Raw genomic sequence first — 138,392 nt, 5'->3', positions numbered from 1 at the left:
AGCGGGAAGCATCACGTTGCCTGTGAGATGTGACGGCAGCGAGGTTTGCAGAATTCCTTTGTTGTGGGCAGAGAGGAGGGGACGTGGAGCCGGCCCCGCCACCGGGCTCCCACCGCGGCCGCGCAGCCCCGGGGGGGCCTTTGGTGGACGCCCCCTCCCCGTTGGGGTGGCGGAGGCATCGTGGCGCTGGGAGGGAGGTGGGTGCTGTGGGGGGCTGGTGGCTCTGGTGGGGTTTGGTGCGGGGTGGGGGGGCGCAGGATCAGCCCTGCGGGGTGCCAGTGGTGGGGGGGACACGCTGGGTGGGTGGGCACTGAAATGCTGCGTGGGTGCTGGTGGCGCTGGGGACCGGAGTGACCCATGGGGACGGCAGAGGTCACAGGGTCTGCGCCGTGGCAGGGGGGCAGCTGGGGGCACCCCAAGGGCTGGGGCATCCCCAGGGTGGGGGGCACCCCTGTCCCGCTGCATCCAAGCTACCTGGGTGGGTGGGCAGTGCCCCCCCTCCCCTCCCACCAGTCCCAAGCCCGTGTCCCCCCACTGTCCCAAATGTCCCCTCTGCTCCGTGGGGACCCCGGGGTCCGCAGCCACCCCGGTCCCAGCCCATGGCTCGGGGCAGGCTGGGGCGAGGGGAGACCCCAAAACCGGCCGGGTCGTCCCGGCGCCCAATGGCCTGTGAGGAATTAAGCTATGTTTCAGCTGAAGCTAATCACCAGCCCCGGCTTTGCATATTCATGAGGCAGATGAATTATTCATGAAGTGACAGCTAGTGACAGATGTGAAAATGTTCACCCGGGTTGGGGGGGGGCGGCTTTGCACCGGCTTTATTTTAAATTTTTCTCATCTGCCATTCCCCCGGCTGGGGCTGGGCTGCTCCGGGGACGGGGACACGTTCCTTGTCCCCAAGGGGGCCCAGTCGTGTGGCACCGGGGACGTCGCTGTGCCCAGCGCCCGTGGCATCGCCCTGACTGCGGAGAGAGACCCCCCCCCGTGAAACTCAGCCCCCTGGGCTCATGGTGGCATAGCCAGTGCTGGCTCCCTGTGCCGCCCTTCTTGCCTTGCCGTCACCGCTGGGGATGGCGTGGTGATGCCCGGTGTGGCTGAGTCCGCGGCCCCTTCCATAGGGCCCCTGGCCGGATCCTGCCCCAGCGGGATGGGGCTGATGCTGCTTACCCCCGCTTGGCAGAGAGGCGGGTGGTGCTGAGCCATGCTGGCAGCAGCATCCCCCTGCCTGCAATGGGGAGCCAGGATCCGGCCAGGGCTGATACCGGTGGTGCCGCGGCATCGGCACTTGGCCATGCCAGCCCTGGGTTGCCTCGCCGGCGCTGCCGGGGCTGGATTGTGGGTTAGTGGATCAAGAGGAGGTGGGAGGGAGACGGTCTCAATAATTAATGAGGCGCCGAGGCAGGGAGGACGCTGCCTGGCTGCGGCTTCGGCAGCCCCCGGCGTGGCGCGGGGGTCCTCGTGCGGGGAACGCCGCGTGTGGTGGCTCCAGCACCGGCAGGGATGGAGGCTGCCATGCCGCTTGTCCTGACCTTGGGATAAACTTTTTGCTGGCTCAGCGCAGGGCTGGGCTCGGTGGTGGGGGCAACCGGGGGTCCGGTGAGGGGCTGGGGGAGCGGAGCATGGTGGGGACCTTTCTTTGTCTCCGTGGCTTGGAGCGGAACTGCGGTACCACCGGGGACGTGGTCTCCGAGGGCAGAGTTGCCAGCTGGGTGGCTCCAAGCGAGCGGCAGGCTGGGGCTCTGCGTCCTGTCCCTGGGGTGGGGAGAACCCGGGACCCCCCCCACCAGCGGTCTGGGGTCCCCGAGGAGGCAGCGGGTGCTGCCGGCGGGGCCGGCCCTTCCCACCGCGGCACCTTCCCTGCTGCGAAAGCAAAACCCGCAGAAACGCTGATGTCAGGGAAGGCGACGGCCGCAGTCCGAGCCACGCAGTCCTGCGGCCCCCGGCCCCTCACCGCCGGCAGCACCCACTCCCCCCAGGGCTGCCAGCCTGGGGTGCCCCTGGCGGGGTTGGGGACCACGGTCCCAATCCGTCCAGCCCCGGCACGGCGCGCGTCCGGCTCCGCAGCCGGCTGGGGTAGTGGTTGCAAATCCAAAGAGCAACTTTGCTGTTTAACATTTAAATAAACCCCGGGCTGTTTACCCAGCGGCGCTGCCCGGCGTTTGCTCAGCGAGGACCCGTCTCCAGAACAGCGGCTCTGGGTAAACAGCCGAGAGCTTAGAGGAGTATTTATGTGCTGGCACGTTAACGCGGCTCTTGGGGGTCTCTCGGGTCCCTTTGGCTCCTGCTCCATCCCACCACCCCAACATGGCCCTGGGCAGGGCACGGGGCCGGGACCCCGCGGTTTGGGGCTGGTGGCCCCGGGTTGTGGCTGGGAATGGGGGCTGCCTCGCTGGGAGCTGCGGCGGCCGTGGGCCAGGGAGGAGGAGGATGGAGAAGGGGAAGGTCTGAGGGATGCTGTGGAGAGGTGTCGGGGAGCGAGACCTGGTCGCTGCTGTCCTCCGTGGGAAACGGTCTTGTTTGTCCTTCAGATGGGAAAAGTCACCTGGAAGCTGCAGGGGGGAGTGTCGAGGGATGTGAAAAAGAAAACGGGTGAAAAGACCAAAAAAAAAGGACCATGGGTGATTTGAAGCTCCGGGATGGGTGCAAGCACAGTCCGGGGCACCCTTTTCCCCTGGTGCTGAGCGTCCTGGATGCCCCCATCCCGCACCCACCACCCCACCCTCGCCCAGCGGGTCCCGGGGACGTGGCTCGCCGAAGGACATGGGCTGGAGTGTGGGCAGGGACCACCCCATCCCATGCCCCAGAGCTGCCCCATCCCATGCCCCAGAGCCGCCCCATCCCACGCCCCGGCGCTGATGGTTTGTGCTGGGAGAGCTCCTGACACCCCAGAAAGTCAAAATTAGCATTTCAGTGGGGAGAAACTGGAATCTCCTGAGCCGGACTGTGCCAGGCAATTTATTTTTTCTGCTGTGGTGGGAAGACAGGGAAAAGTTTGGTGCTGCCAGGGCCGCGAGCCCGGGGGATTTCCTTCCCGGAGCATCTCCAAGTGGAGAAGGAGCCGCTGTTGGTGCCGTGGAGCAGCCCCGGGGCTGCTCTGGGGTTGTTCATCTCCCGGGGGGACGTGGCTGGGTGAAGGTGCAGTGAGCCGCAGCCTGCTCCCCGCTCCGCACCCCGGGAATTTCCCTCCGTGGCCGGAGTCAGGTCACCTCATCTTTTATCAGCAGCTGGGCTTGGAGGCAGAAAGCCCTGCGGAGCTGCTGCGGGAGGGAAGGGCCTGCAAATGCTTTTTTCTTTAGAAGAGATAAGATAAAACCCAATTTTGCACCCCCAAAAAGGCTCTTTTCCAGCACTGAACACGGGGGGTCTCCTTTTTTTCTCGCCATTTTGCTCTTTCTTTCTATTTTTGTCCCATAAAAGCAGAAGGGACAGAATGAGTAATCAAGGGCTGGAAAATGGAGCATCAGGGATGGGGGGAACCTGTGGGCTGAGCCGAAGCCTCGGCTCCGGGCAGCTGGGAGATGGATGGGGGGGGTCCTGGTGTACCCCCAAAGCTGGGTGCTCCCCTGCTCACTGTCCTCGCCGGGGGTCGGTGTCAGAGCCAAGGGACCCGCGTGGGGACCAGCAAACCCCACGCCGGATCTGCCAGCGCACGGGGGACCATGGGTCTGGTTTGAGCTTGCAGCCGCGTGGTGCTGAGCTCCAGCGTGGCCCCATTTGGGATTTGGGGGTGCTGGTTGCATCCCTGCTGCCTCTGCTTGGCCGGTTTGGCAGCACAGGGTGCCGGAGCCTGGTTAAAATCCCGAACAAAGCCTGAGCCGGGTGATGGTTGTGGTGGGAGCCGGGTGATGGTTGTGGTGGGAGCCGGGTGATGGTTGTGCCCGTGCCGGGTGGGCGATCTGCCGGACTTCCCTCCGAGCCCAGAGACCAAATGATTTAGAAAATACTAATTGTCGCTGCAGTCAAACAGATGGATGGGAGATTTTCGGCGAGTGACGGTGCCGGCTTTGTGCTCCGCACGCCGGCTCCGGCAGCCGGAAGCATCCACTGCATGTTAATGCTGGGGGCAGAGCGAGGGTCGGCTCCAGTGCCACCGGCTCTGCCGTGGCCGGGCTGGGGGGCTGCGGGACCCCCGGGTGTGCCTGCTGCCCCCACCACGGAGATGTGTGTCCCACCTCCAGAGGTGCAGCGGGTGGCTGGCGGGGTTGTCACTGTGGGTGGCACTGGTGGCAGGGGACACAGAGGGACACCGCGGCGGGGCGGCTGGGGGTTCGGTGGGTTGATGTGTGGCACCCCGTCCTCCATCCCGACCCCACACCGCCTTCGTGCCGAGAGTGAAATCAAACTCTCTCCAGGCTAATGGCATCTTGCTAAGTGGGGCTAATCCTGCTCTCCCCGCGGCTCCCGGGGGTTGGTGTCAGCGTGGCCCCGCGGTGATTTATGGCCCGCCGGCGTCGCCGAACAAGCAGGGAGCGGGCGAGCAGCGGCCCCCCACCCCCCCGCTCTCGTTGCAGGTCAAGGATGGTCCATGTGATGGGGGATGCCGGCTGCTGGCTCCTGCTCGGGCTCTCCCTCCTCCCCATCGCCGTCCTGGGTAAGTGCTGCCAGCGCTCCATAGCCGGGGCTAATTAGCCGATAATAAACTGGAAACAGCAGCAAATAATGAACTATCAGCCATAATAAATAGTGAGGGTGAATAATAACCACGGGAGGGCTCGGGCTGTGGCCCCCCATGCCTCCCTGCCCTGGGCTGTGGGGGATTAGTGAGGGAGAAGCCCCCCAGGCGACCATGGACACCCCCGTGCTGGGATCCCGGCACAGGCAAGACCTTAAATCCTTAATCCTGCTGGCAGCCCCCTCCCCGCCGCAGAGCTGAGCCCCCCCGGGGATTTGCCGTGTCTCTGAGCGGGAGAGCCCGTGTCCCCCCCATCCTGCATGGTGGGGGCATCACGGCATCATCCTGCTGCATGGGGAGGGGTCTGGGATCCCCCCGTGTGTCTCCCGGCGAGCAAAGGCCTTGGGGTGCCATGGAGGGTGGGGAGCTGGAGGGGGGGAAGGTGCCAGGCGGGGATTAGTGGCTGTCCCCGGTCCCCAGCCGGCTGGGCTCCGCGGGGAGCATCCCGCCGACCCTGCTGCGGGCAGGGAGAGTCGCGCCACAGGGGCTTCCGAGACTTGTGGGATTTGCGGTGGCGGAGCCGGGAGCCTGCACAGGCTGGGGCAGGATTAGTGCGGGAGGAGGAGGAGGTCACAATCGCTGCCACGCTTTATCCCAGCGTGGGGATGGCTTTCCCGCTGGTGCCACCAGTGATGAGTCCACCTCTGTGGGCAGGGACGGGGAGTACCGATATCCCCATGGGAGCGGTGTGGCACCCATGGGTGCCGAGCAGTGTCTACAGCCCGGCAGCACCCTGGGACTTGGCTGAGTCGGGGTTCAGCCCTGGAGAGGCAGATTTAATTGGCAAAGTTGGTCTGTAGCCACTAGACGAGGATGCTGCACATCATCCTGCTCCATGCTCTTCCTTGGGGGGTTCAGGGGTGCCCGGTACGGAGTCCCCAACCCCCTGCAATGCCCCCAGCTCTCCCCCACTACGAACAAGAGCCGTGCAGGAGCTCCCGCCGCCCGTCCCCGTGGTATCTGAGCGCCTCTCCCCGCAGGCTCCCAGGACGATGGGAAGGTGATCCACATCAATAGGGTGCAGCACCAGCCCGTACGTGTGGGGCTGGGGGAGCCCGTGGCCCTGCCCTGCCTCTTCCTGCTCCAGCCCTCCGCCTCGCTGGGGCCCAACGAGCCCCCCGACCCGCCCCGCGTCAAATGGAGCAAGGTGCGCTCGGCCACCGGCCAGAGGGAGGACGTCCCCATCCTGGTGGCCAAGGACAACGCGGTGAAGGTGGTGAAAGCCTACGAGGGGCGGGTGGCCCTGCCCGGCTACCCCCGCAACCGCTACAATGCCACGCTGCTGCTGCGCGCCGCCCGTGCCAGTGACGCGGGGCTGTACCGCTGCGAGGTGGTGGCCGGCATCGACGATGAGCAGGACCTGCTGCCCCTGGAGGTGACGGGTGAGCCGGGCGCTGCGCCGTGGGGCGGCATTGCCGGGAGAGCTGCGGGGGCATCGCGGGTACCGCAGCGGGTGGCATGGGTGCCTGCGTGGGTTGTGGACCCCGTGCAAGCTGTGCACCCTGTGTGGGCTGTGCACCCCATGGACTCCATGCACCCCGTGTGAGCCATGCACCCCATGCACCCTGCGCGCTCCATGCACCCCATGCAAGCCGTGCACCCCATGCAAGCCATGCACCCTGTGCAAGCTGTGCACCCTGTGTACCCCATGCAAGCCATGCACCCTGTGCAAGCCATGCATCCCAGGTACTTCATGCAGCCTGTGCGAGCTATGTGAGCCGGGCACCCTGGGCAAGCTGTGCACCCCATGCGAACCCTGCACCTTGTGCACTCCGTGTACCCCGTGCATGCTGTACAAGCCGTGCCAGCTCTGCACCCCAGCTCTGCCATGCGCTGCCCTTCCAGGTGTTGTCTTCCACTACCGCCCTGCGGGCGAGCGCTATGCACTGACCTTCGCTGCCGCCCGGCGCGCCTGCCTGGACAACTCGGCCGTCATCGCCTCACCCCAGCACCTCCAGGCCGCCTTCGAGGATGGCTATGACAACTGCGACGCGGGATGGCTGGCCGACCAGACCGTGCGGTAAGTGTGCGGCACGGGCTGCTGGCCGGGCACACCTTGCCGCGGGCAGCCGTGGAGCTAAGCACCCGCCGTGTCCCTCTTCCGCAGGTACCCCATCACGCTCTCCCGGCCTGGCTGCTACGGCGACCGCAACAGCCTCCCCGGTGTCCGCAGCTACGGCCGAAGGGAGCCCGGTGAAGAGTACGACGTCTACTGCTATGCCCGGGAGCTGCGAGGCAAGCGGTGTTGTGGTGGCTGGGTGTGTGCCGGGCCGGGAGGGCGAGTGCCCGGGGACATTGCTCCGGGGAGATGGCTGTGGCCGGGAACACAGGCATCTCCATGCATCTCTTGCCTGCCGCAGTTTGGCTGTGGGGATGGGTGCCGGTGCCGTGCCAGCGCTCGGTCTCACCCTTGGCACTGGTGCCGAGCGGCGCGGCATGGCTGTCGTGCTTGAGTCATGGAAACTTCCAAAAAACACCGCTTGGCTCCGAGCCGTCAGGACCATCACAGCTTTCCATCCCCGCATCCCCAACGGGCTCTGCTCTCTTGCAGGGACGGTGTTTTACGCCACGGTGCCGGGGCGGTTCACCTGGCAGGGGGCCCAGAGGCACTGCCGGAGCCGGGGGGCTTTGCTAGCCACCACGGGGCAGCTCTACCTGGCGTGGCGCGAGGGCCTGGACCAGTGCGACCCGGGCTGGCTGGCCGACGGCAGCGTCCGCTACCCCATCAGGCTTCCACGCAGGAAATGTGGCGGCGAGGCCTCGGGCGTCAGGACCCTCTACCAGTTCTCCAACCGCACCGGCTTCCCCCCCGCCGCCTCCAAATTTGACGCCTACTGCTATAAAGGTAAGGGGGACCGGCCACGATGCTGGCACCGCGTTCCCCCCAGGCCCGCCTCCAGCCCTGCCCCTTCTTCCCTTGGGAATTGGTGGGCATGGCCAGGAAAATTGCTGCAGATGAATATTTAATTGGGGAATTAATGAGATAAATGAGGAGAGCTGCGCTGGGAGGGAGCCCAGCTCCATGCATCACCCTGGCATGGTGCAAAGCTGAGGGATGTGGTGCCTGGCGCCGAGCCCTGGAGCAGGACGCGGGTCCCTACTTGTGCCCCGGGTGGCTGTCCTGCCCCTCGGTCCCGCTGCCGGCACAGCTGATGCTCGTGGTCTCACCGTAGTGCAAGTGGCCGTGGGGCAGAGGGAGCCGGAGAAGCCGGTGCCGCCCGTGCCCGACCCGCCGGGCAGCGACAATGTGCTGGTGGAGCACGGTGAGGACCTGGGCACGTCGGGGGATGCCCGGGACACCCTGCGTGACCGCTACAGCCTCCTGCCGCAGCCGGGGCCCGCGGGGCCGGGTGAGGACGAGGACGAGCAGTTGTGGCCGGCGAGCAGCAGCCCGGCGGCACAGCGCGGTGACCTCCCCAGGGCTGCACCATCGTGGGTACCAGCGGCTCGTGGCCTGGGGCTGGGTGATGGCACAACCCTGCCTCCCACCACGGCATCCTCGCCAGCATGGCCCCGCGAGGATGAAGCTCTCAACGTGGTGGACCAGGCACCAGTGAGCTTATGGCAGGATCTGGCCAGCACCAGCCCAGCACCGCTGACGCAAGAAGCCCCCGGCCCTGAGGAGCCGCCAGCCGCCCTCCTGCCGCAGTCCCAAAGCCCAGCCGGGGAGCATGTTACCAGCTCACCGCCGGCACCGCCTGGGCTGGGGACGGTCCCCGGCATGGCAGCGGAGACCCCCAGCACCCCACCAGCCAGCTCCCACACCCCGAGGCGGGGCAGCTACGCTGGGTTGAACGGGCGCTACTTCCAGCTGCAGCGGCAGAGCCGGGACCCCACGGTGGCGGCTGGGGACCCCACGGTGGCTGCGGACCCGGTGGGACCAGTCACCCAGGCCCCCGTCCTGGCCCTGGAGGTGAAGGGGGCTGCAGCCAACGCGGTGGAGACGTGGAGCATCCCCCATGCCAGCACTGAGAGCCTGCGGCAGGAGGGCACCTACTCACCCTCCAACGCGGTGGAGGAGGAGATTGGCCCCGGTAAGTGATGCCTGAAAGCGGCTGGGGGGGTCCTGGCGGGGACTGCGCCGGCTCGGGGACCCTACGGCTGTGCCATCTCTTGCAGAGCTGATGGCACCGGCCACCGCCCCGGTGGCCCCCTCGCCTCAGGCGCCTGCCCAGAGGGATTCACCATGGTGGAGCCGCCGCACGGCCCCCCACAATCCGGGGGGGCCCGCACAGACACCCCCTCTGCCATCCCCATCCCTGCCTGCCTCCACAGTTCCCCAGGATGCTCTCGGCCACTGGGACATCACCACGATCAGGGCTCAGCCCCGCATCCCTAGCGCCCGCGGGGACTCTCCCCGGCCACCCGCAGATGCCGCTGAGGACTTCTCCGGGGACACCCTCTCCCAGGAGGACGGCGGCGCAGTCCCGCTGCGGCCCCCACTGCCCCCAGCCCCGCTGGTGGCCAAGGGCCCCGAGATGGCCCCGCAGCCCAGCGGTGACGGCAATGGGGCCCCGGGTGATGGCTCGCTGGAGAGGCAGAGGAAAGCAGTGACCTTCTTCCACCCAGCTGGCCCCTCCATGGGGCACCCTGCCACCCCCGGCCCCACTGAGGTGGCTGCTCCCCAGCCCCGGGGAGGGCTGAGCCCCACGGCTCCCCATGGGCCGACGGAGCCGCTGGCTGAGCCGAGCCACGAACAGCCCTCCGGGTATGGGGATGCCGGGAAGGGCTCAGCTGAGCCGAGCGGTGAAGCAGCTGTGTCCCCCCCAGCGTGGGACGTCCCCTCGCCTTCACCTCCCCCTGCGGCCGGCGAGGTGACCCCGCGGGCCGGCACTGAGCGGCCGGTGGAGGCGGAGGCGCTGGAGCCGGCGGCCGAGGAGGGGTCCACGGGCTTTGCCTCCACAGCCCCACGGCCCACCAGCCACGCGGCACCGGAGCTGGGGGGAGCGGAGCATCTCCTCCTGCCCCACCCGGCCCCTCAGCAGCCCCCCGCCAGCCCCGGCCCCCCGGGCGACCGCGGCCACGAGGATGCACCAACAGCTCCCGGCAAGGAGGATGCCTCTGGGGAGGTGAAGAGGGGAGAGCCCCCTGCACCCCTTGGCTCGGCCACCCGCAGCCCCTGGCCTTCACCCACTGCCCCCCACCCATGGGAGCGGGAGGCGCCCGAGTCCCCGGGTGTGGGGCTGCTCTTTGAGCCCTCCATGGCGGCGGAGCTGGGGGGGCTGGGGGTGTCCCCACTGCTGGATGCCGACAGCGGGAGCGGCGAGGAGCCAGGGCTGGAGGAGCGGGAGCTGCTGGCCTGGGCGGGTGCCGACAACGCCAGCCGGCACGGTGAGCGCGGTGCTGCAGGGTCGGGGTGCTGTGGGCACCCGGAGCTGATGGGCAGAGGGAGAAACGGGCTGGGTGGCAGGGGGACTTCGAGGGTGACCCTCCCCAGGCTGGCACAGCATGGTGCTGACCCACGGGGTCGGTTTTAAGGCGGAGGTTTGGTGGGGTCTCTCCTTTTCCCCAAACCAATTTACTCACCGGGGAGTTGCCGCCAACCGTGGTGGGCTGGGAGCAGGTCCTGGGTTTTGCAAAGGGAGCCGAGCTATTAACGTGAGCTGGGAAAGCGTCCTCTTAAATATTTAATCATTGCAGTTGCTAATAATAATAGCTGGAGAGGCTGCTGCTGGCGGGGGACGCGCGGCACACGGAGCCCAACCGTGGCTGGCACAAAGTCAACAAATATATTTAAAGTGTAGAGGCACAGCCAGGCGGAAAAGGCACCGCGGTTAATGTGCGGCAGCGCCGGGGCAGGTCCAGGCCCTGCGTTCTGGTGGGGAGGAGCGGGTGCCGTGGTGTCCCCCCCCACCCCAGCTCATTGCACCCGCTCCCACCCCGCAGCGCTGGCTGACCCCTGCCAGAACAACCCCTGCCTGCACGGCGGGACCTGCCGCGCCAACGGCACCGTCTGTGGCTGCAGCTGCGTCCCGGGCTTCACCGGGGAGAACTGCGAGATCGGTGAGCAGCTGGAGCATCCCGCCATGCCGGGGCAGGATCCGGCTCTGCCCGCTTGTGCCTCCCCGGCACGGCATGGAGCAGTGGCCACGCTTGGAAGCGGGGAGGGGAATGGAGCTGCGGCTCCAAGTCCTGCTCGATCCCCCCATCCTCTGTCACCGCTGGCACCCGTGCTGGCAGAGGGGACGGTGGGCTGGGTGGGTGGTGGTGGGGGTCTCTGCACAGCCGCAGCTCCCGGCGTGTCCCCGCAGACATCGACGACTGCCTGTCCAGCCCCTGCCAGAACGGCGGCACCTGCATCGACGAGGTCAACTCCTTCGTCTGCCTCTGTCTGCCCAGCTACGGCGGCAGCCGCTGCGAGAAAGGTGGGGAGCACAGCCCCCCGTGTCCCCCCGGGTGTGCCACCATGGGGTGGGCGAGACCCCCATGGGGACACTGCCCAGCCCCTCTCCCTTTGGGGATGAGCGTGGGGAGCTGGGAAGGGGACGCAGGAGTCCTGTCCCCCACCACGATGTGGACCTGCTCCCTTCATCCCTCCTGGGATGCAGGAGCAGGTGGGGGGGCCAGACCCCCTCGCCGTCCCCACCGTCCCCGTCTCCCCGCAGACACGGAGGGCTGTGACCACAACTGGCACAAGTTCCAAGGACACTGCTACCGCTACTTCGCCCGCCGGCGCTCCTGGGAGGACGCGGAGCGGGACTGCCGCCGCCGCGCCGGCCACCTCACCAGCATCCACTCGCAGGAGGAGCACGGCTTCATCAACGGTGCGGGGTGGGGGGCTAACACCCTGTCCCGCAGCTCTCCAAGCATCGGCACCCCTGGGTGCTCTTCGCCTTCACCGTGCAAGCCGTGGGTGCCTCTCTCCGTAGGCTTCGGGCACGAGAACACCTGGATCGGGCTCAATGACAGGATCGTGGAGCAGGACTTCCAGTGGACCGACAACACCGGCTTGGTGAGACCCTTGAGGTGGCTCCTCCTGGGGCGCAGGGAGGGGGGCTCAGGGTGCGGGGGCTCTCACCCTCTCTCGCGTCCCACCAGCAATACGAGAACTGGCGAGAGAACCAACCCGACAACTTCTTTGCGGGCGGCGAGGACTGCGTGGTGCTGGTGTCCCACGAGATCGGCAAGTGGAACGACGTGCCCTGCAACTACAACCTGCCCTACATCTGCAAGAAAGGCACAGGTACTGCCTGCCCCGGCGTCCCCATCCCGCAGCCCCCGGCGTCCCCATCCCGCAGCCCCCGGCGTCCCCATCCCGCAGCCCCCTGGCACCTCCTCATCCTCAGGAGACCTCTCCCAGCCCCTCGTCCAGGAAAACTCGAGCAGTTCCCCTTAATCTCCATTTTTTTCCTTTTTTTTTTCCCCCCCCCCCACAGTCAATTCTTCCCTCTCCACTTTAATTTGTTTAATTTGCCACCATTAAAACTATTAAGTTCTCATTCCGTATCTTGAAAGTTGTATCAACCTCCAGCTGCTCGCGGCGAGCCGGAGGAGCGCGCCGCCCTCGCCCACCCGCCGCGTGTTAACGATGCGCTCGCCCCGCTAAGGCCATTAATTAACGAAGTAAATCCTGGGGAACACCTCACTGCCAACCTGTCCGAGGAGCCCCTATGTAAAGCCATCCACCACCGCTCCGGCTGGCGGAGAGAACCGGTGGCATTGGCGGGGTGTCCCCTTGTCCCCTCCCGGTGCCGGTGGGGTGACGGGGGTCTGTCCCCCCACCCCAGTGCTGTGCGGGCCCCCGCCGGAGGTGGCAAATGCCTTCACCGTGGGGAAGAAGAAGGAGAAGTACAGCATCCACTCCAGCGTGCGCTACCAGTGCGAGGAGGGCTTCACCCAGCGCCACGTGCCCACCGTCAAGTGCCACAGCACCGGCAAGTGGGACCGGCCCAAAATCCTCTGCACAAAACGTTAGTGGGGACGGGGGGGTCCCGGGGGGGGTGTGTGTGTGTCAAGGCACCGGCTCCCTCCCGGAGCCGTGGTTGCTGACCCCCCCGGGTCCCCTCCCTTGCCCCCGTTAGCCAGGCGGTCGCACCGAGCGCGGCGTCACCACCGCCACCGTCACAGCCACCCCCACCACCAGCACCACCACCACAAACCCCGCAAGGAGCGGCGAAAACACCGCAAGCACCTCCGGCTGGACTGGATGGAGGAGGGCCACTACTTCTAGAGCCGGGGGACGAGGAAGCACAAGGGTCCCCGACGGGATGTGGTGACGTTTCCCTCCCCCCTCCCACCCCCCCCCTCTTTTATAACCCCCCTTGGCTTTAGCTCCTAGGATGCCCGGCCCCGTAGGGAATAGGATCCGGAGGGGGCGGCTGCGTGTGCGTCCCCAGCCCTCCCTGCATGCCCCACGCTCAGCCCCCCCGCCCCGGGGTCGAGCCCCCAGCCCTGCCCGGGGACCCCCCATCCCTGCGTGGGGGCTGTTCCCCGGCCGGGCTCTGGCCCCCTCCCCAAAGGGGGGGATTAATCCACCAGTCCCCTCCATCTCCCACCTCGGCCGTCATGTCTCACTGGCTCAGGGTGGCTGCGGTTTTTTAGCAGCCCCCCCCCATCTTCCCGTCCCTGTGGCCGCCGTGGGGACCCTGCCCGGCGTGGTGGGGGGAACACGATGCCGCTGGGGCCGGCGTCCCGCTCTGCCGCCTGGTTTGGGGGTTGATTTTTATTTTCCCTTTCCGTTCGTCGTCGGGTCCCCGTTGGAGTTGGCGTGTGTGTGTGTACGGCGCTTTCTGATCTCTGCTGTTTGCGACGTGACTGCCGTGTCCCGAGCCCCCTCCCCATCCGTCCCCCCCCTCCACCCCGTGCCATTTCTGACTCTGCCTTTCTGTACTGCTGGACATTTTAATAAATTTTTTTAACAGTTGAGTGGCCCCGACCCTGCGCTTTCCTGGGGGCAGGGGGGGTGCAGGGACCCCAGGGACGGTCCCTCCGCCGCCCTTGCCTTGCCTTGGCCGGGGACTGCCTCGCCGGCGCTCTCCATCTGCCTCCTTTCACTGCCACTAAATTAATTTTAAGCAAACCTAATCCTTCTCCTCGGGCTCGTTGTGCCAGCCCCGCCGCCTGCTCGCGGCGCGAGCCGAGAGCTCATGAATCACGCCGGCGCTGGCTGCCACGTGCGCCGCCGGCGGTGAGCATGGCCACGGCTTTCCCTGCCGGCCCCCATAAGAGGCGGAGATGCTGATGAATTTATCAGGGTGCTGCCTGTGTTAACCGTGGGTCCAGGGGCTACGGCCCCCACGCCGGCTGCCATCCATCAGCGTGTGATGGCCACCACCCGGGGCTCCGGTGGCCCCTGGCACCCGCCGTCTCCTTTCCCCACCCGGGGGTCGCGGCGGCTGGGGGTATCACCTCCCAGCTGCTCTTTACTTTCATCGGCACTGGAAGTCAGTGAAGGCGATGGATGGGCTGCGCTCAGCTGCACTGGGCATGGAGGGAGCCCTGAGCCCCCTCCAGCATGGGGGACCTCGGGGTCCCCACCCCTGCCCTGCCATCCCTGCGGTGGCTCCCGGTTGCTGCCAGCACCGCGATGCACCGAGGCGGCTCTGCTGATGCTGCTCCCTTGGATCCGGCCCCGATAAATCCGAGGGGATGCTGTTGCGATGTCGCAGCTGGGATGCTCTGAACGTGCCCAGCTCCGGCTGGGGGCTTTGAATTCAGAGAATATAAGAGCTGCGAGGGGAGCAGTGCTGCGGCACAGGGCGGCCCAGGTCCCCTTGCACCCGAGATGCCCCTCAACGGCGGCACCGGTAAAGGAGACACGAGAGCCCGGCTCAGCTCTCAAAAGCGGCCGAAGCTTTTATTTCATCTACGTCCAGCTTGCAAGCGCCAGGGCCGCGGAAAGCCTCGAGCCGGTGCTCGGCCAGGCGGGCGCAGGGGACGGTGCCCACCCAGCACCTCCCCGCTGCCGCCATCGGCCGCTCCTGCACGAAGCCAAGCGCTAAGGAGCTGCCGCAGCCCCGGGCTCGTGGCGTGTGGCACTCGGCTCGCCCAGCAGTGGCCCCGTGGGGTGGCCAGTGGTGAGCGGGTGCTGGAGGGGCAGCGGGTGCCCCCCCAGGCTGCCCTCGTTGCACGAAGCCAAGCCCAGTGCCCCCAGTCCTTGCCCAGTGCCAAGATGGGATTTTGGGGACTGGGGGGAGCCTGTGGCACGTCAGCCCCCCCCTGCAGAGACCTGCCGGTCCCGTGATGCCGTGGCATCTCCTGGGGGCTTCAGTGCTGCGTGGCCCCAGGGACGGGGCGGTGCGGGGGACCCTGGGCATGAGGACGAGGACATCAGGGGCTGAAGCCTGCTTTGCTCCGGCTGGGCCTTTAGCACATGCAATATGCTGATTGATAAGCAAGAACTGCAATGAGCTGGGGAGCCGGCCCTGGATCTGCGCGCAGGCTCCTGGCTGGGCTACTGAAGTCGCTCCCCTCCCGCTGCCTCAGTTTCCCCAAGCATCACCGGGCTTTGCCCGCAGCCTGCGATGCAGCAGCCGCACCGGCGTCGCACGGGCACCTCTTTCCCAGTCCAACGCAGGGGCTGCCCGCAGCTCCCCGCGCCACCGCATCCCAGGAGGCAGCGATGCCGGGGAGCCCAGCACACGGAGGGCGTCCCCGGCCAAGTCTGGGGGTGCTCCTGGTGACCATGAGCCTCACACACGATTTGGGTGCCCCCCAGCCAGCTCCTTCTCCGGGGCAGCCTCGCCAGCCTTTTTGAAGCAATAAACCCCAAAAAGCTTGTACTTCTTGTCCGGGAAGCCCAGGTTGCGCACGCCGGGCTCCTGGCCCCCGCAGCGTGCCCGGGGGTTGACGATGGGGTAGCGGATGCTGCCGTCCTCCAGCCAGCCGGCCTCGCAGCGGTCCAGCAGCTGGATCTTCCAGGCGGCGTAGAGCTGGCCCACCTTGGCCACGGCCGCCCCGTTGTTCTTGCAGGCCTGCACCGCCTCGGCGTAGCTCAGCTTGCGGTACGTCTTCAAGAAGTAGACTTTGCCTGGAGAGGGGGGGGACACGGACACGACAAAGCGGGGGCTGTGAGGGACGGGGGACCCGGCTGCAGCATCCTGCATCCAGCGTGGCACCAGCACCCGGTGGGGTGGGATGGGGCAGGGAGGGGGCTGAGTGGTACAAGTCCCATGCCCCCCCCCAACACATTTTTGGGGGGGCCGGAGGAGGGAAGCAGCCAGGTGGGCTCTGGGGAGCCACCACCACAGCGCGGGCAGATTTATGGGGGCTGCACAGCGGCGGCCGGTGATGGCTCCTCGTGGCGATTACACCTGCTATTTATCCTGCCTGCCACCATTAAATAAACATCGGCAGAGCCCCCCCCGCACGGCCCTGCCAGCCGGGAGGAATTTACACAGCCCGGGAGCCCTCCCGGATCCCATCTGTCTTGTGTGGCCCCGGCCTCATCCATCACCTGGACCGTTGGCTGCTGCAATTACCTCCGTCCCCTGCTCCTGCCTGGGGGAGATGGGTCTGACTAAAACCGGGGGTGCCCCAGCCCCAAAGGTGATGGGGCCGGATCCTGGTCCTTGCTGGGGGTCCCCAGCACCGAACCCCCTCTTGATGTGCCAGGGAGCCCAGGGAAGGGACACACAGCCGCATCCTGCTCTCACCCAGGGCCAAGCATCTTCCTGGACCATCATGGGAACGCCCCCAACCCTGCCCAGCCAAAACAGGGAGCTGGGTGCTCTGTGCCTCAGTTTCCCCACCACCACCATTACCGTTGAGGTTGGAGGTGAAGCAGAAAGCGTCGTAGTGCTCGCTCTCCTTGTGCCGGTAGCCGTAGTTGCGTACCCCCACCGGCGTGTCCTTGCGGCCGCACTCCTCCCGCGGCCGGGAGATGGGGTACTGCACCGAGCCGTCCTCCAGCCAGCCGGCGTTGCACCAGTCCATGCCCTCCAGCCAGGCCTGGTGCAGCTGGTCGTGCGAGGCCAGGATGCCGTCCTGCTCCAGGCACGCCTGCTGCGCCTCGTGGAAGTTCAGGCTGTAGCGACCCAGGCGCGGGTGGTAGGGGAAGATCACGCCTGGGGGGATGGAGAGGAGGGCTGGGGCGTAGGGGGGTCTCCCCCACCTTATTTTGTAGCTGCACCCAACAAACGGGGTCATCGGCGTAAGGCACCGGGAGCCGGTGGGGAACAGGGACTGCTGCGGGCTGGGAGACCCGGCTGCAAAGCCCAGCGAAGATGAGCTGCCATCGTCTCTGCTCGGGGAGTTTGGGTGCTCCAGGCTTTGCTCAGTAACCCCAAAGCCCCCCCACCCTGCGACCGCAGGGACCCCTGCGACACCCCTGGACTGCAGGAGCTGCTGCTCTGGGACCCGGGGACATCGGCGGTGCCCGCGCGGGGTCCAGCCAAGCCGCGGCGTACCCAGAGCAAGCCCGCACCAGCCGGAGCAGTGCTGCTGTGCCTCCCGAGCCCCCAAAAAGGGGGTTCCCCCTTTCCCGGCATCTCCAGCTGCAGCAGCCCATCCCGGCAGGCTTGGAGCCGCACACGGCACCAACACCGCTGCCACGTCCGGGTCTCCCCCGGTGCTTTACGAGGCCGTGCCGCTATCTATCTCTGGCGTTTATTAGCTGCCAGCATGTAAACCTGGAGCAACAATAAAAGCCGGTAACAGAGGCAATAAACCACGGCACACGCCAGGAAAAACAACCGGCCGTAAAGCAGGACCGAGCCCAGCTCGAGGACGCAGCACCAGGAACCGTGTCCTGGCCATCCCACATAGGACGCGGGGACACCCGGGGTCCTCCCTGTCCCTGTCCCTCCTCCCCGGCGTAGCCACACCGCTACCTTCGAGGTCCAGCTTGACCATGCCAGTGTCATCCTCGAGCTCGTTGGTGACCTCGCACTCGTAGCGGCCGTAGTCTTGCAGGGTGACGTTGCGGATGATGAGCGAGGCGTCGCCGAAGCCATCCTCCTGCAGAGCCGTCCGGCCGCGGTAGCTGCCGAACGCCCGCCGCGCCTTCCCCAGCGCCACGAAGACGTCCACGAAGGCCATCGGCTCCGTCACCTTGGTCCACTTGAGGCGGATCTCGGCCGGGTCGTGGGCGGACACATCGTAGTGGTAGCGGCAGGGCAGGATGATGGTGCCGCCCCGGTGCGTCACCACCTTCCCCGGGGCCGTTTGCACCACCACGGCCCCGCTGTCACCCTCTGCAAGGGACACCGAGCTCAGGGGCTCCCTGTCCTCACGCCTGCCCCTGCCTCCATCCCAGGCAGCACCAGCACACGGGCAGGACCCATGGCGGGGACAAGGCACACTGAGCGTGTGGGGCAGGGGAGGGGACCACCTTTGGGGGGAATTTCCCTCCTTTGGGGGCTTTGCAAGCCCCGAGGAGGGTTGGGCAGCTCCTGGCCAGGGCAGGGGGGACACGATGGATGCCCCAGAGACCCTCATCATGCCTTAATGGCTGACGGCTGCAGGATGGTTCCCCCCATCCCATCCTGGGGGGCCCAGCCCAGTTCCCCGCTGCGGACCCCCGGCCCCGCTCACCCATAACATGGACCACCTTCTTCCGTCCCCGGGCGCTGAGCAGCGTGTCAGAGGCGAGGACGCTGGCGAGGAGCAGCAGAGCTGCCGGGCCGGCAGCCCAGGGGCCTCGGGGACGCATCTGGGGGGAGAGCAGAGCCCCTCAGCACCCGCTGGCCCCCCAGGGAGGAGAGCGGCGGAGGGGAGGGCTGCGAGCAAACCCACACTCTGCCTGACCCCCGGCTTCGGCAGCCCCCCGGCAGCGGTGCTGGTCCCCAACCCGCACCCCATGGGGGCTGTACCGGCCGGGGGAAGGAGATGCCGTCACCCACCGATACCCCTCGTGGGGAAGCCCCCCACCCCATCTCCCACCTCACCCACCCCAAGCAGAGAGGGGTGACCGGCAGCGCTGGGTCACTCGTTGCCTCCCCCCACCGAGCACCCCAGGCCTGCAGGGACCCCCGCGCCCCCCGGCCTGCGCCGGCGCTGAACTCCGCTTCACCCGCTCCGTTACAGCCGGGATGAATATTTCATGGCAGACGCGCCGGGCCGGATCTCGTGAGTTATTTATGGCAGCGCTGGCACATCTGGAAACTGAACTGATGGGGCGGGAGTGGGCTGTGGCTGCCGGAGCCCCCCGGAGCCCCCCGGCTGCATCCCCCCTTCCCTGGGGACAGCCGGGGGAAACGTGTACCGGACCCCCCCTGCTCCCCGGGGGGCTGCGATCCCCCCGCGCACTGTGGGCTGCGGCCTGAACCCCGAGTCCTCGGGGGGTCCCAGCACGGGCAGAGCGAGTATGTGCCCCCCCCGTGGGAATGAGCCTCCCCCGTGGGGCTGCGGGAGCCAGGGCTTGGCTGGGGGGCAGGGGGAGCGGGGCAGCCCCCCGGGGGTCCCGGGGCCCGATCCTGGGGCAGGGGGAGCGGGGCAGCCCCCCCGGGGGTCCCGGGGCCCGATCCTGGGGCAGGGGGAGCGGGGCAGCCCCCCCGGGGGTCCCGGGGCCCGATCCTGGGGCAGGGGGAGCGGGGCAGCCCCCCCGGGGGTCCCGGGGCCCGATCCTGGGGCAGGGGGAGCGGGGCAGCCCCCCCGGGGGTCCCGGGGCCCGATCCTGGGGCAGGGGGAGCGGGGCAGCCCCGGCTCTCCCCCGCCGGCGGCCGCGGGGCCGGTGCGGTGTTGCAGTGCGGGACACTGCGGCGGCAGCCCCGGGGCTGCGGGACGCCGGTGCCCGGGATCGGGCAGCGCAGCGCGGGGGGAACCGGCCCGGCCGCCGCCGCCGCCCCGCCGGGAGCAGCCCCCGCCCGGGGTGTCGGTACCGGGGGTCCCGTCCCGGCTCCCCCCGCACTCACCGTGTCTCCGCGGGTGCCGGCCCGCGGGATGGGCCCGGCCGCAGGAGCGCTCCGGTGCCGCCGGTGCTGCCGGTGCGGCTCCGCGCAAGGGGCGGCACCGGGAGCTCGGCCCGGCCCTGCCCCGGCTACCGGCGCTGCGCAGGGCCGCCGGCTCGCCAAGGTCACCGGCCCGCCCGGCCCCGGCCCCGGGCCCCCGGTGCCCCCGGTCCTGCCCGGGCTGCGGGCGGGGAACCCGCGGGGCGACAGGAGTTTTGCCGGGTCAATGCCCCCCCGAGCCACCGCCGGCACCCCCACCCGTGCGCACCCCCACCCGTGTGCGCACCCCCACCCGTGCGCACCCCACCCGTGAGCACCCCACCCGTGCGCACCCCCACCCGTGTGCGCACCCCCACCCGTGCGCACCCCCACCCGTGAGCACCCCACCCGTGCGCATCCCCCACCCGTGCGCACCCCCCACCCGTGAGCACCCCACCCGTGCGCATCCCCCACCCGTGCGCACCCCCCACCCGTGTGCGCACCCCACCCGTGAGCACCCCACCCGTGCGCACCCCCGCCCGTGCGCACCCCCCCACCCGTGTGCGCACCCCCACCTGTGCGCACCCCCACCCGTGTGCGCACCCCCACCCGTGCGCACCCCCGCCCGTGAGCACCCCCACCCGTGCGTACCCCACACCCGTGTGCACACCCCACCCGTGAGCACCCCCACCTGTGTGCGCACCCCCCACCCGTGCGCACCCCACCCGTGAGCACCCCACCCGTGCGCACCCCCACCCGTGTGCGCACCCCCACCCGTGCGCACCCCACCCGTGAGCACCCCACCCGTGCGCACCCCCCCACCCGTGCGCACCCCACCTGTGCGCACCCCCACCCGTGCGCGCACCCCCACCCGTGCGCACCCCACCCGTGCGCACCCCACCCGTGAGCACCCCGCCCGTGAGCACCCCGCCCGTGCGCACCCCCACCCGTGTGCACACCCCCCCCCCGCATGCCTCCCCCCCCGCTCGCACACCCATGCCCACCCGTGGGCCCCCCTGGCACACGCAGGGGCACCCCTTCCCCGGCTCCCCCCTCCCAGCCCGAGGCTGCGCTGCAGCGGGGGCCCCCCCAGCCCCCCCAGCTCCTCCCGGCCCCGGCCCGGGCCCAGGGTGGGAACCAGTGGGGCACCGGCGGATGACGTGGGGGGCCGGTGCGGGGCTTCAGCCGCTGGCACGGGGGTGACGTCCCCGGTGGGAGCGTGGACGCGGGTTCAGAAGCTGTACCCTCACTCCTTTATTTTGTAAACAGTGTTTTCTTGGCACAGTCCCCGCTTCTGCGTCCTCCCGGTGTGGCCGCGAGCACCGGGGTGGCACAGGGCCCCCACGGCCTCTGGGGACCCACGAGACCCCCCGAGCCTGGGCAAGGGCAGGGCCGCGGTGATGCCCCCGCAGAGCGCCCGGGGTCCCCCGCAGCGTCAGGGGACACGGGTGGGGGACCGGAGCATCCCTGGGGACACCCCTGCCAGCCAGGTCCCACCGCAGGCAGCTCCGGCTGCTCTTGCAGTGGGGAGAGGGGCGACGGGCAGGAGCCCCCCGGGGTGGGCAGGACGGGTCACTGGTGCTTCTTGCCCCCGTGCAGGCTGGCCGGAGTGGCGGGCAGGAAGAAGGCAGGGCGGCGCAGGCAGCGGTAGGCCAGGAGCTGGGGGCCCAGCGCGTAGAGGACGTTGGTGAGGAGGAAGGTCCACCAGACATCTTCGGGGGTCTGGTAGGGGAAGGGCGTGCGGGCGTGCAGCGAGGAGCCCAGGTGGGAGAACTGAGCCTGGGGGGACACAGGGCAGGGGTGGCACGGGGCGGGGGGCCGGCAGCAGCGGGTGCAGCCCAGCCGGCACCAAAGGGTGTTTCGCAGGAGCGCACCCAGCGCGTCCTATCTATAGACCTGCGGGTTCGCTCCAGCCTATTTCTGTCAAACTAATCCCCGGCTCCGTTAAGATCCATCGAGGCCAAAGTAATTATCGGGCAGCGGCGGTGGGAGCTGCTCCACATGCAGCCGCGGGTGCGGATCTGTCCCCCCAGACTCAGCCCCGGCGCCCCGCTTGCTTCCTCCCGGCTGGGACCGAAACCCAGCGCGGGGGTCCCGCTGTCCTTCCCCCTCCCCGCAGCCGGGGCAAGGACGATGGGGCAGCCCTCACCTGCGCCACGGCGCCGGCAAACACCAGGCTCCAGTCGGGCAGCCAGGAGCAGCCGGGCAGCACCAGCCCGTAGATGCAGAGGCAGAAGAAGGGGAGGACGTAGAACATGTAGATCAGCATCTGGAGGGGGGGACATGGAGAGGGTCACCCCATCCCCGGCAGCACGGGGGGGCTGCAGCCCCACCTCAGCCCCACTCACCTGCACTTTGGGGTAGGCGACGGGGTCGCGCAGGTATGGCTCGTGCTGGTAGATGTACTCGAAGCAGGAATCGGCAGGACAGTCCAAGACCACCTGGGGATGCGGAGAGCAGGGGGGAGGTGGGCGCGGGGCCGATGCACCCACCCCGGGACCCCCACATCCCCTCCCGGACCCCCACGGCCCTCTCCGGGACCCCCACGAGGGGACCCAGCACTCACCATCCCCCTGAAGAAGGTGAACGCGGCAGTGAGGAGCAGCAGCAGGACCAGCCCCGCGTCCTGGGGCCGCTGGTACAGGCGCTTGCGTTGCTCCTCTGCAACCTGGGCGAGGGAAAACGTCGTATTTTCGGCTCTGCACCCTGTGGTGCAGCCCCGGGAGGGGGAGAAGGCTGACGGCTCCCGGTGCAGCCCCCCACAGAGCCCCTGCCCCAGCTCCGGCCCCCAGCTCACCTTCTCGGGGCTGAGGCATGGCGGGGCCTTGGGCTGCTGGAAGAGCTTCACCCCAGCCCAGATGGGGATGAGGATGTAGGGCAGGTTGAGGAGGAAGGCAGGGCTGAGGTCGGAGCTGTATTTCCCTGGAGAAGGAGAGTACGGGGTAGGCACGGCGGAGTGCCCGGCGCCCGGTATCGATACCTGCCGCTTGCACCCAGGTCAGCACCTTCCTCCTCTGCCCGTGGGGCAAGTGCCTGGGATCAAACCCACCAGAGAGACGGGGGGGTGGAGGCAGCCTGGAGGGATCAGCAAGGGCTGGACGTGGAGTCGAGACCCCTCCGCACCCCCGTACCTATCAGGTTCCCAAGCATGAAGACGACGATGCTCATCATCAGAGAGCCCAGCCAGAAGAGACCCAGGTTCCTGTAGCTCTTTCTGCAGAGACATCGGGATCAGACACCCCTGCCAGGCTCGCAGCTCCCCTCCCCACAAAATTCGGGACGCTCCCACCCCCATGAGCCCCTCCGAGCTCCTGCTCGGTGAAGGCGCCGCACGGCCACGGGAGCCACCTTGCCTCCCCGCTCACCTCTGACTGATGGCCGCGATCATGGCGAGGTAGAGTCCGTAGTGGATGATGCCATCCCAGTAACAGATCATGATGCCGTGCGCCGTGCGCAGGTAGGGCTCGCCCTGCCCGTTCGGAAGATAGCGGATCATATGGGGTGGGGGCAGGCGCCTTCCCACACCCCCTCCCCAAAGGGGCCCTGCGGGAGCCGGGGCTGCTCCCTGCGTGGTCCCGCTGCGGCAGGAGCAGCTTCGGGAGCGGGAGCAGCATCCGTGCTTGACCCGGGTGCATGGGGCTGCTTGGTGCACGGCTGGGGTGTGCGGGAGCCCGAGGTGGGGTGAGGTGGTACCTCTCTGACGTAGACCTCCATGAAGCCCGAAATGTAGCCATCCTCCTCCAGCGAGATGATCAAGTCGATGACGGAGGTGAAGGAGAACACCACAAACACTGCGGGAGAGCGAGCCAGCTCTGAGTGGGTCCCACGGCTCTCCCCAAACCCCAAACCTCCGCTCCCTGCCCCAGCACGGGGTCAGTCCCTACACCCTGGGGGGAGACTCACCGCAGAAAAGGGGGTCCTGGAAGTGGCTCCCTCCACTTACGAAGAAGATGATGGAGAAGAGGCCGGCGAGCACCAGCACTCCCGTCAGCATCAGCACCAGCGGGCTGCTGCGGAAGAGGGGGACGGGTTCAAGCAACCGGGCACAGCCGGGGGGGGGTGAAACCCCGTTTCCCCCGGTCCAGGTGAAACACCCTTTGCCTCCACTGATTTTGAGAGGTCTCCGCTGAAGCAGGATCAGACCCCGCACCCCCGGCACAGCCGGGGTCCCATGGTGGCACAGGGTGCTGCGCGTCCTTTGGGGGGGGGAAACGGCTCCTCCAGGGTCTGAAATAACCCCGGGGAGGCGAAGCTGGGAGGAAGGCTGGGTCTGACACCCAGGCACGGATGGGGAAAGGGCTGCCTCGCCAAGGCTCCTGCGCCAGGGCTGGGGACAAGCCCCAGCGTGGCAAACCCTCTCCCTCTCCAGGCTGTGGTGATGGGCCACTGTTGAAAGAGACCGGGGAAACTGATTATAAAGCAAACTGGCAATGAGGAGCCAGATACTGAAAACGTGTCCTAAGAGAGTGAAAAAGTTGTAGGGAAATCTATCCCGAGCTCACTGCATCCCCTGCAAGAAGCACTTGCATCAGCTGGAAGAGCTACAGCTCTGGTCTAGCCAACGCTTCAGCTACGAAACATGGGAAACATTAGGGTATTTTTCACTCAAGCCTTTAACCCTGTTACCAAAGAAAAAGAAAAGGCAAAGTCGTGGCTGGCTGGCTGCACAGACAGCGGCGTTAATGGCTTTTCCTGGAGAAACACCCAATTACCAGCCCGAGCGCTCCTCGGCGCAGCACGGCGGACGTGCCGACCAGGGACGAAAGGTCAGCCGTCCCCCTGCCCCGGGGACACCCGGCTGAGAACAGCTCAGGTCTCATTTAGAGGAGGCTGCGGCAACACCCGGCTCGTGTTTGTCTTGCACAGGCGGAATTGCTCTTCCAGGGACAGGGACCGGGACAGGGAGAGGGACAGTGGCCGGGGAGCGCAGGAGCCTGTGCCCAGGGACAGGACGGGCGTCACAGCAGCGCTGAGCGAGGCTGAGCTTGTCCTCACCGCGTGCCCTAAGCATCCAAACCAACACAGATGCTCTTGAAAAAACCTCAAAACTATCAAATAATGGAAGTGTCACTGCCTAAGTGCATTATTACTAGTGTATAACTAATTACCACACAACTAATTACTCCCGCGGAATGATTAATTCAAAATTCAAGTACGAATGCTGCAGTGCAGTAGCACAGCGCCGGGCTCCTCCGGTCACCGTAAGAGGTGACCGTATGTGTGATGGGGCTCGAGACACACCAACACGTGCCGGCACCGGGGCCACCCTACACACGTACCAGCACCTCGGGGTGCTGCGCTCAGGGCACCCTCTTCACCCTGAGGGGCTTCGAGGCCACCGTCGCTCATCCTGCAGTGGGGACTAATGAAGAAACAGGGGACGCACCCCCTTCCACACCTCTCTGCAGCGCCTGGGCAGGAGGATAATATTGTTCCGGGCTTCAGTTTTGGGGGCAGGCTGGAGGGTCACTGCTCCCCACAGCTACAGATGGTTTTCACCCGGTGCCGCGTTGCGCAGGATCGCTGCGGATTTCATAGCGATGGATCCCGGAGATCCGGGCTGCACCAGTGCGGTGCCGCGTGGGACGGAAGGGAAAAAGGAGACGGAAAAGATGGGAATGAAAATTGGGAGATCTTTAGGTAAAACTTATCAGGTGGCCAGGAAAGCCCCGGCTCTGCGATTAAGAGAAGTTTGGCTAAAAGCCCTCCTGCTGGTAAAGCAAAAGCAGAAATTAACTATAAAAAGAAATGTATAACGAATGGGGAAAGGAGGGTGAAGGGGCCTGGCAGGAATGAAAGCGTAGAAAGAGCAGGAAGGTGGTTAAAGAACACCAGCGGAAAACCCACAGCGGGCAGGTCCTGGGGCGTGAGACTGGAAGTAAGAGAAAAGTGACCAGCCAGAGCGTGGGTTTACGTAGAAGAGCGATAAAGCACGGAGGGAAGTGGGGGGCTCTGGCCGGCTCACCAGGGAGCTGGGCCTGGCTGGCGGCCGGCACCGAATCCCCCGAGGCGAGGGTGCCGGCCGGCCGGGGACGTGCTGAGCAGCCAGACCGCGGCTGAGTTGGGGCATCGCGGCGGAGTCACTCGGCAGGAAAACCGAAAGCGGAATTGTTATCAGGCGGCGTGACAGTGGTGATGACGAGGCCGGCGCGGAGGGGTGGCATCAGCCACGCTGGGACACGCCAGCGGCTGAGTTGCCAGGGGCACTGCTCTGGGAGGGGGAGATGGGGCTTGGAGGGGTCCCCGGCGCCCAGGGAGGCACGGCCGTGTATGGCGGGGACACCCAGTGTCGGGGGTCCTGTCCCCCTGGCCCGGGGGGCCGCACTGGGGCTGGGCGGCTGGAGAAGATGCTCATAAATCAGGGAGGCGCCGAGCACCCTAATCCCCGGGGGATTTGGGCCGTCGGCGAGCCCCGTTACGCTCTGCGCTGTGCAACGAGCCTGAGCAGCCCTGCTGCGCATCTGTTCCCTGATAACGGGATTTAAAAGTCATAAAGGCAGCCATGAACCACGTCGGCAAAGCCGCAGCAGCCTTTCCACGGGCTCAGCCAGGGCAGGAGCACCTGGACCGAGCCCCCTGCCCTGGGCTGGCCCGCACCGTGCCCCCCAGCCCCAGGAGGGACCCAGCACCCTGCCCTGGACACCGCTCCCCCCTCCCCGGGTCCGGATGGGACCCAGCGGCACATCCTGGGTGGGATGGCTCCCACCACCCTTGGACAGAGCCTTGTCCTGTGTCAGTCTGGATGCTCCCGCCCGGTCCCAGCCTGGACCCAGCATCCAGGACCAGCAGAGGACAGGACCCAGCATCCTGCCCTGAGCCGGATCGCAGCATCCCGGACCCAGAGCTTTGTCCCAGGCCCACACTCACTCTGCCAGGGCGGTCGCGCCGTTGATGCCGAAGGCCACGGGGATGGCGAGCAGGGAAGGGGTAAGCACGCCCGGGGCGGCGGGGAGCTGCATCCCCGGCCGCCGAAGCCGACGGAGCCCGCGGACTTCGGCCCCGCTGCCGGTGAACAGGCAGCGCCCTTAAAGCGCCAGAGCCGCCCGGGCTCCCCGGGGGGAGGAAGGCCAAGGGGTCCCAGGGGGGGAGCAGGCAGCAGCCGAACACGCGTGTCTCTGTACGAGGGTTGGTGCCAGTCTCTGCGCTCGAGGGCTGCCTGGGGAAAGGCCGCTAAGGGCTGTGGGGGAAGGATAAAACCACTCCAGAAGAGGCTTTGAAAGCTCCAATTTTTTCCAATTCATTCTAGAAACCTTAAGTACTTACAAGAGCCAAGAGGACACACCTCTTCAGATCTGTAAGAGATAGAGAGAAGGAGCGAAGCACATGAAAGCCAACACTTCATCCCTGCCTTTAATAATGAAATGAACCCAGCAGAGCAGGAGTTTCAAGGTCTCTGCACCCAGCTGGGAGTCCAGCGTTCTCCTGACCTCCTCCTCTCATGCTCCCTGCTCAAAACACGAGCGTTTACCTCCCCACCAGCCCGGGGAGAGACCTGGCTCAGCGGTCCAGAACTTAGAAACTTCCCCCAAGGCGGCCACTCAACCTTTCCCCCTCCTCAGAAAGCCTCCACAAACGCGCCGCTGTGTCACGTCACTCTTTTGCCCTCTTGCTTCAGAGTCCGGGGGCTGAATCGGCCGCCCTGCACTTTGCCCTGGGCTTGTTCTGCATTCCTCCGTGCGGGAGGAATGCCGAACGCACCCTGTGCACCTCGTCAGTATGGAGGTCCCCTGGGCTTGTTCTGCATTCCTCCGTGCGGGAGGAATGCCGAACGCACCCTGTGCACCTCGTCAGTATGGAGGTCACAAGCAGGCTCGTCACTGACGAGGAAAGGCTCGTTAGGCAGTGCTCGTTCAGCCTACGGCCAAGGGAGCGCACCCGAGAGCAAGGGGGGTTCAGTCTCCAGGGCTCAGTAGTGAGATTGGGCTTTGCGGCTGAGAAACTACCCACCTGCCCTGCTTGTACAGGGAGATGTATGAAAAGCAGCGTAACACCCTGTGAAAGAAAAAAGGGGGGTGAAACCAGGTAATTGGGGGTGACTTGAAGCAATAACCTTCAGGTCTGCCTGAACACCGAACCCTCTACAAGCGTCGCTTCAGCCTCCCAGCTCTTGCAACAGCCACTCGGGGCACACAAGCCCCAGCCCCTTTGCCTCTCCCCAGGTGGGTGATTCCACAGTGCCCCCCCCGCCCCGCTCACCACGGGTGCTCCTGCTCAGTCGCACGTTGGGTTAAAACACCAGCCTGGCAGCTGACATGGCGCTCGCACGGCGGGCACCAGGAATTTACTCTTTGATCTAGCAGAGTCCAACTTTGGTGACCTTCCGAGCATGCCGCAGCAGCCGCGCGTTTGATTCAGTTTCTGAAGACTAAACCCCCACTTTGTAGCTGACAACAGCAAGGAGGAGGACGGCGCAAAGTGGCTCGTTGGGTTTCTGCAGAACTGACCCCTGCCTGCTGCTCCCAGCGGCAGGGCACGGGGAATCGTGCGTGACTACGACGACGTGAGAAAAACCAGAGCAGAGCAAAGCACTTACTGATGAACACAGTTATCAAGAGAAGTGGCTCAGGAAGAGCAAGGCTGCTGTGTTGAAATAAAGGAATAAAACAAGTTTTGCCAACACAACATCAATGAAGTACACGGGGATTGCTGTAGCATCACATTAGCTTTAAAGACCCGATCAGCAATAGCAGCAAGCCTGCCCACTCACCCTGCCTTTAAGGCCATGCTGTGAGCAGGTGCTGAAAGGATGTCATACTACGCATGTTTAGAATAAAAAGAGACTCTGAAAATGCCTCCGCTCTCCAGCAGCCTCCCTGCAAGCCCCTACTTCTACAGAAAACCCGGCAGCGCAACAGCAGCCCAGCGCCAGCCCCGTGGTGCTCCAGTCTCTGGTAATTCAGAACAACCAGCTCAGCAGCTCTGGCTTGTGCCAGCCAGGAACCAAGACCCAGCGGCACTGCCACGAAGAGGGAGAAAGTCCTAACTCACCAGGAAAGCGCAGTTGTCACAGTGACCTTAATCACTGGAGCAGAAGCTTGGCCCTGCTGAAAGACCTGCCAGCTTTCTTATCTTTATTTCCCAATCTTCCATGATTACTGCCCATGTTGATCAGCCATCCCAAGTGCAACATCCCTGCGTACAAGCTGGAGCGAGCGTAGGCGATGTGCTGGCACACCACAAGCCCAGCTCCGTGTTTGCAGGGTGCTCACGCATTTTGGTTTTTCTCAGAATGAACCCCTACTGAATTTACTGTTTCAAATGTTTTTATTGAAAGCCAAGTCCTCGATTCTACGTTGTTAAGAAAAGTTAACAAAAGAGAATCACACACACCAAGTATTTGGACTGAGGGAAAACAAACGGAAAAGAAACCAAACCAACCAACCTCACTTTGTTTTCTCTAAGATGCTTGGAAGGAAAGAGATCTAGAGCAGTCTCTCGGTCTACGAAAACCCACAAGACAGAACACTCTTTCCAAAAATTCGGTGATTAAAACTAAGGAACAAATGAGTTTTATTTTATGTACAGACTGAATGAAGAAAATTTGTAGAAGGATTTCTTATGACAACAAAATCCAAATGGCCTTTGATAAGCTGTGCTCGAAGGCTTGGTTCTTCATCACCCAACTCCACAGAAAGCGTCAGCAAGTCTCTTGTTTTGCTAGGAAGCTGGGGGTGAACTTAGTGTTCAAGAAACCAAGAGGCCATCGCCTCTGAAGTTGAATGAACTCGCCCTGCGCCCCTCAACTCTTGCAGCCGTGCTCCACACTGATCTGCGCCTTGTCTTCCACAGAGCAGAGGTAAAACAACTAGGCACTGGTTTTGCAATGTCAGTTGAAGGTCAGACTATACCTCTTCGACAACATCAGAACCCACTTCTTCAGGGAACAATAGCCTGGCTGAACAATAGCCCCAAAAGCTGGGTAGGAGACAGTCCCTTGTTGTATTTGCAATTAAAAAAAAAAACACACCAAAAAAACCCAAACCCAGAGCAGCACGAGCTGCGTATCTGACCAACGGAGGATCTGCCATTAGGCAAAAAATGCATTCCTTGTAACATGGCACTGAGCTAAACACGAATGGAGTCCCTGAACTATTCCTATTGGTATCTTTGGTGCTACCCTTCCACTGTCAGCAGGGCACCGTGCGAAGATCTCACTTCTCCCCTGCTCCGTTCTCCTCTCTGAATACCACCCAGGCCTTGTTTCGACACGGTTGTCATGACACTCGAGTGTGCGGTGAGTGGGCTCGCAGGCCTTTCTTCTGGGTGAAAGATGGTATTGTGACTTCAGTAAGTTTTACAATATTAGCAAATAAGAGAATGATAATGCAGTTTCATAACATTTCACAGTAAAATTACAATTGTTTTGAAAATACATCGTCCCCAAAAACATTCTCAGTAGTAAGGTCGTCGTGGATTGTTCTGTGGGGAATAACAAGAGAAAATTAATCAAAATTGCTGTCTTCACAGAACAATGGGCATCTGAGCTTAATTATCTGAAAAAGCCACTGAAATGTGACATTTCTGACAGTGAAACCTGAGGTTTCCCATCAAAAATTACAGATGTAGCCTTCTAGGTGTGCTGGCATGCCGAATGTAACAGAGGCAAACACAAACTTACAAGCCTTTTGCAACCAGGAAAGCAGTTATTCTAAATAAACCATGGAGTCACAGACAACCCATCCGCTCCCTTTGTGCGCAGAGTTTATACTTTGTATGTACCAGATAAAATGAAAAACAGGGGCTTTTGTATTAAAAAGAGTCATAGCAAGGAAAACTGCACATCCATGGACGTTCTGGTAACGATAATTTGATTCAATATGAGAACAGAATCAAAGAGAAACTTTGCAACAGTACTTGTTCTCTTGGCTAAGCACTAGAAACACTCCCACCCTTACAAGACAGGCACAGAAGCCGCAATGGATTTGTCACTGTGTCTGCTCCAGTTTCAGGACCACCTTACCAATGGATTTGGTCGGAAGCGGTAGGCGAGCATCATTCGTTTACGGAATGCCTCGTACTCATCGTCCTCCTTGGTTAGCTCAGCAGGACGATCAATGCCAAAACCAGCTCCATCCACAGCGGTAGTTCCCCTGTTTGGAAAGAAGGAACAAAGTCTCCAAGGTAAGCAGATGTGACAGATCACCTTCCTCATCACCAGAGATTCCTGCTGCCTCTTGTCGTCAGAGCTCAGAGAACAAGCGTCAGGGAGCAATGGCCATCGTCACACAGAGCATGCTGCATCAAGACAGACAGCTAATACCAAGCAGCTTATTGCATTTGCCACGTTTCTACGTTGCCCTTCCAAATCAATGAGCTTGCTATTGTTAGATGGAAACAGTAGTGTCAACATATATTTGCTTAACCTTTTACAGCTGGAACAGAAATACCGTCTATGCTTTGGACGCCTCCCTACTGAACTGGCTAGCAGACTAACCTTTGGCAACCAAACGTGTCGATTTGTACCTCGGTGATTGGAGGCAGACAGAACTATTAAACAACGTGTCTGCCTCCCATTCCTTCACTCCAGAACAGCCCAAAAGCAGAAGCAATTCCTTTCCATCTGCAGTAGGCACCTTCTTATCCATTCTAAGAACATCAGAGATGGTAGAGCCCAAGTGAATCACAACCCTTGTTCAACCCTGTGATGGACAGAAACTGCCTTCCTTCTGTTGTTTGCAAGCCTTGATGTTTTGATTACAGTGATCTTTTATCACAGGACTTCTTTGAACCAATAAGCATGTTGCCAGCGAGATCTTGCGAAAGAAGAGAGATACTTTCTATTGTGCAGTAAACAAACAACTGTTATTTCTAAAAGGATCTACCGCTAAAAAACAATTCAGAGTATTTCCTATCCCCAATATTTGGTTTTGAAGTTCAGCATATGTTACCAACAGATGATCCACCGAAAAAGAGACGCTCATCTATTTTTGCACAGCACTCTCATAAAGCTTTACTATACACAAAGTCTGATCGAATCAGAAAACTTCTGTGCAAAAGAGTGATGTCAAGACGGTTGCATGATCATGCACAAAGCTCTCTGATCTGGACTGAAGCATCTTTCAAACACAGGTCTAGCAGTAACAAACACTGGTAATCGCCTTTCACCCACTGTACACCAGGGACTAGCTAGCAGGCACCAATAGTGCTTCAGATGCAGAAGGCATGTTCTTCAATACTTAAATAAATTTATGACTTTAAAGACATGACTTAATCCTCACATGCCCTGGGAGAGGTGAGGTGCAGACAAGTGGTATCTTCACTTTATAGATGGGGAAGGTGGGCAGAAGGCACCTCTCAGAAGAAGGCACTATGAGATTGGAAAGAAAATACTCCTGGCTCAGATCATACCTCCTGCCTGAGATAAAGTAACAAACCCAGGCCTTGTGGGGAGGGAACCCCAAAGAAATCAGGAACGATTTTTCTCCTTTGCTGCGAGGATTCCATATGCTGTTCCAGTAATGAATTACAGTCACATTCATTGCAGCTGCTTCCAGTAGGCTAGGGTAGGAGCATCAATTATCAGCCCAAGAGGAAAGGACTAAATCAATAGAAGAACTCTGCTTACTTGCTGACTGGGTTTTTAATCCCCTGTCCATCCGAGCCAAGTCCCTCGCCTTCCTTCCAGCCCATCTTCATTAGCATTTGATAACCTATGTTTTCCACAGTCAGTTTGAACTCTTTGTATTCAGAATAATCTGGCTCACGTCCTTCCTGCAGAGACACAAAAGGTAGGGTTGGTTATTTTTTTCATATGCGCCTATCTTTGTGGGTCAGAGGAGGGGAAAACCAGCTTCAGCTACTCAAAGTTAGGATGGTTCTGGCAAACAATTAATAACTAGCACGATTTCTTGGGATTCCAGTTCCGCACCACTACAGAAAAGAAAATAGGTAAATGATAAAGCACTGCACAGCTCTATAACATAATCCGCAAGAAGCAGGGAATGCTACTATGAGATTAAGCTGAGAAATATTTAGCTGCTGAATTTAAAGTTGCTCACTGGATCAAGCTTCAGATACAGTTCTTATTTAAGTCAGGATCTCCAGGGAACATCAGACCCCATGCTGGTTACACGAAAACATTATGAGGGATGCGCCAGCATCACAAAGTTCTACAGTTTAGGAAGAATTGGCAGGTATTGAAGTGCTTTGCATAAGCTTTTTGTAGGCTTTGTATTTTCACTTTACTGCAATCGTCTGAATAAAAATTCAAATTTTCCTTGCTTGGCATCAGCAACCACTTATCCAAACCAGGAATAGCAGACAAACGGTGGGTAGTCTGAGAGGCTTGTCTGTAATTTCAGCTAACCCCCAAATACTGTCCCAATTGTCTGTTCTCTGATCTGCTACAGCCGTTTCTCTGCAAAGAGCAAAAAACTAACTCCTTGTTTCCTCCAGAAGTAACAGAGCTCCCAGCGTAAGGGCAGAAGTACCTCAAGGCTGCAAGGCAGCTAACTGCTGTGACAAAGGGCTGAGCATGCTTGAGATCTTTCCCTCACTGCCACGGGACAAGTCTGAAGCATTGCCACCACCCTCTGAAGCCTCTGCTATTTCACCTTCAGTGCCTTGAACGTCTCCATGAATTTCTCCAGCTCATCAGGTGGAAGAAAGTCTCCGATGAAATGCTTCCCTCTGCCCATCTGGGTCAGCTGCTCAGCCCACTCTGCCCAAGACACAGAGGAGAGAAAACAGCAATAACGCAGCGTTCTTTGACTTGGAATTTCAGAGGGTCTGTGAAGCATAAAGCCTCACAGCAACAGACGGTTATTATCTCCGCTCAACAGGCAGGGCAGCCACAGCACGGACCAGTGAAAAGTGACCCTTCAACTCCCGTGCCAACAACGTGATCTCAGACATCTCCCTCTGGAGGCCTTTGTACAACCGCAGAGCGTGACGCTTGCGTGGCAGCTCCCCACACACCTCGCGTCTTGTCCATCTCCATGCGTCGAAGCTGGTGCTCCCACGTTCCCAGCTCACTGTCCACCTCTTCATCGCTGTCGTAGCCGTGTTGGTGCTGCTGAATTGCCTTTTCCCACATCATCTGCATCTCCTGCATGGCTCGTTTGTGCTTCATGATCATGTCATACATCTGCTGCATCTAGGGGAAGAGATGCAACAGCGCACTCAATAAGACAACCAGCGCACAGACAGGCAGCAGTCTGCCACAGAGGCATGCAGAGTTCTGCAGCAGAGCCCGTGCCCGCCCCGGCTGCTGGACAGAATACAGGTTATGACAACTACAAATCCCAACAGGCAGTGCTGTTGTTTGATCTGATCCGCTCGCCTCTCAGATCAAACAGGAGCATTATGGGCTGGCTCCTCTGACAGAAGTACCTTGATATTAACACTGGGGACTGCTGCCATCTGATTATCCCCACATGGTTTAAGCATCACCCTCACATCCTGGCAAAAGCCAATTCTGCTCTCATTCCCCCAACGCTTGCAAGTATCTGCTCACCTTCTTCCCACTGCTGAAGCAATACTTAACCAGCTGCAGATGTGACACAACAGACCTTATAGATTTTGGGTTTTAGTTTGGTAGGACAGCAATTGGCTGGCTTAATTCGTATTCCCCAAAGTCCTCTAATATTTCTGCTGACTGCAGCATCACATGATTCTTAGGCATTCAGCACAAATCCTAGAGATTTATTTGTGGGCCACTGGGAAAGTTTCTTTGCTATCTCCACCTCCATTTTCCCATCCAACCCAGCCATGCTGCAATACAATATGCTGGTACACAAATGAATTTGGAAATCATTTCAGGGCATTACCTCCTGCTGCTCCTTCAGCTGTTTCTTCTGGGCTTCGGAGAGCTCCGTCACACCCACCAAACCAACCGGTTTCCCTTTTTCATAACCAAGACCCTTGAGGTCCTGAACTGTAACAAGCACATGTTAAAAGACTTTCAAAAATCTGAGACAGCTGTTGAGACCAGCAAAACCATATCTCAGGATCCCCACATGAATTTTTACACTCATTTCATGGTTCCAGCATTGAGACACTTAACTGAAGAACAACCGCCTGGCAGGACTTAGGAACCACAGGAGCAGGAAAGCCACCGGGTTGCACCTCCTTCTCCAGCCAGCTCAGAGTACTCTCTCACCCTGGCCCAAGGCTCTGCCCATATCACGTTAGCAGACTGGCAAACTATGTCTCACACCCTCGGAGGTCACACTGCATGGCAATCTGCTACACCATGCTTTAAAAATCATTCCTCCTTAAGATTAATTCCCCTCATAAGGCTTCCTTATGTACCCCAGCCACTGCAAAGAGTGATACTTAATTATTCAGAATTGAGTCACAAGCAGATCTGAGCCTGTCAGCATATTGTCCAATCTGTGCACGTAAGTGTCTGCTGATGACTATGTAAACAGCTACTTCATTCAAAATGAAAAGCAAATGACCACATTAGAAGAAAGACATGAGCATTATGCTGCTTTTGGAAGTTGCCGTTCCCCAAGGAGATTTTAGTTTCTAATCTACAGGCTCAAGAAGAGCATTGCCAGGGATGTTGCTCCTGCTTTCAAAGAGGGGGCATTTTAAGTCTCTGCTTGACAATCCCATTGATGTATCCTCCTTTTTCTGCAGTATCCCCTTTTGGAAGCTCCTCCTTTGGAATGATTTTTGCTGTTGTATCAGATAAGCTCTGAAATTAGATATTAACATTACCTGGGCAGGGCACCTACTGATTTAAAATGACTATACGGCACTCTGAGTTCAAAGGGCAAGTTAAAGGAAAGAGAGAGGGGAAAAAAAGGAAGTCTATTTGTAATTGCTGCACCATGAAAGAAAGGAATAGAAACACTGCTGGGGCTGCAAAAAAGAGATTTACAATGGAGATCGCCTTGCAAACTTGGCTCATATATATCTAGCAGGGCTGGCAGCTTCCCTCTAAAGCACCTCAGAGCTAAGATCCCAACAGTTAAATATTTAAGGGATTAAAAGAAGACACACAACTGCAGTTGAAAGCGCGTTGCATTTTTCAATACAAGGAAAAGGATTTCTTCCTAATGACTGCAAAAGCCTCCGTTTGAATGTAAGTCCAGACTAGAGTTAAATGATGCTTCATTAATTATTCATTATCTATTAATTATGAAGCCTGATAATAATAGGATCATTGTTCATGACACCAAATGTCTACACAGCATGCTAATTAGGCCCCAGGGGTTGTCTTCTCCCTTCCTCTTATTCGCACTCAGGGCAATTGATTTGAGCACTCTTATCTCCCCTCCTTTCCCCGCATGCTTTCGGCTGAGCACTCCACGATCGGAAAGTGGCTTCCTTAACTCCAGCCTCCCAAGGAGAACATAAAACAGCACATCCACCCTCCCTCGCACAGCTACAGCCTCTGCACATTTGCACCAGCGCTGGGAGTCAACTCTGCAGGAAGAGTTATGTAAAACACTGCAAGAGGTTTTCCGAGAGGAGAGAAGCAAGAAGCCGTGTTACGCTAGGCTTGGTGCTAGGATACGCACTTTCAGCTCCCAAGAAATAAGAACAAATAGAAAAATAAACCTATCTGTTATTGATAAACAGCCGATTTCTGTCTCAGAGAACATGGAGATATGGAAAGTTTTAATGAACACACTACGCCTGTTCCACGTAAAGAACCTGGCCCCAAATGTTATGTGAGACTGGGGCACTTCAGCATCAGCTCTAGTCAAAGATTCACCTTCTGTCTCAGGGCATGGGAAAGCTTTCCCTGAATGCACCGAGGAAGACTCTCTGCCCTTCACAGAGGTCAGCAGCTCTTCAGCTTAGTTCTGAATTGCATAAACACGCAGGCTAAGAGCCAGGCATGGCTCTAGAGGCCCCGCGAGCTGGTGGCTTGCCAGCATGTATAACCACCTTAAAGGAGAAAGGTGAGACTGTAGCATCTTCTTTTACTTCCCAGAAAGCATGTGCCACTGCTCCTTCTTGTGCTAAAACCACATCTGGTTTGTCTGACTGCTCTGGTACCTTGCAGACTTTATGCTGAGAGATGCTGAAAGAGTCACTGCAGAGATTTAGCTCTGGGGGATAATTTTGTAGTCTTGGCCCGAAGTATCACAATACAGGCAAAGTTGAGAGAAAAAGCGAAGCTCCACCCCAAGTCCACATCTGAAGATAGGAAAGTCTATTCATAAGTAAGATCAGTCAATGTATTTGCATAAAAACAGGCAAGATTTCTAAGTTCCTTACACTGGTCTAGCACCAGGCAAACACTAAGCAAAAGATAAGGAGTTGCTTCTCAGTCTCATGTTCAGCAGGCCTGGGGAAAAGGCATTTTTTTTCCTTGAATGACATCAGCTTTGCCTACAGGGTTAATGGTGCAGTCTATCTGCAGCATTGGCAGAAGACTACCTGAAGGTTTATCCCTTTCCCACACACCCAAAGAGGAGCTTGTTACAAGAGAAGTGAATGTCCTTTAAGGACAGCAGGAGAAATCCCCATACAGAAGTGCCTGGTTTTTTGCTTCATAGTCTGAAGATCTTACTCAATTAAAACTAATCAGACCCAAACTAATCCAATATTAGGTTTCAGAAAATTCTAATGACAGCCTGTAATTTCCCATTAGTCCACAGAGTTCACTAATCACAGTATCTCTGTTCTCTTCAGCTTTTCAGATGTGTTAGTCCCTGCAGTATGTATGCAGTTAAGTGTTTCGATATCAATACATTTAAGAGGAGCCTTGTTTCTGTCCAGAAGGGCTACATTTTCTCCTCTCCATGATACTGATTTATTACTAAGAGTAGACAGGAAAATAATCAGAACAGTCCTCCACTAAATCCAAAACAATTGCTAAGGATAAAGGACTAAGACAGATATATTTAGGTACCAAAGCATACTGTGCAACTCTAACCTTCCACAGGAGCAGGGGTATAATTTGGAACTCTCGTCACCTGTCAGGTTGAAGATGTTAATTCTAAAAAGGGATTAGTCCATCTGAACAGATAAAAAAAGAATCCTTCCCCCTGCAGAGCATTAACAGCACATTAACGGTTGATTTGTTATGCCTGGCAAATTGCTTGCTGTCCTTTTCTTCTACTTGACACAAAGCCCTGCAGAAAGTGAGCATGAACACAACGAGCATGTCCCTGTCTAATTAAGGGGAGGCTAAAAGAGCCAGGGGAGATTTCAGCAGGAAGCATGCTGGAATGAGCACATGGATACCCCTGCAGCCCCCCCACTGCAGCAGGAGGTATTAAGATGGAATCTGATGCTTGTTTTGATAGCGCCTGCCCAGCTTCATCATCGAAGCTTCATTACTGTCTGCAAGAAAAAAAAACTTGCTCTAGAGGTACAAAATCAGGAAAGACTTTTGCATCTGATTTCTGCCTTACTATGAGCAGGAATTCAAGGACAAATGAATAAGCCATGCAAGGTTGGTATCTTGTCCTGCACATATGAGATCTATAGCTGAGACTTCGGTATAGGGCTGTGATCACAAGACAGAATTACATAGGAACTTCTCATCATCTACATTTGAAGTGCTGGATTAGGAGATAAGAGTCCTTCCCTCCTGACCTCTGCAGAATCAACAGACACCACAGCATATACAGCCAACCCTACATCTTACCCAAGCCTAACAATCAAAGCTATTAATGGCTGAGCAATTATCTCCTCTAAAACCCAGCCAAAGCAGACGACCCACTGACTCGCTGGAGCAATGAATTGTACAGGATGGCCATACGTTGAGAATTATCTGTGGTCTCACCCTGCAGCTCAGAAAATTATAGCTTGTTTTCTATTACTTGTCCCACTTCATCTGTTCTGCTATTGCTTTTTGAAAAAGGTCCTTATTTAGACAGGTACTTATTACTTTTCCTGTGACTTTAGCCTCATACTATTAATTCTCTCAGTCTGCCAACACCGACTGCCTTATCTTCTGCCTTCTCTTTCTCCTTTTCACATCCTTTCCCCATACCACACTAATTGGCAAAGGATTCAAAGATGCCATCTTAAATGTCTGCATTCACCTGTTGTCCTTGAGTGACTCAATTTTTATATGCATTTCTAACTGCCTGCCTAATTACCTATCTGCACATGCACAGATGGGCCACCAGAGTTCAACCTCCGAGAACTCACCACAAGTGCCTCAACTGGAAGAATTCTCTTCCAGCACTTGGAGAGAGCTTCACCCCCTGGCTGAACTTGGCAGGTGAAGTAACAGGAGCATGAGCCTCAACGCTGGGTGAGGACTGTGAACCCCGTCTGTAATCAAATGAACTGAAATGGGTATAAATTGGAAGTTATACTTGCGTCCACCAGCACTTGGGGAACAGCTATCCCCATTTAGCCTTTTGATCAGTTAGAGTGAGATGGAAGTGCTGCCCAGGGATTTTATCCTACCATGGGGAATAAGCACAGTTCAGCCTTTGATATTTGTTTTCTGACAGACTCTCTTCCTGAAGTGAAATAGCCCTTAATAGTGTAGAGGCTGAGGCTGTAATGAGCTATAGCACAGCAGGGTTTTAGAGATAGCTGGAGAACGATAAGATCCAATCCCTGGTGTCAGCGAGATAAAGTGGTTTATCTGGGTTTCCACACAGGGAAGAGTTAGCTGCTAGACCTAGCTGTAAGATAGGGGGCTGGCAACCACGGAGATTACAACAAGAGATAGACTTGCTGGGTTTTCTGTTTACAAAGCCAGCTGGGCTAAGGCAGAATGCAATCCCTAGGAAAAAACAGTTATTCAACACAATATACAGACCCACTAACCTGAAAGAGGGGAGGGAGAATCCAGCTGTTGGACAAGCTGTGGGAGGGGCAATTCAACCTTGTCCTCCTCCGGCCCCCACCTGCTCTTCCGCTTCTTTTTAGTAGTGCCTGTAGCAGCAGCTGTAGTTGTTGTTGCAGCAGTAGTTGTAGCCGTCTGATCAGGTGGAGTTGTAGAGGATGATGGTGAAGGTGAGGGCAAGGGCGAGGGCACAGGCAAGGGCAAGGGCAAAGGCGAGGGAACAGGCAAGGGCAAGGGGGAGGGAACAGGCAAGGGCAAGGGCAAAGCTGAGGGGACGGGCAAGGGCAAAGCTGAGGGGACGGGCAAGGGCAGGGGTAAAGGCAAAGGTGAGGGCAAGGGCAAAGGCAAAGACGGTAAGCACAAAGGTGATGGTGATGCCTCAGGACTGGTCTTCCTTTTCAGACTGGACTCTACAGGTGAGGGAGCACACACAGTGCTGGTTTTGGCCTTACGGAACTCCTCCAGTTTCTGCCGGTAATACTTGTAGCCTTTGCTGTTTGGCTCATATAAAAACCTGTAAAGAAAAAAAAAAAGAAAGTTTAGATGTAACAGTCATATGCAGAGGTTGGATATAGCACAGTTTGGTCAGGGCTTTTCTTTCCTGCAACGCTCTTGCACAAGTAGCCTTCCCACACACTTCCTTGCTCTCCAGCACCATCCTGTGTATATGTGCATGCAATGCAGGGCTCCGTGCTCTTGCAAGGTAGGCTGCAAGCCTTTGGGATCAGGAAGCGTATTTCCCATTTATGAGCAAACCACAGCTATTTTTGGTGCCAAATAAACACACAGTACTAAAAAGGATCACGTTACATTAATGGAAACACAAGGTCCTCCCCCAGAATTCACCTGCCTTCCAGAACACATCTGGAAAAACTGCAAGGGCTCCACAACATGTCGGGTTTCACTTCACAGAAGAAAACAAACATTCAGGTCTTACCAATGGGAATGCCAAACCACTGCCTAAAGAAACTGCTCCCAAGTCTCTATTCAAGCTACAAGTGTTGACATTACCAGTCTGCTTAATTACACCATGACTCCTTCTGTTCCCTCATACACAAAAAACATTGCATTATTTGCTACCCCTTCCAGAAATAGGCATCTCTGACCTTTTGGGTAAAATAAAACTCCTTAGTCTTTGTGGGAAGAACATGAACAATCCTCAATCTAGCAGCTATACAAAAAAAAAAAAAAAATCAATACAGTCATGTTTGTTACAAACACGTTATCTTTTTGGGCTCACTCCAGTTTAAATACTTCACACAGAAAACTTATCTATTCCTAACTCCTCTACAATCTTCCCTTTTTAGATGACCAGTTTAATATTTGATATGACCTCTCCCCAGGATAGTGCCTGCTCCCACGAGAAAACGTAAGAGATGACAGGCATTTCCCATCTACCACTGCACAACATGCACAGGCAAAGACAAACAGCTCTCTGACGTATTTTAAAATTCACTAAATGTGGTCCTGCATCCCTCCATTTGAATAACAGCACTAAGGATTGCTTCAGGACCACGCAGAGGGCAGGATGGGGCCCTCCCTGTGGCAAACCTGATGAAATCCTAACAGAGGAGATGGTGTTTAACTTGACCGTGCTCAGGTGGGATCACGGCGGTGTTTTAAAGTAAATAATGAAACAGCTCAGGTATTAGCACATCTGTCTAATGTAATTCACAACACAAGGGAAGTACCCCAGAGGGCCACAAGGCAGCCAATAAAATGCCAAAATATCAGCAACAAAATAAGGATTGCCAAGCCCCACTTTACTTCCAGAGAACACACCAAATTGTTTGTAAGAGCTGAGAAATGAAACATGGATGAGACCAAAGGGAGGCATTAAACAGCTGTCAGTAAGCACTGAAAAGAACAGTTCACATCTGAAAGGCTGAAAAAGATGTTCCAAAGGGGGAACCTAATGGTGAAGGAGTGCTACCTGTATGTTAGTGAAGATGCTGCGTAAAGAGCAACCCAGGAAATTAATTGGACAGCAGTGGTATGAGTGGTGGATGGGGGCCCACACCAAAACACAGCTACAGGGAAAAGTATAAAGGTTAGAATTATACTAGTACATTGCAACAGAAAGCAGGTGAGGAGGGGTGGAAGTCGTAAATTGATTTTGGGGAAAGCAAATCGATTTCTCTCTCTCTGTGCCTTCCTTTAAACTGTGGAGCTTGAGAATGTAAAAGTATCAGTGCTGTAAGTGCACTGTCCTTGCGATCTTCAAACTTATCACAAGCTTGTCTATTATATCCCCTTAAAATGACCAAAAAGACCCACCCTAGCACCCCCCCCAGCAGCAGGTTTCTTCCTTTACCTGAAAGCATGGTTCTCTCGGTTGTTCTGCAAGGCAATAGCTTCCACCTCGGGACCCCCGTCTGCTATGAACCTGGCCAGTTTCTCAGCAGAGTTCTTTGTCTCTTCGTCGTCTGGGGGTGAAACTTTAAGCAGGCTGTCAGTACTGGGCCCAACTCACACAAGCAACAGTCAAAGCCTATCTGTTCTAAGAACCCCAAGAGCAGAATAAGGGCAAAAGGTCGAGTTTAATTTTTAGAAATATTACACATAAACAGTCATAGAGTTTATATCACAAAAACACAATATTGCATAAGGCTGTACAACAACTTTGTAACCAGAGGAGTCCCCATTCACACATCAGCTTCCTCTGTGCCAGGAGCTAGATGAGAGCAGATTATCAGACAAACCAGCTTTTGTCTTCAAAGAGGGACACTTGTTTCTCTCTACTGCAGAGGGAGTCTGTTTCTTCCCTGTGTCAGGCGCTTTTCCATAGGATTACACCTCAGCGCTCACAATTATCTCTAGTTAAAGACTTTGCCACTGACATCCCCAGGAGCAATGGGAAAGCCTTAGAAAAAGAGGCCAACTAATACCACACCGTAATCCCCCTTGTACCTACTGTCACTACACATCTGCTAGTCCTTTTAAGGGAGGGCTGTAGGACAGAAAATTCTCCATGGAACAGTCCCAATCCTCACATGGAAGAGGCGGCTACTGCAGCCTTCATCCAAAGGCAGAGAGAAGGCTCTGATCATTAATATTTCAAGCATATTTGATGTTTATAAGGAGCCAGGCAAATACGTTATTTAGCCATAACAGCCTTATATGACATTTGCTACATGCACAGTACCACTGCCAGTACTCCAGTGTGCTGGCACAGGACCAGGAGGCAGAAGACATGATTATAAGCTATGGACAAGTCATAACCTTTCCTTGCTTCAATATTCCACACCTGTGAAGTACGAGTAATACTGCTTAGCTTCCAAATTGTTGTATCAGTTAGCTGATATTGGTAACAAGCTCTTTCAGCCTACAGTCTATTAAACCATGAGTTGTTTGAGCTGTTAGCTCATCAGCATGACAGCTAAATTGCATTAACGCTGCTTTCCGTAGCAAAGGAAGCTGATGCAGAGAGGCTGAGTGATTCACCAGGGCCGCACACAGGCCTGGAACAGAGGCTGAACCAGAAGCGATAAATGCCTGGCCCGCAGACCACACTTCACCCGCTAAATAATTTCTGTCCCTTAACACAGTTAACCAGATTCCACTGCCCACACCACCTGTCTGTTGGCAGATCACCCACTTCTGCTGTTTTCCCACCTGAAAACACAGTCCCTTATTTGCAAGGATTTATGTCCCAAGCATAAAATAAAAGCTTCAGGCAGGGAAATGGCAGCAGAAATAGGGATTACGTTCAACAAACCAACCATTTTCACTGATAACACACCAAATAAGAACATCTGAGAAAAAGCACTTTTCCTAAATGCATTTTCAGGGCTGAAACACGTCCCAGAACACGCACATGATGGAGAATCATTTTAGTTCGTTTTGTTAAGGATTTTGGAGAAACACAAGGAAAATCTCTTTCAGGAGCCCTTTACACAGAGCATGGTATAGCATGCCGTGGGCTTGGGAAACAACCATTTTGGCACAAGAGTTTGATGCCATCACAGTGATATTTCATCACCATCTCCTTCCATTTTGAAACTTTATTTACAGGCAGCAGATTAACAGCCAAATATCCACTCCAACTGTTTCCAGAACAGACCTAACAAGCAGTTGCAGAGAGAGTGAAGAAGTCAAATTTAACAAATTACGCAATTCATATTCTCCAGATCCCAGTCTTAATTACCTTTCTGAGAAGAGGATGCCTGAGAACTTTGATTCTCTTTTCTGATCTCTGCCACTTTCTTTCTGTAGTAAAGGAATTCTCTGCTGTTCTTATCATGCAAAAACCTAGGGTGGAGATGGAGGAAAAAAGGGCAAAAAATATGCATCAGCAACAACTATACATAAACATTGATACTTTGGGATATAAACAGCTCAAACCCAAAAAATACAAAATAGATAAATTACTCAGAATGCACTTAAAATGAGGATTACAAAGTCTTCAGCATGTATAATTACACACAGCTTTAATCTAAGGACTTGTACACAAATTTTTTGTGTCACTTAAAGGGAAATAAATAACAGCGTCCTCTGATGTAGGACAGAATCCTCTGTCCACAGCCACACAGCGTGTCAATGGCAGAGGGAACAGAACCAGTCCCAAGATTGAGTCCGGTATCCCACCACGCTCGATGTCGTACAGGCAGCCAGATCTCCCAGACTGTGGTTCCTAGCTCGAGCTGATCCGCCTCCTCAGCACCATGGTAGCATCACATTCTGCCTCAGTCTCCCCAGCTATTAAACAATTACTTGCAACGAAGCTCAAATCCACTGAACGATAATTAAACCAAACACATCCCCGAGGACCACATACACGAGACCGATGTTTTTCTCCTGCAAAGAGACAGCGTTCTGCTTTGGAAGACAAGAGTTATCACCGCACTTACGAAAAAGCTGGGTTATCCTTGTAGTCCTCCATAGCGACCTTCTCTAATTCTGGTCCCCCTTCAGCCACGAACCTAGCCAGCTTTTCCACCACTTGTCGGGTCTCCGCATCCTCTGGGGGTAAAACTTTAAGCAGGCTGTCAGTACTGGGGTTCAACTCACACACCAAACAGGCAACAGGTACATTACTTCTAAGAACCACGGCGGCAGACAAAAGTAGAACGGGAATGGGAAGAAAAAGGATGAAATGGGGGATCCAATCTTACACAGCCGTACAAATTACAATCCCTAGGTTACTGTCAGCCTCTGCACTCCCCTAGTGGGAAGTTAATATTTTGTCTAGATTTTTCCTACAAGGAAAAGCCTAAAATTTGGATCACCACAGTGGAGGGTGCAACTTCAATTGCAACATAATTTGCTTCTGACAATTCTAATCCATACAAAACACAATGGGGAGGAACAGGAATTTGGTTTTAACAACCACATTGCTCACTGAAGATTACAGATTCCAGTTCCCAAGACATCGCTCTCTACCCAGATAGCAGAGACAGATTGTGTAGCCAGAGCACATAGTTCTTCCTACTGGCATATGCCCATGTCTCAACCCTCACTTGGAGGGAATCCCAGCAGAGATCAGGGGAGAGCTCAGTCTCCAAGAAACTGTATTTTGGCTTCTGTGCCAAGAAAGGAACCCACTAACACTGACAGTGATTACAGAGCTGATGCAGGACACATTCAATGGGAACTAAACACAGGCATTTGTCTAAACAACAATATTTTGGGTAGGGCGCTGAACAAAGAGCACACAGGAGCAGAGCCGTCCACACTGATCTAAACTAGATTCGAACCCATAATCTTTAAATTAAGGGTCTACATTCCATCTTTGCTCTCTGAGCCAGTGGCTATTTCTCACATTCCTGCAGTGCATTTCACACTTAAGCTCAGACTTGCTAAAATTATGCTTTTATAAATCCCACCAGAAATAGCTAGACATGGTTTTGTAAACATATAATGAAATAAATTATGACACAAAGCTCAGTGTGACTTATTTAGCAACTCCAATCTAATTTTATACTTAATACGCATGCATGAAATTCAGATTATTAAGCAAATCTGCCTTCTGGCTTCCTAGCCTAGGTTATCCAGAGAAACTTGGGTTATTTAAGTGCTGCAATACTCTTCATTGGTTTCCTATCCTACTTAAAGCAGTCAGGACCTAGAGGTGAGATTTTCTAATGAAACTTTGAAAAGAGGCAAGAACTTTGATTTTACCTGGTCATAGCTCCGTGCCTTACATGTCATTTCATTTATTAACACATACAATTTTTCCCTCTATGCAGCCACACCCAAACTGACTACTTTTCATTTTCTATCATTTAAAAAACCTAAAATTCCATTTTAAATACAAGCATTATAGCTATATACATTCCAGAGAACTCAGCACTAGCTGTAACAGATTTCAATTGTACAAAAGCAGAATTATTATGATTAGCAAACAATCAAGCTCGATTAAGAGCAGAACATATTTCTTCTCTACAGATTATTTTTTCACAGAGACTTATAGACCGGTCAAGCGCTTGCCTTGGTAACTCAGAGAAAATAAATCTTCTAGGTGCAAAACAGACCCGGTCTAACTATGGCGAGTGACCCATCTCCCACACCGAGTTCAGGCTGGATCAGAAATATCTAACAGCATTCGGTCCCCAGCTTTTCAGCTGAAGCTGGCTTTGGAAGAGTCCACCAGCATTAACCGGTGTCATTTATATTTCATGATGCAGAAATCTGCACACAGGAACTGTGCTAAGAATACCAATTCACTGCATAAGGAAAAAAAAACCAAACCCAATCCTCTACTGGGGAGAAGATCCTCCTATCACTAGGGTAAGTGGACCTGCACCCCAAAACAATGTAGTACAAGGTGTCATTTACCTTTAATTTCCAACCACTGCTCATAATCTTCCTCCTCATCTTCATCTGGCGACTGAAACACACTGAGGCGGTTAACGACTGGGGTCTGTTTGGAATGGGAGTAGTTCTTCGCTTGGTGCAGCATGCTGCTCAGGACCTGACCGGGGCGCTTCCCAAACAGCATAGGTTTCTTCCCAACATTTGATGCAGAAGTGTTTGCCGAGTTATTAGTAGAACTTGGGGGAGGTTCTTAGAAAAGAATGAGGGGAAAATAATTCCTGTGCATCCTTACTGTTTTAATCTCACAAGGTTACAAACAACGTCTCAGGCAGTAATACAGCTGCAATAGACCATTATTTTCAGAGTAAGTTAAAGACACTGACTGGTAAAAGCTGCATAATGAATTGAAAGCTGTAAGCATTTTTTTTACAAAGTGAGATTCAAGCTAGAAGAGAGATGCTTGTCTTTACAGCACATATAGAGGGAAAGAGGGCAAACCTCCCTATCGCATCTCAAAGAAAGACTTTAATCCAAATCTAAAGGGGTCATCGCTGCTTTAGAACTTACTCGCACCGGTAACAGCACATAGCAGGGTTTCTAAAGTGAACATACATGGAGGCAGCTCACACAAAGCTGGTATCACCAGGAGAAGGAAGGCCTCCTGTGGCTCAGAAGTCGACCTACCAGCACTTGACTTTTCCTTCTGCAGCTTGAGAAACTGCTGGAGGAAACTGCCATCATTAACAAACTTGTTGGAAACACAGGCTTCATTGTCAGTACCGTCATCTCTGAATAGAAAAAGAAAAGTAGGTGATGGTACTCATCATCCTCCCCAGCCCCCTTCACATGCATTTATTTTGAACAGAAAACAATGCGAATGACTACTAATCTCTCTCATCTAACACTGAAAACACACCTAACTTTTCAAAAGCACAAGAACCATTCAGCTTGCTGCTTACAGCACTTACCCAAGCTCTGCACCTGGCTTGTTTACTACTCCATGAAAACAGGATTTCTACTGCTCTGTTAAGCTACCCTGCTTCCAAGAACCCTAGGCAAGCATTTAACTGGAGAATTGTGCTAACTCTTAGAGGAGTCACCATTAGAAGGAAAGTAACAAATAGGAAGCAGAAGGGAAGTAAAATAATACTCTTAAAAATATTAGCACATATCTAGCTATCATTAGCTGTTAGCACATATCTCTTCACACCAGCATCTGAAAAATCTGGCTAGATCAACTGAAGTGCAAGCATCCTATTCCAACCTTTAATTACTCAATTATCAATTTCAACTTTCTCAGCATCCGCCTCCAAGCGCAAGAGCTTTGTAAAGCTCGTCTCTTCGGTTTCACCGGACAAACATGCCCGTTTTCTGTCAGCGAAGCTCCCACCTAACAGCACCGCAACTCGCACGTACTCTCCGAACAGAGGTAGCTGTTGGATGCTCAGGTAGTTCTGTCTCGCTTGCTGCTCCAGTCTGGCCTCAATTTCTCTCTTTTTCTGCGCTATCAGCTCCTCTTGGTGAAGAATGTTCACGTTCGTCTTGGCCGATTTAGACTGCGCGACCCCAAACCACCGGCTCGCTTTCCCTACGGGAAAAGGGGGGGGTGAAAATTAACGCTGCGGCCTTCGGGGCCTCCCCGCGCCATCGCGCCGGCCGGGGGGGTGATGCCACGGCCCTGCCCCGGGCGCACACTCCCCCCCCCCCCCACACCGACTCCCACCGGCGTCTCCACGGGCGGGTCGCTGCCCACGCAGCGGCGGGGAGGCCGCCGAGCCCGGTGCGCCGCCGCCACTCCCGCAGTGCAGCCGGCTACCGGGCCGCAGGGTCGGGCGCGGGCCGGGGAGGGGTGTCGGCGGGCGAGGGGCGGCGGGGCAGGGGCCGGGGGCTCGGCGGGACCGCCCGTACCTGGCGCATCCCTGGGGTTGTCCATTTTGGAGCTCCCGTCCCACGATGCACCGCGGCTGGCGGTGCGGGCGGTGCGAGGCGGCTCTGCCGCAAAGGCCTCTGGGACATGTAGTCCCGCGAGGGCTTCCGCCGCCCTCCCCGGGCCTCCCGGGGCAGCGAGGCCGGTCAGGGGGCTTAAGCGGCTCGCTGCGGGGAGGGGAGGGTGCGGCCGCCACACTCTTTCCCCAGCTCCCCCATAGAGCCCGGTGGCAGCGTCTGTTGGGACTACAACTCCCATGAGGCCGCGCGCGTCCCGCCATTTCCCATCAGCGCCTCAGGCGCGCAGACGCCTCCCAGCAGCCCGCGCGGGCGGCGGCGGCGGCGGCGGGGCGGACTCCATATCCCGTCGGCCCCCGCGCGCCGCTCCTCGCCTCCGCCCCTCCCCTCCCGCCCGTGTTGTCGCGGCGGCCCTGAGATGGCGGCGGTGGCGGCGGGCGCGTCGGGCTCGGCGGCTGGCGCGGCCCCTCAGCAGCAACCGCCGCCTCAGCAGCAGCCGCAGCCGGCGGCGGGCGGTGCGGCGGGCTCCGGGGAGGCGGGTGGCGGAGGCGGCGGTGGGGCCGGTGGAGGAGGAGGTGGCGGCGGTGGCGCTGGGCCCGCACCGGGGTCGGGGTCGGGCGGCGGCGCGGCCGGGGGGGAGTCGTGGTACCTGGCGCTGCTGGGCCTGGCCGAGCACTTCCGCACGTCGAGCCCGCCCAAGGTGCGGCTCTGCGTGCACTGCCTGCAGGCCGTGCTGCCCCGCAAGCCCCCGGCCCGCATGGAGGCCCGCACCCACCTCCAGCTCGGCTCCGTCCTCTACCACCACACCCGCAACGGCGACCAGGCCCGCGGGCACCTGGAGAAGGCGGTGAGCCCCGGGGGGGGCGGCTGGGAGAGGGGGGGCCCTGTCAGCGGGGCCGGCCTGTGGTGGTTGCAGACTAACCCGCTGTCTTCTCTTGCAGTGGTTGATATCCCAGCAAGTATCCTTTTCCTGGCCGCCCGGGCGAGGAGCATCGCTGCCCGGCCACCTCGCTCCTGCAGCGAGGGCTCCGATAGCAAAACGCCTCTGCAGAGAGAGCCTGGCCCTGGGGATGGGGATTTAGCTGGTATTTTTAATCTACTTCTGTGGTTGTGGGCCGCTTTCTTAACATGTATGTTCTATAAAGGGGGGTTTTTGATGTTGGAGTGTTGCTGTGTTCCAGCCAGTGTTGAATATTTACTTAACTCTGATGCTGCTAGATTCCCCAGTTTGAAGATGTTAAGTTTGAGGCAGCCAGCCTTCTGTCCGAACTGTATTGTCAGGAGGTGAGTGCGCTGAGACTACTTCAGAAATTGTCGGTTGTCCTAGGGCTGGAGGGCTGTATTTAATTGGAGCGTCTTTGGTCTTGGGGTAGTGTATCGCTATTAATAATAGGATTTACGAAACTTTTAGAGGTCAGCTGCAATGTAAATAGAGAGTACTAAGGAGTAAACCTGAAAGACTTTTGGTCCTTCTTCTTGTGAAAGTTGCTGCTGGAATTGCAATGCCGGTCTTCCACGGCAAAGGAAGTTTACTTGGCCAGAGTATTTCTTCTAGCCCTCATTTAGGCAAAGACAGGCTAATTTGAGGGGAGGGAGGGAAGCAGACGGTTTTCCTCAGGCTTTTGTTGTGTTCCTAGGTTATTTTTATTCTTTTTCTCCAGAAAACCCTTAGCTAGTCTTTCTCTGAAGCAAATGTTTGCCTTTTCTCTCGCATGCAGGAAAAAAGTGCACGTTAGAATAGTGGCCAAAGGAGTTAAATAGCTAATACTTTTGAACAGACTTTGAGTCAAGCGTAGATGTGTGGGCCTGCGTGTTTAATACTTGGTTTCATTGCTTTTCATGTTCTGCAGTTCCTGACCTATAAGAATTTAATGGGGGATCAACACAGAATACAACTAGTTTAAAAGTTGTTACTGTTAGTGATGAAGTTCCCAGTAGCCTGTTTTTTATGTTGACTAGGGGGCATGTTTCTGTTTCAGAATTCAGTGGATACAGCAAAACCTCTGTTACGCAAAGCCATTCAGATTTCACAGCAGACTCCGTACTGGCACTGTAGATTGCTTTTTCAACTTGCAGTAAGTGATTTATATTCATAGCCATGTTACTGTAGCACTGTGATTGGAAAAAATGCCTAGAAAATATCTGTATTCTTCTTAAGAGCTTGGATGCCTTCCCTTCCCCCCTCCCCCCCAGTCATTGCTGCTAATGGAGAGACAAAAGAAGAAAAAAGTTCATGCTGTAAAGTAATGATACATTGGTGGACTACAGATTGGATCAAGGCCCACCTTTTAGGGAAGAAAGCAGCAAGGATCATTCTGTGGGCTCTAGTGACAGACAACTTTAGAGGTGGAGCAAAATAAAATCCACCTTATGGCTTGCAGTAAGGGCAAATGTTCTCTTAAAGCCTGCTGGAGTTGGAGCTTGCCAGCCTGAAGTGTTCGTTTGATTATTTTCAATGTAATTAGCATACAGAGCAGAACTGGGATGGGAAAAGCAGCTGGTGCAAAGGCCTCCAAGCAATGTTACTCTTCCTGTTCTGTAGTATGCTCTAAGCGTGGCTTCAGCTGCACGGGTCACACCGTCTTTGCTCCTAGGACTAAACTGGTGCATGCTGGAATTTGCAGTGTTTGTTACAGTCTTCAGCTGTGGAACTACTCATAAAGTGCTGATTTTCCTGAGTGAGCTGATGCATTAGGTGGGGAGCATATCCAGAAAGGTAACTGCTCAGTGGGAAGAGCAGCTTGTTGCTGAAGAACTCCCCCTATTTTTCCAGATTATGCCTCTTCTCTGCTCCTAAAGAGCCTCCAGGTGTTTAACATGAGTGTTGAGGGAGTTAATTGCTCTTTACAGGTACTCCGCAGCAGAGAGCTAGTTAGGAAGCAATTTTATCTTTGAAGACTGTCTTAATAGTCACCTGTACTTGTCTTTTCCCCTGTCCTGATGAGCTTAAACAAGCAGACCAGCTTCGTTTAAAAGGAATTGCCAGGCTCCTTTGTGTAGTTTAGGAACAGTGAATTGTGGAGAGCCTTACTTTCCTATCGATTAAAGGACAAATGTTTACTTTGCAATGAGTTAATGCCTGAGTACTCACAAGAAGCTTAAGCGTTTTTCTCAGTGCCTGCCTCTGAATAGGATCCTTCCTTGAAGCTTGACTTTCTGTGCTGATTTCTCTTCTGAGTGATATTTTCTTTCTGGCTTTTGCTTGACCACAGAGGCCTGTGCGTCTCATTGCCTTGGTGCCTGTTTTACAACTGCGTGGCTTTCTGCCTGAGTTTGGAGAAGGTACAACAGTTGGCAGGCAGGAGGGAGTGAGAGGTGCTTTGGCGGCTGCATCATCCTCTCCCCGTTGCCTGAAACACACCTTGCAGACTTTCTCTGCTCTTCTTGCTGAAAAACACACCCGGTTGTTCCCGTGACTCCAATGTAACGGTCCGCGGTTATATTGGAGCTGTTGGGATCTGATCTGTATGTGACCCTAATGAATTATAATAGCTTTGCGTGGTATGAAACTGGGCTGAGACATTTTCTTTGAAATGTTACAGACTTTTTTTTGGAGAATGCCAGGTGTTCTGGAAAACGAGTCTAAAATCAGATGATGCATTTAACAAGTACCAGTTTAGCACTTGTCACGTGTAAAGCACAGGAGTAATTACATTTTTTGAAATTGCTAATTAGGTTCATAAAGAAAATGCTTATCTCTTACAGTCTTTTTTTTTTTTCTTTCAGCAACTACATACACTTGAAAAAGACTTAGTATCAGCCTGTGACCTTCTCGGAGTTGGAGCAGAATATGCTCGGGTGGTAGGATCAGAGTATACCAGGTGAGTTCCCTGGGCCTTTTTCCCTTCCCACAGAAAATATTTTGGTTTCCTCTACGTTTTACTTAGAGGTATTCTAGTTTTATTTAGAGATGTGATTGCTATGTGGGTTTTACAGGCAAACCAATATTTCTGAGTCTTCTCTTAGATCTGAGAGTTTCTCCAGCTCTTCCTTTTTCTGTTAAAACCAGTAATGTCCACTAAGACTCTGGAGAGTCTTTTTTCAAAATGAATTTTGTTTATTGTTTTTATCAGCAGGTTTTCCCAGTAGCCTGTTTTGGCCTTAGAAGCTATTGTAACTGGAACTTTCCAAAGCTTAGATGCAAACCTGAGAGGCTGGGATTTTGATTCCTGGGGCTATGATTGGACTGTTCCATCTAGCTTTTAAATGTACTTTCTGTGGCAGGTTCCTTAAAACTGTTTTGTCTATTGTCTTTGAGGGGGAGAAGAGCAAATCTATTTTTTTCTCAGGGTTTATATATACAGTTGTGGTTTGGGTAACTTTTGTTTTTGAGCATGACATCGTTTTGTTTCATTTCAGAGCACTGTTTCTGCTAAGCAAGGGGATGGTAAGTTGGATGTACTTTTAAAATTAACTGTTTCCTTTTTTAACTAGTATAATGCAAGTTACAGAGCGATAGAATGTAACCTGCCTGAGTACAGGTTATTTGGTTTAAGGTATCTTGCATGCTTATCTGTGCTTTATATATTGTTTTATTCACGTGAGCAAGCACAGTATTAAAATATGGCTGGGATAAGCCTTAAGTCGGCAGGATTCTTGTGAAATTCTTGTGAATAGGTTTGGCGCTTTTTTTCTCCTTTATTAATTATGTCAAATAATTTTCTGGAAGGAAAAAGAGTAATTGCAAATTGTCACTGGAGCCCTTGTAATTAGGGGTGAAAAATCTGATCATGTGAAAAGGCTGGTGCTCTTGCAATAAGATGTCTTTGAGTCTGTTTTTGTTTTAAATAATAGATCAACGTACCTGGGGCTCTGCTGTGGTTCTCTGAGTGTTTAAACTGTTTAGCCCCAAAATAATGAATTTTTATTTAAAATTGTAGCTCCTTCTAATGGAACGAAAGCTGCAGGAGGTGCACCCTCTCCTTACACTTTGCGGGCAGATAGTTGAAAACTGGCAAGGAAACCCCATCCAGAAAGAGTCGTTACGCGTTTTCTTCTTAGTCCTGCAGGTCACGCATTACCTGGATGCTGGGCAGGTACGTGCGAGTTTTGCTTCTTACAGTTCCCAGGTGAGAACTGGGGAAAAAGTACTGCTGCAAAAGTAGCTAATGATTACACTGAGGGGATTTGGGGGGATTTTTTTTTTTGCTGCACTTGCTTTTTGTTAATGAAACTTACTGTCTATAGAATTTAATCACAAATGAAATGAGGAGTGAAGAACTGACATTCATTTCTTCTTCCTTGAGGAAAGGTTTACTGTGATATGCTTTTAGCCATGGCAGCCACTCTTGCTTCCATTTAATGTTGGCGGAGATGACAGGCTTTGTGTGTAATTTTGAAAAACATTTTGAGTGTGTGTAATTTTGAAAAACATTTTGAGTGTCTGTTGGTCGCATATGCAAATACGAAGGGCTGATTGTTGTTAATCCTGGAACGGGCCTAAAGTAGAACATGACTGTTCTGTCACGCTGGTGGTATGATTTATGCATGAACTAATTTCCTGAATGTGGAGATTATTTATTGCCTGGCAAGTTTTCCCAAGTAATTAAACGTTCAAGCATCTGGGCTGCAGCAGCTATGTCTGATGTGAATCATCTTTCGCAGGTGAAAAGTGTGAAGCCATGCCTGAAACAGCTTCAGCAATGCATCCAGACCATCTCTACGCTGCACGATGATGAAATTCTGCCCAGCAACCCTGCTGATCTCTTTCACTGGCTGCCCAAGGAACACATGTGTGTGCTTGTCTACTTGGTGAGAAGCTCTTTTTTTGCTTAATGTATATTGCTAATTAATGAGGAATTGGCTAAAAATCGCTTGGAGCCAGCAGCGATAGATTCTGCAGACCGTATGCTGCTGTACGTTATACTGACAGTTTAATTCTGCCACAGCATCTGTGAGACTATTGCTTTCAGTGATGTCAGTGTTTGAAGAGACTGTGCAAGGAGTCTGGAAACTGGAATGTGTCTTTATTAATATCTAAGCCAAATAGAATCAAATTAACTCATACGAAGTAGAGCTACGTTGGCTTATTTTTACCAACAGAGCGACAATCTTGACTTCAAATTCCTGAAACTAGTTGCTCCACTTCTTGCATATGATTATACTCCTGAATGATGCCAAAATTGAGTTTAAAAAGCTGGTAGCTGAGGAGTTGTGTGAACTCCCAGACCTCTCCTCCTTGCAAAGATAATTTTTTGTCATCTTTCCTGTGTTTTCTGGCAGGTGACGGTGATGCATTCCATGCAAGCAGGGTACCTGGAGAAGGCTCAGAAGTACACAGACAAAGCACTCATGCAGCTAGAGAAGCTAAAAAGTAAGGTTAAGGATTATAATTTAGCTGATGCCTCAAGATTCCATTACTTGCTACTAATTTAAATTAAAAAAAAAAAAAAACAAAACACAAAACAAAACCACAGTAACCTTATTTAGCTCACTGGGACAGCCTGCTGTCAGTCTGTTTCTGCTGCATCTAAGAACTTTGCTCTGTTTTAAAACTGGGTAGTTACTTTGAATACAGAAATCAAGTTTTGGGGGTTTTTATTCTAACTCAGTAAATAGGGCTGTAAATAGAGGCGTTTTTCATGCTGCCTTTCTGATTGTCTGTGTATTTGGTTATCCAAGCTTTTGATTCTGTAAACGGAGCATGTGTTGTCAAGGAGTTTTTCCTGATCTGGTGCTCAGACTCCTGCTCCTGACAGTTCAGGCACTGGGTTTTGGTGGGTTTTTTAGTTTGGGGTTTTTTAATTTTTAAACCTCTGCCATCCTTCCCGTGGCATATGGAAGAGGAGCTGGGCAGTATGCTGGCTCTTTGGACACCAGGTGGTCCAGCCAAAGACATCATGCTCTAGATTTCCACAAAGGGGTCTTTGTACTGAAGTCTTGCTGAACCACCTGCAATGGAGGAAGCTGGCTAGGTGCGGGGGAGGCTGCGCGGTTGGGATGTTAATATCGTCTTAACTTCACTTACTGAGTTACTTTTCCCTCTTCAGTGCTGGACTGCAGTCCTATCTTGTCATCTTTCCAAGTTATTTTGTTGGAACATATTATCATGTGCCGGCTTGTCACGGGCCACAAAGCCACAGCATTGCAGGAGGTAAAAATGGGTTTTGATCATTTCCCTAGTTGTGGATGTATGCAGTGATAACTTTTAAAATATGGGAATTTTTGTTTTGAGGAAGATACTTGGGCTGAGATGAGGATTCCAGCAGTGCTGACTGCTGGAACTAACAGATATAGTCTGGTCCAACAGTGCTCAGGATACCAGAACTCTGAAGCTGTGGAATTAGCCTTCTCTTAAATATTTTGTTTAAGAACACTTTGGAGTTGCTGATAGAGTCAACAAGAATTGATCAGTGGCTAAAACTGACCTTCCTGATTGTACGCTGCACTCTGACTCCGGTGTCTCTTCCCTTCCCCTCAGATTCATGACAGAGTGGCTCTTAACTCTTCCTCTTAGTGTTTGTGTCTTGTCCAAGTATTTCTTAGTTTTCAAGGTTCCCTGCCTTTCTGTCCTTTCCTCCTCTTACATAGTTTGGCTGGAAGGACGAGAGGGACAGTGTTACTGAACGGAAGAAAGAACGGTGCTTTTTTCCCATTCTCAGTCATTTTTCATTCCTGTTCATCCATCCCTTATTTATAGGACATACTGCTGTATCATCTCAACCTCTGCTGTCAGCCTTCTCGTGAACGTACTCGGGGGGTGGGGGGAAATTTAGCCTCCTAAAAGAACAGTCATTGGTTCTGGCTCATAAAACTCATCCCAAGCACGTACCCTGTGGAAGATTTTGATTCCAGTTCTTCTGTTGCGTGCCAACTCAAATTCTGAGCGTGTCAGAAGAGATCTGTGACTTGGTTTGCAGGTGGTGCCACCATATGGCGGAGCTGCTGCAAAGCAAATAATTCAAATCCAGTTTGAGCGTGCGTCTGTGTGGGAGGAGTGTGTGTGGAGCAGCGCGTGTACCTTGGCTTGAGGCAAGTCTAGCCTCCGCTTTTACCTCGGAGCGTGACTTAGGATTCTTGAACCAATCACTGAAACGTACTGAATGACATGTATGATGCAAGTAGATGGATTTAGAGCATAAAATGAAATGGAGAAAAGGTATCTTAAAATTTTTTTTTTTCCTAACAGATTTCACAAGTCTGTCAGCTCTGCCAGCAGTCTCCCAGACTGTTTTCCAATCATGCTGCCCAGCTGCACACTCTATTAGTAAGTGTCTACAATTAGCAGTAAACTTTTGACTTTATGGAAGACCGTGCCCAAGACTCATCACCAGTAACTAATGAGAACGTAGTGAGGCAGACAGCAAGATTTCCTGCTGAGTAACGGGGTCTGTGTTACCAGTTGCCAGTCCTGCTGTGGGGACTCAAACCCAGTGTTATTTAAACCTGCCAAAGGCTTAAATCCCTTTTTAAAACAAGTGACATGTAGCATGATAGTTAGTGTGCAAGGTCAATACATGAGATTTATACTGTGCACGTTTGAGACAGTGTGTTGTGGGAACTGCGTATGGGGAAGAATTTAGGTAGCATTGCTGTTTGAGTATTACAAGAAATGAAGAGGGTTTTCTTAGATAAAGGTTTTTTACAGGAACGTACTATTTTGAAGGACTTTGTTAGAAATGGCTTATTTTTCCCAGAGCCAAGCAAAACTAAGACTTGCTGGTTACCTTTTTTCCTGCTAATATCCTGAGATTTCTGTGGTTTTGTGTATGCCTTTTGTCTTCACATTCTCGGCTTGCTATAATTAATTGCTATAATTGTATTATGCATTACCTTAGAAATATCCTGTCTTCTACAGGGGCTCTACTGCATTTCTGTTAATTGCATGGACAATGCAGAAGCACAATTTACTACAGCACTGAGGGTAAGAGTTCCTTCCCAAACTATTTACTATGGCTGTTCAATGTGGAAGTGGGCTTGTTGCAATTCTTGTGTGGGTCACCAAACAGTTGAGGTTGGAAGGGAAATGTGGAGATCATCTATATGAGTTGCCCTAGTTCCTTTTTTTTTTCCCCTACGCTGATCACAGTTCGGATCAGGAGGATTTATTAATAGCAAAATATCAGACATCAAATCTGGGATTTACATGTGGTGAGCAAATTCTGGGTTAGATGCTGAAGTATTTGACTCTGCTGTTGGTATCTTGTTTGTTTTAGCTCACCACGCATCAAGAACTGTGGGCATTTATTGTGACAAACTTAGCCAGTGTGTACATCAGGGAAGGCAACCGGCATCAAGAGGTAAGCTGGTTTCTGACCGTCGTTCTAAAAGTCAGAACTTTCTTGGAGAAAAAACCGCTACTGTGCTTGGACTACTCTTTTTTTTTTTTCTGAGCATTTTTTTGCAAAATGGTGCCTTGTCTGACAGCCAGGCAACTCCTTAATCAGGATAATGTCAATTAACGGTAAAGAGCCAGTGGTGTCAGCTGGCCTAGCTGCAAACCACTGAAGCAGAGTGTTCTGGATGGGACAGAGAATTCTCCACAGCGCTGGGAGGGCAAGCTTCCCAATGGGGAGTGTGTGGTTAACTCTGTTGTCTTGACTCGTTCAGCCTGTTCGCTTTGGTTTCCATCCATCTAGGGGTTGTATTAGATTACATAAAACCTAGCAAGGTTGAACTAAACATCCAGAAATAGGTATGTGCAGGTGTGTGTCCCTTCTGCTTCAGCGATGTGGCTGAAGCCGTATTAATGCAGAAATTCAGCTGCGTGCACTCTCTGTGACGTGTCTGATCCCTCGGCAGTAACTTTTCACGTTTCTTATGCAGGGGATGTAAATGAACATTTTTTCCAAGCACATGGTACTTTGTTAAAAAGCTTTGAGAGCAAAAATAATAATTAAAAAAGTTGACTTTTTTCTTGCTTAGTTGATTTCTGGTTTTAATTAAATAGCAGATCTGATACGGCATTCGTTTGGGTCTTGAACAGCTCAGTTAGTTACAACAGCTAAAAGCTTTCTGAGGAAATATTAACATTGTATACAAAGTTCTATAAAGTCTGAGAAACCGTATTTTGTATAAAACTTGATGTTAGGATCAAAATGAGCATAAAACGGCCCAACGTTGGAACGTTTGTGCTATGATCTAACCCATACAAGTGAACTTGAGTGTGTTTGTAGTGACGTGCACCACTTTGATTTGATGTGCACTATGAAAACACTTGCTGTCAGACTGTAAGCCTGTTTATGTGAGAAATGCTGATTATCTTTCTTTTCCCCTCCCACTTTGTAGCTTTACAGCTTATTGGAAAGGATAAATCCAGACCATAATTTTCCTGTGAGGTGAGAATTCCAGAAACTATCTACATGCTGATGTTGTATTGGTGATGTAATACTGGATCTGTAGCAGGCTTTTTTTATAAGAAAACAAAATGATCAACTTCTTTTCAAGGCAGAAGTTCTGACCGCGTGTTAGATACAATGTTTTGTTTGGAGATTTGATTATTAGGCAAATTCCTAGAAATCTGCCTGTAATGCATGTCATCGCTGCACAATGCCTAGATGTCAACGCGTTGCTTTGTCTGTAGCTCTCACTGTCTTCGAGCAGCGGCTTTCTACATCCGAGGTCTATTCTCCTTCTTCCAAGGAAGATACAATGAGGCAAAGTGAGTATAAATGGGCGCGCTTGGGAGGTGGGGGGGGAAAAAGGAGAAACTCCCTCGAGCTTTTTAAGATTAAAAATGAAAACCCTGAGGCCTTGCTTTCAAACAGTCTTCCCTGTGGATGTAGTCAACCTTCTGTTTCTTACTTAGGGGAAAATACCATGAAGCTGTTGGGTTTAGATCTCTTTAGTTCTGAATGCTAATAATAATACTGGTGCCGTGTTATGCCGCGGCACATCTGAAACGAACGCTTTTCAAAGGAGGGCCTCTATTATTGTCATTTTTGCTAAATGAAAGGTGAGGTTTGGGAACTAAGAGCTTTGTTTAAGGTCACCTGCAGCACACATTTATTCCCGAGTGCTAATATTTGCCAGTTGGATTAATTCAGTTCTTAATGATGATTCTTACGTACTGGAGGAAAAATAGAGTTTTTAAAACACTTTATTTTTGCTGTGTTTTGGTAGACGATTTTTGCGAGAAACGCTGAAAATGTCAAATGCAGAAGACTTGAATCGATTAACAGCATGTTCTCTGGTACTCCTGGGTCATATATTCTACGTGTTAGGGAATCACAGGGTAAGCCTTCGCTGTCTCTGGTGTTACCGTGTAAGTGTTTGACTTGTCATTTGCCGAAGAAGATCAGGACACTTTGTTCAATTAATCTTATTTTAAGAATGCTTGTTTATTGGTGTTCCACTAAAAGTTGGCAGATTTTGGGCTTACATAATTCTGTAGCTGTAATTTGCATGTTTAATAACACTTTAACAAAGTAGTAGTGTTTGAAGTCTGTTTTAGAAGTGTGTGTTTCTATAATGCCTGAAATCACTTGAAAAAAGGAGCTGAATAAAGGACAAATAACATCATTCAACTGGATTGCTTTGGAAGGAATTGTGGGTATGAGCTCCTTAATTCTCGCCATATGCCAGAATGCATGAAATATTTCTATTATCTTGCACAAGATAGACACCATAATTCCTAGGACAGAGCAACAGCTTTAGAAATGATGTGTTTGGGTTATTGTCCCATTAAGCACTTCCACTTCTTAGCTAGAACATGGCAGTAATTAAAGTAGACAAATTTTTCGTCACAAATTTAACATCTCTAATGTGTATTTGCAAGGGGAAAGAAAAATAATACCCATTTTATGTTGATATCTGCTCTTCACCAGGAAAGTAATAACATGGTAGTGCCGGCCATGCAGCTTGCAAGCAAGATACCAGACATGTCAGTGCAGCTCTGGTCTTCAGCTCTGTTGAGAGGTAAGTTAGGAAAAGGCCTTGTACTTAAGAAAAGTGGCGAAGAGCCCATCGCTACTAACTGGGGACTGAGTATGGGGGCACATGCCAGTGCTTGCTGGGGGACTGCCTGGGTTTAAAAAACACCGCTAGAAGTGCAAGATGGTTCTCCCAGTCACTGACCTGCAGCTCTGGAGCTGCTGGCAGATACTCCAGTTGGGTTTTTTTGGGGTGAGGCGGCCTTGTAGTGCTCCAGCATCCCGTGTGACTGGTGCGAGGCAGCAGCTGGGTGTCTCCTGCCGTTGCTGGACGGCAGTTTATGATCCAAACAGCTGAAGTGGTGACTGTTCGGAAGAGGCTCCGGTTTGCACCCCTGTAGCATCCATTCTGCTGCTGCTCTGCTTTTCTTTGACTGCCGTTCCAATTGTAGTAAACATTTTATTACGTTTCACTTAGGCTTTGCTTCTGTGTATGGGCTTTAATAAATATAAGAGACTATTATATCACTTCATACATAATTACTGTTTCATCTGACTTACCGAGGCCCCAGGATGCTTTGTTCAAATACCGACTAGCTTCTTGGCAGACCATCAACATTAATGCTGCAATTGATTTGCTCTCACTAGAAAATAAAGCAGTAACTCTACCCTTTTTCCAAGAACTTACCCTGCAGCTTCAATTTATATTAAATTGTCATGTTTACTACAAGCACAGTGCTCCGTGTTGAGCACTGGGGGCCAGACTTATTTTCTGCTTTGCTCTTGCCTTTGCTACAAAACCGCTTCCAGGCAATTGAAACACTTTCCTTATTCATTTCCAAGCGGTAGTTCCCGTACAAAACATGCCGATAGTACAATGATGAACCCGCTGTAGATGAAACACCACACCATGTTCAGCTGCTGTTGCCTCCGGTTGTATCCAGTAGCCTGGGAACAGCGAGAGGCACTGTTTCCGTTCTGCTTTGATTTTTCCTAACAGCTTCCTCTATAGAACCAATTCCCTACTTTTGAAGAAAAGGGGCTCGCTGAGGAATAACAAAACACAACCACATGCTCATCAATAGGAGGTGCAGCATCTCGGCCCCTGACGCACTGGGCTGCTTGTGATTTGTGGCTGAAATTGTGTGATTCTTAGTAGGTTACCAGTCTTAAATGTGACTGAGCTAATACCTGTGAGTAAACCTCACAGAAAACAAGACACTAGTATGTACACATTTTACTGTATGCGAAGCAGGAGGCTTCTGGAGTCCCCCCAAAAGCGAGGATTCACCAAAATAAAAAGCATTGCTTGACCTCTGAAACCTGCGTTGCTGAATTCTGGAGCTGCAGTGAGAAACCGGCGAGCCTGTCCTCTTCCCACTAGATGGTGCTGGGGACTAAAAATCTGGATACAAACTGCACAGGGACTTTTCTTGGAGTGAGGAGTTTGCTTCCTCCTTTTAGAGCTCCTGTAATGTTCTTTTTAATAGTTGGAAACTAAATAACACCAAATCCTGCTATGTGCGCTGCCAGTACTGTTGGAAGAGGGGAGGCTTCAGGTTCCCCATGTGCCCCAGCTTCTCTTAAAAGGGGTTTTGATTCAGAAGTGGTAGGAGTTTGGGATATTGGCTGTTTAAATCAATAATTGGATTCATCAAATATAGGGATTCATCAAATATAGGGAAGAGTCTTTTCAGAGAAGAGAGCTGGTCAGTTGGAAGCAAGTCCAAAGAGTGTTTTTTGGTGAGCACACGATGTTCTTGTCTTTCAGACCTGAACAAAGCCTGTGGAAACGCCATGGATGCCCACGAGGCAGCACAGATGCATCAAAACTTCTCACAACAGCTCCTCCAGGACCACATCGAGGCGTGCAGTCTTCCAGAACACAATCTAATCACGGTAAGCAGTCTTCATCTTGTGGTTACGAGCGTTTTTTTGAGGCAAAACAATGCGCTTTGCTTTCCTTTACTATTCCTCTCTTCTGCTGAGCACAATTCTCAGTAAGTTGCCAAAATTCGGTCTACTTCCTAGTATTTAAACTGGACTGATAATAGGAAAAGGAAGTGTGACTCAATGAATTAATTCACTTTATAAAAAGTTTATTTGGTAGGTATGGTCTCTGTTTCTTGAAGTGTTTTCTTGGTACACCAGAACTTAGGTGTTTTAAATGGCTTTTGTAGCAGGTAGCCACTTTGTTTTGGTGACAACTATTGCTTTTGAAAGAAACTTACCATGTTCTCAGGCTTTGTTTTAATGTTTAGGCCATCCAGTCTGCCTTGTTCTGGGGAACACTTTGTCATGCACTGCTGAAAGTACAGTTTCTATTGATGCTTTGGTGTTCCTAAGGTTTTTTTTCCACTAATCTATAAATCTGAATTTCCAGTTAATGTACCGTTTGATGTCTGCATAGCCATTGCCTTAAGGTGCAACTTTCTTTGGACTTCAAATATTGATGTCCTTCCTGTCAGAAACCTTTTTAACACTGTTTTAAGAATATAGAATGCTTTCCTAAGCTGCAACTCAGCAAGGGCGTAAGATAATTTACTGTTCTGGACCAAAGTAATGTCCAAATAGGAATGTGAGATGCAGCGAACTTGACATTGTTTTCCCAACATTCCCTCTTGGGGAGAAGAAAGGGGGGGAAAAGGCCAATAGGAAGACACTGTTTGCTGGCTTTGCTCGCAAAGGGATCCCGAGACTTGGGAGAAGGGAAGTGTTTGCGATGTGGCTGGGGCTGAGAGACCCCCACAGCCAGGGGCCCGTCTCCACCCGTGGGCCAGCGCTCCCGCCTCTGCTGTCTTTGCTTGCTGTTGCTGGCTTTTGCATAATCTATGCCGAAGTAAAAATCCAGAGGGGAAAGAGGATTAAGAAACAAATACTGAGTCTGCTCATTTTAGAAGATTTTGACTAACGTAACAGGAAAATAATTTAGTGATGACATGGGTGACGACCAGAGGCTTTACTTGCTCTGGAAGCGCTATAGCTGCAGTGTATAATGGGCTGAAACACATCGATAGTTAGGTCCCTCGTTTGTGCAAGTCATGGTTTCCTGTGTTTGGACAGTTGGACGTTTACCTGGGAGAGCAGGAAATGCTTTCACTCAATTGCCAGTCACCCTAGATTCAGCACGGGAGTCAGCTAGGTTTGGAATGACGGGCATGTGGAGTGGCTTCGAAAGAAATACCGTTGCAGGGATGGAAGCTCCATGCATGTAAAACAAAGTCAAACCTGATATGCAACTTCTAGTGATGAAATCTTTAATTATCTCAAGGTAGCGAACGTCTGTACGGCGAGCTCCTTCCTCTGGCCTCGCCGCCGTTCCTCCCCAGGCAGTGGCTGTAGGATTTTCATGCTGTTTGTTATCTTTCAGTGGACAGATGGACCACCTCCTGTACAGTTCCAGGCACAGAACGGACCCACCACCAGCCTGGCCAGTCTCCTGTGAAAAAGAATAACTATCAGGACAGTGTGTTTAAAAAGACAAAAATGCCAAAAAAGGAGAAAAAATTCATGCAAAATCTTTTCTTCAAAGAAAAGGCAGCAAATTCCTCTTCTAGTGAGGGCCTTGTAGGAAACAGATTGCATAAAGACAACGTACATTTCATAGACTTGCAAAGTGAGAAGGGCATTTTAAGCTGCTTTTACATAACGTGTGTGAATATACAGCTAGTGTGTATATACCTACTGGTTTTAATCTGCTTTCCTCTTGCTGAGAATTAAGGTTTAGTCCAAAGGACACTTGTTCCTTAAATCGTTAGATACCTATTTTTTAGAAATTGTCACAGAAAATGAAGAGGACTCACACAGTTTTGAATGCCGATTGTATTCTAAGTACTTAAACCTTCCCTGGAGTATGATGCGTGCCAGTTCTAATGCTTTTGCGCCCTTCCACTCCTGGGAATAATTGGATTAAATCATGATTGAGTGTAGGGTGCCCTAAAGTTCTAAGTTTAGTTTCTGAGGTAATATTCTTTCCTTCTCATCGTCCACAAGTCGTTGCCAGTGCTGTTTGTAGCCTTGCAGTGAAGGTAAGGATGATGATCGGCGAGATCGGAGTTCGGACGGGCAGGGCGTTTGCAGCCGGAGGAGGGGTGTTAGTGTCCTCGGGGCAGACTCCAGGCCGAGCAGAGCAGACCTGCGCTGTTGTCAGAGGAGCAGGTTCCACCTCCCAGATTCATGAGCGTGTGACAACATGCCACCTCTTTGTCCCTGTGAGGGTCTTCTATCTCCCTGTGCTGATGTCCAGTCTGGCACAGGGTAAGGCAGAACCACAGCTCTCTCCCTCTCTGCTCCTTTGTCGTGATTTGAATGGAAGGAGGAAGGTTCTTGTCCTCCTGTCTAGTCCCTGCGTAGGCCAAGCGACTGGGAAACAGCGTTTTGCATCTTCACTGCAGCCTCACCCAGGGAAGGCAGCATCTGTGCCTTAATGATCTTTACAAGTGACTGAAGTTGGAGTTAATCTAGGTGGTTAAAACCCAGATCCAGTGTAAGCCAGAGGCTTATGAGAAAAACTAAATTATAGCCTTGCCCTTGGCAGAAACTTAACGTTTCCAAACTTTTCTGTGTTAGCTTTCCTGTTCTATCCCAGTTTTTTGAACTCTTCAGCTGTGAATTCTCACTGCATCTGCCTGCACCTCTGCAGCTGTGTCAGGAGAGACGGGGCCCAAGTTTGTTCCGCAGAAAAGTGTGAGAGTTGTTCATTCCATGAAGCATCAGCAGCTTTACAGCAAGGATCTGTGCCAGTCCATTGTAGTGTCATGTAAAGTTTGTGAGGTTCGTGGGGTTGAATAAAGGTGTTTTTCTCTCTTGCTAGCTCGGCATATTTATCTCCCAGCTTAAAAGGGGGAGGGAAAAGCAATCTGCCAGAAAAATGTCTTGCGTAGGGCTTTCTGTGATCGCTTCTTTTTCTGAGGGAGGAGGAGAATAGTTTAGAGGAATTATTTGACCCCTCTCAAACCTTTAGTATTGTAGAAGGAATACTGTGAAATATGTCTTTAATCATAGAATGGGTTGGGTTGGAAGGGACCTTAAAGATCATCTAGTCCAGCCCCCCATGGGCATTCTTTTTCAAAGTCTTGTCCCCTGTCTAGCAACAGCTCCCAGAGACGCTTGCTTCTGGCAATCCAAACCCCTCACTTTTTACCACTGAATGATATCAAGGGGACAAGTGCTTGTCCAGTTACCAGAATAGGATTTTATCTTGCCTCTGCTGGCCATGCGATGCTGATTTAGGTCCTGTTCTCAGACATTTACTCTTGCAGAAGCCATGTATATTTTAGGCCTTGTTAAATCTCCACCAGGGAAAACATGGCCTCAGTCTTGGTATAGGGAGAGAGTCTTATTGCTGGGTTTGCAAGAAAAAAAATTCAGTGCTGTTTAAAGTCTCCCTTAGAACTCAAAAAATAGGAAAGAAATCTGCGAGTTAGCGTACAGGGTATTTGGAGGTACCAAATACAGGGAGAATCCACGCAGACGGAATCTGTTTTGCATCGTTTATCATGTTCTGTGTCTGCTGCCCGGCTCTCGCAGTCTGTCCCGACTACGGCTCCTGTTGCCTTTGAATCGCAGAGCTGACAGCCGGCCTGCTGCGGCATTCCCGTGGAAGCTGCCAGGCTCCCAGCTCCAGGGGCAGGAGCCCATCTCCATGCCAGCACCTCGGCGGCAGTGCGCTGCCTGTTCCAGGCGAGAGGAGGTGGGTTCACGCTTGCTCCGTGGCAGGTCTGAGACAGCCGGGCTGTGCTGCAGGCCTCTGTTAGAGACAGAACAACTTCGTGAGCTCAGCGGCTGTCATGTGCCTGGATTTTGATCGGGAATGTTCAGGTCAGTCCTACTTCGGGAATATTGATACCCCATGGATTATTTTTAAGTCTTTCCCTTTTTTTGTGTATGGGAAGCAGTATCTCTTTGGCTGTTCCCTCTGTAAGTCACTGAGTTGCAAGAACTCAGTACCTGTTTTTAAGCACCTAAATGCAATGGCCATTTTCTTGGCAGTGCTCTTAGCAGCTGAGGAATGCCTGGTAGCTGAAAAAGATGTACTTTAAAACCTGCTAGAGTCCCATTCAGGTAATGCAGGCATTCTCTTTTTTGTCTTTTGTCATCCAATCTGAGGCTGTTATTTAACCGATTACATGCCCATGGCAACTATAATAAATGGCTTTAAATGTTGGCCAAAAAAGTGCTGCTTCTCTAAGGCAATATTAAAAAATCCCAACTCTAGAGAGCTGTGGTTTGGGCCGAGTTGAAGAAAAGCATTTTGCAGCAAGCAAGGCGTCCACCAGTGCCTGCTGGGGTAGCTGCATCTCCTGACCTTATCTTCCAGCTCGGAGACCTGCAGAGCTGAAGATTGCATTACAGGAGAGCAATTTGCAGTGGCAATTTTCTGGCTTCTCGTTGTCGGTACTTGTGTGCAAGCCAGGCTGCTTTGTAGTTCAAATCCCTTGCTGGTCTGTTCTCGGGAGGGAAGGAAGTACTTGAGGGAAAGGCTGCCTGCTTGCTTCTGATCTAAGTGCACTCAGGTTTTAACAGGAACCGTTTGCTAAATGTGGTAGCTGAACTTGTAATGTCAGAGGAACAACCTGGGATTTCCCCGTCTGTGACAAGCCAGCTTCACCTGGGCTTTGCTTTCGTGCAGAACTGCACTCGGCCGCGCTCACCCACAGCCCTGTGGCATCCAGAACTCTTCTCCGCTTCCAGAGTCCTCTTCCCATCACAGGATTTCAAAAATCATGTAAATTTGAAAATAACTCGGTGATTTTCTATCTCTGAAATTCAATGTACATTTGTTACAATGTACAGTGCTTTTTAACTACACTTGTATATTAAATTATTTAATAGTTTTTGCTTTTCAGTATCTTTTGTATGTAGCAGAGATTAAAACAAGGACCTCATAACTGAAGTTCTTCCTAATTTTCAAATGCGTATGTAAAGTTGAACAGAAAACTAGAAGTTTACAGTTTACAGATAATGTTAAGTGCTTGGTCTGTCTAACTTGATTTGAACAACATATTTCTAATCTTTTCTTGTCCGATCATTTAATTCTCTATAGAAACAAACATGAAGTCTTTTATGAACTTCTAAAAAAATTATTCTTCTAAAGATGTAATTTAGAGAGCTGTACAGTTTTTTCTCTAGTATTTTTAAATGAGTAGCAAGAACTTACACAGAAGCATCTAATCACTGTTTTGTAGATAGTGTAAAAACTTACATATGTATAGAGAATGCAGTCTGAAGAAGTGTTTGCCTGTTGTATTTCATTTCCTACAGTATGAACATCAGAATGGCCCATGTAAATCTAGATCAATCTGGCAGCTGGGGAATTGGGGGAAAAAAAAAAATAATTCATGAACTTCATCCCCTGTCATCCCATTTGTGCACTCACTGTGACACCACGAGCAAAAGTTGACCTTGATAAAACGTTAGGGCCTTCAGTTGCGACGCTGCCTGCGGACACGCAGAGTTCAGCACGGTGTATTCCATGTTACTTCACTGCTTTAATTTTATTCAATTTTTCCAAATTCTCCCGAAAGTAAAGTTACGCTAGAAGGAGTTCAGTAATGTCCCATTTTACTTGAGAGATTACTGAGCTCTCCAAATTGTGCTGAATAAACCCGTTTCTGTAATGTACGGCAGTTCTTGCCACCGTGGTGAGAAGCGAGCGAGGAGGAAATTGTGTCGGTAGTTTAGGCTGTACAGAACCCTTGGAGAAATCGGGATGAAATAACACCTGTCTGTGCTCTTCTACTGTCTGTCTTAGCAAGTGTATTTAATTGTTTCCTGCCGTGAACCTTTAAATGTTATGTCAGGTTTGTACAATGTATTGTTAAGTGTTTGTAGTTCTCTGTAAGTAGCAGGACCTGTACCTTCTGCCAGTGCTCCTTCCTCAAGCTGTAAATACAGTAACTCATGTAATGAGATGGAACCGGGGGCACTGCTTTGTTGCCTTTGTTTCCTCTCGTTTTCTATATTAGAAGAATTTTTAAATAAAGTTTAATTCTACTTCTTCTAGCAGTTTGTAGAATACTAATTCCTTTGGTTGACCTGCAGGCAATCCTGCCTACAAAGGACATGTTTTATGTGGCAACAGTGACTTACTCCATGGCCCGGCCCGGCATTAGAAGCTGTTTCAGGCCCTTTCCTGGCTGCGGGACAGGAGGGCAGGAACTGCCGACAGCACGTGCTAGTTGGTGCCTGAAAAGAGCACGGAGGCTGCCGGGGGCCCGCAGGGAGCAGGGATAGATCGCTGCTCTGCCTTGCAGTCGGGCCGAGTTCCGAGAACCAGAATTTCCTGCTTGAAAATGTCCACCTGACTGCTCGCCTTAGCATGCTGGAGATGGCTGAGGGTGGCGGTGAACCTGAACCTGCTCTGGAGATGGCTGGAACCCCAGCAGGCATCTGGGATAGAGCAAGACTTTTGTGGATTGGTCAAACACCTGGAATTTTTTCTTACTTGGTCTAGGACAGAAGTATTTTTCCCTGCAGTTGTGCAGTCAAGCAGGATGCTGACTATGTTTGATCGTTACAAATGGGATCTGCTTTAATGCAGATTGCTTTTTTTTTTGTCTTTTATGCCAAAATTTGAATGGTTCTGGCAGGTATTTTTGTATTTTGAGCTTCAATTTAAAAGGAAGAAAACTGCTGAATTAATCTCTCTGCAAGTAAAACTTTGAAGCAACTAAGAATTTTAAAACTTACTGCATACTGTCCCTTTCCAAAACATCACCTGAGCTGCTAAGCTAGTCCCTTGAATTTCATCATAGGAGCCACGTAGGTTTTGTTCCAACAAGTTACTCGCTATATGAAAATTTTAACCCAAATGGCAGCTTCCTTTCTGTCAAAAAGATGCCTCGGCTATGCTGGCACTCCAGTCTCCTTACCCTGGTTATCTGCAGTTCCTTCCTCAGAAAAAAATTGCATCTGGCATAAACCAAGCTATCATCGCCTTCTCCTCTCTGTTCTGCCCTGTTTGTCTGCTGTCGGGCTGACCGGAATCTCTGCCGAAGCAGCTCCTTGCAGAGGATGTACCTAGTGGCAAAACTCCGTATGAAACACATCTGAAATACGTTAGCAAGAGGTGCAAAACTTTGGTATTTGCCTAATAGATCCGGAGACACATCCAGAGTAGATCCTCTTTCTATTTTACTGTGTAGAGGCTTGTCCTGAGCTGACAAAGCAAAATTAAGATGCTAGGCTGCCGCACAACAAGCGACTTGAGTTTTCTTTTGCCAAGTTACTAGCTTATGTTTCAAGCTAAGGGTTTTTGTGGACTAAAAGAGAAAACAGATCTTCCAGTGTTTGTTAGGACTGCTGGATACTGCCTTTGCAGATGGCAAAGCTTGCTGTCACCTCGGTAAAATTCTGCCCAACGAGGATAAGGAAAAAAAGTTATTGAAGAGCTTTCTGGAAATAACTTTACCTAGCTTCTAGGTAATAAAATGCATCTTGAGCTAGACCTGTTTTGAAACTCCCCTGATGACGCGGTAAGTGAAAGAAGTTGAGATGCAGGCGTCTGTGTGTGTTCCTGTGTGGATTAAAGCATCACTTCAGAAGGATCGAGCCTTTAGGAGTTAACCATAAAGTTTTGAATGGCCCGAGGTGAAGCCAGTGGCTCTTGGTGCTTTGGGAGAGGCCATAAACCAGAGTAGCAACTGGTTGTGAGCTGCGCTATTAACCCTTCAATATTTGGAGCTAAAATTGTCTTGTGCAGAAGGTGGAAGAAGGTACTTTACAACAAGAAAACTTGTGTTCAGTCTTGCATAAAGGATATTGAACACAAAGTTGTTAACAGAAATGGTGAATCTTTAATCTGGAGTGGAAAACAGCTATGAAAAGTTGAGTGTGTTGGAAATTTCCCGACCAAAGGCTGAATCCAGCCCAGAAGCAGGCATGCTGGAGAGGGGAGGATGAGGCCCCGATTCTAGAGCTGGTTCTACTGCTCTTTTCTTGCAAAAGCCTCGATTAGGTGCCTTCTGCCTTCCCTACCCTAGCAAAACGGGAAGCACACTGGCCTGCGCTTATGCATAAAAATAATCAGCATTACCTCACTTTCACTCTTTTGAAACAAGTACCGAAATCACCTGATAGGAAGCTGCATCTAATGATGTGTGGAAAATAATTGATGAAAGATTGGTGCTGGCATTACAAATAAAGTGCAGTTCCTGTCACTTTATTTACCCTCGATTCTAAACTTGCTTCAGCCAAGATTTTGGAGTTTTTCCTTCTAAGAACAAGCTCACCTGCAGGTGCATGAAAACGCTGAATAAAAACTCCTGAGGCTCCTGTCAGAGACAGTGAAGTAGGCTGCAAGCCGGCAGCTCAGAAGGCATTTTTGTGTATGAAGACGGTTGTTCAGGCAGCTCGTGGGGAAAGTTAATTTATTAATCCCTTTGTTCCCGTTTCCGTGCGTTGGCTTGACCGGGCGATTGAGAGAATCCCAGCCGCGGGGCTGCCGAGCACCGTGTAGACCCTGAACAGGGCCAAGGCTCCCCCGAGCCCGGCCGAGGGCCCCGCAGCAGCCGGGTTAACGTCCCTTCGCCAGCTCCGGCGGGAGAGATCGTACCGGGGCCCCGGCAGAGGTGCGGCCGGTGGCACGAAACCGACCGCGCACCCCTGACCCAGATCCGCGGAGGAAGCGGCGATGAGTCACCGCACCCGCGGACTGCCGCGGGCTGCGCGGCCCCCGGACGGCTTGCAGGGGCTTGCCGCCCCGCCACCGGCTGCTGCCGCCGGCCGCGGGGCCTGCCCCCGTTTCACCCCCTTCCCGCCCCACCGGGACGGGTCCGCGACGCTACGGCGGGGCTCGGGGACCGCGAGGGCCCGGCAGCGCCCTTCCCCGGCGGGGGCCCGGGGCTGCGGAGCGCCCGGCGAGGCGCCGCCCGCTCCCCCCCTTACCCCCCCCCGCCTCACGGAGCCCGGGACCCCGCCGCCGGCCCCTATCTGAGGCCCCAGGCCGGCCTGCGCGGGCGGATAAGGGCCGCCGCCGAGGCCTCTCAGCGCGGCGGCGGCTCCGGCCCCTCCCCGCGGGCAGCGCATCACCTCAGTCGGCCTCGGCGCGGTGCCGGGCGGGGGCTGCCCCCCCCTCCCGTCCCGCCGCGGTGCCCGGGTCGCGGGGGGGGGCGGCCGGGCCCGGCCCCGCGCCTCGCAGCCCGGCCCGACCCGGCCGCGGGCCACGCCCCCTCCCGCGCGCCGCGCATTGGCTTCCGTTCCCCCACCCACCGAGCGCCGCGCGGCCTCTACTGGCCAGGCTGCCCTTCAATCAAGAGGCCGCCCCGCCTCTTTTCCTCACCGCTTACTATGTGGGCGGGCCGAAGGCGGGCCCTGGCTGCGATTGGCTAGCGGAGTGGGCAACCCCAGCTTTTCATTGGGCGTCGCAGCCGTCCGTAGCTCGTTTCAAAAAAAAAAAAAACCAAAACCACCCCCCCCCCCCCCAAAGGCCTGCGCAGGAGGCGGGGCGAGGCGCGCGGAGGCGCAAGTTTGTCCAAATCTGCCTAGCAACCGGGGTGGGCGGGAAAGGCGTCCCGAGGAGGTGACGGTTGGTGGCGCGCGCGCCACCCCGGGAGTCCCGCGCCGCCGGCGGCGCGCGGGGCGGCACGGGGAGGGGAGGGAGGGAGGGAGGGAGGAGGCGGGGGGGGGGGGGGGAGAGGGAGGGAGCCCGGCGCGAGGCGGGTCTCCCTGCGCGCGCAGCCCCCTCCTCCCTCCCTCCTCCTGTCAGTGGCCACCTGAGGGAGCCGCCTCCCCTCCCCCCACGGCCCCAGTCCGGCCCGGGCCCCGCTGAGGAGGAGGAGGCGGCTCTGAGGGGGCTGAGGAGAGTGAGTGCCATCCCCACCCCCCGCAGCCCCTGGGGACCGGGGGGGGGGGCGCTCGGGGAGGGGGACACACACACCCCGAGGGGAAGGGGGCAGCGGGGCTGAGGGGAAGGGGCGAGTGAGGAGGCGAGGAAGGAGGTCGCGGCGGGGGGGGGGGGAAGCCGGCGAGGGCAGAGGGGCCGGGGGAGGAGGACGGGGGTCGCCGCGCGGGTGGGGGGGTCGCGGACCGGCGCTGGTTTGGGGGGGATGGCTGCGAGGCACGGCCGCCCCCCGGGGGCACGGGTGTGGGCGCCCCGCGGGCGGCGGGGCCCGGGCACGGCGGGGGAGGGGAAGGCCCGGAGGGACGCTGGGGAATTGGCCTGAGGAAGAGCGGGCCTGGGAGGGGCGCTCACAAAACGGGGGGGGGGGGGGGGGAAGGGGGGAGGGAAAGGGGAGGGGAAAAAAAATTAAAAAAAAAAAAAAAAAGGGCTGGGGAAGTACCAGCGGAGGGTGGGCAAGGCTGAGGGGGTGCCAGGGAGGAGCGAAGAGTGCATCCTGGGAGTTGCCCGATAGGCACAGCTACCAGAGCATGTCAGCAAAGCCAGATTATTAGTCCCAGAGACTTGGGAAGGCGGGGGAGGGGAAGTGGGGGAGGGGAGGGAGCGACCGACCGATGCTAAAGATGGGGCATCCGGGGAAGAACTTGGGGCCACCGGGCCGGGCGGGGTGTAGCCGGCTCCGGGGAAGGGGGCATGGCGGGGGGGAGGCCGGCGGCTGGGGAGGGCAGGGTGCTGCTAGGCAGGGAGGGCAGCTTTTTTGGTAATGAAGGTACCAGGACTCCCGAGAGAAGCCTCGGTGGTGCGTGCTTCGGGGGGAACAAGACGTCCACTGCGAGAGAAAGTGGCACGCCAGCAATGGACAAAGTTCTGTGGCGGGGCAGCAAAAAGCGAGGGTCTGCCGTGGATGAGGCGTCCCTGGGAAGAAAGGGTGAATGCAGGCAGGGTGAGGCCACTTACCGAGGGGACCTGCTAAGCAGGAACAAAAAAACTGGTTGCTTGCCGGAGAGTGCCAGATGGGTTGAATTCACGACAGGACTTAAGATGGAGGTGTTTTGTGGGGCTGATGCCAAAGAGGAGTCCTTATACCCCTGAGTCTAGAGGCGTGGAGGTTATGTGCGCAAAGATTGAGAACCAGGCTCATTTGCACGAATTTTGAGAACACCACTGTTGCGCTTGCCTCGATCGCTTTCTTTTTCTGGCAGTGTTTTATCTCTGTACTACTTTGCGGGGGGATTTAGTTTGTACGCAAGACGAGCTCTATTCAAAATAAAGTTATATCCTGTCTGTGGTCTACCACCTTCTCCTCACCCCCAGCTACCTGCCATGTTTCACAGAACGTACCTAGAGGGCTGCTTAAAAATCTAATTCAGTAATAATTTTCTATCTATCTTCTACTTTTTTTCCCCATCTTTGTGATAAGTGCAGTGAAAAGCTAGAGAGAGTATGAGGGAGTATATGTATGAGCTGTGTGCGCTCTGGCAGTTGCCATAGGTCAAAGAATATTGTCAGTTTAAGTATTTAGAAGTAACTAACTTTACAAATGTTGACTCTTGGCAGCATTTTAGCAGCAAATTCCAAGCAAAAAAGTGTAAGGGAAGAAAAGGCTTTTCTTTTTGCTTTAACTTGAGAAGGACCCTTAAATATAACTCCTAAATGACTTAGAAATTGGTGGTACAGATATTTATTTGAACCAGCTGAATACAAAGCACTATTAAATGCAAAGAAAATTGTGTGAAATGCTTCAGTATTTTTCGTGACTGCACCACACACAAAGTTTTCAGAAAGAAAGCCTGTATTTTTAGTGGGCAGTCGTCTTTTAAGCTTTAGATTGAGCTTTTCTTCTAGTCTCAGCCTCAATGGTACAGATGACTTCTTTTTTTTCAGACTTTCTCAAGAGTTTTAATGACACAGCTTACATGAACCTGAGTGGGCATACTGTTCAAACAGTGACTAAATCTCCCAGAGAGTAAAACAGATGATGTTATCGCACAAATACAGCTGAAATCACGCCTGTGTACCAGCGGTCCCTAAATCCTGCTGTCCGATGGGCTACTATCTGAAGCGAGCAAAATGCTGCAGGCATCATTTCACGTCTCCCACTTGGCTTCACTTTAAACGTCTTAATTTCCTGTTGCCGTGAGCAATTTCAGAGGGTCTTGCAGGAAGAAACTTGTCTATAAGCAACGAGTTGGGGACTACAAATAACAAAATTTCGCTTAAAAAAGTACACAAACACACTGGCTTTGCTTTTGAAAGCCACTTGAAGAATGTGAATTAGCTTTCATCCAAAGTTAATTATCCAGTTTCCATCATGACAGACTTGAGTGCTTCAAGGATTGTACATAAGAGGCAGAACCACTTGATGTTTACCTCCTTACTGCAGCAAAAAATCAAAGGCCGTTGCCAGATTTAGGTATAACTGAATGTCTCTTATTTCGATAAGAGTTCAGCTGTTTGGGCCAAAGGGAGACCAGCTGCTTCCCACCCCGATGTCTTCAGCTTGGATTTAGGGAGCCTGCTCAATCTCTGGAGAAACTGGCTTGTGGGTTGTCACAGCTTCCCAAAGGCAGGCAGGGAACTTAAAAGTAATAGTGGAGATGTATTCAGTGGGTCATAGCCACATTTTTAGCAGTGCTCCCCAGGGAAGAGGAGAGACAACCCTCAAATGTCTCCTAGTAGTAGTGTAATGCTGTGGAATGAGGACTTGGAGCTTTTTTTACTGCTAAGGCCAGAATGAACTGGAACAGCGAATTACAAGTCACAGTTTTTAAAACTGTTGGACCACTTGCATCCCTTGACATACGCATTTCCACTTGAGGAACTCGGCAGGATCAGCGGGCTGCTACCCTAGTCTGAAATAGCTCTATGGCATTCTTGCTCAGACAAAAACTCTCCAGGAAGATGTGCGAAAAGCATTTGCCTATTGGGGCTTGCCGGTCGCGTCCCCTGTTCCTTGCAGAACGCTGGGGTTCGAGCTCGTTTGCCTTTCTGGGCTGACTCGGAGTATCTGGTGTCACAGTTTTGGTGTGCAACCAGAAATATCAAGGGATGTTGCAGCCAAAGAACAATGAGAGAAGGCACACTGTAAGAATACCCCTTTGCTGACTAATTCCCTTTTCTTTGGAGCGAGGTGGTGTGTACGTTTTCGGAATCCTTACCAGTGCGCTTACCAGCCCAGGTCTGAGCACTGACGGCATTTGGGCTGTCGTACCCTGTACACACAGGTAGGCCGGCTGCTGAACAGCATCTGAGAGTGTCTCCAGAGGCCAGCGGTCTTACCTGCCTTGTGGGTTACGTATAGAGATGCCATAAGGTACTTTCAGAATATTTTTATATTTTTACCCAAATAAAAACCAAATTTTTACCCAAGTAAAGTAAATTGCATCAACCAAATTCATTGACCCATCTTAATCACAGGAGAAAATACTCCTCTGGGTCTTCAGCAGAGTTAGAGGAGAGAGCTTAAAAGTCAGGATGGAGAAGAGGACGAGAATTACTATTGTATGACTGAATCCTCCCTGCCTTTTCACTTAAGTCGTGGGTTTTAATCAAATAGGTTTCTAGATTTGCAAAAGAAGCAAATTAATGCTGGTTGTGAAGGATACTCTGTGGAAAACACAATTTCCCTAGAAACAGGTACATGGATATACTATTGGCATGTATGAGTTACTGCGTCTTTATCATAGTTTCATTTTACAACAGGTTCCTTATGTCAGCTGTGACATCAATTCACCCTTTAGCTTCCGTGGCTTAGGACAGATCTATTCCTTGCTGCAAGTGAATAATCAGGGTGTTAGTGACAAGCTGAAGTACTGGAACGATACCTGCGGTGTTTGCTTTTTGGTTGCCTGGCACAGTAAACCAGTGGCCTTATGCTCACAGAGCTACCAGAGGTATTTTCAGGATTTTTCCATCTTATTTATTGTTTTTGCAGCTCATGGCAGCTTTCTCCTTGCCAGAGAGCTCCATCTTCTAATCCACCACCCTTAGTCATAGTCTCTTCTAAGTTCTTGAGGCAGCTGAGCCCACCTGCCCAGCTGGTAAGACATGGACCTTCCATGGAGGCTGGAGAAAATGTGGGGAGGATGGTCAGTATTTGGTGACAGCATCTGGGCTTTTGGCTCCAAAGGACCCCAATCAAGTAACTTCACAGTTGAGGAACATTTTCTGGGTTTAGCCTGTTGTTACCAGTACGTAACAGACTTGGCATCATGACTGCCAGTATAAAATCAAGGAGTTTTTTTTCGAGCTGTTAGATTTCACCATTTTTTCAATGTACGTGCAATATAATTACCGATAAATTACAAAGCATTATATTTTTAATTTATACGTAAGTATCTCCAAAGACCATCTGAGCCCAAATACAGTTGCTTTGGTTCCTATGCGCAGACCAGTTAACTATCCTTCAACAATTGATTTATATAACTGAAATAGCTAGGGAAGTGAGAAATTTCCTTCCTCTTAGGATACAATGCCAAGGATGTCAAATCTCCAGGGAGCCTGATGATAAGAATTGGGCTGTCCCTTTTTGCAGTTATTAAACAAGTATCTGATTATCCATTAGAGCACTGAAACCGTGTGGAACGCGGTTCTGCGGCACGCACTCTCCTCCCGCTTAGTTGCCTGTGCCTCTGCACCCTGCAGACCCAGAGCAAGGCTTGGGAGGTGCTGAGGGAGGACCAGCCTCCTCTTCCAAGGAAAACAAAGGCTGCTTCAGCTTTTGGCGACATAGATGTGAGGGTTTTTTTCCCTGGGAGCCATCTCTTGGCAGTGCACTGGCAGCGGAGTGTCACCAGCAGCAGTATCTGATGGCTGCGGGGGATCTCCCCCGCTGCCTTTTCTCAGTAGAAGTATTTGGATTCGTGGTCCAGGACAGATTTCAGATTGGAAAACAGCTTACCAAAGTCTGCCTGTTGGCACAACTAAGCGTTCTTCTCCTCTTCCTCAGCTGATTCTTGTTCCTATTGAACAGCCTGGATTTGCTAACATAAAGACTAGGGGAAACCGCACGTGCAATTTGTGAAGTAGTCTTAAAATACGAGGTTATTTTGGAAGAAGAAAACCCCTGATCTCAGTCTTCCAATAAAAGCTCTGTGTTAATTCTGTGAAGGTGGTCTCGGCAACTAACGCAAACGAGCGCGCTGAGATTTATAGTTCAGGACTTCTGTAAACTCTAAGCAAGAAGCGGTGGTTGCTTTATGAATACCCTTCCCTTGAAATCTGCCTGAGAAAATAAGACCAGTAATGACTGATCCCATCAATCCTAAATTTAGAAAGGAATCTAATTTATAAGCCTTGCTTTTCAGCAGGAAAGCAGGTTACGGAACTGACCTAGTATAGTGCTGTTGGGGGAAGAGAGGAAACTTCATAGAACTGAAGTTAGAATTAGCAGGGGGTTAGGGAAAGAAGAGACTGGCGGGTTTTATGTGCTGATAATAAACATCTTATTACCAGAAGGAACAATGTTAATAAATGCTTATAGTAAACATGGTATAAGACTCTCATAATCCTCATGAAAACACAGAGGTTTTCGATAACGCAGCATACTCCAGTAACAATCTGTCCAGTCGATTTTATTCAGCTCAGTAAAACCTGGCTGTGCTTTCTCAGACCTTTGGCTTTACATCAGTGTGCCCGTCATTGTTTGTAATGTAACTTTATGGTAAGGCTCTGTGGGCGTCTTACAAATAGACAGTCAAGTCCTTGAGAATGACAGGTAACGGAGGACTCCGAGCATTCATCTTTTAAAAATAACAACATGTGTTACAGCAAACTGAGGTGGTGTTGTACTGTCAAACTTTTATTCACCTATGGAAGTTTAAAAGGAAGTTGTTTGAGAGGTGCAGGAAACTTGCTTGGCCTTGACAGGATATAAAAATTTTAATGAATTTAATTACAATGAAGATGATTTTGTAGCGAAATGGCGCAGTTGTCTTTGGGTGCAATGCAAGTTTCAGTGCAGTGCTGATCCCTGGGTGGATGCCTTGAGAAACCAGGAACAACTGGGCACTCCCTCTCACAACTCCGAGGAAAATGCTCCATTTTACTGAAGGGACAGTGTTCTGCCCGTGTTTTACTCAAAGTGCCTACTTTTTGCTCTTTATCTACCTTTTACTGCAGTCACTTCTAAACCAGGATTGTACTAAGTTCATTGTGTCTCTGTTGCAAGGTTTCTACATTTGATTTCAGTTCTCTGCCTGGCCCCCTCCGAGGCTACCTTCATTTTGGTCCTGGAGATTATCGGTGTGCTAAGGTTCATCACAGTCTGAAATTTAACCTGTCATGCCGACCCCCTTGCTCGATGCTTTTGTCTGTAGCCAAGCAGTAGTCCCGCTCTTTGGGGTAAGAAGGGCTTTACTTTTGGTAAAAAAAAAGAAGTTAAGACTGAAGCTAGTTCAGTTGAAAGATGATTTTACACACAACCAGCCTCAGTGTTCGTACACAGGATGGGTTTTAGCAGCAGGGAGAGCATGAATCATTTGCCTGTTCGCGTATTAAAAGAAATCTAAAGTAAGAGTAACCTGACAATGTTTTGGAGGATCTTGTATCTACTTTCATCAAAACTGTATCACTGGAAAAAGAAGGTCTTGCACAGGCAGAACTTAAAATGAATACGGAATATGTTCCATCCACTCTTTATTTCTCAGTTGCCCCATCTTTAAGGATCTTTAGCCGGCACTCGTCTGTTAAACCACAGAGAACTGTCGATGTTATGGCATCCATACAGACAGATATCTGATTGTGCCAGTATTAATCTCCGTTAGGAATCTAGTCTGATGCTGGATTGAGAGAATAAACTACTGGGAATTGCTCAAATACATCTGTGGAATTTAGGTGGAGTTCTTCAGGCTGCAACTACAAACCGATTTACCTTGTAAAAGACATTCCCTACACGCTCAGAAACCCTTAGTTTGCAGGGTCTGAACTGTAAAAACAAATCCTTCCTGAATCGGGCTTTTCTGCGTCCAGTTTGCCAACTGGTAAACACTGACTGGGGGGTTTGTTCAAATCGCATTAATAACGATGTATTATTAACGATGACAACCTGGAGTCAGTAATAACCGCCTCCTGTGATCTCCAAGACACTTTGGTGGATAAACACAAATCCCACTTGAAAATACTTTTGAACCCTTTCAGTTTTAAGAGTGATAAGCTGAACATTCACAACTCGGCTGAGCAGCACAATCTGGCTTTCAACATCACAATCTTTGGTACAGTTCCCGAAAAGAGCACCACAGCCCTGTGCAGGGACGCCTCATGTGTGTCACAGGGAGAGAGCAAAGTTTTAATCACGGCGTCCACAATACTGTGCGACTCTCCGATCTGCCGCTTAATCTCGAGAAGGGAACCACTGCAACCCAAAGTATCCCAGGCAGTCTAACTGGTGCCCTCAAGGATAAAAGCTGGTTTTCTAGAAAATGGGGTAACTACAAATAGAGCTTTGGGTCCGTTCTGTTCCACATTTGGTAAAAATTAACAGTTACGGAGGTTGTATTTCTATTTCCCCCATTACCTCTAATTTGGAGGGCATTAAGGACCAAAACACTCTCCACGCTGGAGGAAATGCCGTACACATTTTAATTCTAAGAATTCTTCCTAATAACAGTGGTGCGCCAACTCTCTTTTCTCCTGCCTTCGCCGTTCAGGGTTTCAGAGTATATGGACACGGCTACTAGTGTGCATTAGTAATTTAAATATTTTTTAATCAGGAGTCAACAAAAAAATTATACACAGCTGGAAGTGTTCATTATTGCACTCAGGAAGCCATTCATTCTTAAAATTATGGAGTTTAATAGCACAGCGGCCCTGTAGCACTCGGAGAGCCCCCACACTGAAGAGTTTACCAGCTAGAGGAGGCAAAATGCACTGTCTATGTGCGAGATGAGAGGAAATTAGCAGATAATAATAAAATCATCTCATTGCATACATAGACCGTGGCACAACCCTGAGTTTTCATTTAAAAAAGAGGGTGTTAAGTGATCAGCAGCCCAGCTGATGCAGAGCAAGCCGCTGCTGGTTGGCAGACTTCTTGGAAGCAGATTCCCCCGGTGCTGAGGATCCCGTAGTCTGTTCTGGAAAAGGGTTCCATGCTAGGGAAGAGACTCAGGGACCAAGCCTTATCTCTTGCACAAAATGATAAAAACAGCGAGGTTGGTGAGGGCTCCTGGTTTTCTTTTGGAGTATCGCACTTAGAGGCTGCAGATGAGACAGTTGAAAATAAGCTGGCAGGTCCAGATGAAAAAGATTCTCAGGAATATTCAGGGATGGATACAATCAGCAGGAAGGGAGCCTGAGATCTCCGTAGGTGAGCACCCACCGATCAGAGTCCCTGCTTCTCACAGGACTGTTTGTGGCAGTTAAAACTTACAGAAAGTCAAATTATACAGGAACTCTGTAGAGTTTTCTGCAACTAGTTAATTCTTCTTTTAGTCAGGGTCAAGTACTGATGAGCCACGTGACAATGATCAGTAAACAAGCAAGAGGTGCTTGTTTACAGCCATTCCCTGGAGTAATGGCTCTCTGGGTCTGACTCACTGCCAGCAAAACGTTTGCGTCCGAAGTTGCAGATCGCAAGACGAACTGAAGCGATCCGAGACGGTCTGTGGTGGACCAGTTTTCAGGAGGTTGACATGTTGTCCTTTGGCAGATCTTTAAATGCCAGCAATGCTGGGTGAACTTTGTTCTCTCCCACTTCCGAGCAAAATCGATAGTCCATGAAACGCTTGTTGAATTGGAGCAGAGCTCCTAATATATCCTCTTCCAACCATAAAAGTGCTTATTAGAGACGGGGTCAGATAACACCACACTGGAGGCACCATCTTGGGCCAAGCAGTATTTGCATACGTCCGCTGCTTCCCCCATTTCCTCAATAGCTTACTGATCTTTTGATTTCTTTCCGTTCCAGAAAGATTAATTTTCATTTCTATTTAGGGTCATTCACCTCACTGCTTAGATGGTGGAATTTTGAGTGTTTCCAATCTTGCGTTCTGCTTTGCTGCAGCAAACGTTTCACACTGAAGCGTTACTCCCAGTGGGTGGGAGACGGGCAAACAGACCCGGTGGTAGGGATTATACGGTGACCCTGAAGTGTCTCAGATTCTGCTTGTCAAAAAGCACCAGTTCACCAGCTCATCTATTCCTGAACCACTTACCAGAAATTCTGTCTCAAGCAGCCGGTGAGAGCTGCAACTTGCACTTGCATGAAAATAGTTTCCCCAGAAAATAAGTAAAGGACCGTCCCCTGGTCTCGAGTCTATGGAATTCCTCTCATTCTTAGCATAAGCCATCTTAAAATTGTATTCTTAAGATTTTGAGCACTGTTGCAGCGTGCTTACAGTTTTACGCTTTTTTTCCTTTAACTATATAAGGATGTAGTCTGTTAATGTCAAACTTCTAGCCAGGAATGTAGAAGATAAAAACCTCCCATCCTTCACAAGATACTGGGGTTTGCTTTTTTTTTAAAAAAAATAAAGGATTGCAGCCTCTCTTGTCCCAGCGTCGGATGCCAGGTCAACACACGCTCAGCAGTAGCCCCTAGTTCATCTCCTGAAGGGTGGAAATGAGGTGAACAGAACGGATACAGACACCGCTCTGAAGCAGCTTTCAGAAATACCAGTGCTCCTGACGTCTTGGTCCTCCAGACCATCAAACGACTTCAGAGTTGTGTTCTCTACCTTTACTAAAACACGTATCGGCTGCTGAGCTTAAGAACTTGTTTGGCCTGTTTAGTATGCCAATATTAGCATGTTCCCATGCGTCCTACATCTGCTGGTGGTTGCAGGAAGATGACCAAGTCTCCCAGATCTGGCTTGAGCTTTACTTCTTCTTTGACCTACATTCTGATGTGCATTGAGAAAAGGCTTGATCTCATTTTTCATCCTTCCTTTAGGGACACTTGTGAATGTTGCCTGAATTGTTTGGCTTTCTTTTCTCATATCCCAACACCAAATTCTGCTATTGTTGCAATAAAATTAGCTTCCTAGCGTGTGCTGCATTGGGTGGTATTTTTATGAAGAGTGTAGATAGTGTAGTATTAAAATACACGGGAAGGATGAAGTATTTGATCCATATTATCTATGTATGGACTTTGCATTTGGAACGCGGGAAATACCTTTGGAAGAACAACTTAATAGTTGGACTTTGTGGCTCCAGCAAAATTTTGCTTCTGTGATGTTCAGCTTTGAAGTCGAATCTAGGCAACGTAACATCGGTTTCGGTTATCAGCACGAGTATTTATGCAGTTTTCTGGGTTTATGCCACATTCTTAAATGAAAATCATGCGCAAGCAAGTATCGAAGGCAATTTGCTAGGTTGGATGTCTGTAACACATCTTCGTAAAAGCTGAAAAGACTGATAGAAACAAAGAAAGCGCGTGCCTGCTGCGTGCCGCTGGCACGGCTGACCGGGACGGCTTCCCTCCGCAGCCACCCACACGCCGCAAGGCACCGGGGAGCGTCATCAGCGCGGCGCAGCTGATGCCCTCCTCCGAACAGTGTCACCTTAGTGACACGCCCAAGACGTGCCAGCTCCGTTCGCGACAGCCAGCTGCGTTCCAGCTTCCCTTCTCCCATCTGACCGCACAGGCGGGGTGCTCTGCTCTGCGCTTAATTGAGTAGCTTTAATCGAGGCCCAGGTGAGAGATGGTGAGGTAATGCTGCTCTGGTATTGCTTCACTGTGCATCAGCCGATTCATAACAAGGTTTGCAGAAGTGCAGCTGTTTGCTTACATAAATGGCTTCTCTAATTCCGGACTGTTGGATTTTAATTTAAATGTAGTATTTAATTTAAATTAAAACCCAATAATGTTAATAATGTAACGTTGCCTATTTTAATGAAAGTGTAATACGGTGATGCATAGTGCCTAAGTATTTAGTTAGAAGGTGCAGAGGCCGAAAAAGGAGTATATTCAGATTAAAGGTGCACTGACGCTTGGCTGTGAAGAGTTTAGGTGCTATTTTAAATAGGAGAGGGGACTGCTTTAATCGTATTTTAGCAATACTCTCTGCCTGGCAAATACTGTCCACCTGGCAAAGATGTTTATGTATTAAATAGGGATAAGATACCATTTATGAATTACTGTCTCACGTGTCTGGTTTGCCATGTTTGGACCCAGCTAGTGTCAGCTTTACTTTTTTCTGAACACGAGATTAGAATCTCTCCCCAGATCCCAACTCTTTCAAAGTCTGACAGATACAGGCAGATTAATTTAATTAGCTTTTTTCCTTCATTTGTTGCGGTTTCATAGAACTTTTCCTCCTCCAAGCAGCTTAGGACTAGTTTCACTTCAGTGGCTTACTTAAACGTGTTGCAAACAAGTTACTCCACGGTACGTACGCATTTCTAGGAGTACGCAAGCCTGTGGTATCAGTGTTTCTCTTGCTGATAGAGCCACCGACTTGCCACCGAAATAACATCAGCTTGTGTCTGTATTCAGCAGCTACAGCACTGATGCACCCTCCAGGTGACTTCATCCGTAATAGTCCCGCTGGCTGCTACACCCGTACCGTCCCCCGGCAGCATCTCATTGCTAAAATTTGAACGTTGCCCCCAAAGAGAAGCCGGTCTTCATTAAAAACTAAAACCAAAAATCAGTCGCTGGTCTTAAACCACACACAATTCTGAAGTATTTACTAAATAATCACTTACTGCCATGTTTCAAGTAAGCTGGCGAAAGAAAGACATAAAAAAGCATTCTCTTCCGTCTGCGGTAGTATTTCTGTGCATCGTGGTTGAAGGACTGCAGACGGGTGGTTGGGGTCTCTAGGCTGACGGTCACCTCACCTGTAACAGCTAAAACAGCATTTTCCCTGCCAGCCTTCTCGTGAGGGGCTCTGGGGGAGGTTTGCCGCGTGCTCCCGCGGCTGGGTTCGGTGGGAAGGCGGAGGGCGGGCAAGCAGTCGTGGTGACGGGGCCGTCCCTCCCCAGGCCCGCTCTCCCTCTGCGTTTCTCGGAGAGGGCGCCTGCAGTCTTTTGACAAGGGGTTGTCCGTCATTTTTAATGTAAAAAAATAATCAGCGAGACTCTGGATGATGTGCTGAGTGGGAGGCACAGTAACGGTGCAGGCGAGTGAGCCGTCACTGTCGGAAATCCTTTGTGCTTGAATGTGGGGTGTAATTAGGGGATGTAACCCACAGAGAGGCAGAAGAGGGTCCCTGTCTTTTCACAGGACCTATAAATTAACTTTTGGCCTCAGAATTAAGTCATCAAAATCTGGAAAAAAAAACCCATCGCTAATTACTCTGCTGCTAAACCTCTTTCAATAAGTGTCGCACTTGGAAACTTGTTGGTGGGGAGCATTCGCACACCAGGTCTGGCAGAATATTTCTTTTGGGGTAATTTCTTCCCTAACTCCCTGTGACATCCTTCCCGTTCTTAACTTCGTGCTTCAACTAGGTTTTAGAAAACGTGTCAGAAATACGACTGCGGAGCCAGAAGCTTCATCCTTTTAGGGAGGAAGGAGAACCCCGAAGTACGGTGTATAGCTCTAGTGAAAATTATTAACCTGAGGCTGCCTTACTGGGGTTGGTGAGGATGATGGAGGAGCCAACAGACCATGTCCAAAACATAACCCGTTTCCAGAAATGTGGAAAACTGGAGGTCTTGAGGCTTGTTGGTGTTAGCCTGCTACAGAAAACCTAGAATTTGGATTTTTTGGTAACTTGCAAAGGTTATTGATATACCCCCCCTTAGGCAGACCCGCAGGGGGATTACAGCCCGGTGAGAACCCTTAGCAGATCAAAGAAATACGAGGGGGAGAACGGCGTTCCGTGAGCCGCCTCTGCTGAAGGACAGGAGAAAGGGGGTAGTTAGCTGGAAAACCACACCAGGGATCGGCAAGTGTAGGATATTAAAGGGGTCAGTAATAAAAAAAAACAGGGTTCAGAGTTACTTCTGCCATTAATTTGGTCTAATTTACCCGCTGGACTTAAGATCGGGTGAGCACAGCTTCAGAAAGCCCCCGCAGAGTTTCCCTTAAGAAGCCGGGCGGGAGGAGAGCCGCACCGCTCCGCGAACGCCGCTTTTCCGCCCCGTCCCGCTGCAGAGCCTGCAGCCCTGCCTTCAGCGCCGGGGAAGCGGCCGGGATGGCAGCGCTGCCTCGTGCCCTCGCGCGTGGGCCGCGCCTCGGGAGTCGCGCTCCTCCCGCACGCCGCGGCCAAGGCTTGGCTTTCCCAGGAGTGGCGAGAGATTCCCAGGCTGCTTTCTGCTGCTCGCGGAGCCGCTGTCGGCAGAGCCAGCGTGAGCTACCCTGAGACTCCCGGGTGTAAGAAAATAGCGATTTCTGGTGTTGGCTGCTTAGGGCGTCTCTCCCCTCAGTCTGGGGAGCTCAGACCGTCTCCATCAGGCTTTACCGCCTCCGAGCGCGGTAGCGCGGCCTCCGAGCACCGGTAGCGCCGCCCGGAACGCGCCATCTGCCCCGCTACACTCTTTGCCCGGTAGCCCTCAGCAGGGCCGAGCCCGGGCAGCCGCGGGAGCGCTGCGCCGCTATCCCGTTTCCTTCACCAGCGCCTGCCGACGCTCAGGAAGGAAAAAGAGAAGCGGCCCCGAGGACGATCCGTCTCGGCGGAGGTCCTGCCGTCGCACCGGACCGCGGCGCCTCCGGCAGCTTCCCTCCGCCCGGCCCGGGCGGCGGCGCGACCAGAACAATGCCCGCCCGGCGCGGGGCACGGAGGCCGCGGCGGGGCGGCCGCCGCTCCACGTGGCCCCGGGCGCCGCAGCGGGACCCGCGCCCCTCCGCGGCGGCGGCGGCGCCCCCCGCCCGCGCCGCAGCCAATCCCCGCCCGCCTGCCGTGAGCCGCGACCCCTCCGGCCAATGGCGCCCCGGGTCACAGACCTGCTCCACCATTGCCCGGAAGCGGCGCCGGGCCCCCGCGCGGCGCGGTGCGGCCGCTGCTGCCTCCGCCGCCGTCCCCGCGCCAGCCCCGCCGCCGCTGCGGCGCAGGACGGGCCGCCCTGTGTTTCGGGGGCCGCCGCGCGCATGCTCCGCCGAGTGACGCCGCGACTCCATGTGTGAGAAGCGCATTATTTGGCAAGGGGAGCCGCGGCGGAGGGGATTAGCCGGGGATCCCGTGGCGGCGCGGAAAAGGGGGCGGCGAGGCGCGGGGGAAGCCAACCGGCAGCTCGGGGAGCGGCGCCCGGATGCGCGGGGAGCGGCGGGGAGGTGCCGCGGCGTGTGAGTTCGCGGAGTAAAAGTTCTCGTTGGGTTTATTGTCTTGGGGGAGGGAGGGGGAGAGAGGCGGCGGCGTTATTTGTGAAAGGCAGCCGCCGGGGATGCGGTGCGCTCCCGGGGAAGCGGCGGGAGAGCCCGGCCGCGCGGGGACGGCGGGCAGCCCTCGCTAACCCGGCAAAAGTGCAAAGTCCCGCTCTGCGGCCGCCGGGCGGACCGAGGGATTAATGCCTGCCAGGGAGGGAGTCCGTGCCCCTGCCTGCGGCGGGCGGGAGAGGGGCGGCGGGGCTCCCGGGGCGCTTCCTCGCCGGTAAACGGAAAGTTTGGCGGCGCGGCGCGACCCCCCGAGTCCGCGGCCGAGCGCCCCGGGTCGCCGCCGGCTTTTGTTCGGCGCTGGGACGGCAGCCTGCGAGGCGTTTGTTTCGGAAAGTTGTTACGGGCTTTCCGCCGTGCCTGCTTCCTCTTCCTCCTCCTCCTCCTCCTCCGTCGCCGCCCGGGCCGGCGCGGGGCTGGGAGCGCCCCGGCCCCCGCTGCCCCCCGCGCACGGCGGGGCCGCCGAGCGGAGGCGGCGGGACCGGCCCCGCGGGGCCCGCGGCGGGGGGCGAGCGGCCGCCCCGGGCAGCCCCCGCCCCGGGCAGCCCCCGCCGTGGCACTGGCCCGGCTGGCGGCCAGGCTGCGGCCCGTGTCACAATAAGAGTCCCTGCCCGCCCGCCCGCCCTCTCTGCGGCTCAAGGTGCACCGGGCTGCGCCCCCCGGCCCGCCCCGCGACCCCCTGCCACGCACCGGGGGGTGGGGGGGGGTGCGCGGCCGCCGCCCCGGTGCCGTGTCGGTAGCGGGGTCATCGGCCGGGGCTGTGCGGGCGAAGGTCTGGCTGGGCGCCCTGCCCCGGTGCCCCGGCTTCTCCATTACTGCACGTTCCCGGCGCCTGCGGGAGGGGCCGGGCAGGATTTGGCCCCGGTCGGGATAGTCCTCTGGAAGTGGCGCTGCCCAAGCGCACATCGAGTATCCGGGAATTGCGGCTGTCGTCTGTGGGGAAGCGGGGGCTCGGTGACCGAAAGCTGCCCGGCATCGGTTACTGCTTTTGAACGACAAAGCTGGGGAAGCCCGTAAGTCGGGATGCACGTACTTACTTCTCTAGAGCATCTGCTTACTTTATTTTACACTCTGTATGTCTTAGGTTTTACTTTCGCTTGTCTTTTTTTCAGGCTGCCCCACACTCTTCCATTTCTGCGCTTTGTGCGGTAAACCCCTTTCCCCGGGACAGAGGTTCCCGAGCTGATGGATACGGCAGCGACTCTCACAGGGCGCTAATTTGCGGGCATGGCCCTAATCCTCATTTCCAGCTTCTTTTGCAGGTGTTTGACTTTCGTCTTTCGCTCTTGCTTGCCCGCCCGTGAATGCAGCTGGAAGCAGAGGTAGCAGAGCTGCTTGTAGAGAGAGTTACACAGGAAGTGAAACGAAGAGGGGCCTTTGGGAATAAGAGACATGCCGGTAGGCTGGAAGCTGCCATACAGCAGCAGGAGAAGCGAACGAAACCCTGCTTTCTTCCAGACAAACTATTGACCGGCGTCTCAAGTGGAAGGAGACGTGGGGAGGAAGAAGCAGGAGCGCAAGAGACGCGCGGTTAGTGGAGAGGGCACGGAGGTAGGGGACCAGAGGCAGGAGGCGGCAGAAGAAAGTAAGAAATAAAGGGGTGTGTAGCACGTGGAAAGCTTTTTGTGAGAGTCAGCTGTGCGGTGGCCTCCTGGGTGTTGTGTTGCCGTGCACGTGCACTCCGTGGCCCTGGTGACAAGCGGTCAGTCTCACCAGATCTTGGGACGGTACCCGCCAGGATGTGGTGGCGATGCCGCACTGACGCCTGCCAGCGCTGGGGCCGTGGGGAGGCCGATGGCCCCCCGAGCGCTATAAGCGGGGATCGCGCTGTATGCTGGGGGGGTGGAAGCCAGCCGTTGGGGGGGGCGTTACTGCCGAGTGCCGCCTCACAGTCACCCGAGATTGTGACACGTACGGAACGGCATATTCCTGTACATCACGCTCCATTACTCGCTGCTGGCGTAGCCTTTGGTGCGTCTGGATTGTCAAGCTCTGGACAAAAAAAAGGGGTGTGATATCCTGGAGGCAGCGAGGCTCCGCGGTAAAGTGTCTCAGATAGGATCACAAAATACGCTGGTTTCAGGGCTGGGAACTGGTTAGTTTGTTTTTTCTCCCCCCGCCCCGACTATCTGGTTTTGAAAATGGGGAGGGCTGCGCAGCTCGGCACGTGACGTCGAGGCTGTGAAAGCTCACCCCTTTATGCGTTGTCTGTGGGTGAGCAGCAGGCTGATGTTCCTCTGGCTTTTACTTGGAAAAAGAGCGGATATGTTACCAGTTAGCGTGCTCTAGTTGAACTTTGTGAGTGTGAAAAGGACCGAGTTCTGTGCTCGGAGTAAAAACCGCCTTGCCGAGTTTCACTGGGAGAGAGAGTGAGTTGTGTATCTGTGGTCAGTTGGTATCCAGCAGCAGAGCAGGATGGAGGTAGCTGGAAATATTTCTCTTTCCTCAGAGGTGGAAGCGCAGAGGAGTAGCTAATACTATCCCTAACAGCATTACATAGTCATGAGGTTACATCAATGGGTGATGATGCAACACTGCTGGCATATGATGCAGTGTCAGTATGCTAATGCTGTAACTTAATATAGCTGCATTACGACTTTTTTGTAGTAATTACAGGCCTGTAGTCATATGTGGAGCTGTTTAAAATCGTTGGTTCGAATTCAGACAGCGCTGGTGTATCGCGTGACGTTTGTGCGGCTTACGCAAGGCAAGACGGAGGATTTGGATGGCTTTTTCGGCCAGACAGCGGCACACGTACATAGGTACAACGTTTGGCCCTTCCGGGGACCTCCCTGCGCGGCCTCAGGTTTGAACTGGAATTATCCCTGTGCTCTCAAAGGAACTGTAACTGTGGAAGGAACTCCGGGCTTACTGTCTTATGGTCTTACACTTCTATTTCTGGGTGTGCTCTTCGTTAGCCCTACCCATCGCACGGGCTATAAGCATTCTTGCTTCCTTACCGAATCCCTCCTGCTATGCTGCTTTAGGGGGGGAAGAAGAAGGAACGATGCTTGGGAGAAAGGCAGCCAACTTCTGACGTCTTTTGGATAGTGCTGGAGGTATTTTAAAAATTAAGTCTAAAATTCATTCACATGTGATGAGGCCGCGTTGGAGATTGTCTTAGTTTTCAGTGGTACCTCTCGAGATGGTATCCATGTTGTGAAGTCCCTGGCCAGTCGCCAACCCAGTCGTGGCATCTGGTACGAGGAATTGGGAAGGAGAGAACTGGGAAGGTGCTGTAGTGGTCAGCAAAGCTCAGGTTTTCTGTCTGGATGGAGCACTTGCTCTGTGTGTAACTTCTGAGTGGAAAATGCTGTTTTGCTGACTAAATTTAGAATGTTTTCTTTGAGCATGTTTTGAACCACAAACTTCTAGATGCAGTATCTAGATGTTACTCACTGATAGTAGGTATTAAGTGTACTTACGCATTTAAAAACTTAAATCTTTGGGCATCAGAACTTACGTTTTGGATACTATTCACATATGAACTGTGTGCTCTTCCCCAGGCTTAATACTTTGGTTTCTTACTCTGAGGGGAGCAGTGGTGTGCTTATTTTGCTCGTGTTTCCCTCATACGTGTCAGGTAGGAAGTTGAGTGCTCTGTACAGAGTTCACGTGTGTGATGCATACCTGTGCAGGTACAGACTTTTATCCTGCGTACAGGTACTGCTCGAATGGGTCACAACAAAAAAGCTGGAAAGAAAACATGCAGAGTGTGCATTCCCCTTTTGAATTAAAACACACATGCTGGGCTCTCGTTACAAAAGAAAAGGAAAAAATGAACTCTGATGTGGAGGTTTTCTATTCCTCCTCTTAGAATGACCAACACTGCAGCCCTGTTCCAGGTACTTCTCACCTTCCGATTTATATCTTTTCCAATAATAATCTAAGTACCGTAGAACTGTATGGTGTGGGGGGGTGTTTCCCTCCAAATGTTCCTGGAGACTGTGGCATCTGAAAATATGGCAGGCTTATTTTTAGACTTGGGAAAGTAACGTTTGCTTTTGCGTAATGCTGTTCACGTTTGAGGTATCACAGCACACGGTCTGTGGACCAGTATGTGAAGTGCAATGTAGTTGGCATATTTTCTTGAATGAGGGGAAAAATGGTATGTGAGCAGTCTTTCCTCTTCTCCTGGCACTAGACAAAATGTTATGAGAAGAACATGCCACTGATGGACTAGGAAACTGCGGGACAGCCCTTCAGATGTATTCCTCTTTGAAAGTCTGTTCTTAATAGTTTTTCCTCAGCCTGTCCCTGCTCTCCCTGTGCTACCCATGCTGCTTGTTTTAGATTTGTGCCCTTAAAACTTACAAGCTAGAGTTTGGCGCTTTATGTATAGACATTCGGCTTATTTATGCATTCCTATTATGATTGATTGGTTTAAAGACTTGCTTGGGATCCTTTTTTTGAGGCTTTTCTAGCCTTCTTCCCCCTCCCCTTGCCTCTGCGTTTCTGTGGCATCCCTTCACCTGGGGAACTGGACGTCCACTATGTTGACCCTCACTCAGTGGTTCCTGCTTAATTTCTTACGCATCCCGTGGAATTTCTGAGGCTATTCATTTCTTTGTGATATTTTCTATCTGCTCAGCACCACGCAGTCTGAATGCCCTGTGCACCTCAGTGAACGTCATTGTTGGATGAATCATGTGTCCATTTTCAGGTGGGGAAAAGGAGAGTGAATTGCCCGAAGCAAGCATTATAGGACAGGGACAGAACAAAGGTGAAGGTTGATTAATACACGGTTTCCTATGTTGGCTTTTTGCTGTTCAGCATTTCTCCTCGTCCCTTCCCCGACTGCTGAAGGTGCCGGCGTTTCTAGCTTTCATTGCCTTTAATTGTGTTCTTTGGTATTTGACTTCTTGGTGTGTCAGGTCTCGGGACTCTCCAGCGGGGCACCAGTAAACAGCTGGTGTTTACCTGCGAGCATTTGTGTGTGTGTCTGTATGACCTGTTCGGCATCACCTCGGGAGACTGCGGCTACCATGGGGCAGGGAGGAATTCTCCCATACAGCTTTCCTACCTCTTAATTACAGAGCGCCTCTTCGTTGTGCTGGGGCTTTTTAACCTGTTGTCCGCTATGCTCCTCTCTCTAGTGCAAGTGAGCTGGAAAGCAGCGTCGTGACTCTGGCTTCACGAGCACAGCTCTCCCTCTTTGAGTGAAGACGGCATCTGGAGGAAAAAAGTAATCTGATTAGGCCATTTGGGCTGCTTGGGCCAAAATCAAGGTTTAGCCAGAAAGTTTTGCCTGGTTTTGATGTGTTGACTCTTAAGAAAAAAAAATGTTTGAGTGTGTTGCTCGTTCAACACACTGAAATAGGGCAGAAAGTGGAAAACCTTAGCTACGTGCAGCTGTAGTAATGCCCTTTTCTCTCTTCCTTGTCTTATTATCGGTAGGGTTTGATGCAGTTCAGCATTGCAGCTTGAGCGCTGGTCAGCAGCGGGTCGGCATCTGGCCGGAGCTGTTGGATCTGGTGCGGTAGGCAGGTGCCAGGTGTTTGTCCCTGTTGCATCTTGGAAAATAGCACTGCTGAGGACCAGCTGATGTCCTGTGTGCTGTGGTAACTTGTTCTCACCTTTACCTTTGCTTCCCTGTCCTCCCTGAAGGTGAAGTTTTATATTGCCTCGGGTAAGTCACTTAAACCTCTCCGTGCCCTGGCTATCCCATCTGCAAAATGGGTATAAGCGTGTTTTACAAAGGAAGCATGCAAAATGTGGCTTATAACAACATTCCTTTTATTTTCATCTTCTTTAGCTTTTATCTCTGAAATTATTTAACCACAGATCATCTTGTTTTTCAAATGAAAATTGCTGGTAGGACTTAAGATGAGAAGGGGGGGGGGGGGGAAGTCATCAGGTTTACCTCGCGATCTGTAGTGCTGGTTTGTTGTATTAGGAAATGCAAACATTTGCAAGACCTAGGAGACTAAAATTTAACAGCCAGCCACAGACGCTGAAGGCCAGACAAATACCGGGAAGGAGTGTCACGTGTCTAATGGGGAGCTGGCAAACCCTAGACCGGGGGAAGCAGGGAGTTCGCCCCTGACTCTCACGTGCGTTAATTCAGGACTTCATGTCTTTGTAGGTGATGTGCACAAGTTGGGTGAGTTTTTGAGCTCTGCAGAATTTCTTTCTGTACATCCCCTATAACCGGTGGGTCTGTCCCGGCAGCAGGGTCGAGTCTGTGCGCCTTTAACCAAGACATACGGAAGCTTATGATCAGGCGTGTTTGTTTTGCCTTTTATTTTTAAAAGGCTTAATTTCAGGAGGCTGTTTCACCTCCTGCCGCTGTCCTTCCTGGAGAGCCCTTGGGCACGGACTGGACTCCGCAGGTCTTCCCTCTGACTTCTGGTTTGTGCATAAAACACTGCTGACCTAGACCTGATGGGGTTCCTTTCCCATTTAGAAATCTTCTGTGACTCAATCAGGTGCTGCTCACATTAAGCAGAATGTATGGAATGGTCTGTATCATGAAAATGATTGGAGTCTTAAAGCGCTCCGGGAGTTCAAGTCTCATTCATGTGTCAAAGATTTATTTAACACTCACATCTCTGAGTTTATCTCAGTCTGTTCTGTTTGTATTCATTCTTATTAAATTCTTGGGTTTTATCTTTTTCTTTTACTCCAAGCGAGTTAAGCATTTCAGCCTCTATTCATTCTCCTACTTCTTTGTTTTCTTTCCTTCTCTCTCCCCTCCCTCCCTCCTTTTTCTCTCCCAAAAGAACAACAAACAAGAAACAATCAGTATTTTGCAAGAGTAAAGGCGTTTCCATGACTGTTTTTGGGTGACCCTCCAGGTGAGGCAGTTTGGCCATGACTTGCCTCTTCGGAGACGTTGGCAAGTTTGGTATTCCAGATGATCTGGCATGAAGTTAAAGCTCCACTGGAAGGGCTTTACTGCTGCCATGTTTGGAAGAAGAGTTGGTCTCCAATTCCTTCAACAACTACGAGGTGACTAATAACTTGAATGCAGTTTCCCTGCTAATTTGCGGTGCCCTGTAGTGAACTCTGCCGCAGCATGAAAGGGATCAGTGTGTGAGCGCCTCGTCTTCTGGTTTTGGTGTCTTATGCGTCACCTCCTGACTTGGGCTTGTTCCTGTATAAACACGAACCAAACTAAATTAAAAGTCGTACCCACATCTCACTGGACCCAGTAGCCCAAGCCGTGTGGCTCGAGAGTCGGGAGGCAGTCCACCGCACTTCCAGTCATCCATAACAATATGTGCTTTTTGTTGCCCTCGCTCCAGCGGTGTGAATGGGAGCTGGAGGCATGGGAACAAAAAAAATGAAGCCTATAAAAGAGCACTCCCACAAGGCAGGAGATAAGCCCTGACATGAAGTAAACACTGTTCCACCCCCTCTCCCCCTGCTTCCAGTATCTTCAGCTGAATATAAATGGCTATTTAAAAAGTCAGGTGTCTGAAGAAGTTTCTGAAACACCTAGTAGCAAGTGAGGCTGTATGATATTTTCTTATTTTTGCACCCCATCAAGTGAAAATAACTCATTGCTGTTTAACTCTGTGAGTGATGCGGGTAGTTCCAGCAGGGAGTATGGAAATAGATATTCTGCCTCACCGGCTGGGAAGAGCTTCCGCTAACTTTTTATCATAATTACTGATTCTTTAACGGTAAATGTTGTTACTCAAAGTTCTGACAAAAGCGGGTAACAACAACTTCTAAGACTGTTAGATGGCACCTCAAAAGGCTGGTTATTTTTTTCAATCATATTTGACAGGAGACCGGATGAGCATGGTGATAGGCGTGTAAATAAGAGTGAGCTGGTCTCAAGGCAGTCTGTTTTGTTTTTTTTTTTTCCTCCTTCTCTGTTAAATATCCAAAATAAGTAGGAGTTTATGATGGGGTCTTTACATTAAAGTGCCAGATTGCTGGAGCTGAAAGAATAAAGTCTTATTTTGTCGCTTTTCGATGGGGGGAAAAAAATGAAACCTTGATTGAGTTTTCAGTTAGTCTTGAAATTGATTTTGACATGACCTGTCTCATTCACTTTGGGATACAAATACACGATTTTACTACCTATGAGACTATAGGAGTTGGCATTCAAGAAAGCTTTTCTTCCCCCCCCCCCCCCCCTTTTTTTTTTTTAAATTCAGTAGAACACTTCCAGTTGAGTGATGCTGGTTAACTTGCTTCTTGTTTCCTAACTCGATCTAGATGGAGAGACTCTTGTCAATGTTGGCTGCTGAAACTGCATCTCCTGCACACCAGGCAATTACCCCATGGCTGAGACAGGCGTTAGCAGCAGGTTTTCTTAAAAAAAAGTTTTGTAAATGCCCAGAGTGCGGCTGGACCGAACGGAGCCCAGCACTGGTGTGGGATGCCGTTGAAACGGGGCAAGCCTCGTTGCAGCAGCAAAGTCACTTTTGTGACTGTTTTTGGGGGGAAGTATTGCTGAAGATGGTCAGTTGTGGCTTTTCTCTTAGTTTGGTTTATGCTACAAATACTGAAGACTTCCCAGATACTGAAATTAGTCAGAAAACTGAATCATTAGATTTCATGCTAATGCTGATTTACCTATTGCTGTAAGTAGGAGCAACTTACTCGCCTGTTAGCTATGCCCAGTATGTTCATTTGCTGAAGCAGCCATGTGATTGTGAGCTTTGAAATGCTTGCGAGAATTAGAGGAAGTAAACTGAAGGCATTCATATTTAATAGGATCTCACAAAATCCTGTCTCCAACAGAATTAGGTACTGCAGTTGTTGTGCGTGTGTCCCTAGCGTTGAGGTATGTATGAACACACTGAACCACCTATTGAGGCTCATACACAATATAAATGTAAAATTTTCTGGGTTTCATTGTAAAACAGTGAAATTACGTATGTGCCAGTTGCAGGCACAGTGCTAGCGTTGCGCTTTGTAGGATGCTGTTGAGTATGGACTTGGGATTTTGCTTTCTGCTGGCTTGCTTGCCTGTTCTTAGGGCTTATGAGATGTAGTCTTTGAAAGCAGGTGCCTAGTTGTTTCAGTAGTGGAAGAACCCTTGTCTCGTAGGAAAGCTGCTTGCTTTTGTTTGGCCTCCATGGAGGGTATCCAGTGACGCTTCGCTCCACGTGTGGGTTGTGCTCATGAAGAGCTGAGGATGCTCTGTGGGCAGTATCCTTCCTTTCTGGGCCATGCATGCACTAGGGAGAAGTGTGCCTTTAATGCCTTGATTAACCCTATCAATGTGACAGGAGTTTGGTAGTTGGGGGGAAAAGGAAGATCACACTTATAACAGCTTTTGGATACCTGTTCCTGAAAACAGATGATACCGCAAGAAGACTGTGGTTCATGGTGTAGCTATTTCTGAGAGGAAAGATCCCAAGGAGGAGATGAGATTCTCCGTAAAACTTGGCAAGTAATCCTTGAGTAGCTTTCAGAAGCTCAGCTTGAGGCTAGTCCGGGTTGGCTGTGCAATGTAATTCTTATTTTTGTTAAAGTTATGCTCCAAGATGGTAGGTAGCCCTTACAGTTAAGGCTAGCATTAAATCAACGTCTTGCACTTCATGAAAGATTACTAATACGTAGGGACTGTTACTGCTCCCCGGGCTACGACTGAACAGGAGGGTCACCAAGAGAAACTTCCTGATATATCGGTAGGTCTTAACGTATTCTGCAAATACTGTTTGTGGGAAAGTTTATGAATAGTTAAGAAAGGAGTGATACTAATCAGTAACGTAGAACACAAGGCAGAAAGTGTAGTGTCTTTAGGGGTGGTCGGGTATATAGCACCTATCTAAGGTATTCTGCAGCGGGAAAAGCTCTAAAATTCTTAAATTCTGAAGAAGGTAAACTTTTTACTTGGCATCTTTAAATAAATACTGCAAGCTTTGCGATTGTGATCGCGCACATCTCCGCACTGCAGGAAAGCTGGGATCTGGAGGCAGAGCACACCTCCAAACTTGTTACCTCCAATCTTTGTTCCATTAGTTTCCCTTGAAAATATTGAAGTGTCTTCTGCTTTTCTCTTCTTCCGTTAGCAAAGGAATCCCGAGAGGGATGTATTAATTCCTTTTGCTGGATCAAAACCTGTTTTAAAACTTGAAGATGATGGTTTAACAAGCAGCCAGGACTTTTAAGCGATACAAGTGGCTCGGGGAACAAAAGCACATGCATCCTGTCGGTTAAGACCTGATGGATGACTTATTTCTGTGAGGTGCCTGAGAGTTATGGTGATGAAGAATATGGAAGTAACTAAATAAGACTCATTTAAATATTGCACATGTTATTGATCCCTTAGGACACTGAGATACACAAATTTGATAAGGTGATCTCCTTCGCAAAATGTTGCTTGTGTAATTGTGACACCTCTGGTTGTTTCCTACCCAAAATGCCCTCATGTTTTTGTGGAAGTCAGATGTTGTTTTACATAAAGCCACTGAAATAACCGAGAGTCTAAGTTTCGTCTTGCTCATCTTCGGTATCCGTTCGCTTTCTGCTCGTTCTGGGTCGAGGGACCCTTACAGGTTTGTTACAGCAGTTAGCCTTGCTCAGGATTAAAAATCCCCCTCGATCTCACGGGTGATAACAACAACTTTTGTTTCCTTTTCCAACTGCAGGACCAGGGGCTAAACATCAGTGCCGCAGCCTTCCTGGTTTTCAATACAGACACGGCTGTGTGCAAGTGTGGCTTGTGATGTTCGGCGTGCGGTGCTCCCTTTTGATCTCAGGTGGGGGATGCAGTGTGCATCCAGATCAAGTTTTGTGTGCCGAGGCTTCTGAATTAATTAATGATGGTGGCTGTGCTCGGCTTCCCCTGTAAATAGGTGTGGCCGCTGGGTCCCTGCCAAGCTGCCATTTCATTCCCTTATTTGGATTTCTGAACAGTGTCATTCTCTTACACACACCCTCGGTTAGGTTTTTAAATAATATAGTTGAGGAAACTAAAATTGCTGCTACAAAATTATTAGCTTATGGGTTATTAACGTACTCCTACAACTGAGATTAAGAACGTGTCATTAGTGGAGGATGGTATCTTAAGCTCCAAAAAAAAAAAATTAAAAAAAAAAAAGGTTACTGCTGTGTTCCCAGTAGCTGATGCTGAAGCCAGGTAGGCACAAACCAAATTATACAGGAGGAATTCAGTTATCATATTTTAGTTGATGCCAGGTTGCCCAATTAAAGTCACTGGCACTTGGTGAGCACAAACTGCTGCAGAGCACAGCAAAGGCTCATTGCAGCAGTGAGCATCGGTGAAGCCGATGAAAGCAAGCCACCAAACGTGGCATTCCAGAGCAAACATGATGCATACAAAGAACACATCTTACTCGATGAAAGTAGAACAGATTTTTCCACCAGAGCTAGATATAACAATTTGCCACCTGCCTTTTTTTTTTTTTAAATTAATGTTGCCACTCATTTTAGTCCTCATCTCTCCTAATGAGAGATCCAGAGCTTTCCAGTCTTCTTCCTTGGGGTTATTGGACGCTCGGTGAAAGAGGTGATGAATTCATGCACACATCCCTCTTCCCTTGTTTAATATTCTGCCAAACAGTTCTGCAAATGCATTTCATAATGCTGCTTCTTTGCATAGAAAAGAGACACCCCCTTCCTCTGTCAAAAATATATTCTACATCTGAAAACAGAAGATAGTAATTCCAGTTCTTGAAAAACATGTTTATACAACAATCCACGGAGACCGGCACCATTAGGCGATTAGATTGCACTTTGATTAAAACCAGTTCAGTGCAACTACTCGGTGTGGATGGAGGATAGCTGGGCAGGCTCAGGCATCTTGAAGGAAACATAGAGCGTGTCTGCCCTGCAGCGTCAGTCGCAGAGCCGGCGGGGTTGATCTGGATGACGAATATTTCAGTGATAGGAGCCCTTCGTGCTCACCCCGTGAATCCAGTAGATCTTGGCCTTGGGTGAGGATCAACGTAATTGGCCATAAATACGGAGTAACTGAAAAATAGTTCAAACTGTGCTATGTACAAAACAAAGAACCCCCAAACCAAAACCCTTGAATCTATTTTTAGCTCTTCTTGGTGTTCTCTCCTTTTGCTTAACAGTAGATATCATAGTTCCTCTTCTTGAAACGGGCACTGCGTTGTTCGTGTCTGCTGCTTGGCTGCTGTCTCTGACATGCAGGGTGTTTTTTGTTGTTCCTACAAGTCAGCCTCTTGCAAAAGTTTTGATTTAATGAGTCAGGTCTACCTATATAGTAATTACAAAGATTAACTTGGGTAGATGTGAAACAGATGTATAAAACTGTTTGGACCTGGCTCCAATGCAAGCTCTTAATCAGCGGTTTCATCCTTTCTCTGACTTAACTCCCGTTTCGCAGTTTAAACTACTAATTGTAAAATTAATGACAAAAAAAATATTTTCTCTCTATTTCACTCATGGACTTTCCTAATTCCTTACCGTACCTCTTTGTTCCTTTGAGGGATAACATGACATTGCTTGGATTCTTCTGTACAAGGGAATACAGCTCTCAAAACCAAAGCAAAACAAAACTGGTCTACCCAAAGGGTTGCTCTAAGGTTAACTTTATCTAGAAATAATCAGCTTTTGTAGCTCATTTTATAACCTATTGCTCTAACTTTTATGAAACTGAAGTGTCTTGGAGGGGTTTCCTCTGGACTTTTTGAGGAATAACTGGTTTTGTGTAGATTTTCTGGGGAACCTGCCCCCTCGCCACCCCCATTTGAAGACATAAATTTTATTATGAGTGAAAAGCAAGCTGTGTGCTTGTGTCTGCTGGAGCCCGTAGTGGTGCAACCCTAGACAATCATGGGTGTTTCTATTCATGAGTAGCCAACCAAATCGTGATCTGGGTATTTTGAGCCTGCCCGATCTTCTGAATCGACCTGCAGAGAAATGCACTCCATTTTGTGCTGACCTGGGACTCCGCGCAGGGCTAGCCAGTGTGGCGTTTTCCACGTAGCATCTGTGAACTCTGTTGCATTTGCTGTGGGCGCTTCAGCCTTGTGAACTGCTGACCAGGACAGCAGTAACTGGGTGCTCCAGACTCTGGGTACAGAAAGCCAGATTTGCCAGGCCTTGAAGAGCAAGGCTTCCTGGAGGAAAAAACATTGTGGTTAGTGGCGATTTTTCTTTCTGAACTGCGTTATTGGAACCTCTTTATCTTTGCATCTTCCAGGTATCCACGCTTGACTGAATTCTGGCTCATCTCAGTAAAAGCATGGGTAGATGGTGGGGCTTCTTTGGGGAGGGAGGAAGGAGCTTGGTGATGTAATTACCACTGAGATACTCCAGACTAAGGAACGAGAGAAGTCGAAATGCACTTGCACTTTGGTCTCAAAACAGTAGGTTTTGATTGCAAGAGATTAGATTATACTGGTGTTTTTTCAAAAGGTTCAGCCTGGATTTTCTGGAGAAAATGTACTCCGAGATTTCCTGTTTCCCTGCACGTTGGTGTATGTGAGTGGCAGGATTTGAAAGGGCAGAGTAAAGCTGAACTCTAGTTGTGCTAAATTAGTGTCAAGATCTGTACGGAGCGCAGTGCAGCTAGCATAATTAGTAGATCATACTCTCCCAGATCCAGAAGTAAAGGCAGGGTTTCTCCTTGAAGGCCTGCGTGCCACTTCCCTGTGATTCAGCAGCCCTTGGTATCCACTTGGTATCCAGTAGAGAAGAAATGCTGGAAAATAAGTGTTCTCCAAAAGAAGGCTGTGCTGGGGTGACATGCTTAAAGAACAGCTGTTGCCAGTAAGTAGTTTTTTCTATATCTGACTTTCTGCTGCTGAAACGATGCCCTCGCCGGCTGGCGCAGCCTCTGATCCCCGTCTACAGACCGGCTTAACGAAAGGGTTACTGCAGCCCCTGGTTTCCCTGCCCTGCGAACGCAGGCATTGATCTGAAGGGTGTAATTATAAATGCTATTGATGGCCCAGGCGGGGAGTCGTATGTTTTATCTCTGGCGCAGGAATTCAGGAGTGAGTGGGAGAGACTCTTAATTTGTAACAGGTTTTATTTGCAATCTGACTTGTACACAATAAATGGGTAGCGGTGGTATTAATGAGCATCTGAAAGGAGCTTTTTTCCTTCCTGCAAGGTGGCACTTCACCGAAGAGTGGCTGAAACTGAAGAGTGGGTACGCAGGGTGTTCAGGAGCTTTCACCTGAATCGTTAGGCACGCAGAAGTTAAAAAGCAATGCTTGAATATTTGGAGAAATACCAGCGTATGCCAGGTACAGAATGGATTGGCACATTCATAAAAAGCCAGAGAAGTGCTTTTCCGCTCCGTGATGGTTGCTTACACTGTACTGAAACGTGCACCATGACTATTACTTCTGTCCGATGGCTTTTCCTAGAATTCTGTTCAGATGTGTGCAGGGAGAAATCTGCATTCTTCGAGTGTATAAAAATTCTTTCAACTAATATTTTGGTGTTTAAAAAAACCAATTTGATGCTTTTGTACAGCTTTGAGTTCTCCTTCTAGACCAACGCTTTGAAGACTTTACTCCTGTATTCAAAACTTTATGGAGGGAAAGCCTGAACACATGAGACAGAAGCTAGCCCCTTGTCTGTCAATATTTAAATTGAAATGTGACTCCTTTTTTCTGCTGACCAGTTCACTCAGCCTTCCAAAAAATACAGAAGTTTTCTTATCTCAGTTGTTTGAGGAGGTATGTACAGCAGTAATGCTAAACTGTGGTACCTGTGTCATAGTTTCCATGCGTTAATCTTCTTATAGAATCTAGCCTGTCTTACTCTGAAAACACAGTGGTTTTTAAAACCCTATTTTGTGGGTTAGATCTCTTGAATTTTACTGGATCATAATTTTTTCCTAGGTAGTCTTGATGGGATTCAGTAATGTTGCTAAAAATGCAGTCTCTAGTATTCTGATCTACAACTTCCATCATCGTTTCACAGAGGAAAAAACTTCACCAAGTGACAAAGTAGGCTCTGGGCAAATAGATGTGATTTCTGTTCTGCAGTGAGATCTGGCGCGTTAGCAAGAGGTACTGTTCAGTCCAGCGCCTGCTTAATTTCTTGAACATTTCACTTACTACTGTTTTAAAAAGTTGCTATATCAGAATGAGAGCCACGATTATTTTTAAATGAGACATCAAACCTTTGAAAGCAGTTGCGAAGTGATAGGATACTTAAGACTTAGTTTTCTTGGATGGTGGAGGACCCGATGCAGGAGCTACAAGACAGGTAGTGATTGGGGTCCCCGGGTGCTGGCCGAGCCCGCCGCCGGTGCCCTTGGACGACAGCAGCCTTGCGCCAAAGCACGCCGTACCTGCCGCTCGGGTGTCCAGCCGTGCACGCCTCTTCTGCAGTGACTTTTTCTGATGGAAGTGCTGTCAAAACTTAGAGCTGCTGCTTGGACAGAGTTTCACTTCGGAGTATTAACTGTTTAATTGCCTGCTTCCTAGGAGGTTCCCTGAACCGATGCTTTAGAAGTGAATCCTTCGAAACATTTTTATAAAAACGTTAACTTTTTTTCCTTAGCAGCGTGCGCTGCAAAAGCGAACTTCCCATCTGGGAGATGCGGGGAGAAGGCTCAACCACGGATGGAGCCGGCCGTGGAGGGACGGAGCGCAGGAGCCAGAGCGGGATCCGGGGCCGTGGCGCCTGCCGCCTCCCCGGGCAGCTCGCTGCCAGCGGTCTGTTGGGTTTCAGTGGAAACTTCCACGCGCTGAATGTGGGTCAGCGGGAGAGGTGGCCCTGGTCGCGCGCCGCCAGCGTCCCGTGGCACTGAAGCGGTTAAACTGCTCTTCTGGTGTCCTCGCAAGATGAAAACTATTTTAGTCCCATGACACGAGCACTATGGGAGTTTAATGCTACAGTTCATTAAAAATGGAGGCTGGCCGGAGCCTCAGAAATACGATTCGGTAGCTTAGGTTTTCCACGTCCAGAGCGCGTCGGAAGGAACGATCTCTGCCGAACTCCTCCAAAACACGGGAAACACTGACGCGAGGTTGCTGCCGAGCTCATTCGCGTAACCGTATTCCTCTTTGTCGGGGAAAACTTTCTGCAAAACGCAGGCTCCCTCTGTGCTGGAGGTGCCTTGTGTGCCATCCTCCCGGCAGGGCTGAGCCGGTGCAGAGCCGATGCCTGGAGGATCCTCCCCTCCCACTGCGACCTTTACCAGTTCTGTTCAGCAATTATCTCTACCAGGCAGAATAATTCCTTCTTTTTTTTTTATTTTTTTCCTCCCAGCAGTGTTACAACTTCTGGCTTCCTGCTCGCTGCAATGGTGGTGTAACTACCAATGACCGTGGCTGTGCAGTAGTGCTTGTCACGACCCGGTACGCGGTGTGTGTTGTGTGTATTGCTTTTTGCGTCTTCAGCGATGAAGAAGTGTTTGTTCGTGTCTGAGCCAGATGCATGAGGAGCAGCATGGAAGTACCGCCGTATCCGTCGAGTTTTATAGCACTGTTGAAGGCCTGGTTTTCAATGGGCTTCTAATTAGAAAAGCATTGGACTAATAGGATGAGCTATAATTAGCAAGACCTGCCCTCTAGATAGCTAATCAGGGACCAGAATACAGTTGCGTATCCATTCATTAAGTTTCCATATCTGCACTTTTGTAGCAATTAGTTTAACCTATTGGAGCCTTTTGGGGTGCTTAACACAGAGATGATGTACTGGGCACAATCTCCCAGCTTTTGGGACAAGGTGACCTCTGAGCTTGCTGGAGTTTGGTCAAGGGGGGAGAGTTTAACCTTCGGGTGGGTGTCAGAGCGGTGACCCTTTATGGCCTGTTTTCCCTACCAGAGAGGAGGACTAGAAGTTGGTGAGCTGTTATCCTGCCTTCTGGACAAAAGAAAATAGCTCTGCAACTTTTTGAGGAGGGAAATGACTCAGTTCTTGGTGGCTTAGCAGAAATAAGAGGCCGAGCTTCCAAGGAATCGTCTTGGCAGCCAGCGTGCATCAATTACTGTGCTCCACCTACAGCCCAGCGCTGCTGCTGTCTGCCCCAAGAACCGACACCGGCGTCGTGTCAGCGTGCGCAGCCCTCTGCAAGACCCGCTGCTAAAATTGCGGCTCTCGACTGATGGTTCGCTTTGTCTGGGTAAAAGCAGGCTGTGATAAGGGGCCTTTGACTCGGCTTGTGCTGCTGGCACAGGTAGCTGCTGATCCGGTAGTATGGCAAAACTAGTTGATTTTTCTAACTGACCAGTGTACACTGGCTGTGGGTTTCTTCCCTCAGTGTTTTTATAGAGAGGGAAGGTTTGGATATCATACACTGTATGTACAGGCTCATAAAAGGATTTTTGTAAAGCATAAGCAAGTGTCGGCCAGCAGAACTTTTTCTGGAGTAAGAAGCAGATAAACACATGAGCATGTTCTAGAATTACTTTTATATGCTGTCTTACAGGACAAAAACTTCTCCAAGAAGTCGTTTCCCCCGTCTTTCTCTGCTGCATGTGCAACTTCATGGAAGCTTCTGTAGGGAACGGTGATGTGGTCTCAAGTGGGACCAGGAACGGGGGGACAGCTGACTTCCTCCTTGTTACGGGGTGTGGGCGGTGGTGGTACCCCACCAAAACCTCCGACTGCATTTAGCCAGCGCATCCAGCTTGGCATTAAAACTTGCTCCAGTGTCCTTTAAGTGAAAATACCAAATTGTCACTGAATTGCTGAACTGAGCCCGTGCGTGAGCATGTGTGTGACCGTGGTGTCATGTCCAAAGACGACTCTCTTTGTTTGCATCTCTCAATGTTCCTGCCACTTCAGTATTAGTACCTTCATGTAGGTAACATTGGGCAAATACTGCCTTGTTGGCTACATCTTACTAGCTATTAAAATGCTCATCCGGGGGCCTGCTGGCTTGTTGGACAAATTAAAAGCATTGAGTTTCTTTCTGAAGATGTGTCTTCAAGTGGTGGTCTCCTGCATGCACGCATGGACCCGTACTGCTTTTGTCCAAGAAGTAAAATGGGGAGGTGGCACAGCGACTGCTTTAAGGCTTGCCCGGAGCGAGCTCCTGGGGTACTGGCCATTAAGACAAATGCAGGTCTTGCAGGTCTCTTCCTCCTCGAGGGAAACTGTCAGTTAGAAATGGGGATATTGGTTCCAGCAGGTGTTTGGGTCAAACCAGGGATGCCGAGAAGCAGTTATTTTCCTCTTAGAGTGTTAATGTAAGAAGCAAAGACTAAAGAAATACGGAGTAAGAAAAGCCGTAACTTTAAAATGGTTATGTGTGTGCTTTTGTTTTTAATCCAAAAGCATTTGAACACAAGCCTAACTTGCAATTCCTTTCCTTAAAATAATAGGAGGCGGTCTTCTCATCTTTCACACCGGTGTTTAAGGGCAATTGTCTCGTCAGCAAGCATGTTTTTGGGTGAAGGTGGTGGGCATGTCACCAGGTATGCTAACCGGCTTGTCTCTTCCCTCAGGATCCTCGCTGCAGTCACTTTCAGCCACTCGGCCCGGTCAGGATCCCACCTGGAACCCATGAACTTCGCTGACAGGTAGGAGTTCTGGCTGAGATGGAGGATGAGCTCTCCTCCCGTTCAGTACTGAAAATGGGGAGGTGGGCTGGGAGGGTGGAATTGTCTTCTGGTCTTCTGCACCTCAGCTCCTGCCTTGTCCGGGAGGATAAGGGAGAGCTGTAGAGGAGCTCCGAGATTAAACTTGGATCAGAATTCGGTTCCTGTGCCTTAACCAAAAGCCACCTTTCACTTAGCACTTAATCCACGCTCTGATGCAGGTAAATCTCCCTAGCTTACTAAGGGACAAAGAAGTTTTCACTTCCTTTTAACTGGGCATTCACAACAGCGGCACAATGTTGTCAGTCTTGAACAAGAGGAGAAGCAAAAGCAAGTGCACAGAAATTCCTCCCTTGAGACTTTCTGTATATTTTGATCATTTGTGCAACCCTCAGAAGAAAAATTGTGAATGGAAATGAAATTCTGCAGATGTCTTGTAGCTCTGTCAATGCTCCAGTGGCGTAGCTAAAGTAAAGCTCCCTTGATCAGCTGTCCTGTGTGTGATGGTGCTCACCTGGCTCACTGTATTGTCAGATAAGGCATTTTATAAATAGCAGTGTAAGGAGTTATTCAATGTGGGTTGTTTGTTTTTGGGTTTTTTTTCCCCTCCAAAACATGTATTGCCAATGCTCTGGTGATCAACGTTAAGCATTTCTGGTCTTCACTTTATTTCCAATCTCGCTTTTCCTGGTGTAGGTGTTGATGTCTCTGCTCACAGATTTACTCATTTGATATACGGTGTTTTACCAGAGTCAGCTTCAGAAGTGACATTGTGCAAGCCATGAGCACCACTGGGGTTTTTTTGTGGCTGGTTGTTACAGAAGTTCCCAAACCTTGCAAAGTAGTGCTGTCTTTCATGAGACCAAAAGGCTAAATGAAATCATAAAAACGCCTTTCTTAATGACATCAGTCAGAGGTAAAGGAGTAGGAGTGAGAGTAATAGAGAGTATCATACTTGACCATAGTCATGGAAATTTCTTAATCTGCTCTCTTGTTCAGTGAGTTATCACCATAAAACACCTGAAAAACACAGTTCTGTGCTGTTGTAGAGCAGTGTGCATAAAGACTATCTTATTTTGCCAATTCAACTTGTTATCCAAATACTGCTTTTTGAACCATAATCGAAACTGGTATTTAACGGCTATCCTGCACTGAGGAATCTCCGTGATTTTTTTTTGGTAATACAAAGCCCAGACATAGTCATTAGCAGACTTCCTGCCCAGTAGTTTCTAGACAAAAATAGATCCATAAAACTTGGGGGAGAATTCAGGTCAAACAAATCCCTTGTGTAGTGGCTGTAAGTAGTACCTTCTGAAAACACCTCTTTAAACCCAAAGCAGTGGACCTTAGAATTAATATAATTTTTAAGTTCTCTTTAAAAGAATTAAAATATTGATTGGTAAATATGAAGACTCCTTAGTTGTTCAGATCTTTCTTTTGGTACCTTGTCCTTTGTATCCACTTACACCAATTCCCTCTATGATCGTACTGAGGCTATATTAAATAACTGATACTGGGTTGAACGTGAATCCAGAGCACAACACTTCTTGGAGAGTGATGCTGAAGCCAGTTTGGATGGTCTGTGTGCACAGAGAGCCTCCCTTCTCTTTTTTTAGTTTTTAAAGTGCAGAAAAAAACAAGGAATTGCCTGTATTATAATATGCACAGCATGTGGTGCTGGAAAAGCTGATTGTTGTTGTGACTGAGTATTTAAAGATGCTGATTTTGCTGCTCTTGCATTAAAATAAATGAACCAACCTAGATCCCTCTTCTAATAAGAAGCATACATTAAATGGGGAGGGGGGTGGAAGAAGGTGTGAGGATCTGATTGCAATCTACAGTGCCGTTACTTAATACTTAAATCTCTTCCCATCAAATAAAAGTTTAAATCAAGTTGTAGTCCTTTTAAGCGGAAGGCTTTATTTTTGAGTCAAAATAAACACTGGATAAACAGTTTTTGATCCTCACGTATATTAACTAATCATTAATGTGCCTAGAGAATCCATACCTTGAAGAAAGGCAGAGTCTTTCTCACCGAGGTGGAGTCAGACCGTGTGCTTCTGATAATAGCTGGTGTCTTTTAACAAAATGACTTTGATTTCATTCTTCTTTGGCTGCCTGGTGTGAGGGTGGTTGAATTCCCCCGGCAAGCTCAGGGGTGACAATGAACCAACTCCATACTGAACCGCGCAGTTCATTCCTGAAAACTACAGCTATGAATCACGATCACAGAGCGTGCGAAAAACTGGCACCGCTCTGCAGAGCGAGCCAGGGAATCTGTGTCATTGTGGCAGGACTGAGAAGTGAGGGTTTGGGTTTTTTTAGGCTGAATACTCTGAGTAAAGAATAGCAACACTAGTAAAAGGTATTTAGGAGAAAAACCTGTTGGGTTTATGCATTTAATTGCTTTATTATTTTTTTTTCTAAGATCACCTTGATAATGAACACTACTCTGAAGTTCTTACAGAATTTTAGTAGATCACTAGATTGATTTCTACAGGGAACAGCTATTTTCCATAGACACAGCTACACCTTTAATATAATCTATGCGGCACGTTGAGCTTTCTGTTAAGTATCATGAATGCTTCTCTCTTTGTTATACAGAGCACTTAGATACTGGTTAGACTCCAGACTTCTTTAATAAATGGAGCCAAACTCAGCCATGATAGTGGAAAGCAGAAGGGTGACGCCTAGTCACTCCTAGTGCAGTGGGACTTCAGCTACCAAAGCCCCATTTCTGGCCAAATACAGAACTCCGCGTTTGTGGTGCTCAGAGCTCGACTTCAGTGCCTTTCTACAAATGTTTATCTGTTCATTTTAGTAAATATTTAGTCAAACCCAGGCTGAATTGCTTCCTACTGCACTATAATGACTGCCAGCAGTTGCGACGTGGGCACGGCGTGTGTCTTAGTGCCTGGTCACTGGGATGGAAATAAAAGCAGCTTCTGGGAGGCTGGAGGTGCGGAAGGAGCGGCTGGAGGTGCGGAAGGAGCGGCTGGAGGTGCGGAAGGAGCGGCTGGAGGTGCTCCCCTCTGAAGCCGGGCACTGGGAGCAGCCGTGGGCATGTCCTGGCTGTTTTCAGGACAGCGCAGGACTCTGGTACCCCACGACTTGGCTGTTTTCCTTCCGTGGTTCATTGGGCTGGTACCCCCGAAACGATGCTTTTCCGCTGCTGTCCCCTGGCCGGCGGAGAACTTTCTCTGCTGCCTCCAGACGCCCGACACCAGTGACACAGAGGAAACTTCTGTGGGCTCCGTCTCCTTTTAATTGCAAGTACTTCAGTCCTAAGCAAGCTCATTTATTTGTCCCCGAATGCTTAAAGAAGGGGGAAATGATAATAATAGTAAAAAGAGGAGGCAGGACTGCGCAGCACGGTGGCCGGCCGGCGCGAGCACATGCAGCTGAGCAGCGTGGGAGCCCGGCGAGGGAAGGGTTAAGGGCTGCCATTTTGTTATGTAACACCCTTAATGGACATATCAGTGAATGGCACCAAAATGGCAGGGCTTAACCCTTGGTGGGCTGCAGTGCTCAGCCAGCCAGGGGCCCGCAGCAGGCACCCTCCTCCCGGCCCTTCTGCTGGAGGGGGGCTTCGGCACCTGCGGTCCTTCTTCTTTTTAGGTCTCGTGGTATGGAAGTAGTGGCTGAGAGAGCGAAATGATCAACCCACCTCGGGCTGCTCACGCGCTTTTTGTTGCCTTCGTCGGGGAAAGGATGGATTTTTGGTTGCCCAGTTGAATTCAGGTGCGGGATGATTGATTTTTTTTTTTTTTTTTCCCCCCCGACCTGCAAAATAACCAGTGTTCTTGTCCTACCGCTGTTGCATTCATTTAGTCTTTAAAAAAATAAAATCTAGTTCTTGGGCTTTCTAAAGCTTATCTTTCTAAATTTCTACGTGGTAAGGTCATGAACTTCTCTGCGTGTGCATCTGCATGCACATTCGTACACGTGCACACGTGAACGCCCATGCACACAGCAGTGCACAGACCCACCCACACATACATGTAAACTGTCATGACTTTTTCCAGGACATCTCACTTCTGGCTTTGGGATCAATGAGTATGTAGGAAAACCCCCACTCACAGCATAACAAGAAAATAAGCTCAGTTGAAGCAGTGACTTCTCACTGAAACTTTTTGCATCCCGCTGTGCGAAATTAATTTCTCGGCATCGCGGGGAGGGCGCGTGTGGATGATCCAAGGTGACAGCCTGGGCCGCGCTTGCAGGAGGCCTGTCTGGGGTGCGCGTCGGGGCCGTGCTGGGTGCCAGCGACTGTTCAGTCGGTGAGTTTTTGATCAGCTGCCTTTTCACTGAGGGGCACTGAATGTGTCTTCACCTCCCTCTTTCCTCCTCCATAACCTCGTCTCTTTTTTTTTTTTGTCGTTCCCCCCTCTCTTTCCTGTAAAAGTTTCCAGATCATGCTGGGGAAGAGGGTTGTTGATCTTTGGGTTTGGCTACCAAAAAAGAGCGAGTATCGCATAGCTGGATGGGTTAGTGTGCGGCTGCAGTGGGATTCAAGCCCGTCTGCAGATGGTCAGTGCCGAACCCGTATCTGCTGCCGGTGCTCGCCAGCACTGGTGATGACTCTAGCAAAGCATCGGGATGCAATTTTAACTTCAGTCCTTTTAACTTCAAACTACCAAGTTGTGCTGAACAGTGAAAAGCAGAACTACTCTGTGAAGGATTTACTTGGAGTTTGTACGAGGAAGTTATAAATCATGAATGGGAGAGGAGAGAGGAGGTGATACGGATGACTCTGAATGTGATGTGGGGGAAAGTGGAAGTGTACATTACAAACAGCAAGCAAAGTGTGCTTTTTTTTTTTTTTTAATTGTGGTTTTGTCTTCGTGTACCATGTCGGTGTTCTCTGTGTGCTTGTGCATCAGACCTGTTTCGGCTGCCGCCCTGGTTGCCTGTTCATGCCCTGGTCGGGCAGCAGCCGGGTGAGCCGGGCATGGCTTCTGCAGCTGCTCGGGTTTATTCCAGGCTGGACCGCACATCTGGAAAAATCAACATAAAGTAATTCATTTCCCAAGTCTTAAACTGGAACTTTGTGAGTTTTTTCCTCTTTCTGTAACTTTTCCCTGCAGCAGCAAAAGCGAGCAAGCAGGTGATTGCTGCAGCATCCCCAGCCCTTTGCAAGGGGATGAGCTGTATGTCACGGTGTCCTACACGTTCCTGCTGGAAAAGGCACGGGCTGAGTTAAACCAGGTTTGTCCTCTTGGTCTTGCTGCTCTGTTCTTTGGAGGGAAGAAGGGTTTGGAAGATGGCAAGAGAGCTCTTTTGACCCTTTTCCCGATGGAAAGCATGCAGGTGGCATCACAAGCATACACGATGTTTACTGGGCTAGCGTAAATAGGTTGTGAACTCAGGAGTTCGTGAGTTTTTGCTGTTGTCACTGTGCTCAGAGGGCAGTGGAGCTGCATGGAGGAATTTTTGACAAGGCTTCAGGGTGACCAATGTAATGGTCTGCAGTCCGAGGAGTTTATTGCGTTTTATATGGTATACTATACTGCCTTTTGAATTGATTGTAGTAGTTAATCTGTTACAGCGATAGCATTTACAACTGGGTATTTGCTGCTTAGGTCCCGGGCGCTCCGCCCTGAGCTATGCCATTCCTTGTAATAAAAAGCAGAACCTTCCATAAAACTTAAAATTTACTCTGTAATCCTTACTTTCTCTTCCTTCTTTCAAATAAAAGGTATAGTCAAGTTGAACCGAAGCTGTTTACTGTTCATATTGATTGGTTCCTTTTGCTGTTAACGGTGGAGAAGCAGAAGTGGGGATTTTGGGAATAACTTTGGTGGAGAAGCAGTAGTGGGGATTTCAGGAATAGCTTCAGATGTTACATGTTTTCCTTGAAACAGCCGGGATGTTTTGAAACATCTAGCTGATTTATTCTCATCTAGTGGAATCAATTGGTGAAGGTGCGATGTCAATAAATCCAGCAGACTTAAGGGCTGGTCACAGAGCGTACCGGTAAGGTGCTGTTTAATAGTGCTGGTAAAGTCTCACATGATGGCTGACATGCCGTCCTCGGGTGCTGGGGATTAAGCAAATTGCCAGATCTGCCATCAGGAGGAAGTTTTTTCCCTGGGTGGGTTTGGGTTTCACTTACTTCCTCCTGTCATGCAAGGAGCCGCTCGTGTCCTCTCCATGGACGAGGACACTGTCCCTGTTGGTGCAGGTCTCTGCAGGTGCCCTCTTCTCCTCCTCTCTTCCAGGGCATCCGTCTGGTTTTAGCCTTTTCCTACAGACCTTGAGTTCAGGCTGTTTTGGGAAGTGTTTTGTAGTCTGCTGTGTGAAACAGATCCTGCCAGGGACTTGCCTAAACTGTACGCCTGCTTCTTGATGCCTCTGACTTGCAGGAGGTGGGGTCCCGTAACCCAGGCGATTCCCATAAAAGACTCTGATGTTACCAGTTTTCATTTCTCTTCCTGAAAAGAGAAGCAGAATAGCCTTTTCAAAGAAATCCTTCTCATTATTTTATCTTTTTTTCTCCTCTCCTTCTCCCAGTGCTACATTAATTTTCCTTCAGGACTCTCTGCATCTGTCTTCATGTTAGCAAATTGTTTTCCGGTACTGTTTCCTGAAAGGGTTATGTTTTAGGGAGCTTGGTTTGAGGGATCATCTACAATAAATAAGAGTTAATCACTACTGTGGTAGAGGAACTGTGCAACCAGATGTCTCTATTACAGTGTATATAAACCTTGAGCCTGCACTTGCAATCTTCAGATTTAGCTGTAAAAATCTTAGTGCAATCTCGTCCCAAGGTCTTTCCAGTAACGTAGATCTCCACAACACGCTGTGTCGGTTGTGCTACAGCTACTCTTCTCTCCAGCAATCGCTGTCCCCAGTTGCTGCTTGCCAGCCGACGTTGTCATGACAAGACGCTGTGAATTTTTATCAAAAACTTGGACTGAATTTTAATTTGCAGAAAAGTTGCCTTAGCAGCAGCACTGTTCCTCGAAGGAGAACGGAGGTGTCGCTTTTTGACTGCGTGAGCAGGGAACGCACAGAGAAGCTGAGGCCGTTTCCAAGTAAAGTTGGCCAGCGTCTGATACGGTTACAAGGAGATGGTTACAAGGAGAAATGGCTGCTGCTAATTCGTGAAGGAATTGCAGGGTGCAAGATGCGATGTCCTCGAGAATTTGTAATAGGAGAGGGTTTTGTTGGAAAGGTACATGGTGCATTTTCGTCAAGGTGGTTAATCGGTTCAGTCTGACCTTTGTCAGGCGTTTGTGTACGAAGGGTTTGCCCCTGGAAATGCTCCGAGTGTGGTGCTTGGTGTCTGCCTCACACCATCGCTCAGAGATGAGCCGTCTTGGTGAGCTGGAAGACAGATGCTTAGTGAAGTATTCAGTATGCATTACCTGTCTTTACATTAGGATTTTGACTGCGTTAATATCTTAAATAAGACTTAGTGCTGATAGGAGATTTAAATAATTTCCATTGCTTGTGCTGTTACCGCAGGTAAGTGAGATTCAGCTGTGAGTGTGCAGAGTTCTGCCCGGCAGCTCTGTGTGTGATGTGATATGAAGTACCCAGGTACAGCCCAAGATACTGCCCTTCCCCATCCCAATCAAAACTGGGAAAAACAAAGCAGTAGAAATACAGCGTCGTGTATATGTTCTTAAAGTTTGGAGCCTGAGTACCTGCAGTGCCGCTGTAGCTCTCGGATCAGCACAGGCTGCTGGAGTTGCTGCTTCTCATCCCTGCGAGGTTGGAGAATATGAAGATACTGAAAATGAAGCCAGATCAGGCTCTTTTTTTTTTTTTTTAAGGAGGTTTCCTACTGACTAAGCAGTGCTGCTTCAGGAAAGTCACTGTGATTAATGGCACGTCTCAGTGTACGTAAGCTGGGCGATAGCTGGCCGGTCCTTTGTTTTAGCCCTGGGTTCAGATGCGTTTGCCCTGAGTTAATAGGGGTAAGGTTTGCGATTCCCGGTCAGGCTGTCTGATCGCTCGTTCAGGGGGAGAAGCAGTTGTCATGCTGCCCTATTGTCAGCAGAAATACTTAAACCGAGGTACTATTATAGTTAAAGGCTGTGCTTTCAGAGGGCTGTCTGAGCCGGAGCGGGGTTTGGAAAAGGCTGCTTGCTGTCAGCTGGGGTACGCTGAGCCACGCCGAAAATCTCCGTGCCGCTGGCTGCCTGCCTGGGCTGTGTGCTGCTTACTCACTTTCATAAACACCGAAATTAACTCAGCCTCTCTGCAAAACACACCTTTCTTCCATTATTGTGAGTTCAAGCATGGTCACGCTGTAAATGCAGATCCGCCGAGGGGAGGCACTTTGCGTATTGACTATGATTTTAATATCCCCCCCAAAGAAATACATGTTTCATCCAACACAGTGCAGAGAAACTTGCAGTCACTTGCACGGGACTTATACTATCAAAATGGCAATTTCACATAATGCTTATGTGACATTGTTGAATAACAGGGTGGTGGGGGTGAGCAGAGGTTAATTATGTTGCGTAATTATGTTAATCTCTCACTGCTAAAAACATTTCGGAGACTTTGTCCAAATATTGTGTGTTGGCCTTACTCTTGAAATCCATTTTAAAAGGAGGAGGAAAAAAATCTGGGATGGGAGGAATGCTTTAAATAAATAAATAAATAAATGGGTTAATTAATTAAAAGGGGGGGGGGGCATTCCTCTCCCTCTCCCCCCGCCCCACCCTGTGCCACCCCCTTGGTGTCCCCGAGCACCCGGAGGGATGCGGGATGCCGGAGGAGGAGGGATGCTCAGGGTGCCGGCCGGGGCAGGGTTAGCCCCGCTGCGGGTTGCCTGCCGCCGGCTCAGACTGGTTTCTGGAAAGTGCTTTGTCTCGCAGGCTGCATCCTGGGAAGGGTCATGTGGAGCCCAGTGATGTCATGGGATCAAAGCCTGACTCAGCTCCGCGTCCGATGGATGGGTGTCCGCAGGTACCGAAGTGCGGGCTGAGATGTCAGAGCCCACCAGGAGCAAAACTTCCCGCGCCTCCGGCAGGCGAGGAGTTAAGCCTGGTTCCCCCTGAGCCCTGCGCTTCCTCTGCGCCTGGAAGAGCCTGGCTCCTTCACCAGGAGGGGAGAAAGTCTCAACTTGAGTATTACAATGGCAGTGCCTTAGCGCCTGGCAGCAGGCTGTCAAGAAATATGGAAGCCTCTCTTCACGCAGGGTGTGGTGGTCCTTTTCCCCATAGCGTCTGGTTCCCGAAACTTGCAATCAGGCTTAGGTCCTCAGAAAGGCATGGCAGCAGTCCCAGGGAGATCCTAATCTAGAATTTTGTAATTGCATTTATTTGCATGTGAGGCAAATACATACATTCTTCCTGCCTTTTGGGAAAGAGCCAAACTTTTTTCGTCGTGGGGGTTTGTGTATTCTCCTGTGCTCTAATGCAGGCTATTTATTTTTCTTTTTTCTCCTTGGTGATTCTAGTTTATGCTTAGTGAGGTTTGTGTGTGTGTTCTTGTTTTGCCTTTTTTTGTTTGTTTGTTTTTGCTTAACATAAAAAGTGTAAGTACCGTGGTGCCGGGTGCTTAATAGCTTCAGACTGAGATGTATTTTGAAGATAGGGTAAGTGAGCATACTGGCAAAACTTTTATTGCTCTTTCTGAACTTCTTTTTGCAGTACCCGCTGCACTTTGCCCTGTTTTGAAATTAAGGTGTTTTGTCCAACTTATTTGTTTTCCAGTGTACTTAACTCCTTTGTGTCTCCTCTCTCCCCAGAGCCTCACAATGACAGAGGAAGCATGCAGGACACGAAGTCAGAAACGAGCATTAGAACGTGAGATAACGCATAACGATGTGGACAGTAAAAAAATAAAAATGGAGAAAGGACTGTTAGGAACAGATATAAATGCTGAAGGCGACATGAAAATAAAAACAGATCCTGGAGCTGGAAAAGTGCAAGGATTATTAAAAAGTGGAGAGGTGAAAGCAACCATTAAAGTGGAGGTTCAGACGGGAGATGAGCCTGTGGACATGAGTACCTCAAAAAGGTGAGTTAAGTGCTGCAGTTGCACTGTAACATTTGGGATACCAGCACAGTAAAATGTGGTCAGGTGGCACTAGGAAGAAGTTCTCTGTATGGTAAAGGTAGAGAGAATTAAAATTTCACCTGTGTGTTGCAGCTCTGGCTCTTCACAGGAGGTTCAACAGCTACTTCTGTATGACTTCCTTACTGATTTTTTTTCTTCCACACGCTCCGACAGCAGTGGCAGCTGTGATGAGCAGCTGAGTAAAGAAATACGGTCTTGAATAGAAAAACATGCAAGTTCTGAAGAGGATGCGCTTTGAGCTACTGATTGAGATTTATGTGAGGAAGAGCGGTTTGAGTTTTTTTAATTGAGCTGAGATACAGGAAAAATAATGTATTATAATTGTCTAAACAGAGGCGTTCTAATTGCAACTTGATATTCTTCCTGACAGAGCAGTATGTATGGCTAAGTCGGACTTTCTTTTTGAAGTAACTTGTGGATTTTGACACTAGAAGTATTGTGAAAAGACAGCACCTATCTGCAGCAATTCTCTGTAGGACAAGTTCTTAATACTTTTTTTCCAAAGTCCAGCCTCCTTAAGAGGTCTGAATTTTGATGTCTGACAGCATGAATTCAAAGTTCCGTATCACTTTGGAGAATTTTATTATTACAAAAACGTAAAGCTTCTCCTTTGACTTGTATATGAGATACGCACGTGAATTGGGTGGTTCTGACATACAGATTTACGGGCATCACTTTAAAGCCAGATTCCAAATCTTCCGCCATATTTCCAACCCACATTCTGGCTGTACCAGGATAAAAATTCTGTCAACAATTCTGTGGCCCTGATGTTGGCCCTTCAAGGTCTTGCTTTTGTCTTTATAGTGCAGTAAGATCCAACGTATTGAGCAGGAGGTCTGGAAGCCTCGTTTATTCCTTGTTCTGACACCAGCTGATGTTGGAGCGGTAATACGCAAGAACTGCGACCTGCCTGTCTGTGCAAAATGGCTTAAACAGTTCTCGGGGTAATAAATCTGTGCTCGCTTGGATGCGGGGTATTGCAGCAGTGCAGATTGGAGGTGTGAAACTGAAAACACAAGATCCTTATCAACTGCGCAGGAATTATTGGGAGGAGGGGTGCTTATGGGTGCTGCTAAGAAAATTGGTATCTTTTGATGTTTAAGGGCAATTCATCTGTAAACTTTTCCCAACTTTTGATGCTTTTCTAAGAGAAATAACTTCGACTGCAAGAGCCTGATTACTTTCTCCAAATACTGCTTTCAGTATATGTAAAACAAGACCTGTTCCATCAGCGTGATTGAGGGAAGGTGGTAGTTTTCAGCCTTCTCCATAAAACTTCTGCCAAAGTGACAATTCTACAAGTTGCTCAATTTGATATTTAGGAGGTGCTTATGTCTTGCGCAGAAGCAGTTAATTGGGGTAATGGATGACTTCCATGTCAGGCAGTTGTATTGTGCTGACTAGGAGTAAATCTCTGAAGGTGTCTTTTGGCGTAATCGCTACCTACTAATTAACAAAGGTATGCACACTCTCTTTTTGAAGAATATCTGAAAAGATTGCTCGTACCAAAAGTGGAATAAATTAGAATCAGGTATTCTAGCTCTTTTCTTGCAGTACTTGCCCCCACATGCATATATGTTTTGTGAATTTATAATATTTTTGAAATGTGTGCCAGTGTTTCTGCTCTGTTGGTGTTGGTCTCTGCTGCAAGACGCGCAAACAGGATGATGACCAAGGGGCTGTACGCTTAACTTCCCAGAGAGCATCCGGAACAATAACACCTATTCAGATGAGATGAGAGAACATCCTCTCTCCGTACAGCGTTCTTATTTCAGGTGGTAATAGGATATTGTTGTATTCAGTTTCTGCAAGGAGGGAGAAGAGGCTTCCCCATACAAAAAATATGCTTGCTTAAGGAGGCGGTCTGATCCCAATTCCGCTGAAGTTGATAAATATAATTAAGAACTTCATGAGGCTTTGGATAAGCTCTTTGGATAGTGTTTGTAAGTTGCAACACCTTTCATAATGTGTATTTGTATAAAATTCTTAATAGAGAGGAATTAAACCCTGGGTTTAATCAAATATATTTAATTTAATATATTTAATTTAATATCAAATGATAAAGAGTGAGCCTGAATGATACTGCAAACTTCTGGAAGTAAGGCCGCAACTTCCCAGGCTCTGGGGCTCCACTCCTGCGTCGTGGTCGTGCCCTTGGTCCGTGCGTGGCTCCGGTCCCGGAGCATAACCATAACCGTGGTGCTGAGCAGCTGACCGGCCTCAGGACGCAAATATCTCCAAGTGGATGCAATCTGAGTCTGGAGATGCCTGCGATATAGAGGAAGCTTGTCTCTGGATGAGTCCGATCCCTTGCATATATAAGAATACAGTTGGCATTTGTAGGGAAGGCGGATCTTAAAAAAAAAAATTCCATATGAAGTTAAGTGTGGGACTTACCTTTCCAGATCTTTGATCTTCAGAAGAATTTAGCTCGCAGCTTTCATAAGACCTGTGTCTTTAAAGCAGTTGAGCTGATTTTCTGAGGAGATGAAGAAAGAGCTGTTGCTTAAAATGACTGAACTGCTACAAACTTCTTGGGCAAAATTCGTGCTTAGTGATGTATGGTGTTTTGGCTTTTAAAACGTAATATTTTCTTTGGAAAAGGTGGCCCAGCAATAATCACAGTTTAGCTGACGTAAAGCTGATTGAATGGATTTTCTTTCTGAAATGAGTTGATTTTTCAAGATTTGAAATGCACACCTGGCAATATAGCTGTGTTAAACTTTAAATATATTTCTTTTAATATTTAAAAATATATTTCTTTTAATATTTTTTTTTTTCCTAAACCTTGAAGTTATATTTAAAAATAGGATCTGGTTTGAGCACCTTTTCTGATGCCAGAAGAAACAGAAGAAAGTCTGTAGTGGTAGAAGTCTTTGACGAGAGGTCACACAAGGCCAAACCAAAATCTCGCTCCTCTGCCTGGCGCTTTTGCAGCACTGGGAGCTAGCTACGCTGGTGTGTAATTATCCTAGACCTACTGCGGAGAAGGAATGGGAGGAAGGAGAGTCCTTCCCTCTTGATAAGGGCATGCCCGGTTTGCAGTGGGATGGTGAGGTAGCACAACATAAATCGCTTTGCTTGTGAATACACTGATTTACATCCGTGTGGGTGCTGGAGGGAAGAACATTTCTCAAACCTGGTTGAATCCTGACGTCTTACCGTGCTTTCAAGCTCTGCTTTCCCTTTCCTCTGTTCTTCATCTCTCCTCTGTTCCTTCCTTCCCCTTAAATACGCGCGTTTCCTACCGCATTTACCCGGCATTGGGCATGAGTTGCTTCCAGCTGGGGCTTTCTCCTGGAACCCTTCTTGGATCTTGCCTGCTGCATCACATTGCATTTATTGTACTCCAGAGTCAGCTCTCTTCATCTACAGTACACATTCTGACCGGTTTCCAAGTGCTTTTTTTCTAGTACTATTTCCTGAACTGTACAAAATGAGCGAGTTGCATACGCAGTACTGGTTAAGCTCATGATTGCTGGTGTACTCACAGTAAGGTTTGGCAGAGACCACGATTGATCTTTCTGGACTCAGTCCTGTAACTGGCTATGCGGATGGGAGCTGCTGTCCTCAGACAAATTGTCCTCTCTTCTGGAGCAAAAGCATCAGGATCCTTCAGGAGCAGCGTACTGTTATCCCAATTGCAGGAAAACTTTGCTCGTAAATAGAGGTGGGGAGTGTTTACGGGCAAGGATACTGCTTGACCCTGCAAGCAGCTGTGTTGTGCTTGGTTGTTGTGCTGTGCTATCTTAAATCCTCAAAATTACAGTAACTCTCCAAAATAGATCACCTCAAAATATGTTTCACTTCAGAATTCTAAAAAGCGAGGCTTCTCAGTCCTACAGGGAAAGGCAGAGAGAGTGAGAAGATGGTTTTGTCACAGCACATAAGGGAGATGGCAATAGTGAGGGTGATATTGTTAATAAAACACAGATATAAGAGTTGGCTTCTATATATTTATCCCCAGTTCTTGCTTTGTCTTGTTAGCAATCTTGGGCTGAACATGTCCTCTGTAAAGCAAACTGGAAAACTTTTTAGGCAGTTGAACATCTTTCTATTTTTCCTGTATTTTCTCTATTTGCCAAGAGTGGTAAATGACTATCTTATCTGTATTAATTGTGGCTTGATCAAAAACAGTTTAAGGCTGGCTGGTAAACAGAAATTATTCCTCCAGGTTTTGTATCAGTCGGGGTCTTATTTTTTTAAAAAAAGGCAAACAAAAATACCCCCACATTACAAAACCACTATATGTATTGTGTCATCTTCTCACATTAAGCTACGGACTCTGGATTTTCCTTCCAACTGGAATACGAGTGGATAAGCCAAAAAGTCTGTGTTTGATACATTTGGCTTATTTTCTACAAAAATTGCTTGCACCCATCTATTGTCTCCTGGTGTGTGGTACACTCAAGTATCAAATACACCCACAGCTTTAAGCTTTTCCTTCTTGAAATTACATGTGAGCTGGCCTGACTTAAGCCACTGCTTGTTTGCTTAAATGAAAACTGCCAGGAAAGAAGAGACTGAAGAGTTTGTGGACATCCCTATAGTTAGTGCCCTCAGGCAAATAATTGATCTGAACTCTTCAGTTCCTTTCATTTTAGGTCTTGCTGGTCATGATTTGTGTGCTTGACAAATGCTGCACTGCTCTGGCACCTCAGAGTAATCATGTTCTCCTTTTGTTACACGGGATGATTAAAAATAACATCTAATAGAAATTGTTTTGAAATTGTATGAAAGCTGGCCTAGTGGCTGTGCTCTGAATGTTCGTGTTAGGGTTTGGATGCTAAATTCTGGTGCTTTGAAGGATTTTTGGGTTGGTTTGGGGGTTTTGTTTGTTTGTTTGTTTTTAATCTGGCCAAATAGCATTTAAAACGTGCTAAATGAATGGATTTGACTCTGAAATTCTAACGTGTTCTTGAGCACGCCAGGACGCAGCCTGTGTTGGCTGACCAACCTCTCCACTTTACTGGAATTGACTGGGAACAGCGTTCACGGCAGTGCTGGTGACAAGCAATAGGCTCCTCTCTTGCCCTTAGCAAGCCTGGAAATACGACGCAGCCCCATACTTTAGATCTCCTTTTCAGCTCATGTACGTTCTATCTGTGCCTCCTGGTATGTGTTGTACTAAAGGATATTGTGACAAAAATTACGCCAAAGCTTCTTGGGGGATTTTAATCTTTTATTTTAAATGCAGACATAGTTTGTTTAAATTTTCCTTCCTTTATGTTCAGAGGAAGGGATGAAGTTTGTTTTGCTTCAGTTGCGCACCACAGTCACTAGATCCATTGCAACTCCTTTGATTCGTGTAGATATAACAACTCCAGGAAAAAAAATAATCCCCACTGCATTGCTTTTTCTTTCCTTGTTTGTCTTCCTTCCTTGCCAAGTATTTTTGGATGCGAGTATACAAGAGATTGTTGAATGGACTGAGGCAAAACTGTTGCATATTTGCTAATGCAGATTAAGCTGTAGTCTGAATAACAGTTGTGATGCTTCCTTCGGTTACCTGCAGATGGGCAGAATGTGTTGGGGTTCCGCAGGATGGGGCTGTGTGGGGCTCTTGCTCTGAAGTGGGGGATTTTGTGGTTTCGGGTCAGTAGTTCTGTAACTTTTAACCAAGTGAGCATCACATTGATTTTATTTTTATCTTCTCTTTTTTTTAAGAGTAATTGAAAGGGCATTTCAGAGCATGGGTAAGATCTGGTCTGTAAGAGGAAGCTTATTTTTTGTGTAATGTTTCTGGATCAGTATGAACAAATGCAAAGACTGCTTGTTGCAATACGGGAGCTCTTTTGTTAATGTCATGAAACTCTGTGAGCTGCAGCGCGAGTCCTCTGAAATTAAACCCTCTACCAGAGCCAGTAGTTCCTGGGTGTCTCTTTTTCCCCTACTAGTGTTAAGTTTAAGCTTTTTCTTCCTTGGTCGTACTTCATTGAAACTTCTGTCTCACAGGAAGGTGGATCTGTTAGTAAAGTTGAGTCCACCTTGAGATACCTTAGACATCGGATGTATCGTCTTCAAGACAAAAATGTAATTAATCTTCCTCTGCCCCAGCTAAGTGGAAGCAAACCTCCAAGGCTGGATTCAGCTACCTGACCCTCTTCTTTCCTTCAGATCAACAAATGAATACACAGTGTCCCCATGGGAAAGTGGCTTTTTTGTTTGGTTTGGTTTTTTCTGGAATAGTTGTGCTCTGAATTGCTACAGGATGCCCCAAGACAGTAAGGAACACTCTTCAGTGGCATGATGCATCTGCCCTTGTGCTCTGAGGTTTTAAAAGAGGCTATTGGAGGAAGCATGGCCTTTTTCTTAGGGTACTTGGTGACTTAGGAGGTCTGCGTTTGATTCCTTACACAAACTTTCTGCAACGTCTCTGTTAAATGGTGTTTTATTGCTGTGAATGCTTAAATGGGTGTACGTAACTGGGCAGCAGCCTTGCTTTCATCTTCTAGTGTGGAGTCCAAATGATTGAGACAGCAACGCTTGTGAAGCTGAAGGGAGAATAATAGAACTGTCTTTATTTAGCTGAAGGATATGCCTGATGGCTTCAGAGGATAAAGGTCGTAGTATCAGGGCAGTTATCCCAAATTATTAACTGCTGGTGGCAGTATTTTTCTGAAAGTGGTGATATTTCCATTGTCTTTCTTATTTTGAAACATCTGGTTTGGATTTTTTGCTTTACACACAGGCTAACAAAAGAGTAAAGCAAACTCCTTTCTGAAAGGAGATTGTTTTGCAGAGTTCTGGTCTACGTTTCTGGAGTTCAGCCTTGTGCCGCCTCATTCACTGTGCAGTTGGTCGCGCTGCTGAGGATATAAATCCTGTAATGCTGAATACGAGTTGACTTTGTTGCTGTGGTCTCTATGTGTCGCCTTAAAAAATATATAGTATCTCTCTCCTTCAAGAAGGGTTTTCCTCTTGAGGTCTCATGTCAACAGACTCAAAATTGGTGCAGGTGGATGGTCCTAAATAGATATGACTATTTAATGCTTTTGTGGAAATACATGATTTTAAAACTCTGAATGCAGTGGTTGCTAATGCAGCTTTTATTAGATCAGCATCTTATAATATAGCTGTCAGGAATATCATAATGCATCTTGCAGAACAGAGAAATGCTGCGGGTTCGGGGAAGCCCTTAGATGAAGTACTGGCAGGCTAGTGACGGGCGGTCCTGGTCTCGTCTCCTCCTGCGTCGCAGCCCACGTACAGGATGGGGCTTATTGCAGAGCTGTTGGGTTTTATTTCCTAGTTCCAGATTTCATATCGTGGTCCTACAGAATGACTCGGGCAGCTTTTTGTTTTGTGCAAAGCAGTGGTATCTTGCATAGACATTTGATGTTGCTCTCTTCCAAGTGCAAGGAGATAACTGGGGGTGCTCCCCGCAGCAGAGGGGATCCATGATCCAGGCTGCCGTAGCTCCTTAGCGGAGGTGCTGTTGGTCCGTCTCCGGACGGGCCTCGGGCGAAGGTGTGTGTGGTATCACGGCTTGGCCAAGCAGCCGCTGTTCGCCTTGGCAGAACCGACATCCATCCCGCCTCCCGGTGCCCTGGCCGCGGTCCGTGGGCTGCCGAGAAGCGTTTGCAGCAGCTGGGTCGCACATCGAGAGCGTGAAATGCCGCTCTCCCTCCGTGCTGCCCGGCTCCCCGGCCGAGCGATCCCAGGCTTGGCTGGCCGGCTGTGAGGCGCGCTCCCCCTCCTCCTAAATTCTGTCGCATTTTTTCGAAGAGAGAGTATTCGGATTGATGATGAATGCAAACTTCTGTTGATCGCGCTCTGCTGCGGATGTCATTCTGTTACCAGCAGACGTCGTTCGGGATGAAGGTTTTCCTCCTTGTGGTATCCCGGCAAAGCCCGGGGGTCGGCAGGCATCGTCGTCCAGCTTGGCCTTCCTCGTCCAGCCTGAAAACAAACCTAGCAGGGCTCCACGACGCGGTCCGGGGACTCTCTCACGGCGCTTTTTTTTATTTATTTAATTTTTTTTGGCCGTTTCTCCCTCCTTTTCCTTGAAAAAGGCCACGCGACCCTTGGCGCGGGGACCCCGGGGGGCGGCGGGGACCTCCGGGCACGGCCGCTCCATTTTCTCCGCTGGCACCTGAGCCCGACCTCACCTCACAAAATGAAGGCCGGGCAGCACCGGCTGGGACCGGCCGTTGCCATGGTTTTTGCCGTGGTGGGTCACGTGCCCGGCGTGTCACATGACCCGGCGGTGGCCCCGCTCAGTGCGGGAGGGGAGAGCCCCGGTGCCGCCATCTGAAGCGGGTTCAGACGCCGACGCCGCCTCGGCCGGAGAAAAGCCGGCTGGAGCGTGGAGCAGCGGCTCCGCCGCTGCCCCGTTGGCAGCTCCCAGGTTCCCCACGGAGGACGGCCCGGTGGCGGCCGGGCTGCTCGCACCGCGGCTTGGAGAGGGCACGAAGCGTCGCCGATGGTAGAGTCATCTTCTGTAGCCACACACAATCCTTCCCGTCACCTCGTATTTGTGGACGCGTCTGGGTTGTAACGCGTTGACCCCGCAGCTCTTTGCTGCTCCCCTCCCTGCAGGCGTGCGGGCTGGTTCGCGGGTGGAGCTGGGGGAAGAGCCCCTGTCTTTCGGGAGGGGGCTGCTCAAATCCCCACGTTTATGTGAATCTCAGCTTTTTTAGGTAGCTCAACTTTCCCTGCTTTTCCTGAGGGATTTAACCTTAAAGTTTGAGGAGGAACGGCCAGCGCTTGACTCCAGTTGAGTCTCAGTCTGTCACGCAGAGCTGCTCCAGCTGTCACCTGAAAAGGGCTCAGCAGTGACGAGCTCAGCACGTCGGCGCGTTCCCCACACGCCTGCTGTTCACCGCTGTCGGGACAGGTTTACCGAGCCAGTTAGAGCTTGGCCCGACCCGCTTACTTCCCTGCTAAGAGCAACCTGAGCCAGTTTGGTGCGTTAAGATACAGGAAAAAGCTGGAAGTATTTCACCTGTGCCACTGGTACGGTGAAACAACTCTGTTTCAGTACTCTGAAACAACCTCAGAGTTTAGATGACTCGAGTTTACTGGCTCTCTGTGCCCTCTAGAGGACACTCCTCTACTTCTTTCTTTATTTTTTTCCCACTAACATGGAAATTGTATTTTAAAAGCGGGTTTTTGCAGTATTTGAGGCTGGTTTTGCAGTATCCAAAATACCGTTTGACCTGTCATGAGCGTTTACTGAAGGTGTATGTCTCGCAAAGCTTATTGGGGTATGCAGCTTTTCAGTGCTGTTATTCGGTGTGAATATCCTTTGCATCACTAAATAAGATAATAAGGATTAATTCCTGTTTAATCATTGGATTCCTAATAAATGTGGGGTATCAGTTAAGTCTAGAAATTGTTATTTAGTCTAAGAAGTAATTGCCTGACACTTAAAAGTACAAAGCTCATATGCCACATCTCTTATTTGTGAATAGTACAAGCCATGCTTAAATACTTGCTTCACCTTGCTTGATACAACTTCCTTATGCATTTTGTTTCATGCGTAACTGTCAGCCAGAAGGTTCTCACTCGAATCTTCATTGCTCCTGCTTCTGGCTTTGGGTTACAAGAAAAAGAAAACAATTACTTGTGCTACATTCTCCTAAATTTCTTGCTGTCGGCCCTTTCTCAAGCGCTGTCATTTCCTGGGCGGTGCGGAAGACTTTGCTGTGCCGTTCCTGCGAAGCTCCTGCGAAACCTCTCAGCAATCTCATGCCGCAAACCTTGCTCTGAAACACTTGTGCTTCGTAGTTTGAAATCCCAAATCCTCGTACCAAAGGTGATCCGACAGTTACCAGCTTGTGCAGCAGAGGAGAGGCACCGGCGTCTGCTGTCACATCACGTCATCTCTGTCCCTTTTGGTTCACATAGTTTAAGATTCGGTTCTCGTATGATAATTGTAGGGGATGGAGCCGAGAGGTGGTTTATTGTCAGGAACGCAGGTGGAAGGTGCAGCCATCACTTGAGACGCTGAGTGTTAGAGCCAAATAAAGAGTTAAAATCAATATACATCTAGAGGTGTTTGAGTGGTTTTCGATGAAGTTGCACGGATGTGTCCGTCTGTGTTGAGTCTGTTAGAGGTTTCTGGTGTTACTAGTAGAACAGAATTAGTAGTGTTGCTGTAGAAAAAAGTAAATGCCATAAAGTACTTTAAACTTAGGTAAGTGAAAAGGTGTGAATTGTTGTTGTTGGGTTTCCTTCAGGTTCGGTAACTTGGGTGGGGAAAAGTCACAGCTTACAAATCTTTGTATTAGGAAAGGAAAAAGAGAAGTGGGGTCTGGTTTTGCCTTTCAGCACATTAAAGAGAAGCAGCAAGTGGCCTGTTCGGCCCTGGCTTAGGGGTGGGATGTGGTCTTCCCCTGGTGCAAGCAGAACCCGGGAAAGCCTCCGTGTCTCCTAAGGGGGGTGAAGTGGCTGATGGAAAAGCTGCTAATTTGGAGGAATTCGCCATTCCTATGTGTTGTGGCTGCATCTTGCCTCATGGCAGGCTTTTGGACTGGGAAGGTTAATATCCACAAGGAGAACAGAAATTGATTGAACTCGTCCATGTCTATTCAGAATTGAGATTCGGGAGTAATCTGGCAGGAGGTTGTAAATAACGTTACTTTGCAGCATGAAGTAGTCGTTCGCTTGGTTTTATTAACTCATTCTCTGTATTTTTTTCTTTTGATTTGCAGTGAAATAAAGAGAGAAAAGAGAGTCCCCTCACCGGATGTTATAGTGTTATCTGACAATGAACCTTCTAGCCCTAGAATGAATGGTTTAACAAAAATAGCATTAAAAGAGACCAACACGGAGGCACTCATGGTGAGTCTTCTTGTCTTGACATGCTTTTAAGTTGTGCTGTCTAGAAGGAAGCCGACACACCACGTGCTCCTACGGAGGCATCTGCGATCACAGGGGCAGGGGGATACGTGGTTTTATAAAGATGGATCTGCAGGCAGGGAATCTTGACGCTGTTAAAGGCTGATGTCATTTTTATTTTTTTCAGGCTCTTACCTCCTTGATTTTTATGTGCTTCAAAAGAGTACCTTTTTCAGAATTGGCTTTTTAGTGGATGCAATGTCCCTTATTCAGCATGGCATAACACAGATTTGTTGTCTGACTCTTCATTTGACTTTGTTTATTTGTTTTGCTCGTGAAAAAATATCTCAGACTTTTTTTTTTTGCCTTTGAGTTCTTTCTCTGTACTCAGTTTGTGTCCATATATTGTTAAGACATACACGACAATTATAATGCTGTAAGTTCTTGTCATAACTTGTACGATATTTATCTTTTCCCTCTCCCCCCTCCCTGTTTTCCCATCCTCGTATGCCTTACCTGGCCCTGCAGAAAAGCAGTCCAGAGGAGCGCGAGAGAATGATTAAACAACTAAAAGAAGAGTTACGGTTAGAAGAAGCAAAGCTTGTTTTATTGAAAAAGTTACGGCAAAGTCAAATCCAGAAGGAGACCACTACTCAGAAGGTATTTATTTTCCTACAGATATTTATCATCTCATCTTTTGAAACGGAGCGGGGAAAATATAAGTAACTCTGGCGGTTGCCATAACCTTTGGAACGTAAGATAGCTTTCATATAAGGCATATCTCACTTTTCATAAAATCTCCATGAAGTTTATAGTGGTTTATCCTGTTAACCATGCCTTTTTGCGGAATTCCTTTTTTTGTCTTGCCAAGACCAAATGACAAAACAGTTTATCCTATCAACTGTATTCAAAAGCTGAAGCCCTTTTTGTTAAAACGCAGATGCATCTATGAATGTAATATACTTCCCATTATTAAACACTCCGTCCAGTCCTTAATGTCGCGTAGAGATGGCTGAAACACATTTGGAGGAGATTCCTGCATGTAACAAATGTGCTGACAAGTAGAGTTAAAGCGTTTGAACCCCAAGCTTGGGGGGCTGGTGGCCGAGGGCAGCGTTTTGTGCTGCGTGGCAGAAGCCCCGGTCTGGATTCCAGGTCTTACCAGGTGAAGTAAGTCTGCGGTGAGCTGCACGCTTTCATCAGCCAAAAAATCCAGGCAGCCCCGGGAAGGAACGGTTCAGCTCTCCCACCCTGAACTCCCTTCCCTTCCTCTTTTTCTCCCCACCCCTCGTCTCACACAACCACGTGCAATATCCAGAGTGCTGGGAGGAGAGCTGTTTTCATCAGAAACTAACCCAGAAAAAAGTCTACCTTGTTGTCAGAGCGGTTGCCCGGTCTGCTCGCTACGTGTGCCGTTCCTGCTGGCACTGAAGGGTAGAGGTGGAGGGTGGCAGGAGAAGAGCAGAGGAGTTTGGGAGGCGAGGGGGCGTGCAAACACCCCACGCGCTGCTATCAAGGCACGGGCTAAATTTCAAGTATCTGTAACAATGGCAACTAAACAATTTTATTCTAGAGCATGTGATGCTGACTTGCTGGATTTTGCGATGGGGGCGATGTGCAGATTTAAGTGCACTTCACGGTGCAGGTGGATGTTAATACAGCTCTCTTGGCCGGTTTTGGTTGTTTTACTGGTGTCTTTCTCCCGGACTTCTGAGTGCTTCAGTAGGTGGGATTAAAACTAATGCAAGTACCTGCCTCACTCAACTCTCTGCTGAAAGCTGAACAATGAGCTCTGGATGTTTGAACTAACTAGGGTGAAGTGGCATACCCTAAACCTCTTAATATCTGAAGTCTTTTTCCTAAACTTTTTTTCACTTTGCATTATGCGTGAACCTAGGTAGCTGAGACTAGGAGTAATGGTGGATAAGACTGAAGTGGGCTCTAAGCAGAGACTGCTAAAATCTATTTCCACATTGCTCTGCTTTTGGTATATAGACTCTTTTATTTTTCTGGTATGTTCTTATCTATACTTACCTAATAACATCTTCATTTAAATATGCATGTTGAGATACTTGGAGGAAGAAAGGGATGGGGGAGGGGGAAAACCACAGTCTTTGAAGATTCTCTTACTGAGGCGCAAGGAGGTAAACGCTTTTATTCCCTTAGCTTCTGTAATTCTGCTTACACCCTTACACTCGTCTGCTTTCTTTCTGGTTTTTCCTCTTCCAGCCTGCTGGTTCCTCTGGGAGTGCTGTGGCCACCCCTCCGCCCTTGGTGCGGGGACCGCAGAGTGTTCCTGCTGGCAAGCCGTCCCTCCAGGTCAGTGGGGTGGGCCAGGCTGCCAGGTTCAGGGCATGGAGCAGAGAAGAAGGTGCACAAGGCAGAACAATCCCATCCCATCCCATTAATGGCTTGGAGCCAGGTGGAATTTTTTTTTTTCCACTCCCGCAAACCCCACTATAAGCTTTTTAGGAACGATTGGGGTGGGAGATGAAAGTAGGATGTCACACGGAGATAACTCTCATAAGCTTATTTTTCAATGGCTGATCATCCTGATCCACTCTGCTGATAAACATATCCATACTAGTACTAACGACCTTTGGCGAAAGAGGATGCCATGGAGTTATGTCATAGAAATATTGTGGCAGCCTGTTGCCATCCCCTCAAGAGACTGAATTGTGCCCTCAGTATGATTAACTGTAAGAGCTGAGTGACTTGGTGGCTGAATGGCACGTGATGGTAGGAAAGATCTTGGTTCAAACTAAATTGAATGAAATGTTGGAAGCCTTGGGGAAGGAAAAAAAAAAAAGCAGAGGCAATTGACATCTGTCAACCTAATCTTCCTCTTGAGTCTAGTATCTTGTTTCGCTTTTGGATTTAAAACATTTCTGGTTATTTATCTTGGGCTAATTCGAAACAAATTTCAAAACTGCTTCAGCACAAAATGCTTTCACTTGGAAAATGGCAACTCTTAATTTCAAAATCCCTAGAATGCTATACTCGAGGGAAGGGGTAAATTTGCTCTCCATTTAGGAAACATTCACAAAACCTAAAGCAATCTGTCAGTTGGAGTAATCTCTTCCTTGAGGCAAGTTGCCTCCACTGAAGACAGCACTTTCAGAGGAACTGGACCACGAGTTAAATCTCCAGCGATCAGACAGTGAAACTTCAGTTGGACAGAGCAGGGAGCTGGGAGCTAAGAATCCAGAATTGAGGTTACTCTGTCTAATTCGTGGTGTTTGGGCAAATTAACCTAACCTCCATCTGCTTTTGCTCGACTGTGAAAGCTCTACTAATTCCTGTGCGTAGGAGTTGAGTTAACATTTGGTCTGCAGTTGAAAGGCATAACAGAAGTGGATAAAACTTCCCACCTGTCTAAATACGTACGTGTGTGTACACATGGTAACTCGTGAAAGTGGGAGCTTCAGTGTTTCTAGAAGGCTTCATTCACAGATGATGGTCAGTTTGGGGCTTGAGTGAGGGAAGTGGCAAGGTGTGTAAAGCCAGGTGAATAGGACGGAGAGGTTTGTTGCTCTTTAGCAGCGAGTGCTGCTCAGGCTCAATTGTGTAGCGTTAGTGGTCTGCAGCAATGTAAGTGATGCATGAAACCGTATCACCTTCTACAGCAGCATGAGCAGCTTTGAGGATTTAATGCAGTCTGCAGCCCAAAAAGCATGGGCAGCAATTTTTCAAGCTTCTTTAGCCTGATTCCATTTCTTTCTCATTTTTTCCTAAAGCTTTCCCCTTTTCCTGTCTCTTTTGCCTTCCCACATACGTGCACATGCCCAGTCTGCTCACCTTCTCGGCTTCCTGCATCTCCAACTTCTCTCTGCCCCATGCTTCTCCTTGAAGACAGCAGTTTGTATTTCCCCATTCTCTTACTCCCTGCCAAAATACACTCTTTTTTTTCCCTGGTTTTTTTGTTCCGGTTTGGTTTGGTTTTTGTTGAGACTAACTGCACTGAAGCCAGCCCGGCCATCTCTTGTCCTACAGTCTTTCCATTGGCTCGAGACAGATAACTGCATCCATCACATCAGCCAGAGAGGAGAGCTGCGCTCGTGTACCCCCAGCTCTGGTACTCGGGCTCTGGCGTGCCTCTTTGGTCTGTCTCAGTACAGCAGTTCTTGAGCTCTTGAGTTTCAGTGGTGGGAGGGCAGATGAAAACGGTGTTCAGGACTGTTCTTTACCTTTTGAATTCCGTGCAGGATGAGAGAGAACAATCCCTGAGTGTGTAGCCAGACTGCCGTTGCGTCCTTACATTATGTCTGTATTGGTGCGTAAGGTTTCAGATACTGCTTTATCAGCACACTAAGCAGCAGAAGAGAGCGGGCGTATAAATATACCAGAACAAAACAATGTGAGTAAACTATTTTCTGTTTTGCAGACCTCTTCTACGCGTATACCAGGCACTGTTATTCCTCCTCCCTTGGTTCGTGGAGGGCAGCAGACTTCTTCAAAATTAGGAACTCAGCAAAACACGCAGATAGTAATGCCACCTCTTGTCAGAGGAGCACAGGTAGGTGTTTACCTTGTGGTAGAGCCACTCTGTTTTTCCTTAATACATCTTAACTGTTATCTTAGTCATCTTGCTGCTTGTCTGGAGGGAACCTATGAAGTTCTTGCTGGAATTTCTTAATACAGCTAGGTGTAATCCTACTGAAAGATCCTGCATCATTCCAGTTTTGCGTATTGTGCTGTCCTGTAACACTTCCAGTGAAGCATGAGAAAATCCTGTGGTGATGCAGGATACGGCCTTACCTGCATAGCTGCTTCCCTTAGCTGCACCAAAGCAGTTTGTTTGCCTTTGTTATGAAAGTTAATTTACAGGCTTCCAGCTTCACCTGCTTTTTAGGAGAGCAGCAGCAGAGGAAATGAAACACAATCCCTCGTTCTTCCATTTCTTATTTCCCCCCCCCCCCATATTCTTTCTATCATATCAATTTCACCTTTTCAAATGCTAAAACTCACTTTTTTTTTTTTTTTTGCTCATTGTGTCTGTCTTGTGATTGAATAAGAGCTGCTGAAATGAGATAGTCGACTGGAAGTCTGAAAGTGCTGCTTTGCAGGGTCTTTATCACCTATAACAGAGAGTAGTGGTGTCAGTGAAGGAGTAGGAAAGCAATGTTCAATTTGATACGGTCTTCTAAAATTACGACTTCCATGGGATACCAGGAAAAAAATAATTCCCTTGTTAAATGAGGATTTATTTTACAGTGAAAGGTCTGCTTTTATCTGTTGCACAGCCAGCATTAAGGAGGAAGGTAGAGATTTGGTATTTCATTTTCTTTTCTGTTCTGATTATGGAGGAAAACTCATTCTGAGAAATAGCTTTCCTAATGCCTTTAAAATGAAACAGACTTAAACTTCTTTCAAAATGTATAGTTGTTAACTCAGAAACTTAGATTTTTTTTTTGGCACAGCTGTTTTGGTTGTAATGCGACGGCCTCACATAAGAGCATCTCTCTTCACATTACGTTCTACTTGTTTCATTCTGACAGAGGGAAAGGGAAAAGCATCACATTTTGACACGGATGTTAACTGTCACGCTTTCTTTGCGTTCCCTGCCTTGCCTCATTTCCACTGTCTCACGTCATCCCATTCGACTCCCACCACTTACTTCCCGCTATCTAATCCTCCCCATTGTTCATGGCACCATTGCATCAGCCCATTTCTGTGTCTTCCCAGCAAATCCACAACATCCGACAGCACTCCAGCACGGGGCCGCCTCCGCTGCTGCTGGCACCGCGGGCATCGGTCCCCAGCGTACAAATTCAGGGGCAGCGAATTATCCAGCAGGGTCTGATCCGCGTCGCCAACGTCCCCAACACCAGCCTGCTTGTCAACATCCCGCAGGTGAGTTCTATATTTTGTGCCAAATGTAACATTCATCTCGGAGGAACAGATAAATGGTTTTAATTACTGATTGTCCGGTCACTGTATCTAATTGGTGTAGTCTGCTGTCCTCTAACTGATGTGGTTGCTTCTTACTACAGCTGTCCTGCTCCTTGTTCTTCCCACACAGTCCCTTTCTCTGTTCACATTCACCTCCTGTACATAGGAAGGAATGGAGAAAAACGTTACAGAGTATTGGGAAGAAATACTATTTCAGTGAACTGAATTTTGTGCCTCATTTCACATTTGGTATTTCAATATGAAACTGTCCATTAGAATATTTTTTTTTTCCTCTCTTCCTTAAGAAGCATAAATGAGTGTTCTGGTAAATAGAGCTCAAAATGGGTTAGCGCTCCTATTTGAAACACCGAGAGATACTGAAGCAGCAACTTAACATCTACCGCTGATGCTGGCATACAAGTGCTGTAGATAAAGGAAACAATTTAAAGTCAGTGCTTTGACAAATTCATAAGGGAAAGGACTCCTCCTTGGTTTTTTTCCTTTAGAATTTCTAAAGCTGCCTTATAAACATGATCAGTAAAGAAAAATAAAGTTCTTTAGAAAAAGAATTAGAGCATTAGAGGACAGGTAGTGTTGCAGTGAACGTATGTATTGTGGTCTGTTTGGTCACCTACAAAAATAAGGTGTAGAGGCAGGCGGTTTGTTTCTCGTCCCAAGCAGCCAGCCTTCATCACACACAAACAGCCCCGCGCAGCGTCAGAGCCAGCGCTGCTTCCCTCCCTCTCGTCCCTCTCGGTGGAGAGGACCACGTGCCTCAAGGGCCGAACCATCTGGTGCTTGTCACTAAGCTGTGTCCTGTTTCCTCCCAGGCTTCACCGACTTCAATCAAAGGTACAACCGTGACATCCGCTCAGGCTAATGCTACTACGACCAGCGCTGCTTCCATCGTCAACTCCAACGACTCGCCGGCCAGCCGGCAAGCCGCCGCCAAGCTCGCATTGCGGAAGCAGCTGGAGAAGACGCTGTTGGAGATCCCTCCTCCCAAGCCGCCTGCGCCAGAGATGAACTTCCTGCCAAGTGCAGCTAATAACGAATTTATTTACTTAGTCGGGTTGGAAGAAGTTGTGCAGAATTTGCTGGAAACTCAAGGTGAGATAGCGTTAAAAATGTTCCTCAAAGGCGAGGAGAGAACCTTTCCCATCTGGACTTTTATCTCAATAGCAGGCAGCAAGGAGTGTCAGGCTTCGCAGGATTGAATTGTCATACTCTGTCAAATCTAGGATTCACTTCCTTTAATAATTTTCAAACTGTTTTAACGTGTAAAATTCTGAAATTTCACAACATTACTATTTCTAGACACTGATTGTAAAGATCTCTCTAAAATGCATCCAGTTCTCCCCAGAGCTGTTAACTTCCTATCAGCCCCTTGTTTTGTCCATCACCGCTGAATTCTCTAACCAGTATGAAGTATCTGCTGGATACCTACGCAGATGCTCACAGAAGTAGAGTTTAAGGGTTTAGTAATGCAAAAGGCTTCAGACTGAGGGGAGTTAAGGGTGGAGGGTTTGCTTTGGGTTTGGGTTTTTTTTATGTTGGAATATTCTTGAGGTTTCTCAAGTATTACGTGTACATAGAAGCCACAGATGGAGCTGAGCTAACCTGCTTGTGTTCTCCAGGTAAAGTTTCGGTTGCTGTATCATCTCGCGAGCCCTATATGTGTGCTCAGTGTAAGACTGACTTCACCTGCCGTTGGAGGGAGGAGAAGAACGGAACCATTATGTGTGAAACCTGCATGACATCGAATCAGAAAAAGGCCTTGAAAGCTGAGCACACTAACCGACTGAAGGCTGCCTTCGTAAAAGCACTGCAGCAAGAGCAGGAGATTGAGCAACGGATACTGCAACAGACTGCGTCTCCTGTACAGACCAAGTCAGACCCTATAGTGCAGCACCACTCGCTCAAGCAGGTAATGCTCCGTCCACCAGCAGCCACATCTTGTGATGATGGGGCTCCAGGCGCAAGTGTTTGGTGCGCAGGCGTGAAACTGATGCGTGAACTCGCTTTATTTACGCTCAAACACACGCACTGTGGAGCTTAAGCTTAAAACCGGGCTGGTTAAAGTGTTTTTTGTCATGTGGGGACCTGATACGTAAATGATGTTCTGAAGAGCAGAAGAGAGTGGTGTTTTTCTGCAGAGTCATTGTAATTATCCAGGGTGTGTTTAACTCCTAGCTTGCAAAGCCTATTCCTGAATTTATTTAGCATATACCAAATGGAAAAAGGTGCTCTGGTGCCAAATACACAAGAGTAAATTGGCCTGAGATAGGGGAAAAAAAAAAATGGCTTGAGCCAGGAACACATAATGTTGCTTGTGGAGTTTTAAGGTGGTGGTAGAACCATCCATGACAGGGACTGGGTCTTGCACACCTTGGAAAACCACCTTTCAGTTGGAGGAAGGCAGAAGCTGCTTAAGTGCTGGTGTGAGTTGAAATAATCAAGGTACTGGTTATTTCGGACAGGGAAGTAGAGTGCTGCCTGTGTATGGAGGTGCTTACACAGCACATTTTTTGCTGCTTTGCAGTCGATTATAATTCCTCATCCGTACAGGTGCTTTCAGAAGTAGAAAGCTGATTCTTATTTGGTTGTAGAGATGCCTTGGAGGTTTTCAGCCCTGGAGCTACAGTAATGCATTCCAGACTTGGCAGAAAAAGCCAAGACGGGAGAGAGAGGCAGTAAGGGTTCATCAAGGCTATCGTACCTGAGAGACAGAAAACTGCCATGCCTGTCTCACAGTTTGCTCTCTCTTGCCAGACTTCTAGCCAGATGTCTCGAGGTCCTCCCGGAGCTCCACGAGGAGTGTTGCATGCATTTAGCCAGTCACCCAAGTTGCAGAATGCATCGTCTGCAGCAGCACTTGGGAGTAGGCCAGGTAAGCATGCTGAGAGACCTGTCAGCAAGGGCAGCGCTGCCGCCTGGAAGAAGACTCCCATCAATACAGGTAGATTTTTCTCTAAAGTTTCTTTTCTTTGTACTTACTAGCTGCACTCTGTCCAACAATCATAGTTCTTTGGGTAAGGATGCTTTCTCTTCGACACTTCCTGCATGAAAGCCCGATGGTGCCGAGGCTTTGCTTTTAGTACTCTTGTTGGCACTTGGCTTTTGGTGTGGTTTATGCTCATCGAAAGGGGCAATCAGGTGGTGCTACCAAATAAAAACTACTGCTTTACACATTTATACGTAGACTAAATAGATGTAATGTCAGACTGTTCATCGTTGAGTCCGTATGCACAGCCAGTACTGCACTGCAGGAGTTTGTCATTAATTTCTGGGAGTTTAAACGACTGAATTAATTTTGACTGGTGTTTTCTCTTTGCTGAAAGCAACATACAGTTAATAGATGGTTTTGCTCTAGGTAAGGCTCCAGTGCACACTCCCAGCATTCATCAGGATTTGAAATAACTAAAGCTGTTGCTTTGAACAAATGGAAATTATAAATTCTAATCTAATCTTTTTTTATGTGTCAGAATCTGACTTGAGAAGAGTCATTTGTTTTCTTAAATGATAATTAGGATCTCCAAGAAGGAAACGCTGTAGCAACTAGCTCTCTTGTGATCTACTTTCTTGCCCAGTATTGAATGGATTTATTTTGATTTTCTTACTCCTGACAGCTTAATTTATCATTTAAAATGTAATTTCATTGCAGAGAGCTCTAGCCTACTCAAATCTTCATTTCTGGTACAAAATCTTGCTCCTATTTGTTCGGGTGATTTTGGAAGCTTTCATCTTCTGAAGGTGTCTGACCTTCGTGGCCAGTAGTGCCCCATGCTTAGATGATCCGTTTTCATGTGGATGAAATGCGAGTAGCGTGGTTTTGCCGCTGTTTTGTCTCATGTTTTTATCGTACTGTGACACTTGTTCTCTCTTCTCTTTTATATCTCGTCAGGTGGGGCTTTACCTTTTGTTAACCCTAGTTTAGCTGTGCACAAGTCATCTTCAGCAGTAGACCGCCAGCGTGAATATCTCCTGGATATGATTCCCCCACGGTCCATCCCACAGTCCGCCACGTGGAAATAATGCAGAGGAATGCCCAAGAGGAAGACTTTTCCTGTTTCTGCCATCTTTTTTATACCACATTACAGTGGAATCTGCTTTAATCCCAGCTGGATATGCCCCAGGCTTTATAGGATGCAAGAAGACCACTCCTCATCCCATCGAGTGCTGCTGTCCCTGCTATGAGAAAATGACACCATGTGGGTGGGAAAGACTTAAGCTCATTTGGTTCTCAGATTCTTATGATTGACTGATGATGAAGGCTGTCAGGGAAGGGGAAGAATTCTTATTATTTTTTTTGGCTTTATGTATTTAGTTTGGATTTTTTTGTCACCAGCACAAAAGGAGGACTAAACGACTCTCTGCCTTCGGTTTCTTTGTTAATAACTACCCATTCACCAGGAACACTGTGTTCGTTCGCGATCGAGCATGGATGTCAGTTCAAGGAGAGAGGAATTTCAGCCCGATCTTGCAGATGCATTTAGTGAGCCGAGTTCATGTTTGCTTTTCTTCCCTGCCCCTCCTCCAGCCAGGAAGGCAGTCTACAGATTATAATGTTGCAAAATCTTCTGATGATGAGCTAATGATAAATAAGTGCAAACTCAAATTCCAGTTGAGTATGGTTTTTTTTCTAAGGGACTGGCTGCCACCAAAACTAGTCTGGTAGGTGGGAACCAGTGCAGGAGTCTCTCACTTTTGTTGGATTCTGTTTCGAATAGACTCTGAACTGTTGGTAGTCTAAAATCTAATTTACTGAATAGACAAACACCTTTGCTCAGTCTTTCTAATTCAGCGAAGAGCAGTTGGGCCTTTCATATGTTCCCAGAGACTTAAAAGTGAAACTGTTTTTGATTATTTTCTTTTTGGAGGGGGGGTTTTGTTGTTGTTTTGAGCAATTTTACTCAAAAAAAAATAGGAATTGCAGAAGCTGCACGCAATCAGAAAGGGCGAGTGGAGGGAGCAGAGGACCGGGAGGCTGCCGTCAGGTCGCCGGCTCCTTCCTCTGCCGATACCCGCCGAGAAGCGGCCGTTCCTGGTTGGTGCTGCGGTGGCCCGATGACCGTGCCAGCACGCGTTGGGCATGTCGGGGGCAGGACTGCCTACCTTGATCCCTCTAGAGCTCCGTTCTTCCAGGCGTTCCGAGCATGCTCCTCTGTTCATCACTTCAGTGTTTCACTTTTGATAGAGCTTTAGGTAACCCTGCTTTTAAGGACAGGTTTCTACGTGGTTTTAATATGTTTTGGGGATTCCACAGGTTAAACCCAAATCCATCAGGTCCAGGTTGTTTTTTTTTTTTCTTTTTCCTTCTCGTCATCTTCCCTCCTTCTTCCCTGTGCTTCTCCCAAATTAAAGTTGAATTCAAATGGCAGAAATACATGCCTTACTACTTATGTTGCATATCAGTACTAGAAGTAGTGCTGATAAGAATTATTTGCAAAATTATATATATATATCTATATATCTATATATAAAAGAAAAGGGGGGAGGGGTTACTATTCAGTCGATGCTGAATCTATTTTCTTAGCAGTTGCTGTTAGATCTAACTTTAAACCAATAACTGTATAGGGCTGTCCCCCTTCAGATCTAACTATTGCATAGTGAAGAAGAGAACTCGTTCATTTTAGCCCCTCTTCTGTTGTGTGAATATCGGTATTTAGATACTTTGAAAACTGTTCAGTAGTATAGAAAACCTAGTTTTGCAAAATGGTATTTGTTGCTGTATAAAGCCCTAGAATTTCAATTTGACTTTGTTTTTTGTTTGTTTTACAAATGTATATTAAGAGCTAAATGGGGATGAGAGGAATTGGTTTGAGTTTTTAATTTTTCTTTTCATTCCAAGATAATTTTGGACTGGGAGATGTGGAGAGAGAAATTGAGTGCATTTTATTTTTGCACTTTGAAATATTATGAAAAAGTTTCAGTTCCTTACCTGTGTGGAGTTCCTTAAGGGTTTTTTTCTCCCCTTTGACAAATGCCTACATTATCTCATCCTTGATGCAAATGTCTAGCACTGTTAAATCACCTGGGAAGAGTGTATTTGTTTAAAAAGAACAAGGAAAACTTCTCAAACTGAAGTTCAAATGCCTTTTTTGGGAAGCCTGGACAACTTTGCAATTTCCTTCTGGTGTCGGGGTAGCTTTAGCTTCAGCTGATGCTGGGGAAAAGGGGAATGGAGAGAGGGGCAGAAGTATTAAACTTGCCTGATTTAAAAGCTATGTCAAAACCTTTTTGGATACCGCCAGTTCAGTGCAGCAGCTTGTAAACTTGAATTTCAGCACGATGGGTAGGGGAGACTTAAAATAAGCCTTAAAGTAATTGAGAAGACTTATTTTAAGATTCGGAAATGCCAACAAAAACGAGTCTGCAGATACTGTCTTACAAACGTTGCTCCCCCGGCAATGCTAGACCACGATCTGTTTTCTTTTAATGTGTAATAAAACCCCACAAATAGTATCTTAAGTATTGGGGTGGAATTATTTCGAAGGCTTTGTAAGTGAACAGATACTTGGCTGTCGGGGTTCAAACCAGTTTTGACATCGTTTTTCATCTGTGGTTCTTGGAGCGTTGCAGGTAACTTAGAGGCTATATTTATTGCATATGTGTTTCTGCAAAGTTTTAGGTAAATGCACCAGGGAAAGACTTAAGCGGTATACATGTGTTAAATGCCAGAAGAATTGCTTCTTCCTTTATAGTCAAAACGGTGTATTCAGTTGAGTAGTGTTGAACTGGGCTAGTTACGGTACCATGCTAGGTTTAGATAGTTGTTAAAACACTTGCTGCAGTCTTCCCAAATCTCCTCCTCCCCATCTGTACGTTCCCCTTCTTGCAGAAAAAAAAAAAAAACAAAAACAAAAAAACAGCAAACAAACAGAAAAGCTCAATTAGATGGAAGAGTCACATAATGGTGTTACGCCCTAAAGGTTAAATCGTTTGGGAATTGTGAAGGGGGGGGGGGGGGGTTAGGCGCTTTTAAGAACAAATCTTTGGTTTATTTCTACTGCTGTCGTGTTTGGGATTCCTGCCTCCGTAAGGGCTATTAGTTCTGCCGCAGAGCTGTCCGAAAGTCACCTCGTCGGCCCTCTCCTGGAAAAAGACCATTATCCTTAAAGCTCCCTCAGAACAAGAGACTTGAACGTGCTGCTCGACAGTCTAACCCCTAAATCGGTATCCTTCAGGCGGAGCACCCGGCGTCGTGTCCCGTTTCCCCAACCCTCCAGTGCTTCGCTGCAACCTGCTGCATGAGCTGGTTTGACGTTGCTCAGATGCTGCTTGCTTCCCCCTCTCCTGGGGAGAGGGTTAGAGCAGCGTTGGTTCTTGCAAGCCATATAACCTTTCTTTGAGACGTTGCGACTACAAGATTTTATAATACAGTAATAATGAAAATGACTATTGTACTTAGATTTTAGCAACTTGTGAAATAAACCCCGGATTTTCATTTGAAACCCGTGTT

At 50.3% G+C, this 138,392-nt stretch overlaps 6 protein-coding genes across 8 annotated transcripts; 3 read left to right on the top strand and 3 right to left on the bottom strand.

The window, feature by feature from the left end:
- The first annotated feature begins 4,518 nt into the window (after window positions 1–4,518).
- NCAN (neurocan) lies at window positions 4,519–12,888 on the top strand. The gene is made up of 14 exons (XM_059831952.1): window positions 4,519–4,591; window positions 5,653–6,054; window positions 6,518–6,692; window positions 6,780–6,907; window positions 7,224–7,517; window positions 7,822–8,706; window positions 8,792–10,003; window positions 10,559–10,675; window positions 10,924–11,037; window positions 11,278–11,436; window positions 11,542–11,624; window positions 11,711–11,855; window positions 12,400–12,582; window positions 12,698–12,888. Exons 1-14 carry the CDS (start codon window positions 4,519–4,521, stop codon window positions 12,886–12,888), a joined length of 4,161 nt encoding a protein of 1,386 aa, XP_059687935.1.
- Window positions 12,889–14,725: 1,837 nt separating this feature from the next.
- Window positions 14,726–18,263, bottom strand: HAPLN4 (hyaluronan and proteoglycan link protein 4). The gene is made up of 4 exons (XM_059831981.1): window positions 18,146–18,263; window positions 17,443–17,805; window positions 16,375–16,677; window positions 14,726–15,641 (listed from the first exon to the last, which is right to left on the bottom strand). Exons 1-4 carry the CDS (start codon window positions 18,261–18,263, stop codon window positions 15,304–15,306), a joined length of 1,122 nt encoding a protein of 373 aa, XP_059687964.1. The 3' UTR covers window positions 14,726–15,303.
- Window positions 18,264–21,051: 2,788 nt separating this feature from the next.
- On the bottom strand, window positions 21,052–26,438 carry TM6SF2 (transmembrane 6 superfamily member 2). Its single transcript, XM_059831992.1, has 10 exons — window positions 26,347–26,438; window positions 23,383–23,489; window positions 23,173–23,270; window positions 22,845–22,948; window positions 22,611–22,693; window positions 22,277–22,401; window positions 22,046–22,147; window positions 21,828–21,920; window positions 21,629–21,748; window positions 21,052–21,258 (listed from the first exon to the last, which is right to left on the bottom strand). Exons 1-10 carry the CDS (start codon window positions 26,436–26,438, stop codon window positions 21,052–21,054), a joined length of 1,131 nt encoding a protein of 376 aa, XP_059687975.1.
- A 2,487-nt stretch (window positions 26,439–28,925) lies between these two features.
- SUGP1 (SURP and G-patch domain containing 1) lies at window positions 28,926–47,891 on the bottom strand. 2 transcript variants are annotated; one of them, XM_059831962.1, is made up of 14 exons: window positions 47,861–47,891; window positions 47,369–47,540; window positions 46,637–46,740; window positions 45,974–46,201; window positions 44,047–44,170; window positions 43,344–43,447; window positions 41,511–41,634; window positions 39,178–39,710; window positions 34,248–34,354; window positions 33,397–33,574; window positions 33,033–33,139; window positions 32,045–32,190; window positions 30,440–30,569; window positions 28,926–29,898 (listed from the first exon to the last, which is right to left on the bottom strand). In XM_059831962.1, exons 1-14 carry the CDS (start codon window positions 47,883–47,885, stop codon window positions 29,872–29,874), a joined length of 2,109 nt encoding a protein of 702 aa, XP_059687945.1. In that variant the 5' UTR covers window positions 47,886–47,891; the 3' UTR covers window positions 28,926–29,871. The 2 variants fall into 2 exon arrangements, with proteins under 2 accessions (XP_059687945.1, XP_059687946.1); XM_059831963.1 differs by having other exon boundaries at window positions 41,511–41,622.
- Window positions 47,892–48,314: 423 nt separating this feature from the next.
- On the top strand, window positions 48,315–67,659 carry MAU2 (MAU2 sister chromatid cohesion factor). Its single transcript, XM_059831964.1, has 19 exons — window positions 48,315–48,743; window positions 48,838–48,855; window positions 49,115–49,180; window positions 49,876–49,971; window positions 51,623–51,717; window positions 52,256–52,283; window positions 52,777–52,932; window positions 53,501–53,647; window positions 54,119–54,209; window positions 54,886–54,989; window positions 56,025–56,102; window positions 56,694–56,759; window positions 57,052–57,135; window positions 58,124–58,173; window positions 58,419–58,496; window positions 58,958–59,069; window positions 59,662–59,752; window positions 61,478–61,605; window positions 63,077–67,659. Exons 1-19 carry the CDS (start codon window positions 48,315–48,317, stop codon window positions 63,149–63,151), a joined length of 1,992 nt encoding a protein of 663 aa, XP_059687947.1. The 3' UTR covers window positions 63,152–67,659.
- Window positions 67,660–71,490: 3,831 nt separating this feature from the next.
- On the top strand, window positions 71,491–137,519 carry GATAD2A (GATA zinc finger domain containing 2A). 2 transcript variants are annotated; one of them, XM_059831965.1, is made up of 12 exons: window positions 71,491–71,510; window positions 104,120–104,194; window positions 113,922–114,193; window positions 124,912–125,041; window positions 125,567–125,698; window positions 127,268–127,357; window positions 129,423–129,554; window positions 130,724–130,891; window positions 131,761–132,040; window positions 132,568–132,857; window positions 133,703–133,889; window positions 134,835–137,519. In XM_059831965.1, exons 3-12 carry the CDS (start codon window positions 113,931–113,933, stop codon window positions 134,963–134,965), a joined length of 1,803 nt encoding a protein of 600 aa, XP_059687948.1. In that variant the 5' UTR covers window positions 71,491–71,510; window positions 104,120–104,194; window positions 113,922–113,930; the 3' UTR covers window positions 134,966–137,519. The 2 variants fall into 2 exon arrangements, with proteins under 2 accessions (XP_059687948.1, XP_059687949.1); XM_059831966.1 differs by lacking the exon at window positions 127,268–127,357.
- The last annotated feature ends 873 nt before the right edge of the window (window positions 137,520–138,392 follow it).

Source organism: Gavia stellata, chromosome 32 (assembly GCF_030936135.1).
Source record: "Gavia stellata isolate bGavSte3 chromosome 32, bGavSte3.hap2, whole genome shotgun sequence".
Lineage (NCBI taxonomy): Eukaryota > Metazoa > Chordata > Aves > Gaviiformes > Gaviidae > Gavia > Gavia stellata.
Note: the sequence above shows the minus strand (reverse complement) of the source record. Positions and strands in the feature narration are given on the sequence as shown.

What these genes read in the sequence shown, in the direction of transcription:
- HAPLN4 (XM_059831981.1), bottom strand. Translation starts at nt 18,263, where the DNA reads ATGCGTCCCCGAGGCCCCTGGGCTGCCGGCCCGGCAGCTCTGCTGCTC. An exon ending in GGTCAAGCTGGACCTCGAAG is followed by an intron (nt 16,678 to 17,442) that starts GTAGCGGTGTGG and finishes CCATCCCCCCAG; the next exon opens with GCGTGATCTTCCCCTACCAC. An exon ending in CTTCACCTCCAACCTCAACG is followed by an intron (nt 15,642 to 16,374) that starts GTAATGGTGGTG and finishes CCCCCTCTCCAG; the next exon opens with GCAAAGTCTACTTCTTGAAG.
- GATAD2A (XM_059831965.1), top strand. Translation starts at nt 113,931, where the DNA reads ATGACAGAGGAAGCATGCAGGACACGAAGTCAGAAACGAGCATTAGAA. An exon ending in AGGAGACCACTACTCAGAAG is followed by an intron (nt 125,699 to 127,267) that starts GTATTTATTTTC and finishes TTCCTCTTCCAG; the next exon opens with CCTGCTGGTTCCTCTGGGAG. An exon ending in AGCACCACTCGCTCAAGCAG is followed by an intron (nt 132,858 to 133,702) that starts GTAATGCTCCGT and finishes CTCTCTTGCCAG; the next exon opens with ACTTCTAGCCAGATGTCTCG.
- TM6SF2 (XM_059831992.1), bottom strand. Translation starts at nt 26,438, where the DNA reads ATGCAGCTCCCCGCCGCCCCGGGCGTGCTTACCCCTTCCCTGCTCGCC. An exon ending in CATGCTTGGGAACCTGATAG is followed by an intron (nt 22,402 to 22,610) that starts GTACGGGGGTGC and finishes CTCCTTCTCCAG; the next exon opens with GGAAATACAGCTCCGACCTC. An exon ending in TCGCCTACCCCAAAGTGCAG is followed by an intron (nt 21,749 to 21,827) that starts GTGAGTGGGGCT and finishes CCCCCCCTCCAG; the next exon opens with ATGCTGATCTACATGTTCTA.
- NCAN (XM_059831952.1), top strand. Translation starts at nt 4,519, where the DNA reads ATGGTCCATGTGATGGGGGATGCCGGCTGCTGGCTCCTGCTCGGGCTC. An exon ending in CCTCCCCATCGCCGTCCTGG is followed by an intron (nt 4,592 to 5,652) that starts GTAAGTGCTGCC and finishes CTCTCCCCGCAG; the next exon opens with GCTCCCAGGACGATGGGAAG. An exon ending in GGAGCACGGCTTCATCAACG is followed by an intron (nt 11,437 to 11,541) that starts GTGCGGGGTGGG and finishes CTCTCTCCGTAG; the next exon opens with GCTTCGGGCACGAGAACACC.
- MAU2 (XM_059831964.1), top strand. Translation starts at nt 48,315, where the DNA reads ATGGCGGCGGTGGCGGCGGGCGCGTCGGGCTCGGCGGCTGGCGCGGCC. An exon ending in GTAGGATCAGAGTATACCAG is followed by an intron (nt 51,718 to 52,255) that starts GTGAGTTCCCTG and finishes GTTTCATTTCAG; the next exon opens with AGCACTGTTTCTGCTAAGCA. An exon ending in GACCATAATTTTCCTGTGAG is followed by an intron (nt 58,174 to 58,418) that starts GTGAGAATTCCA and finishes CTTTGTCTGTAG; the next exon opens with CTCTCACTGTCTTCGAGCAG.
- SUGP1 (XM_059831962.1), bottom strand. Translation starts at nt 47,885, where the DNA reads ATGGACAACCCCAGGGATGCGCCAG. An exon ending in GGCATCCTCTTCTCAGAAAG is followed by an intron (nt 41,635 to 43,343) that starts GTAATTAAGACT and finishes GCCTGCTTAAAG; the next exon opens with TTTCACCCCCAGACGACGAA. An exon ending in TTCTCCCTCCCCTCTTTCAG is followed by an intron (nt 34,355 to 39,177) that starts GTTAGTGGGTCT and finishes TGCTTGTTACAG; the next exon opens with TTCAGGACCTCAAGGGTCTT.